The sequence below is a fragment of the Thermobia domestica genome, chromosome 3 (genome assembly GCF_964235325.1).
Source record: "Thermobia domestica chromosome 3, izTheDome1.hap1.1, whole genome shotgun sequence".
Classification (NCBI taxonomy): domain Eukaryota; kingdom Metazoa; phylum Arthropoda; class Insecta; order Zygentoma; family Lepismatidae; genus Thermobia; species Thermobia domestica.
Window position 1 is genome coordinate 51,600,497 of NC_137456.1, and position 144,179 is coordinate 51,744,675.

The 144,179-nt window shown below is 33.6% G+C and overlaps 1 protein-coding gene across 1 annotated transcript; it reads right to left on the minus strand.

The window, feature by feature from the left end:
- Positions 1 to 8,598: 8,598 nt before the first annotated feature.
- LOC145681784 (uncharacterized) lies at positions 8,599 to 80,167 on the minus strand. The gene is made up of 7 exons (XM_081753394.1): positions 79,606 to 80,167; positions 78,020 to 79,450; positions 40,947 to 41,099; positions 37,814 to 38,012; positions 33,837 to 34,041; positions 12,796 to 13,019; positions 8,599 to 8,626 (listed from the first exon to the last, which is right to left on the minus strand). The coding sequence occupies exons 1-7, from the start codon at positions 80,165 to 80,167 to the stop codon at positions 8,599 to 8,601; spliced, it is 2,802 nt and encodes a 933-aa protein (XP_081609520.1).
- Positions 80,168 to 144,179: the final 64,012 nt, after the last annotated feature.

The following is a 144,179-nucleotide window of genomic DNA, read 5'->3' on the forward strand; positions in this document are numbered from 1 at the left end:
GAAATGCAATGGAAATACTACGACGAACAGATGGCGTATATATTTTAAGCTGGTGTGTGAAAAATGTATTACACAGATTCGCTATAATTGCATTAATTGCAACTATAATTGACTCGTGGTAGCTGCTAAACTTATCTTGTCTAATGTTGTTTCCATTTCACTCTCGGTGTAAAAAGTTATTAAAATATTTATATTTTTAAAAAAAGAAATATGAGTAGAGATAGAGCTATTTATTTCAAAGATTAGTACATAAGAACCAAAAACAAATCTTCAGTGATTTTCTGTGTCTGCAATACATATTATCAAAATATTGTGATTTGAAACATATACTACAACTTAAATATGGAATAATAATTTTGTTTTTTAAGAGAGTGTATTCAAATACAGTTCAATATAAGTAATATATAGTTTCCATCAATAAAAGCACTTGATATTAAAATGATATCTTGTGCGCGGACCAGAGGGAGTCAGATATATTCAGCGTACTATTAACCTCTACAATCTATAGTATTCTTGGAATTACTCTAGTGCCGCTACAAGAGACTTTTCGAACCGTAAGACAGTCACTCAAAAACAAGAGAATGTGGTTATATAATACAGAAGAACTCGTGCTATTTCAGTCTCTGGGCAACGAGGAACCCCACGAGAGGAAAATACATGTTTCAACTCATCATCTTCCTAAAGAGATCCAAGTATTGCGATGACCTCTTCACTACTATTGGAAAGTCATTGCGTTTGGCAACTTCTTCCATAATCCGACAGCGACATCCTTACACCTGCAGGAGAGATTTGGCTTTATGTCAGCGGCCTTCCAAAGACTTTCAATGCCTACCAAAGCAAAACGTTTGTTCATTAGACAATTGTTTCTTTTGTTTAATTTTGTCTCGGTATTATCAACTTCTTCACTTTGTCTTTGTGTTATTGCACCACCCTGGAGACAACATATTTATTTGTGATTACAGTAATATGTCGATATTTGTATATACAACCTAGCATTAATATTGCAACAACTCAACACCCAAGTGATGAGTTACAAAGATTAGTATTCATATGACTCCCAACATTCATTAAATGCCTTCCCATTAATTAGGTCATGCTTATAATACTGTCTAATAATGCAAGTAACATAAACAGATGCTGATATTAGGAACATAGCAGGAAACAAAATAATAGATGCTCTGTCTTTTGTTTGCCAAACTCCTTTGTCATTGTTAGTTAGGCAGTCCTTCATTAGTCGACACACTCTCTTCATATGACTTTTCACAGCCGGTTCCTTTGCAGACTGAAAGTCAATATAGGAAATAAGTAGTAATTTAATACAGTTTATTAAATTATATATTTTGTGTAGAAAACACAGAAAGACTACTTCTAGTCTAGGGTCTAATCTGGAGGAAAAAAGACCGTACCAGCAAGCCACAATAATTTTTGAAAACACAGTAAATTACTTGTATCCAATTGTAGAATGATTAAGAAAATATGTAATGGAGGAAATTACCTAAGTCCTTTCTGGATGCAAGGTTCGAAAATAATATACTATATTAACTGGAGAGCCCGTCATTGTGAAATTTCCAGTGTTAAGCGGATGAAAAGAGTGTGGTCCTGTGATTGCCGACTCCCAAGACAGAACATCGATTGAAAGACAATGAAAAATCATTATTTCATTCTCCGACAGTTATCCTCTGCCTTTGTATAGGCCCACACAATTTAAGGTAATGGGTGTTACATAGAAGAAAGGCATTATCACAAACCGTGAGATACTGCATATGTTTTCATACATCTTTCTCTTCCAGATATGAACCCTAGATTCCAAATTTAAAAAATGGCTTCGTACAGACTTATATTTGTAGAGGGTCTATTTATTTACAAAATTTGGTGACTAGCAGTTCCTTTCTATTAGTTAATCTTATAACAGACAGAGAGATACTCAAACACCTTATTTTATTGCATTATTAAAGAAAAGTAAATTGTCTTTTCCAAGAATTTTAAGACAACGCATTGATCGAAAAACAAGCACCACTCTAATATACAGGGTGTTTCGAAACAACAGCAACAACGTTTGGGAAGTGATTCCTGACACGAACGTAAGACCAAAACTTAGACCGATTTGGTGCACAGATGCTTCTTTTTGGAGTCATAGGCTACTGAAAACATGAAAAGTGAATTTTAAAGGTCCATAGCTCCAACATTATAATACCTACCATGGACGGGTCAAGACTTTACTTAGGAACTAGTATGTGCCCTATCCAAAAATCAGTTTCATAATCATGCGGAACTTCAGGGATAACGTTTATAAAGGTAATTGGTGAGTACTTGAATACCCAAACACCCTCTATAATAAAAATTGTTTCGTCAGTATCTTAAGGTTCTAGAAGAAGTATTTTTGGATATCGCACATATTAGTTCCTCAGTGAAGTCTTGACCCGACTACGGAAGGTCCTATAGTATTTGAGCTATGGACCTTTAAAGTTAATTTTTTCCATGTCTTCGACAGCCTATAACGCCGAGAGGATGCATTTATACACCCAGGTTGGTCTATACATTTTGTCTTATTTCGGTGTTAGGATCACTTCCCAAACGTTGTCAGTGTTATTTGGAAACACCCTGTATAACAAGAGTATGTCTTCTATTGATAATATACTTCAAGATGTGGGAGGTACCATTCATTTAGAAAAGAGCAAAAAATGTATGATGTTAAAACAATTGAATGTGTGTACTAGTTGCATGTTGACTTAATACCAATATATAAAAATAACTACTGATATTGAGAATGTGTATTATATGTTATTTTTCACGATGAACAAACGTAACACAATATGTTTGAAATTTATACCAAGTAACAAACAATGCACTATATTTTGTGTAATTCTTCCGTTTTGTGAGTGTATGCATTTTCTGACCCTATATACAAGGGTAAAGGTCCTGCAGTCTGTTGCTCCAATGTGCAGTGCGAACATTTGGAACTTAATAATTTTGAATAAATTTAGGATGACATTATGTAAATGTGGGAAGTCTCGGTTTGTCTTATCTTTGAAAACATTGTTAATAACACACTATTTCTATTGTACGAGGAACTATGACATTTACTAAACTGACTCACCTTTAGTCTGTATGGAAAATCGCTTTTCTCGAAGAGTGGTCTGCGATCTTTTTCTCTTCTCAAGGTTAGCGTTGCTTTTCGTTCCAATAAGAGAATAAAGATGTACTCCACCAGGGCAAAAAATATAAACATTATACAGAGCACCAGCCACGCCTCAGAGCATGTTATTCCCAATGATGGAGGAGATGAAGCTCTGTAATTTTCAAGATTACAGTCTATGTATGTTCTGTTTTCATCCACAATATGTACTTACAGTGCTTTCAAAGAGTTCACCTCAATATCAATAATCATCTAATTAGCAAATATTAAATAATCGAGTATTAATCAAATTTACACTGACTATCCAAAACATTATGGCCATAAACATAATGGCTCACAGGAAAATCTTTCATGTCGAAGTGGTGTGAATTTCGTAGGTATCTGCTGGCATGACGTACTACTTCTGAACACACACACACACACACACACACACACACACAAGGCACTTAATTCCCTAAAATTTCGTAATGAGTTCCGATATGACATTCAATGATACAGGAAGATGTGCAATTAGGTTATGATCTGGTTAGTTGTGAAGCCATTGCATCAATTGAAATTTACTACTATGCTCCTCGAACTACTGCAACATAGTGGTGACATCGCGAAAAGATGCATTGTGCTACTCATAGGTGCCATTTCCAGCTGAAAACTTGATGAAATTGATGGATATACTTGATCAGCATAACCTGGATGTAATTAAAAGCTACAATGTTATCCTCCACATGTACTATTATTCCCATATATGGCCATTTGAAGGATAGCCAAATCAAATTGGACCAGCTCTGGCATGCAATCGTAATACTTTGCCCAGCTCTAATATTTTTTTTTCTGGAATACGATGGATTCTGATCCTGGTATTGACATGATGAAGACAGTATCGTACTTCTTCAGTCCATGCAAGTTTATGACTTTGCATGGCGTTCCAATGGCGTTGCGTACGTGCCTGTTCCAGTGGTAATTGACGATACTATAAAGTTAACATACACGCATGTATGGGATATATGCTGAGGAGATTCATATCTAACAATATATAGAATATTGTGTGCTCAGACACACTTGTGTTTGTGTACTATTAAAACTTGCTGTTAGCTGTGCTACAATTTGCGTCCTATTCTCTTGTAGCAACTTGTCACTCTAAATTGTTCGACATCTGTAATGAGGCGTAGCCGTCCCACGCCTTGTACTTTGAAACTGGTTTTACCGTCTTTTCCCAAACGTTTAAAGACACTACCCGCGGCAGCTAGCGAACACCATAAAAGTCTCGCTATTTCTGGCGTACTTTTTAGCAGTGATCTGCCCATGAAAGTCTGGTTCCGATCAACCTCTGATATATCGGCACCCTTTATTATTCTACGCATAGGCTTCACACAGGCAAACCTGACTTGATCGTAGTTATCATCTGCCGAGTGATTCTGTTAGGATCCGTGATTTAAACGTGAGCCCAATAACTTTGTTTAGAACGTAGCGGGTGGTCATAATGATTAGAGTGGTCAGTGCTACTAAATCAAATACTCGTTCTGTCAACGGAGATAATAAGATTACCAAAACTATTTGGATTATACATTTGCTCCGACTTACTTCATTTAGGATTAGTATTTGAATGGATACGAAATGAGAAAATGCTCAAAAATGTATTTTATGTGTAGCTGCGCAATATACACTACTACAATAATTAGTTAAAAGAAGCAAAGATGGTTTAGGACATACCGTAAAGGACGCATTGACTCATTCACGCACTCAGTCAGTAATTTACTCTTCTACATCAATCTATCACCTTTTTATCTGGTTAACGCATTCTCCTTCAGCACGAGGACTTGGGGCCTTCATCTTTCACTAAGAATTGATGTATTTCAAATTCTACTTCGAGCTGAAAGGTCACATCTCGTATGGCTGCGTTCCTGAAAGGGATAATATACACTAATCGAACCAGAAATCGCTTCTATCAACAAGGACTACCTTCCAAATTCACGAGGGAAGTTCAATTCCGTATCTACTGTTGTCATTTTCCAGTGAAGAGATCAATGAGCCAAGTTTCAATAGAATATTTATCGGGAGACAATTCTGCGTGAAAAGGTTGAAAAGAGTATGAACAATACGTGAATATGCAGTCACAAATTCAGGAAAAATAGTTCCCGAGATGGCTACTTCAATAACCCATTTGTCAAATATCTACTAATGTTTTATTGTGCTACCAGTTTTTGAATCTTACTCATATAATGCACAAGCTGCATAGTGATTAAGTAATCACAATTTATGCCCATTTATCATGATCGTCGTGATTGCGGAATATTAGGTAAGGCCAACAGGTGCCTCGTTTTCTTTTCTTTCTGTTCTTGGAAAGAACAAAACCGCTTCCTTGGTGAACTTTGAATAACAGTATTGAGTTCATCCACATTATGAGTTATCGAAGTGAGTCATGTTGCGTCTTATTCGGACTAGGCAAGTAGGTCATAAATATTGTTATATTAGGACGTCTGTCCGTCCGTTATTCCACACACTAGCTCTCGAACGAAAGTATTTCGCAATAGATAGCGAGATCGATTACCTCGGCTGAGGTACTTTTATTATAGTCAATTCGTTATCATCTTCATGGGTAATGGTTAGTTTAACTGTTGCTGTGCGTATCTCGTTTTCTATTATTAAAACGAGATTCTTCATGGTTAAGCGGTTAGCATACATGTCTTTAACGTTTGAAAGCCGGATTCGATTCCTCGTATGAGCTTGTGTGGTTTGGATTCCATTTTAAATTTGTGGTCTATGTCTCATGTAGCCTCACTGTTGAAAGGGACGGCAAACAGAAAATCGCATTAAAATCTATTATTTAAGAAAATGTGTATAATTGTAGATTGCTAGAAGTTAAATATCACGTTGTGAGACGGTACCAAAAATGCGTTAGTGACTAAAAATCTACCGGGCAAAATTTACACTTTGAGTGATACCGTTTATTGTCCTTAGGGTACATTATTTAATTTAAACCCCAAGAGCAGAAAGTAGCATAAATGTTAAACGTATCCATTTGCATCTCATTTTCTGTCGATGGCAAGCAATTTACCAACACGAATCTATAGTAATTAGAGAATTAGTAAGATATTCATACCACTTCCTTAAAGCTTATTTGGTTTTGCAAAGGTGCAACAGCCCAGAAAATGTTATATTGTATCAATTAACTGAGCATAATTAAAGCCCGAAAGTACTTTTATTGAAGTAAGTTCAAATTTTAAATTATACGAAATTTTAATCTAAATTTAATATTAAATATAAACTATTTTTGTTGTACGTTAATATATTGTTACTCTATTGTGAGATCCGAAAGGTAATTTTCTGAAAGTGGTACAACTATGTTTATAAAGAAAGAATAAATCCTGCTTTACCTGTTTGCGATTAGCATTGTGATTAATGAAAGGAGATTTGTGACAAGAAGAGACATTCTTCCTGGGACCATTTCAGGAGGAATTACGAAACTTCCCCACGACAATATCACAAAAATTGTGCTTGGGAGATACATCTGAATCACGTAACTCTTTATTTGACGCTCGAGAGTCACAAATATTCTTAGCTCAGGAAGTTCAAGACCTAAATAATGAAATAAAAATGTTTTTAATGTTATAAATACTGTTTTATTGTAGTAACTATAAGATTTTTATTCTCATATGAATGTCTAAAATTACTGTTGTGCATTTCGTTTTTAACATTTTCTTAAATACAAGTACTTATAAACAGAAACCCTTTCCTGACACCTCCCACAGTGTCAGGAAAGTCGCGCAACCCGAACGTCGGACCATGATAACTTTTGAGCGTTAGTGAGAATGAAATGAATCTCTCATATGTTTAAGGCCAATCTTCGTAGATACATTTGAGTCATACGGTAAACCGTGCGGTCGGCTTTGACTTTTGTAATCGAGAACGCCTGACACGATAGTAAGAAGCTTCTCCTTTCCACAAAACGTATAAAAAATTAAAAAAAGGCAGATTAAAGTCTGTTGTTGATTTCTTTGTTTGTACAAATGGGATCGATAGCGAGTAGGCTGGGTAGAAATGTATCGTTCTGAAACAAAAGGGACACATTGTCACCAACTGAAGACATCCCAGGACCATGACTATCGTGTGTTGTAAAAGTTATACCCGTTATCCTGTATACAAATAAACTGGTGGATTTAATTACTTTGTTAATTCACAGTGGTGGAAAGATTTTTCCATTAGCAGTAGAATTGGAACAATTGTACACATGCGAAGTAAGTTAAATGATAATATTACATTTTTATTTCCGAATTTTTTACAGTACTTTCAGCGTTATATTATAGCAATTTCTGGAGAACAAATAAAACATGATACACCCTATTCAAATTTTAATCCAGCTATATAATACTAATGCTAATGGCAACTCGATTTCAATACAGAATCTCTTTGAAAACAATAGTACAATTATTTATGTTCGTGAGCCCAATTCCAGTAGTGTCAGCGTAGTATCAATCACTCTTGTTCGTTCTCGAAATACTCTTCAATCTATTTATACGTACTTCATCTTTCAAGCAGTTAGTTCATTAACTATTTTACCAGAAGTAAATTACTTTTTGGTAACATTTCGTCACAATGTGATTTCCTGTCAACACCAGGTTGTCAAGATACTTTCGAAGAAATATATTTGGATATGTTCTACTATTTGAATTTGTATCAGGACCAAAATCTTTCATTGGAAATCAGTACTACGCACCCAGACAATACTCATATCAGCTTCCCGGCTGTACCGAAAGGGCACTTGAAGATAAACATGTTATCAAAACAGGCTTGTAGGAAATTTGACGTATTTTGGAAATTTTAAAAATACATAGATAAACGTAATACTACTTCTTGCACAACGTTTTGATACTATCCTGATATTTGAATGTGCGACAAGATAAAAGGTTCTTTACTGTCATCTACTTCTAAAAAGAAAGTCCTTGACCATCAGTGATAAATACCTTAAGTTGTTTTCAACACTGTGTGGGAAATGTGTTTACACTTCGTTAATTATGACAAAGACGATCCTAGGACAATGTATTCGATCTAAGATTAAAAGAAGTGCACCGATCTAAAATTAAAAGATTTGTTTGTATGTCAACTCGAAATACCAACATTAAATTACGTTTCCTGGCTGACTTCCTTTCTGTTACTCTACTGGAAATTGAATTTAGGATCTCCTATAACACAAGCATAAACATTAACTATTTTTAAATCTATTTTTATCACTACTGTATCTTATTACTAACTAGTTCTCAAATTCCGTATTGGTTTTCGATTTCATTAATTATCAAGATGACTGTTAGAGAGAGCATGATTTATCAATGATAGAGCAGTCACCTCTAGTACCAGAGATCTCTTCCGATTTACCTAAGTTAAATTAAGTTTTGAGGTGGATAGAGAGGTAATGTAGAAGGCCTTAAGTAAGTAATTCGGATGTTGGGTATATGTATTCCAGTAAGTTTTCAGAAATCTAAAGGGTTGAATTTGCAACTACAAAGAAAATTAATACACTTTAGATAGAGCAAAACTCTTGGGTGAGGAAAGTGTTGATGTGGAATGAAACAAGCTCTTTTTAGAATTAAAAAGAATTGTTGCCAGTTTGTCATCAATTAAGTGACCTCAGGCCAATGATCTACCAGATAAAACATTTATGCAGAAAGTGGGACTTGGTGCTGCTTCTTTCGGAAAATGCTGAAGTCAGGATCACTTTTGTTGAAAGATTCTTATTTAATTGGCGGATTCAAGCAAAATACATAATTACGATTCGTCCTGTTGCCCTTACTGGTAATTGTGGTGACTCGTTTGTTATATGGAAATAGGCATATGAGATGGAACAGGCCAGGGAATTCCAATTGAATACTTTAAGTTCCACTAGGTAAGTTTCAGAGATATTCAGCGTCTCTTTTATAGAGTTCTAGAGAGTTGGAATGAATCAATGGTGATCTATGGAAGGAAAATATTGATGCAGAGAGAATCAATAAGACTCAATGATATGTAAGCCTTTCAAATGAAAATTTGTGTGTGAATGTGTAGATATGAATAATTTTCCGAAGTTGTACACATTTAATCTGTGAATTCTTGACGGAGTACAATCGTTTCTAGGTGATACTCTAAAAGCATTCTTTGCTAATATATTTCTTAAGAAAGTGGTGGATAATCAAATATAGCTTCTAATATCATTAGCGTTTATAACATTACCTGTATTTTTATTCTAATAATTATCCCACAATCATTCATAAGTGGTATTTGTTCTTTCTCACAACGAAACTATCTCATAGGGAATGTAAATATTACCTACTGACGCGTTAAATAAAAAGACAATTTATTTTATTTTGAGCGTTAAAATATTTTTCAGAACACTCATGCCCTTGGTGAGATACGGAACGTCTATCTCTTTCAAGCTCAAAGATTACTCATTATGTGTCACATCTATTGTTCACTTATATGGTAGAGAATATATTGAACTAGCACCAATTAGAAGCTTCGCTGTATTAAAATAAGAAAAATTAGTTATATATTCCGTTAGTGAGTCACTTTTTACTATTACTGAAGCGCCCTCTGATAATGGTCAATTTAGATCCTTTTTGTATGTCCCCCTTCCCTTTTCCAAGCTGCAGGGCTGAATTTGGATTTAAATGTCATCGATAGTGTCACTTTTCATTTCAGCAACACCGAAAACTATGGATTCGACACTAATAGCGGTCCAAAGTGAAATGTATATAAACCATTCCAGGCTCGAACCTCACCTTGGTTTAAGAGTTAGTTATATAGTCACAAATATAATATTTCGTTTTTTGTTTATATATAGGTAGATAGATTCATGTTATATTTGTCGTTATAGTATTTCAATAGCGACAATTAGCACAGTTCTTTTCTAGCAATGGATGAAAATCCAGTACTTATTCCTGTAAAGTGAGACTGAAATATAACATTTTAATACGCGAAAGATGTGATAAAGATTTTGAGAGATTTATTATGAGAAGATTTCTACTGAAATTTGTGGGAAATTTACTTTGTTACTATATTGCGCTATTGAAATAATTTACCTTACAGTGCAGCATTCCTTATAAAATGTGCGTTAAAGACTACTGGTTAGTAACTTTGATAGTTTATTAAACCATAACTTTGTACTTAAACTGTTTACCTCCAGACACAATCTTTACCACGGGCTGAAGATCAGAGCAAATTTTGACATAATATAAAGGCAACGCCTCTCTCCTTCTTGTTACTTGATTCCCTTTCGACCATTTCAGTGTTGAATTTAATTGATGAACCAATCCAACTGGAAAATATAAAAGAAAACAGTAGACCAATGTAATTGTGACTATGCTTCTCTAAATCATTTAGAATCGAATTTCTGCTACTTGCTCAAAAATGCAAATCTTGACAACATGAGGAATTAGGAGTGAAGAGTAACTCAAAAGCGTATAACCTCCCGAATAATTCTTGAAATTATATTATGACCGTATACTGATTTAAACTGACGATAAACATTTCACTCAGTTTTTCTAAAAGGTCACCATTTTAAAATGTTACCTTGAATGAATCTCAAAATTGTGTAACACAGGAATGCAAATAAGCAACAAAATTTTACTAGCTCAAGAAAAAATCTACTAGTCCACATCCCTCAATAGAAACAATTCACTACCACCAGTATTTCAATGGTGAAATTAAAACCTCGTCCACAACAATGAACAACTCGCCTGGGGCGAGTGATTATTTCCATCTCTAAATCGAAGTTAATATGCGAAAGAAACACGTAGACACCCTAATGTTCTATGACAGAACGGTGACATTCATTCTATAGTGTATACTTTCAGTTTTATGTTACAAACTACTTTATCTCATTATTCCGTTATTGTAGAGGTCTTAAGTGATATCTTTGTAATAGCCTTGAAAAATGAGTATTCCTCATTTTTAGGTTTTGTGACTCACATGTTCCTCATCCACTTACAGATAATGATGTGTTACTCATTACACACCTCTGCCTGATTCTAATTCTCACATGATCATCATATTTGAGATCCAACTCAATGAAATTTAATGCTCTAGGTAGTGTTATAGATAAAAATCTAGTTGTGCCAGATTAGGGAATAAGCTACTTATTACATAGGCCCCTGAAATGTATTTACATTTGGTGAAACCAACGACTTTTATAATTTCTTTAAATTCTGACTAGATTAAAAGAAAGAGGAAGATTAAAAGGAATTACAAGTTTTAGCAAAACTAAGAAAAAGAAAGTGAACAGAAAATTTTAGAAATAAAATCAATAATTATATTTACTTACGGACGTGAACGTTAAGTTCACATATTTGGACATCGATAGGATATAATTCAAAGTCAAAATCGCACTTCACAATTAATATCCCCCTGTAAGAAATAAGAAAACATGTTATGTTATCTTTATGTTTAAACGTTACATTGACACTAAGTATACTATTGAGATTATTAGTTCATGTCGATTGTTTTTACATATTATGCATTCAGTATGAATGATAGTGCTGCAATATGAAAAGTGGAACATGATGTACGCATATATTATATATTATAGAACGATAACAACACTTTTCTTTTGCATGTAATTGCTACGCTTGTTTCTTGTCTGGTATCTCTGCATGGTACCGTGTCGACGATACTCTCGGCTTTAGTGCAAGCTGTCCCGGGTTTGAGTTCCGGTGGGGGGTGGGGGTTCCGGTCGAAAACATTTAATTGCTCTTTCATTCTAGCTATAGTAACTGAGGTTTCCCTGCGTTTTCCTCATTTCGTATCAAGCAAATGCTTAAATAGTGCCTAACCTACAAGTTCCAGGATGATGTCTTCCTTTTCAATTCCTTTCACCTTTCCATCTATCGCAAATAATGAGCTCGCCTAGGCACGTTATCCCTCATAAGTGCTATAAAATCTTGTAATGCTCAGAATTATGTATAAATAAAATAAACGTTTGTTTCCGAATTCCAAAACTATGAAATTCAGCAAAGTTCATTGTACACATAATAAAGAGTTAATATATGTTACATACGTCAGCTATGTGTTACAAACGTCCATCTGAATATGAGATCTGGCCTCCTATATACATTTCTTTATTTTTTACGGAAAGTAGGTTTATACGGAATATTTATACACAAAGTGTGTACAAAACATATGTTTTCAGTTATACGTTTGCTCCAAGATGCATTGTTGTACGTTGTTCCAAATCTACATGATTTACGCATATAACCTACGTTGTTACATACGCCATATATTAGTTTTTCTCAGTGTGTTTCTTCTGATTGAAACACACTACGGAAAAGGGAGACTGAAGTATTAGCGAATAATATATTAATCTAGTCAAAAGAAAAAAATATCAAATGAATTTGTTAGAACTTACATATCAAAAATATGCTGAACTTACGAGAAAGCGTAGTTTTATCATGTTGTACTTAACATTTTGCATAACTTAGTAACATTTTCTTAAAAAGAATTATTAAAACAATGCTTTTACCTTTTCTTTAACCAAGACTCTTCATCTATATCAGTAAGAACAGAATGTCAGAAAACAAAAATCAGAACGGCTATTTGTAATTAATAACCAAATGTTGAATATCTATATTGCCTAATTTCTGTATTGTGTTTAATAGTATAAACTATCTTTGTGGAAAATAATCTAATAACATACTTACCTAATAACGTAAGTAATTGTATGATCCGAATGAAGACTAAGAATTCTTGTATCTGTGACTCCTCTGTTAGTGTTCAGTACTTTCATTTTACGAAATCGAATTTCAGGTGTCCATAACAGTGTCCTTTCTCGTGGATCTAGTGGGCCTGTTGAAATCTTTACGCCACTAATGTTAATTCGCGGATCTCTCCATGTGAACATCATGTCTAGATCTGCTTTCAGGGTCTAGAATAATAAGGAAAATTAATTATAAAAATAGCAAACAAAATAAATCTACAAAAATATAATAATAATAATAATAATAATAATAAATAAATACAAAATACAATAAAATGTATTCACGTGTTTTTTAAAATATCGAAGTCCACTTTCAGAAAAATTATTTTAAAGAGCACTCATGACTACCTATTTAGGAAAAGAAAAACATAGGTTGCGCTCTCATATACAAAGTCACACGTCTTGCAATATTCTGATACACAACGTAACTGAATTTGTTATAGAAAATCTGCTAACAATGTTGACAAATGTTCAAATTAGAATCCCTCGCCTTTTATTGTCTGCAGTCACTTTACTGCCGTTCCTTGATCCCATGTCGATGCCAAGTCTTCTCCTTACAGGCAAAGTCACTGCTGTTTCCACTTCCTCCTTGTTCCAGAAGAATCTTGGTTTAGAAAAGGCATCATGGGCCGAAGCAGGTAGTAATCCGGAGGGAAAGGACAGATCTATGTTGGCTGTGGCATGATCAATGCATTCACATTACATTTCATTTTGCGTTTTCCGAGTCGAGTGTGGTTTTGCGTTATTCTGTTGTAGCAGCGAGCGCTTTTGGTTCACGAATACAAGGCTCAGTATTGCAAGACCAATTGTTCTCTACAAAGATCTACATACATGGAACGAAAATTAGTGACGAACTCGTAGTGAATTGGAGCTTCGTGGTTCTAGTACACTCAGTACAGGACTTTATGCTCATAAAAGCCCACTTTGGCAACCGGTTCTGGAACCTTACTGAATCACCTTCCCTGCACATACCAGCTTTTTGACATATCTGACAATCCGTTTCAAGAAACGCACATAAATTGGATTTTGCAGCCTTTGCATGCAGACATTCATTCCCCTTTGTGCCTGAGCATGGGTTAAATCATGTGATACAATACGGCTGCTCCTGATGTCTTTCTTAATTTCGAGAAGGTGATGCTGTATATCTCCAGTGCAGTTTGAGATGCCGAGCTGGTTTGACACTTGTATGTTGGTGGATACATTTTCTTCAATGCGCGTCATACGACCTCAGTATCTGTTAACCTATGCGGCCACCTTGGCTGATGGTCAACATTTTCCAACCTACACGCAGTTTTTACAATGAACGAGTTGTTATGGTGTGGTTAATCTCCCACTTTCGCAAGATTTAGGTTGCTGCCTCAGCGTTATGTCAAAGTTCGAACTTACTCAATAATAATTGACATATCAGACATTTTTCAGCCAGCACTCATCACCACTTCCTCACTAAAACTCACTAAAGATACTAATGGTACAATAACCTCCGTGTTAAATGGTCTGCCTGATACACTATCTCTTGGGTCAGGTTGGGCTATTTAGATCGATTACAACGTAATGTACGAGTTTGCTGTTGGGTTCTGTAAATATTGCAATACTCATGACTCTTTCTTGTATAATCTATTTATAAATTCTTCACTTATCGTGTAAATCAAGTGATTATATTTGACAGTGCTTCTTATGATTTTCTGAACAATTTCTCTTTTAGGACGATTAATTTCATTTTATTTCTTTTTCTTAAACGATACTCTTTTCTTTTTTTTAAAAAAAAATGTGACATTTTCTTTTAACTTCGTAATATGATTATTTATTTTATTTATTTACGTTTTTAAAATGTTTATTTATTTTACTTTACTGTTTACCAAATGCATTATGAAAAATTGTGACAATATGAAGTTTAGTTCGATTTTGCGGATAGTAACCCCTGTGTACTTGATATTCTCGCTTTACGTCTGAGAAAAGCTTAGTCCATATGAAAAGGATGATGTCGATCTTTGTAATCAAAGAAGATATCCAACTTTATAAATCGTAGAAATGTATCAAAACAACGATGTAATATTTTTCATCGTCTTCCAACTTCTATTGGTGCGCGAAATTTCATATTTCTATTACGTCGGGAAATGGCTTCAAATTAACCTTACAAAATTTGATACCTGTAACATAGCTTTGCCATTACCTATGTTACACGTATACAGGTTCTATTCCAGAAGTTCCTTGAATGATGTTTTGTAATTGGCAACGGGGCGGAGCTTCGACCGAGAAGTTGGTGGGGTTCTACGCTTAGAAACGAGACCGATATCAGTCGCCTGCAGGCGATTGTTGAGGCAGAGTCACGCTCCGCGCATAGGTATCTACTACTAGACCAGTTTTTGGAGCCGTGATACAATCCCGACCTGGCACCAGCGGGTTTTTTTTCTTTTTTTGTTCCCATGGATTAAAAGAACCCTGAAATGATCTCGGCATGGGATACTGCAGGAGATGAAAGCAGCGGCGACGACCTCACTGAATGAGATTCCAGTTGACGACTTCCAAGACACACTCAATGATTGGGTGAAGCATTGGCAACGGTGCATCGAAGCAGGGAGAAAATACTTTGAAAAGTTCTGAAAAGATTGTAAACTGATACTGTAAAGATTGTGAAAAGATAGTAAACTGATATTGAGTATTTTTTTTTTAAATCATTCCGCAAACTCTTGGGTCACACACTGTGATATATACTCTTTATAACAGTATTGTGAGTTCACTTACTACACGATAACATATTTTATACTCTTCATTGTTCGAATGTGTGTGTAATGAATGTATCTAAATGGAAAGTGCATATGTATTAATATATGAGGATACAAAGAAAACGTGTCCCATTTCATGTGTGTCATTTCAGTTTCCGTTATTAGAGAACGCCATTATAATTGATTTTCTTAACATTGGAGTGGAACTTGGCCCAAGGCCTCATGGCAAGGTAGACGGCGGTAAGGCGCCAAGGGTAGTCTCTCGAGTGCAGCGTGGGAAGGTAGACCAGCCTCCAATAATTATAATTATATAGTGTTCCTGCGCTTGTACGATGAAGTGGGAGGAGCATACCCGATGTGATTGAAATGACATTCAGTATCCTGTTCATTAGGGCGGAGCAATCGATCATTGTGTTCATACGTTTGTCAGCACGTCAAACGACTCGGGGACACGATTGATATGAAACCTTCCTGAACATCGGTGGACAACACATGTCGTAAATAACGTAAGAGACAAATTGTGGGAGGGACCAATTGATTTTACTCAGCTCCATGATGCTCGCCGTGATATATGACTCTCGTTTCGTATTCTAAACAGAAAATAAAATTAATATTTGAAAACTTGAGGAAACGCTGTGAACAACATTTAATGAAGATAAATGCTAAATAAATAAATGTTGATTATCGACTGCATGAAATAGCGTGAGTAGCTACCTTGACGAACTGATATGCGAATGTAGAAATACAACAAAAATAATAATAAACAAAATAAAATAAAGTAAATAAATAAACTGTAAAATAACATTTACTAAGGAAAATATTAAAATGGAGGTATTTTGAACAACACATAAAATAATAACAACTTAAGAATTTTTTTTTCAAGAAAAGAATTAAATAATTAGAATCCTTCTTATGTTACTACACAATAAAATAAAAGAAAATACACGAAATTTACAAATAAATAAAGCGCTGGCCAGTAACGGGTCAAGACGGTAAAAAATGGACAGGCACCAGAACCCAGACTATAATAGGAAAATAATAAGTTTGCTATAAACTTTCAAAAATATATAAAGAAGCCTAAGTTACTTTTGCCACTGAGAAAACTGGGGGGCTAGGCCCACCAGGCCCCGGGCTTGATTCGCCACTGGAGCTAGCACAGAAATACGCATATGCACTTATCATTTATGTATTTAGAAGTAATAATGATATTAGATGAGATCTCTGTGAGGTAATTTCAATATACTAAGGTCAAGAGTGCCACTGGAAAATACTGGGAAGTCACGTTAAGCATGATAGAAAATATAGTCGGGGGTCATTTCGTAGCTCCAGGAGAGGAATCCGCCTTCCTACCGAGCCATCGTTTGAAATCGTTCCTGTTTGAAAATCACAGAGACAGATAAAAAGTTCTGGAGAGACATTACTGGATACAAGTTTTCAGCAACATAATTTAACGTGGTTGATTTCTGTTACGATATCTTAAGGTACTCTGCAAGTTTATGTTAACTTGGATGAAGTACTTTATATTAACACTAGTAATATACTGAAAATAATATTACTTACACTTTCAATATTATCAATTCGTGTAACTTCCATATCTCGAATATTCAATTCAATTGTCAAATACTTGTCCGTTCCTGAAAATGACGGTATTAACATTTTCATTACTATTAATAAATAAAATCGAAATTAACACTACATTGCATGAATTAACATACTTAAGAGAATAAAATCAAAAGGTGATTTAAGATATCTATATTTATGGTCTAAAATAATTAGCATTGGAAAAATTGCCCTACCTTATGTATGTTACTGGGGAGGTGGTTGTGACTTCCAGATAACATCATACAATAATAGTAATTACGTAAGTAAATACTCATACTTATATATTTTTAAAAAGACGCAATTTCGTTTCCTATTAGTTTGATATATTCATACAAATATAAAACTACATCAAATGAGTTTTATATAGTTTACAAATACATTTATTATTTTTAACTCTGCACCACTCGCGCGGTGTTAGGTATCAACAACCCTCGCGTGGGGTCGCAGTGACCCCACTTTATATTAAACGTATTTTTGTGTACGAAAAATGTGGCAGTAAACAAGTAACTAATTGTTGGCCTTGAAGTAGACAATACAACAGACAGCTAGTAGGGTGGCCGGGCCAACTGTCTAGGAGAGCCAAACAAAAAATATCCCTCTGGGGCCATATATACCCCGCGCGAGGGCTGCAGGGTTAATTGACTTCTTTCAACAATTGTTGCTAGATTACATACATGAATGTCTTTGAAACATTTTTGTTGGAGTAAAGTACAAGAACAGATTACACTTTACACACTTAACTTTTGATACACCTTTGCAATGTTCATTCTTACACATCCTCTTTCTACAAATTCAGGCCAAAGGTGTACACCGTCCTTTCCTACGGCAGATATGGGGCGTATGGCTGTGGGTCCTTTTCTCGTCTTTGTGGGAACTGAAATGTCCATGCTGAAACTCATTCACTTCCCTGATACTTATTTGCTATACATAACCATTTTGCTATCTCCAGCGCGGGTTTGATCTTGAAGATTTTTACCCATGTCGATGGTTCCTCTTCTGCTCCGCTACCTTTTTCAGAACTGGTATCATAAGTACAGATAAGGAAAGCAAAATTGTTTTACAATATTAGTTTTACAATTAAAAAAAAAAACAACTAATCTATTCACTATAATTCAGAAAGTAGCCGAAACAATTGTAAAACTTCAAGCTATGATGCATGTAATACTTACGTACAAAGTCTATGCAAAATTTTAACATTATTTCATATTTATAAGCTCACGCATGAAGGTCGGTATAATTTGTCAGTATATAGTAATCTACTGTTATTATACAAAACTTTCAGGTATATGCCATTGAAATACAGTAAAACAACAGCCAGTTTTTTTTTCTCTAAGTTATTTTCTCAAACAAATGGCCATGAAAAATAGACTGATCTTCAGATGGAACATAGGCCCTTACGTATAGACAGAACATATAATGGAGGGTCACGTGGCAAAGCGTACAAACTATATTTGTTGGAAAACTGAGATAGTGCTATATTTATGTTCAGAATCTTTCTCCAATACCAAAGTGAACCGTGACTTCAGTTTCATTGGTTTATTATGGGACCTACATATTAGTTTATACACAGTTTAATGTACATGTGTGTTTCTTACTCCAAAATACGATAAAAATTCCTAATTCTGTTATATAAATAAACGAAAAATACCGCTTTCTAAATTCGCGTATGATACTACTTTCGGTTCTTATTTGCATGATGTGACACTGAAGTAGCAAATCTATTCTATTGCCTTGCACTCCAACACTAATACATATACTACAAATTATATAAAAAGTTGAAAGACTTACCTTCATATATCATGGCTAACTTTTTGTGTGGACTTTCATCTCTGAATTCATAGAAATTAACCAAGGTCAACTACACATGTTTTGCAATAGCAAAGAAAGCTGTACTGGCTAACAAGAACAACACGTCAGATTTTATCAACGCAATGTTGGTTGACATTTAGTGACGGAAAAAGTAATCACGACAGTTACCTGTGGGTAACAACATGCAATAATGGATATACGGCATTTTTTCCACCGGATAATTAGAAACAAAAACCTGCAAGTAACAATATGCAATGTAGGGTTAATTGATAGATTTACATTTTCGCTTGGCGTCAGCAGCGAGGCTGTAGCCTATAGGACGTGGCTTACTTACAGTTTAAAATAGAATCAGAACCCTTGTAATGTGTTCGGTAGTCTTGCAATCGAAATAGAAGTAGTAGTTCACCTAAAAGTTTAGAAGCTAGGCCCCGTCTCATATGGGATCGATGCTGTAAAGAAAGGCTAACTTTTAATGAATTAAATCTAATACTAAAAAAATGAAGGGCAGTGAGAAGTTATCAGTAACATATCTAACCATTGGTAAATGCACACTGAATTTGTATCGTTGTTCATTTATTAAATCCTCGAGGAAGAATACGTCAACTTATGTTTTCACTCCGGGTTTTTGTATGCGTGTATTTGGTACTTTATTCTCGGTAACTACTGGTCAAGTATGAACGAAATTTGATGGAAAAGTAGACTAATGTCTACGAAATGAAGATCACTATATTTTGTGACTGGGCTCAGCAAGGAACATGTACCGTTTGAAAATAGAGGCTGTGTTTCACAGCTTGCAAGCAGGGGGCTTCTGACTTTCGACCACTTTTGTCTTGTTTAAATCAATTATTAATGTTTTAATAATAATAGCGATAACAAGAATAGCCCATTTCATCATAAGGTTAATGCCATAAACAGGATTTATTTTTAAATCTCAAAAGAACATACCGTAACCTTTTATTTATGCTTCATTTGTTCCTAACAAATATACCTAATTGCTACTCTACAATATTTTCCACTCTTAAACGATTATGCCATTTAGGGTAAGGAAAAAGGATGATTGAGGCAAGAGAATGATTATGAAAGAATTCGTGGAATGAGAAAGTTGGACGAAGGGAGAGTATCTGGATTAAACTCACGGGCATGTTAATGTCTACCACAAACTTACTTAATCTGGGATCGAACCAGGGACCCCTCGCTCCAGAGGTAAGCACTCTACCACTAAGCCACCGTGCCTCATTCCATTCTAGGTCAAACCTAAAGTCTCTAAAATTGTTTTTAATTTGTGTAGGTATTTTAAATACAAAGTTAAAACACCACATTTTATCACTATAATCTTAAAGGATCCTGGACCATGGGCATTTTGTCATAATAATTATAAACTCCCATTCATTTCTTTTCCCACCTTTTTCTCTTTCCTTTTTGATCAAATGTTAAAAAAAAGAAAAAATCATATATATATATATATATATATATATATATATATAATTTCAAAAGAATAGTCGAAATACGAAATGGCATGACTCTAAACTTTGGTTCCGTGTTACGGATATTTTGATATAATAAATGCGACTTTTCTTTCTCCTCCCCTTTCTCGTCAAACTTCTACAAATCCTTCGTTAGTGGTATCTTACATCAAAAATCATATGTTTTGTCCAAAATTACAGCCTTTTAGCTAACTGAGTTTGACCTCGGCGTTGATAGGTCATTAAACACTGAGTGAGTCAGAATTATACATATATATTGGGATACATACCAATCCTGTTTACATTTTAGAGTATTTCTTTCAGTTTTCTTCCAATCAAGAGCTCTCTCTTGGCTAAACAGTTTGCGAACGTGATTTTGGTGCTGCGGACATCAGTTCAGTTCCCGGTGAGAGCTTATGTGGTTTGCATCCCACGTTAAAGCTGTATGTACACGTCTCATGTAGTCTCACTGCTGAAAGGGATGCTAAACTAAAATCAAATCAAATTAAAATCTAGTTAAGAAAAGATTTTGATATGTACTGCCAATTCGCCTTACTGCTGTGGGTAGCACTACAACCAATAATATTAATAACCCCCTTTAAATAGATTTTCTTTTTAAACTAACGAAATAGATATAGCATTAAGAGTAATATATAAGTATACATGACACGTGGCGTTGACATACATATTGATTAATGATTTTTGTGATAGAGTAGGCGTAATGTCATGGTCACCCCATTCAACTTGACACACATTGTTATTGATTTGTTAAACACATTAGCACATTTGTTAAACACATCAACTAAAACGTCGTTTTCACATAGAATTTCTCTTTGCTTTTTTGTTAATACAGGTAATACTCTATATGCGACACTGCTAGAAATAGTATACGTTACTTTCGAAACTTTGCCCCCTTTGCACTATAGGTTTAAAATTGTACTTAATTCATGCTACAGTTATCAATATTTATTATTATTATTATTATTATTATTATTATTATTATTATTATTATTATTATTATTATTATTATTATTATTATTATTATTATTACAAGATTGGAATGAAATAATTGAGTTTTACGTCCCACGGTGGCTCAGTGGTAGAGTGCTCGTCTTTGGTGCTTGGGGTCCCTGGTTCAATCCCAGTCCGCGTCACGTGAACTTTGTGGTGGACAAATACCGTGTGCATGGGTTTACTGGGGTTCTCCCGTTTCCTTCCATTTTCTTAGTGCCACCATTTCATTCAGTTCTCATCATCGCCATCTCCTTATACCTGGCCGGCATAATCGTGGACGTAAAACTCAAAGGTTTCTATTGACAACATATATATTTATTTATAATAACTAGACCTAATCTGATTATCAAATTAACCTTTACAACTAAATTCTTTAAATATGAATACTAGATAAATAATACATAAAAATAAATAAATAAATAATAATTCCAAGTTTACAAAAAATAAACTGTACTATTAACTTAACTCTTTAAAACTCCTCAATAATGTATTGTACTGTTCATGAATTTCATTCATTATTTAGCTCTGCGAGTAATTAAAATGAAATTAAAATGCTATAATTGTAAAATTTTCCACAAATATGTAAATAATTAATGTAAACTCTCAGTACAAATAGCGATAGTACTACTTACCTTTATTAGGAAATGCATATTTGTCATAATTTTCCGGAAGGGTAAAATATTTATGACTTTCTGCAGAATACAACATTGAATAAAATATAATTTTTGATACTACTACGATAAGATATGCAGTCATCCAAATTACACTATAGGCCTAAATATTCAATCTACGAAAGTCGGAAAGCAGTACTTTTGGAAACTGTAAAAAACAAATCAAAGACAATGGTTAAAACTGTAGAAATCAAAGCCAACTGTGAATGAAATCAATCATTATATACATTCCCATCACCACAAACCACAACAACGAACAATGTAAAAATATTTGAAGATGGAAAGAATTAGTTCATTTGTTTAGAGACTATCATCTCTTATTAGTAATGGATCATTATGAGATGTAGAGCTTTAACTGAATGTGTGGCGTAAGTAGTATCCTACTAGGGGCCGAATCCTCAGTGTATGTATTTCCTGTCTATTCTAACTTCATGTATTTCGCAGGATTGCATCTTTTATCATTTGTAGCAAAGGCAGATAAGAGAAAAATCAATTCATCTAATCTAGTTATCCCGATTGAAAATTTTAAAGCTACAAATCAGTTGAAATAACAAACTATATTACATTTGTATATACAATTTACGCAATATATATATATATATATATATATATATATATATATATATATATATATATATATATATATATATACATAAGATAAAGCAAGCAGGAAAAAACATAAAGGAACTCTTTTACGTTAAGTTCCAGACAATAGGAATAAAAAGAATCAGTTGAACGTTTAACCCCTTCCCTCTGTTCGTCTGAATAATTCGTCAGGAGTACTTGTTGCGCACTCTGTGTTTCACGTAATATTACGTTCTGAGAAGTGTGCGATATTTCGACCTGGGTTGGTCTGAATAATCCGACATTTGGTAAAATCATTATCTATTTTTATTTTAGCGTAAGTGTTTTAATATTCTGTACTAAAATTTTGTGGTAGATGTCGCTTTAAAAGAAGAAGAAGAAGAAAGAAAACTTTTTGAAAAAGTGTCGCTCCAGAAATATTTTTTTATGTTTCTGTTGAGAAATTAGTTCGTCATTATCGCAATTATTCTGTTATAGTGACAAAACGTAAGTAACAATTACAAGTGAACATAACCTAGAAGAAGAAGATGTTACTCCTTAGTTGATGAGTTCCAGGAATAGTGATCCAGATTTTTCATTCGGTGATGTATCATCTTCTGATATAGAAAAATTCTGAAAAAGAATATCGAAATAGTAGTGATAGAATAACCTGGGCACGCAATCCTACTCCTGTGTCCCTTTTCACCTTAACGACCTGGAAAACTATGGATTCGACACTAATATAGATGATTTTAGATTATTTTTACATGTCATCCCTTCTTACTCCCACCTCTCCTCCTGGGTACAAGTGGTGCCTTACCTGCTTAGATTTCATTTACACATTTTAGGTTATCAGCGTGCAAAATTTGTTTGAAATTGTTCCAGGCGTTCCCGAGCTAATCTGAAACATTTATGTACAAAACTGAAGATTTTGTTTTTAGAAACTTATACAAATAAGGACAAGACTTACTCCGAAACTTACACAGGCAAGATGTTAAAATATACTGCGAGAGCTGTACTGTATCTTCTTCAAGTACAAAATTATCTTTTTGTCGAAGGAATAGCTAATTACAGCTTTACAGCTTTTTTTTTTTTTTTTTTTTTTTTTTTTTTACTCTCTTCCCAAGATAATATTATAAGGCAAGTAATATGATTTTAGGACAAACATATGGGTAATCTTGATTTTCCTTCCATTAATCAAATATGGAAATAAGCTTCAATCCAAAACCAAACACACACGTAATAGAAACTAATGTAGGGAAATTCTACCATCTGACCCAGTCAGATTTCTGTGTCTCTGTCCATCAATCTGTGTATTTCTCCACTATTCTCGTAGAAGTTTTTGAATTTTAATGAAGCTTGGTATATGCTTTTCTTCAAACTTTAACCTTTGATGCTGCAAGAAAACTGAAAGAATAGAAGGAAAAATCCACTACAAGCTGTAATTTTTCGCATATGAAAAAAAGCATTTTGGTAGGAAATAAGATTAAAAAATGAATTTTATAAAACGTTGTGTATATTCACTTCAGATTATAATAATCATCCCAAATGATTGCCAAGTTGAGACCTGCCAAGTTTACGTCGGGAAAAGTGGGAAAGTTTCCCCAAGTTTCATTTTTGAAAAAAATGTATAATAAAAGAAAATAATTATCTGTGATAACTTCCACAAATATGATTCGATTTTCTTGCAATATGGCACATACTTTCTTTTAGGCTTCTATATCACTTATTGAAAGTCTCTCAAAATTTTAAGGAAGAATTCAAAATGAAAATATAAATGTGTCCTACTTTCATATACAGGGTGATTGGGAACTTCACAGGGAAACTTCGAGAGGTAACTCCTCACAGTAATATAAGAAAAAACGTTCATAGAAACGTGGAATCGAAAGTGCTTGTTTCGGAGTTATAGGCAGCCAAAAACGGTGAAAAATTACCGCTATAGACCGCTATAGCGCTACGACATTGATCGACAGAGCTAAAGCTGCATGGTCCTCTCAAAGAAACCGAACCTGCTCTATGCAAAAATCCTTATGTCCCAATCGTGAAGTTCGTACAAAAGAGATTCCCCACAGCTGCGGAGGGAATCGTGGAGAATATGTCAAGGAAAGAGACTTCAAAATAGGCGTAAATGGATAGGTTTTCCACCTAACAACCATAAATCGTGTGTGTCATGTCAAGATCTCAAACAGATACGAAATAGTGGACAACGTCATATCCTCTAAGTATGGTTGCACATGCACCAGGTGATCAACGATAAAGTGGTTAATACGCCGTGGAGGGAGACAGGTCGTGAGGTATTTCTACAACTGAAAACAAGGAAACAAGCCATATGAACATAGGTCGACAAAGGCGGGGTAGTCCAACAGGAACCGGGCGAAAGAGCGCCGCAAACCGTCGTCGAACTAGAATATCTCCCGAACGAAGAGAGATATTGACGCCGGTCCAAAACAAAAAGTGAAAATCACACCTAAGGAAACGATGGTGCAAACCGAATGGCGCAGAGAAAACTGCAAGATACTATACAAGGGACCTCCACACAGAAAAACGGGAAGTCACCAAAGCAGACATGGTAGGGGCAGTACAAAGTGACACAGACTTATGTATAATGACTTACGTAGAGCTTACGTACGTACGAACGAAGGGTGAGAGCTGTAAAATGGGGATTTTCACTGTAGCGTCGAAGAGCAAAGCAAATGAACACCGTTAGACATGGTGAATTGGTGCGACGATACCGCAACTAGGTACTATTCTAGTTACCGTGGCGATGCTCTACGTGGGCGAGATCTCCATCCAGAGGGCGTTTTCGGTTTCGAAGTGGACGTGGGAACTGAAAGAGGCGAGTGGGGCCGAGAGACCATAAAGCTGCGTTAGAGATGTAGTGACCTGTTCTTCCTTTTCCGGGCGGGGAGGAGGACAAAAGATGACTATTGTAGGATGACAAATAAACTTTCCTTTCACTTTCATACAGCAAGCTTGGGACTACATCCTGAAACCGAGTTCGTGGCTTGGCCTACGGCCTGAATTGCATGCGTCAAAAAAATCACGGTTTAGTTGAATATTTTAAGCTGTTAGCTTCGATCTTCGTCCCAGTCTTACGTTAAGACTTGTGCATGGGAGGATTGGTTTTGGTGGGGGAGATCAAGGCAATCTCATCTGGAAAGATTGAGAACCACTGGACTCTTAAACTGCAGGTGGAACAACGTCTCTTTCAGAAAGGAACAATCACAGCCACAGTAGGAGGGTCCGAAGACATTGCACTGTCACAGAAAAAGAGCTATAGCTCCTACACGGATAAAACACACAATATACGTATTTTGTTGATTTGCCGCAATAGAACTCCAGGTTGTCAGTCAAGGACACTGCAATGCAGAAGGAGTTAATACTGAAGACGCACTGAGTGAACAATGAAAAAAGAAAAACCATCACCGAGAGCAGACCTACCTTTTCTGCCGATATCACCTGTGCGGTTGAAGTGGCTAGCTACTGCATTGTGTGTTGTGCATCACGTGCATAGTGTGGTGTGTTGCGACAGTGGCCTATTACAGCAATCAGAAACAAGCTGAGATGTATTTTATGTATGGGGAATGGTTTGCAAGCCGTATGGTCCATGCAAATGGCTTGAAGGCAGCATAGTTATATAAAGATAACTAAGAAAGTTCTATCGCTTTCTCGGCCACCACCTTTGAACATTGATATGCTATTTAAGACGTACCTGGAAGATCAAAGTAGTCCAATCAGCATTGGCTGTCTTCTGCCAATGTTCTGGAAGGGTATGGATTCCATCGCTGTAGAACTTACTGGGCCGCGTAGCGAAGGAGGTGACAAATGCGTGTTCACCTCTACTAGGGATTTGAACTGGCGTCCTTTAAGGGATTGTCCAAGGAATGGGCAGATGATAATCGGACGGTGCACGATCTGACGAGTATGGCGAGTGCAACTGTTTCTTCAAAGGCGTAGAATGGTGTCCCGGGTCATCCTAGCCACCTGGGCCTTGGAGTTGTCCTGTAACAAAAGGACTCATTTACTTTTCAGAAATGCTGGATTCAGAGTTTTGAGTTTTTCTTGAACACGGCTTAACTGCGCCAGTACATAGTTGCATTGATGCTCTGACCAGCTGCTAGCAATTTCCCATGGACGATGCCGCGAGTAGCACACCAAATGCACAAGAGGACCTTATTCTGAGCAGTGCTGATTTCGGCTGTTTGGAAACCGGTTCATAGGATGCTATCCAATGATGACGGCAACACGGAGCTTAGTAAAGGTCCCGCGTCTCATCTTATGTCAACACCATGTCCAGAAATAGCTCCTTCCTCACACGTGACAGTAAAGAAACATAGGTATCTGCTCGCGTTTACTTTCGGCCCATTGACCTAACTTGTAGTGTTTCCCAAGCTGATGGAGGTGCTGCCGAATAGTTTCCCGAGTCACACTGAATTGTATTGTCAATTCCTCATATGTTTGGCCACTGTTATCCTCAATTGCTGCCTAAAGATCTTTATTTTTTACATTTGTTGGTCTTCATACACTTTGTGTGTCTTTGAGTATTTCGTCATCGCCCTTAAACTTGTTAAACCACCGCTGCACTGTCCGCGTAGACACGACACCCTCACTGAAGCCTTGGCATATCTCTCCCCGTTGCCGCGGAGTTTGATCCCAGTTTGAACTCATATGGCATACACGCTCTATGACGCTCTGTAGAGGTCCCATGTTCACTCTGTCCATATGTAGATTCACGGTGTATCTGAACTGCTGCAACCAGGTAGTATTTTGAATATTAACACTCCTACAACTTACGTTAGTTTTTATCTCCATTCGCATTCAACTCACCGTCTGAGGGCCAACTGAATACATACTTCCACAAAAAGCGAGAGAAAATTATTCGTTATCTTTATACAACAAATGATATGGGAATAGACGACAACCGCTTCATACAACATTTGCAGAGCTGTTTCGTCGTTTGTGTGCAACAGGAACTTTTCATCCTCCTATGTATGACACGGACAGACCACGTGAGAAACAAACTGCATTAGGAAGAACGTATTTTACGACAATGACTCTAGTGTAAGTTGCAGTGAGCTTGCCTATTGGCATACAGTGTCATTTCATGAGAGAGTATTTGTAGGTACAAAAGTTTATATTGTTTTGTTTGAAAATTGAAACTGTTTTCTACTTGATATGTTACTGGTGCTTAAAGTAGAATCCTGAGTAGTAATTAGCTACTTACATGTGACCAATACCTTGACCAGTATTGAAACCAGGGGCGAATTGAGCAGCAAGAATGATCATCAACCACTTCCTTAGGAAATATAACTATCCGGGGTTGGGTTTTAATTAACACTACTAATGGTATGAATATGACTGTATGTCCTTGACCAGAAGTCAATCATTAACTACAACTTATAATTTAAAAGATGGAACCTGACGTCCTTTCTGAGATAATTAGGATAAGTATTTTAAACGCAGACAGAAACTAATACAACCTATTAACATGATAAATGAAATAATTTATTATTAACATACTTCCATTTGCGTCAAACTAGGGTACAATTATAATTAACTAGAAAATGAAAGACATTAAAAATAAATAAGTTTAACTTACATAAATAATTTTAAATGTTGTGTGTTCACCCTCAGGAAGACAACCAGTGTGAAGTTAAAACAAAGTATTTACTTCCTTGCTACACATAAGACATTATTTTTAACTCTAGTTGAAAGAATGAATTCCATTAGTTGATCATAATCAATTGCTTTTCCATTAAGCAAAATGCTTTTGTAGCGTTAACTTGAATTCAAGCATAAGAGTGGAAAATGAGACTAATTTGTTATTTGTATAGAGATGTCAATCATTCTTACTTGATTAGAAGAAAAGGGAAGGATGGAACATATGAAATGGAAACAAGGAATTCATTGAAGGACATTTATGATTTGTGTAATATAATGTTAAACATAGTTAAGTGACAATGTTGCATCTTACTCAGGTTGATTGAAAAGAAAATTGATCAATTGCTTTGCATTATTTTTTGTTATTATTATGCTGCGTTCTAATTTGTAAGTGTATGAGAATAAATCTACTCAAATATTCATTCTCACATGTTTGTATCTTTCCCTTTGTTAACTTAAGGGCGGAGGTTAACTCTAATAACTTCCATAGAACAATGTTTAAGGTTATTGTCGATATTTCTACAGACACTCATTCCTATTTATAAGTAATTTTACGATCCTATTGACAAAGTATAGAAATATATGATGAGTACATTTATTTTATTTTTTACATACTATGAGGTTTATTTTCCCAATATTTGCTAATATAGTTATTCATTACATTTCCAAATTATATACAGTTTATTTTAGTCGTACTTCATTGAATCTTTATGTAAACTGGAAATCTAATATAAATAATAGTGGAGAATACCAAACCACAAATCAGTAATATTTTCCATAAGTAGAAGCTTTGCTTTGTATATACTGAAACACAAACAAACTATTTGCTGAGCAAAACAATATATTCACATAAAAAACTACATGCGTGTTACAGTTTCGCCAACTAACATTTTGGCTTCATCAGACACTATCTGATGTCTGATGAAGCCAAGATGTTAGTTGGCGAAACTGTAACACGCATGTTGTTTTTTATGTGAATATATTGTTTTGCTCAGCAAATAGTTTGTTTGTGTTTCACAAATCAGTCTTTTTCTACAATGTTCATTACTTTTTAAATTTTTCCCCATGACACAAAGGAAAGCAGTCTCAATGCGATCTATTCCTACACTATATAAAGATTAAACGTATTTCGCTTAAAGAAGCACATCTTTCTTGCTCTCTGGCCATGAGGAAATTTTTATTAAACATTTTATCACTTTTCCGAAATGCACTGTTAATCCTGGTTGGGAAAAATTTTGATTTTCTGTGAATCAGGTATAATAACAGTAATAATCATCATCTTCTTCTTGAGAACCTCCTTCTGGAATTCAATGTGAATTATTTGATTCTTGTCGTTGTGTCGTTCTTAATTATGCAACCATTTGTCATTACTAACATATTCAGGACACTTGCAGACATATTTCACTGCATCTTTCTTTAGTTTTTAACTTGGCTCTATATAGTGCTTGCTACACAGATTTCAACACTACTTTACATTGGTATTTTCAATCACTTACACATATTTGCTATAATTTCATCTAATAGAAATCCATCTTCACAGTTGTAAGGTTTCCATCTTCATCTAAATGATTATCTTCTTTAGAGACGATAAAGATCTGAATAGGAGTTAATTAAAAGTATTTTTAAATAAGTAAATGCCTCTTCTACTGTAAGAGAACTCTATATCCCGGTAAAGCCCTATTTATAAATTAGGAATTCATATAACACCGAAAAAGTGTGGATTTCACTAAATAGTATGCTATGCTTCTTTCGATTTTGGATACTTCATTGCAAGTGATATTACCACAGGGGCAAAATGTTAATTGCGCAAATCACGTAAATACAGGGGAGAACTTTAAAATCATATTCTTGTGCAATTCTGAAGATTACAAAAATGAAATTCATTTAGAAAAATTTATGTGTGTCGTCAAGTTTGAATATTATCAATAAAAGAATACTGATGACAAGGCTGTGATAAAACGCACATTAATTGGGTCGATGCATAAGTTCTTGCGGGTCTTATATTTTATATTTTATTTTTATTCTGCTGTTATTTTCAAATTCAAATACAAATACAACATAGACATAACATTAACATGTGTTACGAGTATAACAATACCTTCCATACATTTTAGTGCCACTCACATTAACTCACAGTCACTCAATGATGTATTCACCTTCACTATCTATGACCTTCTGCCAACGTTCAGGTAGCAGTTCAATGCCTCTCCTGTAGAACTGTTTTGATTTTGACTGGAAGAAATCTGTTAGACATTGGTCAAGAAAGGCTTCATCAGGAAACACTAGCCCCTGAATGGCGTACAATAATTGACTGATCACATTCAAAAACTTTCGTCATTTCCCGCGTTGTTTGACGAAAAATCTCATGAAGCAACTGATTCAAGCGATGTACGTCAAACTCTGAAAGTCTTCCAGAACGTGGATCACCTGACAAGTCAAACCGTCCTGCTTGAAAGCGGAAAAACAATTTATGTGCTGTTCTTTCAGCAGTTGCTTCATTCGTGTACACAGCAGAAATTGTTCTCCCAGATTCTGCTGCACTGGGTCCTCGGTTAAATTCGAAGGGTAAAATGTTTCGAAAATTATCATTTTTCTCAACTTGACATTCCATATTACTTTTTTCTGAAATATATACAATAATACGTTCACAGTCAAGAAAACGTGTGTTTCGAAATATACAAACTCCAAACTACGGTAAAACAACGTAATAATGATAAACAATCGCTTCACGGCGCATTGTTTCCAACGCAAAACAAAACCGTACTAACTTAAGCATCGACTCAATATTACAGCTTTCAGTAAACATACGGAGAAATGAAGAGAATTCGGAAATCCTTATGGCAAGCAATACATTAGTATATAAGTTTATATCATCAAAGACCAAGGTTCAAGAAATGGCACAATGTAAGCAATGGAGATCCAACTAATAACTAACTCTACTGCCTATGGAACCGGAGGATCAATGCTCTCTCATAAAAGCTCTCAATATATTGGTCAATATATTTTTTAATTCCGGTATTTTATGTCCTCGTGCAAATACACGTGTCACATATTCGATAGAGCGGTCTTTATCCATTATCATAGGTTAAATATTTTGCAGATTTTCTGCTCCTCACCCATAACGAAGTTATACTTTCTTTTCTAGCTATACTAATAAACTTATGATCTAATAGGTTTTTCTGCCGAGTCTGGTTTTGTCACTTGCAAAACGATATCACAGTGTATTGTAAGCGCTGTTCGAGTAGAAGCCACTTATGGTTGATACATGTCACATTAAATCTGTAAATAGGTTGACCTAATGCATCAGATTCGTATCTGAAAATGTTAACTTGTGCGTACACAACGAGTGTATGTCGTATTCTGTTGTATGCCATGCAATACGTACAGATATTTCTGTATAAAGGGAAATAAACTTGGAGATATTTCCATAGAAACAACACAAAATTCTTAATTTTTTGTATTAGTTCTATCTTAGTCCCTTACTGAAGTTGTATTTCACAACTTTTATTACACCAAAACCTCACAAGATGTGATAATTTCTTGACTGTGTGTGAAAAAATTAGGTTAATATATCTAGCAATAGTAACATATTCGAACTTATTTTTTAAAAAAGAAATATTGAATTCTATATTAAAGAAAACAAATCTTTGTATGTTTCATTAAATATATTTTATTTTCATGGATAATTTTTTTTGTATCAGTGTCTTTCCGTATCTTCAGGAACCTGCACCAATACCACAAGTTGTAGATAATGAATGGAACAGGAAACACAACGAGTGATGCTTGGTCCAAAATATTCCATTTGTTTTTAGTTGAATAGAAGGAGCAGTTGAAATACTGAATAGCTCATGCACTCTGTTCTTGAAACAACCACTCCATTGTTGAAGTATATGAACCTGTAAATAATAATAATAATAATAATAATAATAATAATAAATGAGCAGGATATGAAATAAATGTTTTTCATTCGCTACTTTTATGGTATACTATTACGGACCATATACAGATTGCTATCAAACTAACACAAGAACTTAGAGTACAAAACACGTAAAATATGTGAAGTGCTAAGACCAAGGATGTAAGCACGGCGCTGGAGTTCTATTCGTTGTGTTGTATAATCGTCTGTAATACATCAAGTGGAACAAAACGAAAACTTGTGTTTGAATTATGAGACAGTTGTGATATGAAAATATGAGATCTTTAACATATTCTATGAAAATATATTTTGTGAGGAAAGTTAGTCGACGCACTTCTTAGATTTGTTTCAGTTCTCTAGTCTTTAAAAGTGAGGATCGCAAAATCTGTAAAGTGTTCAACAGTAGTAAAGTAGACGAAATTATCTTCTAAGAGTTACTATTGCTGTATCTTACTTTCAAACAAACACAAAAGTAATCGTAATATCATATCAATTATGTTATCAGGTTTAAACTAGAAAATTAAAAAAATGCCCCTACATACTTAGACGAGGAGAAGTCAAAATTTATCTACACTTTTGTCAACTTTTCTTACATTGCGCACTTTGTCTTCTGTCCTCACAGTGTGAAAGTGTTAATGCTGTGAAAGTGTTATCTTAATTCCTCCATTTTTCTTCCTTTTGCTGCAGATATATCATGGCTGCTCCATTAGTAGTTTGCACGAAAGAGGAACAATGAGCAGTGAGCCCATTCCTCTGGTCGGAGGGTGTCAAAATTCAGACTTTCATCGCAGACTATCATCGAAATATGGGAGAAGTGTACTATCACGTAAAACTGTGTTTTTGTAGTTCGAGAAGTTTAAAAGTTGTCAAACAAGTGCAACGCATGAAGGGGGAGCAGGATAGCCATCAACCCCCCACCACGGATGACAACATTCAGCAATCTCGAGAGATGGTTCTGGCGAATAGGCGAATCACTATCGACCTAGCTTCATTTGACTTTCACTTGTTTGGGCCACTCAAGGATGCTTTGCGTGGTCACTGCTTTGCCTCGGATTTAGACGTGCCAGATGTCGTGCAAACGTAGCTTCACGATCAACCGAAAACCTTTTATTTGAAAGGAATACGTAAGAACATTGATCGTTGGGCCAAGTGTATTAATAAGAAGGGGTATTACGTAGAAAAATGATGTGCATAGTATAACTCTAGCTTCCTGTAAATAAACTGTAGAATGAAAAGTGTAGATAGTTTTGACTCACCGTCGTATACACCTATCTCTTTTATGCATATGTATGCTTTCGAGACGTGCACTTACCGAAGATTAAACCAGTTTTACACCTAACGAGAAACACGATGTCTTGTCTCGACTGAACATTCATCAAAATATTCTATAGATGTATAGGTTAACTACCCAGAAACTACGATTGAAGGCGATGGAAGCCAATGTAATATCCACAAACCATTGCTTTAAGAGTTGTTTCGTGAGTTGTAAAGTTACACAGAAATGTTTAAATTCGATTAACGCCTATTAATGGAAAAATACATCTTATTATAAACTAGTTTACCACTTTCGAACTTGATGATGGCGATTTATAAGAACTAATGTTCCTTAATAATTGCAAACTCGGATGTTCCTGCTGTGTCATTGGTGAACTTCTTGTCTTAAAAAGCAAACAAGCATATTCCAGCAATGCAAATACAACAAAGAATATTGAATACAGCACCCAAATAACCACTTCCTGAATATCCAAAGATGGCGGTGAATACGACCTAAAAACAATTTAAGAAAAACAATGTTAACACTGTGAGCAAATTTGATATTATTTATTTGCTTATATACTCAAGCCAACATGTTATTTCTACTTAGCTATTAAATATCTCTAGGGATTAACAGAGATTATGGATGTTACAGCCAAAAACGTGGTTCCATATCAGAAAGGGCCGTGTCAAAAGATCCCAGGTCAAAAGTAATCCCTGTCAAAATGGCCCGGCTGAAAGAACCTGTGTCAACAGGAGATTATATCTAAAGGGCACGAGTAGAAATGAACCGAGTCGCATGCTCCTCGTCAAGGAAAGGATTAGGCTTCAATGAAAATAGAAAAATAAATTTAATTTAGTAAGAAGTATATACGAGGGAGAGTGATAAGCTTGCTTAGCTCATTCGATCACATCATGTTGTTAAAACTAGAGTACATCAAATAGTTGTTCGGATAGTGTTAAAACTTATTGGGAAAATATAAAAAAATGTCAAAGGAAGCTACAGAACAAATCTGCGCTATTGAGCGGAAAGGAACCGTAGGCATTTGAACATTCATAAAAGAGATTAAAATTGTACAACTCAATTGACACAAGCATTGAAGCCAAATTCCGTCTGCGAGACTAGTTCATATGATCCGAAACTTCTTGGAACAGACTGTAACGAACAATACAGACTCAAGTATCAGTGAATTCCCAACGCTGATGAGATCGTCACCAAGCAAGTGTAACATCGTTAACTGAAATTTATCTTATGGCTCCAGCATGGGAGGCTAAAAGAGGATTAAATTTGTGTACAAAAAATGCTACAGAATTAATAAAAAAACAAACTCCGTTACGTAGTGTAGACATGACACTCATACCTTTTATTATTTGACGCACTTTTGGAATGTTGATATTATAACTTTGATTATGGGTTTTATGATGCCTGGTCATTTTGACCAAGATCCTTTTTATTGTTTAATTGACCAACCAGCGCCGCTATCATATAGCTCTTTTTTCAAAAGGTTTCTTAATGCAGACATTTCCGAAGGTGTGCTCTTCTGATGACAGACATTTTCATCGATGCCTTCTTATACGAAGTCGTTTGAAGCAGAGCTCTTTAATAATAATTTCTCTGACGCTATTAGGTTCTGAAACGGTCCATCGTCTAGGACTCTCCTGTTCTTGTACTTTTGTCCAACTTCCGAGTAGTTATATTGTAAGCAAAACGTGAACTGAAAGAACACACTAGAAAATAACAGAAGAGGACCATTTGCATGCCGATCCGCATGAATGTTCTTTGAACAGATATAAAACATGTAGTGTTCACATAATAATTTTACTCTAATAAGCATTTTTATATTTTGATCAGAACCTCTTCTGACGTGTGGACTTTTGGACTCGAACTCTCTTGCCCGGGTCCATTTTGACGTTAGGCTTTTTCGAGACGGGTCAATCTGTTGCTGTGGCCTTTTTCACGTACCCTTTTGACACGAACCCTTTTTGACTTAGGGTTTTTGTCCCTGAATTTTTATCGTAGCTCTTCTGATGTTATACCCTAATAGTAAAATCATCGATATGTTATTGTGTGCTATTTATGGATTATGCTTTTATATACATTACTAAGTGCAAGACTTTGAAATTGTTCTTTAGTTTTCAAATGCCTATGAAGATTACTTTTCATATTATATAGGGTAAACTAGAATTGAAAGAGGGAGTAATATTGTAGCACTTAATGCTACACAGGCAGTATGTACAAAGTATATCAAAATTGTATAATAAGATATTTGTGGACTCAATTTAATGATCATGGAATAAATTGATGCAGAATAAAATATGGAAGGAAATGAGAAAATAACAAGAATATTTCTTTCTCTTTTTTTGTTTTAACGTCTAATGATTACGCCCAAGGGCTAAGGAAGACGGTAATGAGAATGAGTATAAATATGTAATAATTAAAGTGTGAGGAAACGGGTAAACCTACTGACAAAGTGGTTGTCCATCACAAAGCACTCTTGGTGAGAACCAGAAGGGAAGCAACACAACCCGACACTACCTAATACAAACTCATATAACCCAGAATTTGAAGCATTATGATAAGGGATATTGGTGTTCTTGGCTGACAAACATATGTGGCAATCTCATATCTGAAGACTTATTAAGGTAACAAGAAATTAGGGGTGATCCAAAAAATATCAAAAGATCGCGATCTTGTCCATAACATTTTTGAACTGATCCTAAATCTAATTTTCGTGTTTCCTTTTTTTCTTTTACAGAATTAGCACATTATACTGACTTCAGTGATAGTTTTGGTTTGGCTATGCTATATGCAGTTCTCCAGATATAAGGCTTACAAGAAAATGTTTGACTGAAATATAATGGATAATTTTTAACCAGGATCCACAAAACTTTTGAACGGCCCCAAAATCGAGTTTTCGTATTTTTTACGGAATAATCACATCATCCTGAATTAAGTGATAGTTTGTGTTTCGTTACACTATATGCATTTCTCCAGATATAAAGTTTACAAGAAAATTTTTGATTGAAAAATATTGGATCTTGGTCGTTGGACAGGAAATTTTTATTGAATTTGTAGTTGCTGAATATACAGGAATCATTATAGTTTGACAGAGTTATTCTGTGTAAATAAACAGTTGAATTCGGGTCAGCTAGGTGAAGTTAAAATTTGTAGACAAGTGTGATAGTAATCTAAAAGTTTACTGAAATAATGTGTAATGCATTCGCTAGGTATAGTCAGACGTTGTGTGGAGGTAACATACTAGAATAAAGAGATAAATAGAGATTGTGCATATGTCTTTCATATCTCTATATCTTACTTTCAGATAACAATATTACAATAATGTGCGATCTATGTTTTAAGGATAAACATTGTATATACCGCGAGTACTAGATCAAACAAACTATGTTTATAAATTACAAATGGTTACACATAAAATGATGAAATATGGAGTGTTCTTCTGATTATAAGAAATCCAACAATTTATACACAATAACATTATGCAATTATTTAAATTTTATCGGCAAAATAATTTTACTCCTGATCTCCGGCGGCTCTTATAGCCCAATATTTGGGACACTAATGTTATCGTGTGAGCAAAAGAATAACGCCTTTTACTCTACCTGATATTTGTTTAAACAAGTAAATGAACGATTCAGGGCAGGCTGATGGTGGTTGGAAAGGTACTAATCTGAATCTCTCGGGCTTCCTCTAGCAATGGGCTTTCTGTACACTTTATTTACGTTGAGGATATAGAAGCAACTTCTCTTTGGAAGTGTATCTGGTCCCACGCTTTCAATGCTATATTAATATGTTAAGTGATTTCTAAATTGAGAAAAATGTTAGAGAGACGTGAGGCACATCTAGTAAGTAGTATATAGCTTTCGGCAGATATAAGTAGAATTTATTAAATTGGATGTAATTTGCAAGGTGGAATTGCAAGAATCATATCTAGATTTAAGTGAATTAAAAAAAAATCTACAGTAACGCTATCCATGGCTTTGGATGGGATACTGTAACAGAAAGAAATGTTGACCAAAGCTTCAACACACACTGTATAGAAAGTGTCTATATAGTGTCTGATGAAGGAGATAGTAGTTATTCGTAACTGTAACAAGTTATAGTTTAAAACACAGTGCGTGTTGATGCTTTGGCAAGTATTTCTTTTGTCAAAAATTCTCTATATAACCTTCTGATTTAGAGACCTGAAAATAATTTGAAGCGAACAAGACCCTCTCTAACAACACAAGTAATTAGAAAACCTTTAAATACTCTTTTAATACTTACGTTATTCCTTCGAGCGTTGTTATAAGTGTTAGTAGAGTAGTGACTAATAAAACCATTCGTCCTGAAATTACTTCTGGGTTGATCAAGAAGCTTCCCCAAGACATTACAACAAAAATTCCACTTGGAAGATATACTTGCAAAATGTGTCTTCTTATATGTCTTTGCATTTTCAGGTAAATTACAACTCCAGACATACGAGCTGGTAACAAAATAATGAAAAAATAAATTAAAAGAAAACTGTAATTTCAAATTTGAAGTTAATCTGATGTAAGTTTTAAAAATTGAATAAGTTTCATATTTATACATCTATCTACTTATCTATCTATCAATCTATGAATCTATCTATCTATGTGTCTATCTATCTATGTATATGTCAGTCCTTAATTCCTCAGTAACTTTTAAAAATATCTCTATTTACTTGTGATGGAGGTTTTAAATATTTCTTGTATATACGATGTCGATACTGTGCTTTGATGCATTAAAAATATGAATTGTAAACGGATTTGATATTTTCGAAAACATTACAGAACAATGAGTACGTATTATATTCCTTGCCAAAATTAACAAATAATTTTATAGCTTAATAAATGTTTCACGACCATGTATGCTATATGTTCTTTAAATTAGACTAAATGAAGAAATTTTTAGTCTACTGGACGATTAATAATATACTTTATTTTGTTTGAAATAATTACATAAAATTTGTTTACATTACTTTCATTTGGAAAATATAACATATTTACAATGTAGGTTAAAAACTAAGTTCTATAGATTTTACAGTCAAAAAATAACCCTCTCTCTCTGAGTGTTATAATTTCAGTTAGTAAACTACAGTACTTTTCCTGGTATAGCAAATGCCTGGATATATGCAACCTGGCAATTATTTAATTTTAGCTAACATGTCAACCACTATATGACAGTTTTAAGGCCTTATAGCTCTGAAACAGGCTTTGGCTGTTAAGCTGATGCTAAGAAAAATATCCATTTGCATTGGTTGTTCTGGTTGGAGTATGAAGTGTGTTATCCAATGAGTGTTATTTGTCAAAGGTATTATAACTCCTTTTCCGCATACTCTATTATTTCAATGCATTATGAATGTGAGAAGAAAGACAAAGAAACACTGATTTCGAATGAGATAGATAATGGTTGATATCAACTGAAAATATAAATTTTTGAACAATTAAGGGATATAAGTTTCTAAAGTTTTGTTTCCAATCATGGATCTACTTCAGTTTCCCATCATTCGTGTGTTTCTTTCCTTCTCCACAGGAGACAATTTTGGTCATCACATTTAAGTATGAATTAAAATTGAAATTGAAACATGTTGAAAAGTTTGAACCTACTTGAATATGATCTTGGTGAGTCTTGATTGAAATCCAACGCATTCACCACTCACGTAACCCATCATTTACTTGATGTTCCACAAATGCTATTTGCTGTTAAAAGCTATCCACGTAAGTTTACACAAGACACTAATCAATATGTAAAGAAACGATGATTAATTGAGTTAGTTAATTTTCTTCATCAAATTTTATTCTTTAATCAAGTATTATTATAACTCTATTATTATTAATTAAAATTGCAAATCAACAATTTCATGGATTCAACCTTTTTACACAAGTTATTGTTACGTAAATAAAAATGTGACTTCTGCAGAAAATGCATTTATACATTACAAGAGACCTAACTTCTAATTATTCACCACAACTCAATCATATCTGATTGTGAACCAATTCTAGCATGGAAAAAAATAAATTGAAGTAGTGTTCGAAATATTAGAGTGGTTTCGGTAAATAGTTGCTTGGTCATGTTCTCATGTGTTTAGATCCTAGAAATTATCAATTTTTTTTCATTCTAACCTACACGAAACTGAGATCATTTCTTTGAATCGCTCTCTAGCAACTATTTCCGTTCAGATTCGATTAGAAAACGATGTAATATGAATTATAAATGTATAACTATATAAGTAAATAAGATATTGAGTATGTTCACTATTCCTTTATTATCATCTCTTGCGCGGGAAACTAAGTAACAATTCTCTGTACAAGCTCATGCGGTCCGGAATCTACGTTGAGTTTTTGATTGATCTCTCATATAACCTCTTTGATGAAAGAGACGCTAATCTATAAGTAAGTTAATCAAGTATTATCCTCTAATTCGTAAAACAAAACATTCCACACGGTCTTTTCAATAAATAGAGTAGTTAATGTTTTAACGATATTAAATTAGTTATAATTGTAGAACTACATAAGTAAATAAGATATTAAGTATGTTCACTATTCCTTTATTTTCATCTCTTGCGCAGGAAACTAAGTGACAATTCTCTGTACAATCTCATGTGGTCCGGAATCTACGTTGAGTTTTGGATTGATCTCTTATATAACCTCTTTGATGAAAGGGACGCTAATCTATAAGCAATTTAATCAAGTATTATCCTCTAATTCGTAAAACAAAACATTGCACAAGGTCTTGTTAACAAATAGAGTAGTTAATGTTTTCTTCTTGTACATTATGAAATTATAAAATCAAATCTTTTGTGATAATGAATCAGGAAATATTTACGAATATATATAATTGCACTATAAGATATCAATTTCTACTGTACGAAGTTCTTGCACTCAAAATTAAACTAGACTAGTGTTTTGTATTGAACTTTTCAGTGTACGCTTACGTAAAAGTAGAACGGGTATAAGTAACATTGTATGGATTCGTTAAACGTATAAATTTAAAACATATATTCATGTGATGTAATGTTATTTGATAAGGAAAGTATAACTTTATATTGGATTGGGAACACTAAGGCTGTGGTGTTATCACGGAGTGCCTTTAACAAACTCCTCCTGACAATGTTTGAATGGTACAAAATTTCACTATACTTTGATTATAACGTTAAAAGTTACAATGACGGTTCCATCCCATATAACGCAAAGACACAGATTTAGTCTTCCCGTGTTTTCCCCTGGTTTTTCCCGTTTTGCCCTACCTCCTTTCTTTCTTTATTTCATGTAAATTCATTATCGATTTATCCCTTAGACTACACGGTATAACAGTACAATGTAAAATTGAAAGATTTAATATAATCTTCATAAACCTTTTAACATTATGATTTGTAATCAGAAAATCCTTAAGTTACCTGCCACAGTTTTAATGACAATTGGTTCCTTGAGTATTTCCACCTTTGTGATGTGTTTGCCAGTTTTCATCTCTTTCTCATAATGAATTCCAAAGCCCACAGTTTTATTTTCAATTCCCCATTTGAGACGCACTCTGGAGAGCTCTTCTGGGTCTGGAAATATAGTATCAAAATTATAAATACTATTTTTTATAATATGTAGTATATAATAAAATTTTTAAGTTATATAATAAAAAGTTAGCTACCGTCATTGAAATCTTCAAAATTCCATCTGTATTAAGGATAAGACAACAATAATACACGATAATCTCTTCCTTTTTATTTGTTGTAGCACATATTTTATGAAACATTAAATACATTATAGGCTATAATACAAAGGTTTTGATGATTAATTTTATACATTTGTTTTTTCTGACTGTATGGAATACGCGTATAGTATAATGTTTAATATTGTTTATAAGAAACTATTTTATGTCATATTGTAGTTGAGACTCCATAATAAAAAGAATTTTAAGTCGAAAGTTCTTAACAGAAATAAATACTTACATGAGGAAATGGTCATAGAACTGCACTGATGGTCAAATGGATACATTGCAAAATCAAACTCACATGGCACTCGAACAGTTATTCTCAAATGTTTTGAACGACTTCATTATTTTGTATTCTTTATTTTAAAATAAATATTTAACTATACAACGAATTTAAAATAAATTGTTAATTATAAGGAAATATTATCAGAAAAAGGTACTAATTTTAAATCGACAATGACTGAAATTAACAGATCGGAGAACAACATGTAATGAAGAAATTCGAGTAAGGCAATTTTAAGTAAGATACGGATAGTCGTAAATATCTTCTGACCAAAATTTAGGGTGATAAAAAAATTCTGTAATAGGAAATGACTTTGAATTTGAATTTTTAATTACAATCAGGAGATGCTACAGCCGTTGCTAACAATGTATTGAAACACCTAAAACACTACCTTACTGCCCTCGAAAAATTTGCCATTTTGGAATTCGCTCACAATGCACCACCAGATTGTGAGAAAAAAGACAAGTCTGAAATAGTTTTAAGATTATGGAATGTTTTTAAATTATTAAATTCAAATTTTTTAGAATAAAATCTATTTTATAAAAATCAAACACGGCATTAAGATAAGTGAAATACTTGGTGAAGGGAACACGATCAATGAACCGATCTCAGAAGCTCCCGGGCTGCAAAGCTGTGGAATACAGCATATTATGTCCTTATATCCGTTTAAACAATACATCTCAAACTATCAAAAATTAACTGATTTTCTTGTGCACTGAATGCGCCACATGTTAGTTTTAGCATCAGATGTAACCAAAAATATACAAGGAAAAACAAATATTGCGTTTTTGGATTATCTGTTTAAACCGTTAATCTATGTAACATCAGTTGAAGTTCTGTAGTTCAAATCTAACATTCTTGCAGAAAAAAAGGTCAAACTAATCGCAATGTACGCAAGGAAAAGAAAGTATTTTAGAGTTGACAAATATTCTTTTGCTAATAACTGGGGAACAAATTATTATATTTTGATCATTTTGTTGTTATCCTTAGAATTGCTACAATTTCAAAAATTGCCTAAATCGGTACTGTAATAGGTTCATTTGTTGTTGAGTTATTAGGAAAAGAAATTTTCTCAAATGAAGAATACTTTCTTTCGTGACTATCTAGGAACATATAGTTTTTTTAAAATTTTCATTCCATTCATCAACCTTGATTAAAAGTGCTAATCTATTTAAAACCTACCTAAAATTCTTACGGAACAACATAAATTATCGTTTTATTTTTTGCTATAGTAACTCTCCCCGATGATTGCATAGATCCACGAATACGAAGTTCACGCATCTGCCACATGTAAATGTTAGGGTGCCCGCCTGATTGATAGTCAATTGAATCTGTGAGCATGTTACTTCGTCAGGTTTTGAGTTTTCTTCTATTAACAATCTGTCTTCTGTGCACTTTGTATAACTCATCATGTCTACACTGAAAATCTGTGGAAAAAAATAGAAATTATCACGTTATAATTATTTTTATTTACGATAATGTCCGTAATATATGCTATATTTGATGTAATTTGATTTTTAAGTTTAGCGTCTCTTTCAGCAACTACGATAGCAGACCGTCAGCTTAACTTGGGATCCTTATCACGTGAGCTCCAGCCGGGAATCGAACATGAGTATTAGGGTGGGCCGAATTTTTTTTAAGATATTCAGGATTGAGTAGTTATCAAAAGTTGTGCATTGGTACGAAATGAAGCCATGTCAAAAATGTTGATTTTAAAACAATATTTAACCGGGCCCCCGTGGCCCTAAAATTCCTAATTTTTTGTTCAAATAAAATGGTTTTAGATAATAATAACATTTTACCAGACAATACTATTAATACATAAAACATGAAATACATGGTTTCAATATACGCAAATAACTATTAAGAGCTTAAGTAACTTTCACAACAACCATATTAACACACGAAAACCCTTTGTGTCGAGCCCACCTCAGAAGTCTCAAACTTTAAGAGAATATCACTTTTTCGCATCTGGATGCAAAATACATAACACTGGCTTTCCGAAGGCGGCACTTACATTGCTAAATTCAAATAAACTAGAAACAATACGGCTGCGAGCCTCTCTTCCTGTATTGTCTTGACTTCGAATTAAGCATATGATTTTGAATTACAACTCAAAATGCAAAACGATCATTACCCCATTAAGAAAGGAGATATACCCATTAGAAGCCAAATTAAAGAAATTTAAGAACGGTGCTCAGAAGTTATGTGATATTTTCTCTTGCAAATGCTGCGATAGATTAACCTGTAAGTGTGGTAAATAAAATTATATACCGTTTTTGGAATGGGAGCTCATATTAGATCAGAGAAATCAGAGACAAATGACGAGTTGCAATGTAGATGAAGCAGAAACCCATAGGCTCAAAAGAAAGCATGACACACAGATCGATTATGATGCTGCGGTACCAATTACAAGAGGGTTACAATCGTTAGCCTCAATCCAGTACTTGGAACATACATTGAGCCCTTCCACTCCGAATTCAGACGATGAAGAGTTCGCATGGAGCTATCGTTTAGAGAATAAAATCTAAAGTAAACTTAAATAAACAATAGTGAGCCCTAAACAAATGAGTACCGCAAAAGATTTAACAGGTATATCGAATAGGTCGGCTACTAAAATTGTATCCGCTATTTTAGAAGATATGAATTTACTGAACAAAACTAAGACAAGGTAGTATATAAAAACAAAATCCGTACGAAACTAGCAAAAAAGAAAAAGAAAAAAAGAAACCGTCTACAGTGTAGAGCTACTTATTTTAAGGGTCTCTATTTTGATGGCCGAAAATACCAAACTATAGTTCTAATTGACAATTGCAATAGGCAAAGCACTGAAGAATACGCGGATTATATCGATTTGACCGATTGGTCAGAAGTATTAGTAACGAAACCTCCAATTTCGGCTAACGTATCAATAGAAGAACCAACCGAAATGGTTGTGGAAAAGAGGAGGTTTCAGTTTGTCACGTTCCCCTTTCACACGCAGGCTTTCGAGAAGTGTCTAAAGGTAGTAACAGAATCTTCTTCAGAAGTATGCGGTAGTGTTGCACGAGACGGTTATATTCGCGCAAAACTGGAAGCACGAAAGTATCTACCAAGCTTCGGACATAAATCTCAATATTTTGTTCCAAGATTCCGCTAAGGAGCTTTAAGTAAGAGGAAGGTGGGTGGGAGGAACACGTTGTGTAGCCATCTTCACGTGGCGAGTTCTGCGCTGGTTTGGTGTTTGTTGGTCAATTTTTCAACCTTCACCAATCAGGCGAAGTGCTGCACATCAGATCAGAACATTTAATATCCTGGGGTCAAGTTAAAGTATTAGGAATCTTAACCAATTTTCTATACATACTTAAAATAATGGTATATATATTTGAAAAAAAATAACACTTATCGGACCCGCAGTGCCTGGTGAAATATTTTTATCTGCCTTTGTTTTGGCGAAGAAACATAGCATTATGCAACTTTTGCACGGTACTCAAACTTAATTTTCTGAAAACAAATATTTAAATAATATTTTCACTACTCACAACCATATTTTTTCAGCATTAACGTTCTTTTGGGCTTCCGGGGCGTGGTTAAATATCTTTTTATCGGGCTCTGTTTTGGTGAGGAATCATGACATTATAAATTTTGCACGGTACTCAAACTTAATGTTCTAAAAAAATATATTTCAATAATATTTTCACTATTAAAAACTATTTTTTTAATTGACGTTCTTTGGGGCAACGGGACCCGGTTAAAAATCTTTTAAACCGGCTCTGTTTTGGTGAGGAAACATAATATAACATTGTACAACTTTTGCACGGTACTGAAACTTAACTTTCTAAAAATATATTTTAATAATATTTTCATTGCTGGCTACTTTTTTTTTTCAAAATTAACGTTTTTTCGGTCCCCCGGGGCTCGGTTAAATATCTTTTAAACCGGCTCTATTTTAGTGAAGAAACATTATATTATACAAATTTTGCATGGTACTCAAACTTAACTATCTACAAAAATATTTCAATATTTTCCCTACTCGCAACTATATTCTTTTTCAAAATTAACGTTCTTTGGGACCCCGGGCCCGGTTAAATATCTTTTAATCCGGCTCTGTTTTGGTGAGGAAACATAATATAACATTATACAACTTTTGCACGGTACTCAATCTTAATTTTCTAAAAAAAGAATTTTCGGCGTTTTTGGCCCACCTTAGTGAGTATCAACATATACTGAAAAAAATAATAAGATGTTTGCTTAACTCTCCTTGATAAGGTCACGGAGTATTTGTTTAATTTTCAGTGAATAAATTCGAAAAAAATGAAGAATATAGAAATAATTACAATTTGATGCAGGTAGAATCTGCCAATGGTATTCGATTAATTAATAATTACTTACAAGAAATTTTGCATATCTGGTCGTCTAACAGTTATGCCATAATTAACAGTGCGCCTGAATTTCTGGTCTATAGTAAAAGGTTGGTAACATATTTTTCGCTTTATTTAATAGAATTTTGAAGGTACTATTTGGCTTACATATTATATTTTCTGGTATCCTTCATTCTCTTTTGCGTTATTCAATAATGATCAATATTAAATCGTTTAGTTTATCTTTCCACAGGATATGCCTTTTAGAGCCAAGGAAACGGATGATTAAAGAAAGTGAATGATTATGAAGTTAAATGTTTATGCTCTCATACTAGGAATCGAACCGGACACCACGTGTATGAAAATCGCAAGTGCTAGTAACTATATTTCTAGTATTACTATCTAACAAGACAGGGATGAGCTAAGCAGAAAATTATTATGATTATTATTATTATTATTGAAATATTTGCGTACTCCAGGACTATTTTTCGTACACTTCTACTTCAATGTGTTCAGAAGTGTGTTTCTTGTTGACTTCTTATAATATTCTTATAATATACAGTGCGTCCCACTAGCTTTGAACCCGAGAAAAACGTTATAATATCGGAACAAATGTACTTAAGAAAATGAAATTCACAATACACGTACCTTGTTTCATGCTAAACACGAGAAAGGGTTGTACAGAAGCGCACACGTCAAAACAAAGACGATAGGTGGAGCCAGGTGAAGTGCTGCTTGGCGTGGTGCGCGTGCGTTAGTGTGACTCGAGTCACTGCATCGCTAGAATGGTTCTGTACACCGTACAGGAACGCATGTTCATTATTAAAAAATATTGGATATCGAGATCGTATCAGACGGTTCAACGTGAATTTTGCCGTGAATTTGGATGCCCTAAAGGACCATCGAAATCATCAATACATCATTTGGTGAGCAAGTTCGAAACAGCAGGAACGTTGCTTACGGGATATGGAGGCGCGCGTCCACGGATGTCCGAGGAGACAGTACTGAATATGCGGCAAAGTCTTTTGCAGTCCCCTAAGAAGAGCCTGAGTCGATTATCACAAGAGGTAGAGATGTCAAAGTCAACTGTGCAAAGAGCTGCCAAAACAGCCAAGCTGTTTCCATATCGCGTTCCAGTCGTCTAGGAGTTGAAGACTACAGATTGGGAAAAGCGCGTGATGTATTGTCGTTGGTTGCAAGCTTTGTTGCATACTGTATAATGTTTTTTTTTGCTTGTTCTTATACAGATATAACGATAGATAAGGGTTACTTCATTACTCATGTTTCTTATATTACAGAGGAATTTTATAGCTTGTCTCAGTTCTTGATGTGGCGCTGAATTTTTAAGGCAGGCATCACCACATCTTTGCCCTTCCTCGCTTTGATCGCTCATACTCCGAAACGGCGGTGATATGAGCGATGCCGTAGCACATGCAAGGGAGTTCAACTAAGCTACGGACTATGGAACGATAAAGAAGCTAATCACAAAGAACATCTACGGAACATACGGAAAAGAAATTACTTTCAAAAAATGATTATACTTTCTTATGCTAAAATTATCCAAGTAGTGAAGTTAGTTTTCCTTCTCTAGAAATTTATTATAATAAATTTATAAATGGAAATCATAAATAAATAAAATTATATTCCTCTATAATAGGTAATAATGGAAAATAAGTAACTTTTAAAGGATTAAAGGATGGTTTAGTGTAACCTATTTAATTATTACATATATACATGTATTAACAATTCTTCGTATTTTCCCTTGTAAACGGAACAATACATTAGTATTAAGTAGGAGGTAGAGTCGTAGAACGAAAAATAACAAGAAATAGTGTTTCTCATTGTAAAAAAAAAAAACATTTGATCATTTATCCTAATCAAGTTGTTTAAGAAGTTGTCTGGTAGGTGTTCTTTCGGGCAGAAAATAAAGAGTATTACCACATATTTTAAATCAAGTGTCGAAATGACAATATCAAATTAACGGTTAAAAGCCTAGTTGTGCGTATGGTGAACAACTATTTTTGAAAGAATACGGCTAACGAGTACATTCGGGAGTAATTACAGTCCACTGCATATTGTAAAACAAATAAAGAAATAAGAATAAAAAATGGAAAATAAGCACCACCTAGAATATCCAAATATTGCTACAAATAAAACCTACTATCAAGTTTTCCCGTGATATTGTTAATGGAAACCAATGAGAATTCACTTTTGTATTTCTTACATCGAATACCTGAGGTCTACTCCAACATACATTAACATTGCTTTCCTGGCCCTTTCGTTCGTACCGAAGTAATCCCAGCATTAGGCTAGTAAGCAAATATGCACCAGTATATTCATCAAACCAATTGTGCTACGTTTAAATTGAATTCATATTTTAATATTAAGTTGAGAAAAGCAATATGCTATTAAGATATGTTTTATAGTTGACATGTAAAATAGTGACACTTACAGAATTCGAGCTTTGAGGAGCCAAACTTTTATGCGTGGGATTGGAATGGAATATGTCTTTGTAGGTTATTAAATATCGACGGCCATTTTATATTACTGGTTAGAGTTTAAAATGGTTATGTTAGACCACTTTGTTTTACTGGTTAGAGCAGAAATCTTTGTAAGACTCGACAGGCAACCTGAAGTGCAGTTAAGACAATAAGTATGTTTATGTTCTCTAAAATAACATGATCAGGAATAAGACTTCAGCGCATGTTTACAAGCTAATATTAAGTTATACTATAGGAATGCTATAAAGAACCATGCCAAAAATGTATATACGCATTTAATGCAACTGAATTGGTCTTACATTGCTTTCCACATCGATGTCTAAAATCCTGTCTATTCTTAGCCTGACGGAAACTTCCACAGATCGTACAATGAACAAAGAGAAAATCAAATGACTGGTACATTTTAATGAGAAATACAATGATTTTCTCTTACTTAGATATTTTTTGTAGCATTATTTAGAACATTTCGTAACTTTCGTTGGTAGTGCATGCGTACTTTTATTTTCGTTTATAAAGTTGATATACTTCTCCCCATCGAGCAGGCAGTATTAGAAATCTTAAATTCAAACTATTGCATTTTTTTAATTCGTTATTGATATTCAAACACACACACACACACACACACACACACACACACACATATATATATATATATATATATATATATATATATATATATATATATATATATATATATATATATATATATATATATATATATATGATTAGTATTAAACGTATGTAGTAGCAACAATATAATTATTATATGTTTTGGAATACACTATGAACTAAAAGTAGACGGTAAATAGGAATATGATATTGAGATTACGTACGCATTTATATTTATTACAAAATTCAATTTTGGTAATACGTTACTCTAATTGCAATTAATTGTTATTTCATACATTGAAAATTTTATCAAATCAGATACTTAAACTATTGTTTATTAAAACGTACACAGCTTTGAAGTTGATTTAATATTAATGCGTGTTCTTCCTATACCAGTAAATGGAATTATGTCAGTTATTATGTTCGGATAATTTGAAAGAAGTTTCATCGGTTAACACCATGATGGACAATGATATTTAAAATTACCACATTTCATCTAATTCTGTTCAGTACGGTGCCACTAAATTTCGTAAATCTACCTGGATCATTTAACATGCATCCATGAATTAGCTTTCGATAATAAGCTGTCAAACTAATAGATTTCAGGAGTAATACAATAGAGGTTTGTGAACTGCTCAATTCCGTTGAGACTTATTTTGAACGTTCTGGTCTATGCATGTTTGTGTTTGGAGGGCGACTATGAACAAATAATTTGGTAATACATTGCTTTGTGATTTTTTTGGAAACTATTTGTATCGAATACTCTATGGGGCGTAGAGTATCGAGTTGTGGTTATCAAATACGGCATGAATGCAACAAATAACTTGTTTATTTAGAGCATTATTACCTTATGTTTAAATTCATTTTATTTGAGTTTCCAGACTTATAATAGTGTTTTAAAGCAAATTTCCTACTGTTAATATTTGCATTATGTGTCGTTATGAGTTCAGTGAAATTTCAGAAAGAAATAAGAAAAACAAATAAAGAACCTTAGTTATAAAATATAACAAAATCACTAATGTTCTAATAATATTCTTGTTGTAATGCAGTCCTGAAACAAGTTTATTTTACCTAATTTTGGTTTAACTTAAAAAACCTTATAACGATAAGAACGGAAGTAAATAGCATTTTGTTAATATAAATATAATCTGTAATAGATGTACATGTCATGTAAGGAACGATTCAATTCAAATTCAATGCGACTTGACCACTATTTTCTGTTTTTATCATTCTCGACTAATATATGTTGTTTTCTCCTTTTGTAGCGTCATCGGATACAGACATCAGTGGTAGTGGACCGAACCCTTTTACCAGTTACACTTATTAGTGGAGGGAACTTTCCCAGCAACTAACAGTTTACCAAGATATTTATTTGACACCATATCATTAAAGTAAACTCATTCCACCTTTTGTCATAGCGACATGTCCAGACTCCGCAAAACTCATAATCCTACCGAATGGTCATTACTTGACAGAGACCACCTGAATTCGGCTGATCCCAAGAAACAAGGGATGTGATCGTGACCCACATAAAATTAAAACTGTTGTGCTAGTTTCATTACAGGAACCAATGACCCGTTCATGTCACTCAGTTAGAAGTGCGGCAAATCGATATTGATTTGAAGATATATCTTCACGTTCGGCAACCACGTTGGCCGTGATGCATCTGTGGTGCAGCGGTGTTGGTAGCGATGGATAGTAACCCATTCTCTCAACCGCAGAGAAGGTTCTGGATGTGATCGTAGCACGGACGTGCGCCATGTTCGGCGTATTATGAGGGTGGCATTGGCAGACCGCACAGCTTCCACGTCCAACATTCGAATAAATGTGGCTCCTGAAGATTCCGCACGCATTTTTGGGAACAGATTATGTTGGGCAGCACTTTGAACATACACACCAATTGCCCGTCTGCCACTGATGCCAGATCATCGCCGTACATGGTTGGCCTGGTGTCAGCAAAGGAGCACCTGGAGTAGGGCATGACGTTCCGTTGTATTCAGCGATGAAAGCCGATTTTCTCTGTATGCAAGTGATGGTAGACTGCGAGTGCGACGTCGACCTAGAGAGCGTCTGCTCCCACAGTGCGTGCGCACAAGACACAGTGGTCGCACTTCAGGGGCTATGGTGTGGGGCGCGATCAGCTACAACTTGCACCCCACCTGACGGTGCAATAAAAGGGTTTATCAAACAAAACAATACGAATGTCATTTTTCAAATACGGAAGAAAACAGAGGCCAGAAGAAGAGAGAACCTGAGACTAGACACTGAGAATTTCCAGGGCGATACCTCATTCATCCCCAGATCCCTAAAGGCATTTAAAAACTTCAAATTTAATGCAGATATACTGATATTAATTCGTGCACCTCCTGTTAGAAAATCCTGAATGCGGTCATGTACATATTCTTAGTTCTTTTTCTTCTTAGTAGCCCCCCGTAGTACAGTCGCTAACTCACTCGCCTTCCGTGCTTACAGTCCCGGGCTCGATTCCCCGTGGGGCATTCGGTCGAAAATGTGTGAAACGCTTTTGCAGGCCATCATCTCTGAATGATGTTTTCCTGGCTTTCCTTTCTAATATTTTCGTGAAATATCCATTAAACAAACTCACCATTATCTGGTTTTGGAGAAACATCCCTCCTGTAATTGTTCGGCAGAGAAAATTCAAACGATGTTACTCCGCACTCTAGTAAGATGTGACAGAAAGTCCAGTCCAGAGCATTACATGTCCTGTTTGATAACTTTCTATTTTGTAAATCCGTCACCATACCCACAATACATAATTTCTAATTCAAATTGAAAATAAATATTAGTAAATCATAACACAATATAACATTAAAATGTAAGTGCATTCTGTGTTATGATAGAAACTAAATATACAGATTAAACTGGGCCTTAGTACGTTTGTTAAATGCAACTGAAATCATTAAATCTGATAACTTCGTGTCAGAATAGAAACAGGAATAACAACAAACCTCAATATAATTGAAACGTCTGTATATTAAGTAATTCGTAATCTTAAGAAATAAGTTTTTTAGTTCAATTTGTACCAAGTAGTAATTATTGTACTGCTTGTTGTAAATATATGAAATGTTCTGTTCTTGTTGTACTAACAAAAGAGAGTCATGAGTTAGAGGCACTGTAAGACGAATTGTTATTGTATTTAGGTGGTTATAATAAATGTAATTTTAGTTAAAAATACTTCTGTGTGAATAAGTCGATAGAGTAGTATATGATATTTATTACATGATTGATTCGTATTGGCACCTTTCACAAGTACACTTACTTGCCATGAACTTACTTTTAGTTGTATTAATATCTACGATAACATAATTTCAATACTGAGTTTGGGACAAGGTATCGTAGCTCTTTTACAGAAGGTAAAGAAGAAAGTTCTGTAGCTTTTTGTCTTGGTCAGTGTTCAATTTGTCCTCACATTGTGAGCTTAATGCGAATGGAGATAAGGCGAGGTCAGTTGTTGGTGTAGATATATCCAACATACTACCTAATTGTGGCAGTTCAGTTACACGCAAAACTTGCGTAAGGAGAGAGTGAACATGGAACCTCCACAGGACTTAATGAGAGCGTGTGTGCTATACGAGTTCAAACTGACGTCAAACGCCACTGCAGTGGGGTGGAAGATATGCCAAGCCTTTGGTGAAGGCATCGCAACTTCGCGGAGACTGCAGCGGTGGTCTAACAAGTTTAAGGCGGTGACAAAATACTCGAAGGCGCACTTCGTGCCGGACGACCGGCATACGTACAAGATGATCTTCAGGCAGTAATTGAGGTGAACAGTGGCCAGACATATGAGTAATTGTTACTATAATTCAGGGTGAGTGGAGAAACCATTCGGTAGCACCACCATCAACTTGGGAAGCACTACAAGTTGTGTCGATGGGTCCCACATGATTTGACTCCGAGCTTGAAGATAACGCGAGCACACACCTATGTTTCGTTGCTGTCTCGTCTGAGGAAAGAGCCATTTCCGGACAGGATGTTGACATGTGATGAGAAGTGGATCCTGTACGAAGCTCTGCGGCGCCGTCATCATTGGTTAGCATCCCATGAACCGATTTCAAAGTAGTCGGGACCAGTACTGCAAGAGAAGGTCCTTCTGTGTGTTTGGTGGACTGCTCGCTGCATCGTGCATCGGGATCCTGCCACCAGCTGGCCAGAGCATCAATGCAACTGTGTACTGTGAGCAGTTAAGCCGGTTCAAGAAAACTTAAAACTGTGGAGCCAGCACTTCTGAATATCAAAGGGGTTCTCCTATTACAGACTAACGCTAAGCTCAAAGTGGCTAGGATGACCCAGGATATCATTCTGTGTCTTGGATGGGAAACACTATTGTATCTGCCATACTCCTCGGACACTAAACCATCCGATTATCACCTGCTCCATTCCTTGGACAATCCCCAGGCCAGTCCAAGTCCCTAGTAGAGGTGCAAAATACACTTCATAATTTCTTCGTTCGACGGCCCACCAAATTCTACCGCGATAGAATTCATAACATTTCAGAACGTTTGCATTGTGTTGAGTGAAAAACCGACAGAACTTGTCTGGTTACGTTTAAAGTACTAAAGTGGCATATCTCAAAATTCAAATTTTCGGGATAAAACTGTCAGTAATTCCACTGAAGTAAAGTGTTTCGTAAAAGGCGATGAATAATTTCCAACTACTTGTTCCTCACACATATTCTCACAAGTAGAATAGATAGACCGTAAAACTCTGAGTGATTTGAGAATGTTATAGATAGATAGGTGTAAATTTATCATGAACAGGGAAAGGATATTGGATAATTAAATTTGAAGTGTATTGCACAATGAAAATAAACAAGTATGCATTTCGTACAAATGGAGAAATTAACACTGTTTCGTACATTGGAAAAGTCCTTATGTCACTTGAAAAGCGATATTATGTGTCTCTAGTAATGTGTTCTGTACATCCAGATTTATTTTTCGGATTTCAACAATGCACCCAGCATGTCGACTTCAGTACATTCGCATGAAATGATTACACTACCAGGGTTCTAAGATAAACACTTCATTTTAACAATTCACGTCAAGTGTTCAAGTTATTGGGAGAGAAAAGTCAGGGATTCATAGCAACTGGATGACGAAAATTATTCTTAATAGTGATACCGTTCTACAGCTAAGCCACACTTGGTTTTCATTCATTGGAACAGCAATGAAAACAAAACAACTAATTAGAACATGTGTACAAATTTTGATAAGCATCCAATCAGAATTGATACCATTGAACAACGTATAACGCATGAGGTTATTAGCAAAAGAGTTAGTGCATCTATCACAACACCAGAAAATCTTCAGCTCTTATCTCAAACTGCCTAGGTGTTTGATAATTTAGTACCTTATAATAATTGGCAAAACTGAGAGACGAGGATATGAGGTAACCCTGGTTAAATATCACGCCATGTACATTTTGGTGAACTACGTTTTTGAGTTTTACCATTTAATTTCAAACTGAAATGTACTAACGTTATTATACACATTAACCTTAGGTTTCTATTAACTTCAAATTGCATACTTCAAATTGATAAATTCAAGAGGAATTGCAGCTTTATAAACATTAAATTAAAAATTAAAACAGAACAAAATACTTTCAAAATATGGATTGAATGATCTTTCCGTTACCGATAAAACGAACAGATTGAAATATACTGTAAATATATTAGAATCTGCTTTCCATCAAAGCTTGTATATGAATAATTAAATATAAAAAACTTACTAGTTCTTATATTTGATTATGTTCTAACCGTTGAAGAGGACCTTATTATGCCGGGAACTTCTTAACAAATGCCAGTATTTTGTTATGTTACTGTTAACTATCTGGAGCTCAAACACCTATAAACTATATTTTCTGCTTATATCAGTATCTGTTTCCCCATATGGCCAATCGATATATAATAACGCTTTCCCTCTTTCTAAGTCATTCCTAGGACACGTGCCAATAATTTACGTGGGCAATAATACTATTACGTGAATATTTCCGAATGGATTATGCTCTCTGTTTGTCTCAATTGGCAATCAAAAACAAGTAATAATTTGTTTAATTACCTTCTCTTACAATGCACGTATTTATCAGATAGGTGAAGTATCAATATTTCCGTCTAACACCATCCATAAGCCATTGTCTTTTAAGGTGACGAGGACAAGCAACTTCAAGATTGACGTAATCAACTATTCAAGTTTAGTTCTTCAACGTGTACACATGATATTCCAAAGACAACTATTATTTTATTATTTTATTGCTTTTTCTTTGTTGAAACTCTTGCTCATGTATTTATATGATAAATTCCTGATTGCTATCTTGATTAGAGCATTCTTAAAATATATTAGCCGAGTAAATGAGATAGTTGTGATATATAACAGGCAAATAAATATTTAGAACTTGTATTTTAAAATAATTTGGTATTTGTATTATGTACTGGTATTTGGGATAGGAATGGTTATGGTTTTAGTGTCCCTTTGAGCAACATGCCAGGGGCCGCGTAGGCTCAGTGGTAGAGCGTTCACCTCTGGTACTTGAGGTCCTGGATTCGATCCCAGCCCCTGCCAAGTGAACTTTGTGGTGGACAAACACCGTGTGCGTGGGTTTTCTCAGGGTTCTCCCGTTTCCTGCCACTTTCTTCATTCCACCACTTCATTCATGACTCATCATCACCGTCTCCTTTAGCCTAACCGGCATAACCGTGGGACGTAAAACAAAGATTTCATTTCATTTTATTTTCAGCAACATGCCATGTCAAGCGTGTGCTACGTTTAATATAAGATCCGCACTACATGAGCTCTGCCACAACCATTTGATTGACGTTATTAGAGCGTTTAAAGTTGTAAATTTGGATATAAAAAATATTGACTTTGCAAACATTGTTTACGCAACACATAACCCAATAGTGTAGGAAATATGAAAAATATTAGAAAACTTGCAAGTTAAGTACCAGATAGTAGTAATATAAACATAACTCCAATGTTTAAATTTTATAGCAAGAGCGCAGCACGTGAATAGATAGACGCAAAGTAAGTATTGTTTTTACCTGCAAGTCTGCTTATGTTCAAGTCCCCAAGATGTACAGTGTTTTTTTTTCATAGAAAGAATAGCAATAGATGTATTACAGTTTCAGATCTAGTTCTATCCTATTAGAATTCATTTTTTTGGTAAGAAAATAGTATAAGGTAGCGAGTATAAGTGTAGATAAAATGTAAAGAGATTCTTTTTTATTCAATTAATTAACTATAGAGAAAAGCTTAAATTCGAAACTAAATATACATGAAATTTAAATGAGGAAGACGAGTTTCTACTATTAGACTGATCAATCATTTCTGACTAGCCGCCGGTCTGTCTGTTACATTATAATTCTTGGAAAACTGACTGGATTTTAACGGAACTTGGTTGTTACCTCCTTCCAATTTTTCAATATAACGTTATTGTTATGTTGCATAAATTATCATGAATAAGGAAGCAAAAGCGAACAAGATCGTCTGAATATTGCCAATTTTCACATGTGAAAATCAATTTTCTGGTAAGAACTATATACAATTACTTGGTGTTCGATAAAATATAATGTATATTTTCTTCGGGTACTCCAATCACTCCAATGGTTATGACTAGAACCGACCAAGATAAGTTGATAAAAAGGAGTAAATTCCCTCAAAATTCGAAGTTGTATTGCTGAAATACTATGAGCAAACATAATTCTCTTTGATAACTTTCACAAAATGATTCAATTTTGATTCAATATGGCGTATACTTCCTTTAAGGTTTTCCAATCTCCCAGGGTGTTTGTCTATAAGGTATTTAAGGCGAAGAAATACATGTGGTTCATGATACTTTCCGTCAAATATACCTAGGTATATTTCATTCTTAGAAACATAACAAGGATACTTATTGAGGTTTCCAATGATTTATCCTGGATGCAGTTTAAGTTCTTAATGAATAATGAGCAAACGTGTTAGACAATAACTTTCATATACAAGTATTAGTTTTTGTGGAATACAGTGTACATATATCTGAGTATTTCCAGTGACTTCGAACGTTTGGATTTAGAATCAATTCAGGATTTTGAAATTAATTTCACTTCCTCCCTTGGACTTAGAAGATATATCTTACGATACCTTTAGTAAAAAGTAATAAGATTTTCTTAGTTTATCTGGATTGGACTTGTGTTCGACTACACATGGATGTCTCATGACTTAAAGTGAGTGATGGAGTTCAGCTGCAATAATCTGTAGCCTTAATGCCTCCTGGTCTTGATTACAGTCTTCCACTCCTGATTTTTTGCTGGTCCATTCTCTGGTCTCCTTAATCTGCATTCAGCAATTTTCTCACAGTTCTAAAGGTATTGAAGTATGTGAGACAACTTCTCACTATTAGCAGCATGATTAACAATCACGCCTTGAACACAAGCTGAAGTATCCCATTTCTAACTAAACTAAACCAGGAGTCTCGTGTTACTGAACATATAAATGATAAGAATAATTCTACGTTTTTTATTTAAAGAAATATGTATTGGGCTACTATTCGTTGGGAAGTTTTATGAGATGCAGTTTAACATATTGGTCTGGTAACCAATTCAACTGGTTTTGGTCTGCAGAATCCTAGGTTCGACTCCTGGTGGGAGCAATAAAGAAAGATATCTGAAATCACTAAAAGAAAGATAATGTATTGGAGATTTTAGCATTTTTGCAGTGGAATGTTTAGTTATCTTAAATCCAGTACCTGGGATTTCAGTTTTCGAGAACAGGCGCTTGTTACGTGCTTACGTGCAAGACAAATGAAACAAATGGGTAGTTGACGATGGTAAGTAGAGTAGTATAACAACCACGCGCCACAATTTAAGATGGAATATGTTTCTCTAAAAAAAAATTGCATAATATGTTTTCCATTGCAATTGTAAGAAAGAATGTACTTGAACACAGTTTTTGTGTTGTAGTAGTGGCTTTCCGAATAAGGCAAAGAACAGCACTGAGTTCGTCGTTACTAATTTTGCCGGTAGATTCGAAATGCATACACGAAGGTACTGCACACTAGAATTGGAGTTTGGTGTGACTTAATGTTCCATTTCCACTTAAGAAATCCATTAATTATGGGTGCTGACGTTGATGTTTGTCCATACTCTCTTAAGATTCGAATTCTGAATACAAACTATAATCATCACTGTGAAGTTGAATACCTTGAATACCATGAAGTGATAATTGTAACTCGTCAGTTAACCAAGCCTTGATGATCGCAACCAAAGGGCCTATATTTTTTGTCATTTGTCAAGTGCAAGCCGCGAAGTATTTTCCCTTCTAAACCACCTAAACCAAGATGCAGGACAATGGGCAGTTGGCAACAGGTTCTGTGCCAGAGGAGTAAGGTCCCAAGCACAGCGACGACGGGCTCCGAACCAAAGTTATCTGCATCCAGAGTCCCTCAGTGAACCACAACTCATTGATGATACGAATGAGTGACAGCGAAAGAAGTGAGAAGTTCTTCTGCGAACTCAACACGCAACACAAGGGTAAACAAGTGCACTAGTGCTTCATTAATGTGAGAATAAGTAGTGCCGTCCTGCCACTTTCGAAGACTGTGGTCTACTGGATCATTCATGTGAGAAAGTATATCAAAACTCATTTTGTTTTAATTCTGAGTTGAGGAAAAAGAAAGTCAAGAGAAAGAAGGGCTCTATTATTTCCGTAACATAGCATTGTATCGGTATGTATAATAAATTAAAGCTAAATTGATTTGCATTAAACCAACTTTTGATCTAGTTCTGAATTTAGCCTTCAGTTATCAGAACTTATTTCCTATCAACCTTGCACGACTGTTAAGGTCAACGTGCAGATTTGTCATTTAGCTTATTTTATTTTAAATTCAGCAATTTGCCAGCTCATTATTTCATTAAGTCATCATCATGATTTTAAAAATAAAACTTAAAATCCCAATCTGTTATCTTTTATTGCAATACAAATATGAGCAATTAACGAGATAATTCTCCTAAGTGAAAGGTAAGTACTAGTTGTTCTACTACTACTACTATTTTATAACGTTATTTTACATAGTTTCCTTTTATAAAGATCTTCTAATTTAAGATATGATATTGAAAGAAATTGTGCAAATTCCTACCACACGTGATGAATCTTGAAGAGGTGTAATTACAGTAGCAAGTAAAGTGACAGGAGAACATTATATGGAGGTATAAAATGTAAAACACTACGTGCAACATGAGCTCGCGCTATCTTGAGAGGATATGGTCTTCAGCAGGAACTACAGATAAGGAACTACAACCACGTCATATACCTTGTCAATTTATCATTGCCTTGTGAAATCTCCGTTAATGCGAATGGGGTACAAATCCGAGAATTTGGTCCTCAATCTTTGTAGATATATAAAGTGTAAGAGGCACATGCGTGATGCTACGGTAGCTCCGAATACGGATGATACCATCATGATACATGCAAAAGTAGGATTAGTCTCAAAATATAATGTTTAGCCATTCATCTCTCAATGCACGACGTTCCCGTCTACATTGTTTTCTTCCATACTCATATTGTGCAGCTAGGAATCCAACGTGTTGCTGAATTGCGCATTTGTGGGTTCTTCAAATCCGTATCGTTGACCTGTGGCCCTATTCTGCTAATACTGGCACCAATGTCGTGGAAGGTAAAGCGATGCACGTGACACACCGCAGTTTATCTATGACCAAAACCGAAACATGCTTAAATGTCTAATGTGTTCGACGAGACATCTTTTGGCTGTGTGTGTACACTTATGTCATACCAACCTATCTCAGCAACTAAACGGTGTCATTCTGGTAGGCATTCGCTTTCTGTCACTAGATATTACATCTGTCGTCTCCTGTGCTTCAGAGCAGTGTCATGCTAATCAATTGCTTCCCCCCTCATGTTTTACATTTTTGAATAATTTGGACTTTGCAGGATGTATGGTCTTGGTAGCGAACAGTGTATTATGGAATCAGGTCCACAAATTACTTGTGTCTCTGAATATAAGAATAAATTTATAATACAGCTCTGAACGCTCTTTCCTTCAAAAAGGAAAGTATTTTTTTTTTTTTTAATTCTTGTTCCGACTTAGTTTGTCTTACCGATTCATTCAAGAAAGCTAGATCAAAGATGTGTAAATTATTGAACAGAAATGATGAGTGATAAATGAGACATATTTCACTTCTTTGTCGGTAGTCGTTCTCATTTTCTTGATTGAAAAGAGAACATACATACTATTATTTATATGTGAATATATTCATCTATCTGTGTTATCTACCTATTTATCTCTATATTCTCATGCAATGTCAAGACACAGGAAAACAATATTTTTTTTTCCAGCTGACACTTGACTTATAACAAAATAACAAAAATTGAGTTATTTTCTCTCCCAGGTAAGAATGCAATTATCTGAAGATAACGTAAATTGTACTTCGATGGATCAATTTATTATATTGTTTAAATGTGTAAGTGATGAAGATAGTATCATTTGCTCCAATATTTCAGAGCCACATTTGCACAATATCTGATGGTAAGACCCATAATCACCACTTCAACTAATTCGGTGAGTATAGAAACAGACATCACTTGAGACATTTTTATTTTGAATTAACCAAAATGCCCAATTTCAACACGAGGAAATAGATGTCTTCGAAATACAATCTCTGGAAATAAAGTTCGGTGAAAGATCCCGCAAATAAAAACTAGATACAATATGACTGAAATTTACCTTAATCTCTTTCGAAGAAGTCCCCTCCGTCATGTATGCAACGCTGAGCACGGCTGCACATGTCCTGGAAACTTTTTGAGAAGCCTTGTTTCGGGATGGTGTTCAGGAGTCTCGTAACAATTCGTTGGATGTCTGGAATATCACAAATCGCTTTCCTTTAAACGCGAGTTTGAGTCGTGGGAAGAGGAAGACTTCGGGAGGACTCAGATCTAGCGAATGTGATGGTTGGACAATTTGCACCACCATCTTTTGAGCTAGAAAGTCTGATGATATGGGTTGTGTGAGGGTGAGTATTGTCGTGAACCAGAAACCATGGACCTTGTTCTGAGTTATGGGGTCGTAGTCTTTATACACGTTTCATGAAACATCTCAAAATTTCAACGTACGTATCAGTATTCTATGTTATTCCCTCAGGTAGATTTTCCTTGTGTATCATGCCGTTACTGTCAAAAGAACTGATTAGAATCGTTTTGATCCGTGAATTTTCTGCTTTGACCCTATTCCAACGAGGTGATGCAGGAGTACTCCATTCTATGCTTTGCCTTTTTGTTTCGGGATAGTACATCACACAGCAGGATTCATCCTCAGCAATAATACAATTCACGAAATTTGGATCTTCATCCGCCATAACGATAAAATCCTTTGAGGCAAGAACACATGTGTGCTTCTGGTCATCAGTCAAGTAATGTGGCACGAGTCGACAACACGTTTTCCTTTTTCCAAAGTCATCTGTGAAGATAATTCTCGCAGATTCACAGCTAATGTTCAATTCCTCAGCAATCATTCACACAGTTAATCGACGGTCGTTCTTGATTAATGTCCTCCCATTTTCAATGTTTTTGTCTGTGGCAGATCTTGTCCGCCTTCCGCTATGTGGGGGGGTATCAGAAACACTATCCTGAACTTCTCGAAAAGGGTCGAACCACTTGTAAACACATTTCAAGGGCACTGCTTGATCTTCATAAACCTATACCAGCATATTGGTTTCTTTCGGTGTCCTGCCAAGCTTAAAACAAGACCTTAAATTGATCCTTTGTTCGTTCATTTTACTGTTATCAGTTTAGAACCGGAAAAACTAACACACACTTAGTATAACGCGTCTCACATAGCTCACAGTTGACTCACTGAACAACATTGGGTCCACTTCGGCGGCACTTGTCGCTACTAGCATGCAGTGTTTCCTTTCGAAGTGTTGCCAGGTCGAGCACAGCGACTTCATTCACTAAACCTTATTGTCAGAGATTATATTGCAGTCCCTTTTCCCCTTGCGATACACACTTCAAAGAAACTGTAGTGCTAATTCAAGAGATGCATTATGTTTGGTACACCCTATACCCAAAGTTACAATTATTTTTAAGTGTTTATTTCCTAATGTTGTTTCTAATAAGTGTGGTCTTTCGAAAGAGCAGTTTCTATATGCTATTTTAAATCTCTCTATTCACTTTCTTTGAAACTTTTGGAACATTTGTCTCTCTCCCTCGTACTTCACGTAACATACCACAGTTTTGGCAGAATGGGAAATTCACTTCTTTCCACTGAATGTTTAGACAAAATACCACGCACCCAAAACACAAAACATAAAATGTCAAGAATTATAGGTCTTGGTATTCTGGAACTGATTTGTGATTCTAATTTCTGTTGAATTACAAAATTCGATAAGCTGTTTAATGTTTTTTGGTTTGTTTCTTAATCTTTTTGTTAATCTTCTTTTCATAATTTATTTTCTTCGTACTGCTTCCCTGGCTTCAAAATTATGATTTCGACATTATTGTTAGTAATTGTAGATATTTTATTTTTCACGCCTTATAACTTACCATGCGCAACAGGATTGAACGGGTACTGTTCTTAATAACGATTTTAGAGATTACTAATACTATAAACTCGACGTTAACATAATACGATTTTAATTATATTTACATGTTACTCATTACGACCCTACCCTGTTGGTGTTCGGGTCACGTACTCACATCGGGAACGGAATGGGGACCTGACGACGTTCAGAGTATCATTATTCATCTCAGCGACCCCAAAAACCATGAATTCAACATTAGTGCCGTTAGTTTTTTTTTATCGTCTTTATAAGTCACCCATTCCATTTCCCCTGGTTTTGCTAAGGTCTTTAGCTACTGACGACAAGCTTGCAACTTAGGAACCGAACAATATCGATGTGACATTAACATTGATTTTGTTCGATCACCTTAAATGAAAACCTCCCACATCCACTAAATTTACTAGGGTACTGTTTCCTACCGTAATAAATTTCACACTACTAGAATACTGTTTCCAAGTCTGTAAATAATAACTTTAAAAGTTCGGTTAAAATAACAGGCCTCCAAGAGTTATGCTGGATTTAATGAGAATCAATCTAGCAGATATGTTGGATTAGATATATTAGTGAAGATCGTATTGAACAATACAAATAATCAAGACAATTTACATAATACAAAAATAAATTCGACTGATATGTCCCCTATTTTGATCCTAGTGTTAAACCCGAAGTTAAAGTTAACAATTGAAGCTTACAGTTTACTATGATACAAAGAGTAAAGGGACGTGGATTTCTCATTTCTGTACATTTAGATATCTATTTTTCAGCATAATTATGCAAAGTGACAAACCTTTTCAAACTTGTATGAAACGAATAATGTTAAGCGTGTTTGATTCTGTCAAATGTAATAAAATTCCTCCCGCAGTTAATTTTTATACAATTTATGAAATTAGGTCAAAATGTATGATTTCCCCTAGTGACACTTCGCTTATGCTCAATTTATTTTGAGTCCCTATTATATGCAAGATCGAAATTGATAAAATAAATACTTCTGTGTATACAGTAGACACTAACTAACTGCTTGTATAATTATCTTTTCTGGTAATGATTTACATATTTGTAGGAAAGCATTAACACACTTGACGTATATTTTGTTAGATGTCAGACATATGACAGTTTATAAACCGCCAAGGTCCATGAATTATCAATTCAAGGAAAGTGTTTAAGTAACACGTTATTTCATATACAAGATAGGAATGTTGTAATACTAACGATAAACTATCTTGTGTTTTTTAGGCTTTATATTCTGCCTTAGGATAGTCAATTTATTGATGGTTTAAGTTTATTTATATGAATCTGTCACTACTCTTTGCTCCAAGTCTGATATTGCCTTGGCAATGACAAGGAAACTAAAATATACTAACGAAAGAAATTTTTGTCGTAAAGATAATGATTTTTCTTAAGATAATATTGTACATTTATTGATTAATTGCTTAAGTACTAATGTTGATGACAACAATGAGGCTATATGCATTCGTAACACTAATTTCAATCTAAGACCCAAGCTGCACATTAACTAAATTACTCATGGTCTATGAAACCCGGAGGTTCAATGGTGAATTCGAAAAAGCTCTCGACTTCCTTTTGTTCTTATCAAGCTGGATGCAATTTCTACTTTATAATGCTATTCTTGCGAAGTCCATCTTAATATTGTCTAACTATTTGTACCTAAGACTCCCTATTGGACTTTCTTCGGTAGAGCTTAGAATTAAAAATTTTAAAAGAGTTTATATTCTCTTCCATCCTGGCTACATGACCTGCCCATACTCTCTATGAGTATAACAATGTTATTTAAACCGTATAAATTATACAATTCCTCATTATGAAGTTTCCGCCATTTCTGCATTTAGGTCCGTCATGGGATCGAATATTCGACTTAGGAATTTATTTTAGAATAATTTCAATCTGCGTTTTCACTATTAAGGAAAGTGTACAGTGGGCCACATAAATTTCTGATGTACAAAGTCCGTGAGTTAGGCAACCCAACTAACGCCTGCTCCAAGATTAATTATGCCTGGTAGAGTAGCTAGAACAGCAGCATGAAGTTGTCTCACCTCCTAAAAGCACAAATCGTAAAGACTATTTTTATGCAGAAGTGGAGTGAAACGCTGGCCGGCGAAATGACAAAAGGGAGTATTTGGATACTCGTACTCACAGTACTGCTTATTTGTATGAAGCACATGTAAAACTATACATAGACACTTGAAAAAAATATACGGATACCAGAGGCGCTGATGAGAAGTTATCAATCGGGGGACTTAGATAATCTTATAAATCAAATGAGGATTATACAGACAAGTTTACTTAGGCCATCTAACTATACATATCCGCGTATCGAATAATATACGGATAGCTTATGCGATATATATGGTAGATTATTTTGTTTTAACTAACCCAAAGCTTTGCGCCAAGTTTCGCACTAGTCCTACCTGGAAATCAATTAAAGGTATAGAGGGATCGTTTGGGGGGAAGAATCCAACCCCAATGAAAATTTTTGGGGGTCTAACGGGGCGTGAACTCCTTGGGCTGATTCATACGTACTACTACTTCGAAAGAAGAAATTGTTGATTTCGTTATTCGTTAAATATTTTTTGAAAATACTAACTATTTGCAATTTATTTGTAAATATTAAAAAAGAAAAATTCTATAACACTCAAACGAGTTGAAGAACTTATTCCTTATTAACGTATTTCCGTTAGGTTACAAATATAACTGAGGGTTCATGATTTGTATAATATTTGTGAAATTTTACACATTGAGACACAAAGAGAACAGGGGATAATATAGTGTCAATAAACAACTTAAAAATGCACGAAATTAACGGATAATATCAAATATAGAACCATTCACAGAATTCACTCTCTAACTCGTTTTCCCCATTCGTTTTCTTTCCTTTATTTTCAGGATTACATCATCACTGAATTTCTCCACTGGAGATTATCTTTCATTTAGAATCATCCAACCGGAGCTCAGCCTTGTAAATCAAACATTTTAAAAAGGTTAAACAGTGAAGACGAGAATCGAACGCGGCCCACCAGATTAGAAAAGCTACAATTGTAACCAGTCATCTAATGCGTTACCTCTTCCGGCTCGCCTAAATAAAGAGCGTTTTCTGTTCGCTTAAAACAGTAGTTTGTTAATAGTCAGATTGATTGGCAAAACAGAGGATCGGAGAGCATTATATCACTGTATTCACTAAATTATCAAAATTACAGATATTTAAAAAACAAAATGCAAAACTCCTTTATTTTGAATCAAATACGGTGTGTGTATTATACTCGTAAACAAACTAAAGACAAATCAATTACTGCGTAGTAATCGTGGTTAAGTGGTCAAGGAGCTAGACCAGTAATCTGAAAACTGGCGTCGTAGCTTTTTAAATCTGGGGGAGGTCGGATGAATCAAAGTCAAAATCCTCTTTTGGACGAAAGTTACGTATACAAAGTATTATAATTTCTTTAAATATACTTGACTAAAGTCTGGGGGGACACGAACACCCGACCCCCCGCTAACGATGCCCGTGATCTGAAGGTAGTCGAATTGAATCGGACCCACGAGCGACCAGTACATTTTTTTTTTACTTTAGAATTTTTGGTGGCGATTGATCAACGATGCCACACGTCTTATTTTCTTCTGATATTTGAATACTCGGATGTTTCAATACTTGTAACTATCAAATCTTCACGAATAATAATAATAATAATAATAATAATAATAATAATAATAATAATAATAATAATAAGCTGATAGAATATTAAAAGTTAGGAGCTTATAATCGCTAATGGTATAACATTACAACCAGAAATGTAACATTTGGCAAGAATATTTCAGTTTTCTTTAGTGTTGTTCACGAGTAGAAAAATTCTTCATCTCGTTTCTGAAACAAAACAACGGTTTGGTTTAAAACTTTGGTAGTTGCAGAGGTGTGTTCTAGAGGTCCAGACACCTCCCCGAAATTCCAACGTATCTGTAAATTTTGTCTAATTTTAGGTAACTTTAAAAATTGTAATGCCACTATTATTATTATTATTATTATTATTATTATTATTATTATTATTATTATTATTATTATTATTATTATTATTATTATTATTATTATTACTGAAAACTTAAGACCTTAGTATTAGGTCCTATTGCAATGTAAACAAGCGTACTGAAGTTGATAGGTAAAGAAAATGAAAGGATAAGAGGTAGTGATAGAGAAAGGATAAGAGCTATTACTATCCGAAAAGAAACGGAAGGTGAGAAAGGTGTCCTGAACGATATTAATATCGAAACTTCGAATGCCTAAACAGAAATTAAGTAGGATTTGTCTTCACCACGATATGTAATAACACGCTTTCTTTGACTAAAATACTTTGGATTATGTATGCGTTATATTGATATTTTAACAAAATATATTATCAATATAAAAAATAATAGTTCCTATTTACAAATTTTGGTTCAACGGATATATGCAACGTATTGGAAATGGCGAACGAAAATATTATTATTTCTAGCAGTAGGAGTAATATGTAAGATATGCTTTAATGGTTTATTAAATATACTGGAGTGTCAAAACTGGATCTGTGCTAACTATCTTCCAATGTTTCAAAGCCAATAGAACATCTTATCTACCTTGTTATGCCTAAATACTTTTACACCAACAAACATACATGCACTGATTACTATTTATATATTTATTCCACTAAATTCCATATCCCCATGAGTGTATCCAATATAAATCCAGATTCCATTAACTTTCCATGTATCTATGTCCTACTCACAGATTACACTTATCGAAATAACATCAAAGATTCCTAAATACCCATATACATTGTACTCTTATTAAAATCCAGCTTGATATGATAATTTGTTTTCACAGTGTCATCCCTAGCAACTAACATTCCATATCTAGGCATGTGCTAACTTCTATAACCTTTGTTATCCATACTCCATAGCCTTATTCCCAACACTCTCCCCCTTTCCATAAATTTATACAAACTTGATTACCACCAAAAATATTACCATTATACCGAACAACTTAACCTAATTCAGATTATAAGAACAAATATGTGGATAACCCACGAAGACTAGTTTCTTTATAATACACTATTCATAATCAAAATTAATTAAGACCATTCCATTTTTATCTAAAATTTTCTTTCAATCAAACCGTTTACAGATCATCATTAGTTCGTTCCTTCCTTCTTTTTCTTACCGACCATCATTAATTGATTGATTAAATATTTAATCTGATTCTGCATCTTCACTTGATTCTCAATTATTAACCCAAGTTGATCCTCCATTTTCATTCCACTAATTGCTTTTTCATTCCACTTCTTCTCGCTTTCACTTCCTGCCCTCTGTAATCCATATTCTTGCCTTCTGAGTGTTTGAGAAATTTTGTCTTCCATCTCTTATCATCCAGGTAAGATTTAGTTAACGATAATTTTGGTTTGGTACCGTTTACTTCTTCTGATGTAGCAGGTGATCTTGGAAAGGAGTCTGTAGCCTTAGGGCTTGAAATATACAGTTAAGCCAAATCTCCAAAAATTATGCTAGGTGAACTATTTTTAAGTTCATCTTCGCACGTATTTTCACCATTTGCCTCATCCACAGATATCGTATCCAATCTTATAATGTTAGCCAAAGTATTTAATTCGTCCAGCTGTTATTTATCCGTATTATAGTCCTCTTTAATCGCCTCCATAATTGATATCGGTGGCTTTTGATTATCTTTAGAATATGGAACAGTGCCAGATTGACAAACTCAAGCGAAATGGTTTTTGCGATTGCAATTGATGTATTGTTTTCCCCAAGCGGGACAATTTCCTTTCCCATATTGTCCTCCACAAAACTTACAATGACGTATGATAATAGGTAATGCTTCGGTAGATGATGAGACTGCAACTTGTCTTTGGTTCATCCTTCCGTGAAATGCCTTGTCCTCTTCCTGATGTATAACATTGCAATATGAATTTGATGACGATTTAAACATTAGCAATTGTTTCTCCATACTGTTCATTGTTTGTGCTATCTCTATTGCTTTCTGGAAAGTGAGATTCTCAGTGTGCAATAATTTCCGTCTAATTGCTCATCACCAATACCAAAAACAAATTGGTCCCTTAAATTATCCTCTAAGCAACATTTATAATCACAGTAAGCTGATTGTTTTTTCAGTTCCAAAACAAAGGAAGGTATTGGCATTGCTTCTGTTTAATGGAATTAAATTTATACCTTTCAGAAATAACATTAACTTTTGCAGTATAATGCTCTTTCATAGCTTTTACAATATCCTGATAAGTTCTACTGGAGGGTGATTCAGGCCAACAAATATTGCATAACTCTTCGTATGCTTCTGTTCCCATGACTGTAAACAAAATGGATATTTTCCTATCGTCAGGTATTTGTGCAGCAATGCACATATGTTCAAATGTTTCGATATACGATTGAAGTCTATCATTTTGGATATCCAGAGGTGGGAAATTAGGAATTGCCGACATCTTCACAGTTTAAGCGTAAATTCTTTGATTCGACTGCGCCAAATGTAAGATATGCTTTAATGGTTTATTAAATATACTGGACTGTCAAAACTGGATCTGTGCTAACCATCTTCCAATGTTTCAAAGCCAATAGAACATCTTATCTACCTTGTTATGCCTAAATGCTTTTACACCAACAAACATACATGCACTGATTACTATTTATATATTTATTCCACTAAATTCCATATCCCCATGAGAGTATCAAATATAAATCCAGATTCCATTAACTTTCCATGTATCTATGTCCTACTCACAGATTAAGCTTATCGAAATAACATCAAAGATTCCTAAATACCCATATACATTGTACTCTTATTAAATCCAGCTTGGTATGATAATTTGTTTTCACAGTGTCATCACTAGCAACTAACATTCCATATCTAGGCATGTGCTAACTTCTATAACCTTTGTTATCCATACTCCATAGCCTCATTCCCAACATAATAGTGAAAGACGTTCGGAATAATTGCTCGGAAAGAATATTGTTTCGGACCCATTTATGATACATACTAGGCTCTAAGAATGACCCTTAGGGCCGTATTCACGAATTGTTTGCTAGCCACGTTACGTTTTCCACCACTGTACAAACAAGGTTGTAGACAGACATGTGACGTCATTTTGCTAGTATTTTCCCTGTAAAGAAAGAAAGTTGTCTCCACTCTAACTCGTAAGACCGAAAGAAATTGAGCATTTTTCATTTTATTACACATCAGAACTATGCATATTGTAGTTCATAAACACAACTTACCGCACCGGGAATCGACCCCGGCACCCTTGAATTACGAAACGACTGCTCACGCCACCACGCTAAGACTTCTCTGTTAAGTAAGAGTCAAAAACACTCGTTTATGACGGAAATTGGACACGTGGACGAAAACGACCAAACACACCGATTTCTGTCATGATAAAATACTATGCTCGAGAGACTTCAAATTTATTTTTTTAAAAAATAGACTTGTAGTGCAAGAGACCAATTTCTTTTTTCTGATTCATCGAAAGTATCTCCGTATCTTGCTGTTGTTGCAATTACAAATATCAATATCCAAAAATGCCTGAAGTTCTTTTTTCACTTACAAGGAGAAATTAGACTTTGGTAAACTGCATGTTGCATCAACAATAACTTTGCCAGTGTCAGATTACATCACCTTGTGACTAAATTTCAGTGTTGTAGCATGTATTACCTTTAGACTATGAGTCATAAGATTCAATTAGGTTAGCTATCAGATTTCTAAAGCTCAAGGACAAATCAATCACCACCATTGATCTTAGAATATGAGATGTGACTGAAGTTCAAAATATTGTTTCAAATTTCGCGACTTATGTTAAATTTCTGTTTATCACAATTCCCAAATTTAAAGAATGGTCCTACGTACCTCTCTCGATATACCTGGCTTAAAATTAACCATATCATTATATGTTCAATAAGATCAATAATGTCCGTCAATTGTTTACCTTAGCAAAACTAACTGTTTTCTAGAAGTGTGGGTACTCAAACTTAAGAAGTACCACAACAAAGGAAATGAATCGCTGTACACTACCTCATCAAGGTCAATCACGTTGTACATCGTATTGCTTACGTTTATATTTGATCCATAGGCGGGAAAAATCAAAACCAATGACGTAATTTAATTTTGACAATTCTCAAATTATCCTACAAAGTTTCAATGTCCTGGACTCCTAATCCCATCATAGGTCAATAGCTGACCACGTGACCATACTCATATTTGACAATGATTTACCCAAAGAATAAGATACCACCCAATTCAAAGAAAAACTACCAATTATTAGTTTAACAGTAAGAAATGTACCGTTCCTAAAATTTAAGATTGGTACACAAATACACCTGTGTCTTATAAAAAAGTGATAAATCCTGTACTTATTCAATAATAAAGCCGTATCAAAGAAGATAAAATAGGTCAATAACCTTTAAAATTTGAATATTTGGCCATAAGAGAAACACCAACACTTTTCAAAGGGTCCTAAAAAACGTTTACCGAATTTTGTTATTTGATAATTCCCAAATTTAAGGAATGGTTCTATGTACCCCAACAAAATTTAAAGGGGAACATAAAAATATAAAGGTAATAAACCTCTGTACTCATTCATCCTTATCAAACGGAATAAATTGAGTCAATAATCGAACACGTGGTCATACAAATTTCTGGTAATTTTTACCCATGAAACGGAACGGGATTTATAATGGTATATTAAGAACCTATATTACTATACCAAATTGGGCAATTTCCTAACTTTAAGGACCAGCCAATGTACCTCTACCAAATTTTAAGATAAAAGCATCGATGTTCTCATGCCCTATAAAAGAAAATAAACCCCTGAAAACATTCATATGTTCATATAAGTTAATAAAACCGCATCAGAGGGAGTCAATAACCTCCGAAATTTGAATTTTTAACACTTTTTATCCATAAAAGGGAACAAAAATGGAAAACCCAAATTTACACTAATACATATTAGGGTCCTATAGTACTATATTAAATATTTACATTTGGCAATTTCCAAAACTTGGCTACCATACCAAGTTTTAAAATTGGGTAATTTCCAAAGTTTAAGGCGGGAGGTCCTATGTACCGCTGCCAAAATTTAGGGGTTGGGCCAAGGTACCTCTGCCAAAATTTAGAGTTGTGGTCCTAGGTACCCCTAGGTCAGCGACCCCGGGCCATAGGCATTGACCTTTGACCTATGACGTCACATTTTTTTACTGACTCGGCGAGATATACGCGGGCCCCTAGTACTTACGTGGATCTAAGAAAAAATAGAATACGGTCACTTAGGACCAGATTAACCCCAGAAAATTGATTAATTTTTTTAAGAGTTTGAATATTCTCCAAGATCTGAGTATACTGACTAATGTATGAGAATATGTATAATACCTTACAGACTGACACATTCTTCAGAATGCTTTAGCTAGCAGTGGACACTAAGAAGAAATACATATGAAGAGAATGTCTGATAAAAAAGCGAGTCAAGATCTTTCCATCTTGGCGACTAGTACCGACGACTCTAGCAATTGCCTAAAATATGTTTTATTCAATGAAACATACTTGCGTTCGCTTGGTTTCAATTGGCTTGTCAATAAGAAAAACCTCTTAGAGGAAACTGCTTCCGAAATCGGATCAGAGGAGATAAATTTCACACCACAATAGGTACTAATTAAGATATATATAAGCTTAATTACATCAGTTAATAGAGACTTCCCTTAAAGCACAAAGTAAAAAAATGTCAACTTTATTGAAATAAGTCTTCAGTGAGTAGCTCACTGATTGATCAACGTCTACACTAAATCACATAGTCTAAAACTTGAAATTTGGACACTGTACAGGATTTCTGGAAATAACAAAGAGTTTCTAGAAATTTAACGATAAAGGACGAGATAATAGTGGTAGTAATTTTTATATCAAAAATTCATATCTCCGAATGTGATAGTGCTATCGACTTGACATTTTGTATACACACTTCTAATTTTAAATAATTAGGTACGTATTGCAACATATTTGTTATATTTCGCCTGAACTCTGTTGTGGCTAAACGGTTACAGTAAGCGTCTTTTACGTTGGATATCATCGTTAGATTTCCGGTGTAATGTAATGTGGTGTGAATTCCACGTTACACTCTTCGTCCACATCCAATATAGCGTCAGTTGAAAAGAACACTAAACTGAAATTCAAATCAATTGAAATTTATATTTGACCTAAAATGGACGAAAATTTTAGATTTATTATTATTACACTGGTATGTTTATATTCAGGAAGTTTAGAGACATGCAATTTAAAACGTAGATTTTTCATTTAAAATAATCTGGCGTGATTCATATTTTTATGATATTTGACCTACAAAGAAAGAAAATGTTATCATAATATGACAATATTATGAAAAGATCCCATGTGTACAAATCTCCTATAATTAGATTTGGTCTTATGAAAGCAATTAGATATGAATAGTCCAGGGTGATGTCCATTTTGGGGCAAAATTTATATTTTTATGACATTCATTTTACTCTTATTTTTCTGCCTTTATGTTGATAATGTTCAACTATGTTTAAGTTCCAGTGTTGAGATACTATAACTTAAACTTTAACAATCTACTTGCTTAAAAACATAGTAAAAAGTATCTCCCAACATCCATCATCTTGAGACATTCTGTGACTCCTGAAGTCATCAAAACAAGAAACTTTATTCATATACCTTCATTACATTCCACATGAACGGCAGAAGTCCACTTCCATTCAAGTAGCATTCCCAGTTCGTGGTCATTTCTACCTTGAACGTGAGAAGAACATGGGGCTGGTGAACACAAAATTAAGAGCTGAAATACCAGAGATTTGGGACAATGTGATCAAAAGTAGCAGAGTGAATCAAAGACCATTTCAAGGAAGTGAAATTCACAGTTTCATGATTCGAGATTGGATATCATTCTTACAAGCACTGTACTTGAGAAAATGTCCATTTCACTCTAGGCCAATCATGGCGCTTCGAATAAAGAAAAGTCACCAAAGATTTGTGATGCATAGAGACACTTATAATGATCTTTGGTTTTCTTCTGCGATTCGCCCATCCATTAAGAAATGGCCCACTAAAACCAGATTTATAGGAGGGAGAATTCTTACATTTAGAAATAGCATATGAAAGGAAGACATTAATCTTAATCTTTTGAAACTCCAAAAAAAAAAAAAAAAAATACTAAGATTTTCAAATTTTCTATCTTTGGTCACACTTGGTTTACGAAGGGGCGTCAGGTTTTGTCTTTTTCGATTATTAAAAGATATTTCTTTGTAGTTTTACTTACAAATGGGAAGAAACATAATAGTATGAGTTTTGAAGTTAAAAATTTTTACATTCCAGACTAACGAAAGAAAGTCAAACAATCAACTCGGAGAAAAATTATTAAGGTACATTTTCTGAAATGATTTCCAAAGTTTTATTTACACACTATCATTTAATATGTAATTTCTAATCGCATCATCCCGACAGCAATTCATCAGAGTAGAAGTTGATGTAATTATAATTTATAATTTAAGGAATTGGCTGTAAATTTAATCATTTTCTGCAGGGTTGGTCTTTTGAAGTTCCCTCATTAGATTGGAAATGAGGATGTTAATACAAGTATAATCCTTTAATAAGTAATTATGTTGTAATTAGCTTCAAAATCCAGAGCATTATATACCTTTCTATTTGCAACTATAAGTTCTAGCAAATATGCTTTAATTTGCCAAAAATATAATATTTACAAATCCTCTTAAGATAAAATATTTTAGGGGTGCCTTTTTTTTTGCTAAGTTACTACAATATTTCAAATTAAGAGTTGTCTCTCGTCATTATACACTTTTATCTATGGAAACAAAAATTGAAATATTATTGAGCAGAATCTAGAAGCAGTAAACAGATTTTCTTTCATTTGGTCCCAACCTTTTATTATAGACTAAAAAAATAAGTGGCCGTAAAACATACTAGAAAATGTTACGTTACTACGACGTTTCTAATTGATATGAGCTTCAACTGTCTAGTTGTGGGCTAAAAATTTGAATATTAAGGTTTTAAGTTGGATTTATAAGATCTTTTACACTTTTTTAAAGAAAGTTGCCTATCTCGTAAGAAAAATGGCAGGATCTGGAAGCTTATGGAACTCCCAAAAAAGTAATTAGGGAAATAAAGGAGAATAGAAACAACAAAGCAAGAAAACAATTTAATTTTAATAATATTGCCTTTAATTAAAAAAGATATTCTCTTTTTTAATTGTTTTGTCTGCAATATACCCTGTTTTCCCAGTGCAAACCAACTTCATGTTAGTTTTTTGATTCTGTTACTTACAACAATATACGTTTGAACATAAGATTTTCAAGCTAGTTTACAATATAAAAATAATTTGTAAACCAAATTTTAAGCACTTGCCACGATTAGGTTTGAAATAAAATGTTTTAAATTGTATAATAGTTTCCTGAAATATTAGTAAAAGTGGACATCATCTATATTTCCCTATACTTTTCATATGTATTTTAATTTTCGTTTTCTATATTTGAAGCGCTTACTGCAGAAAGCAAACAGATCAAACATTTACACATTTCCTTTTTTGTGACGATAATGGTTTTTAACAGGTCAATGGGTCGTTTAGCACCAAAATGACACTTGCCCGCTCAATATTAAAGGACATTGCGACACCTTCAGTTTTCATTTTATGATGGAAATATTGTAATACTGCAGTTTTCTTTTCGCAGTAAGCCATTTATTTGTTATCGAAGGGAATAAGAAAGAGCAGGATGAAACGGAGTAGGGATTGCAATTTAATAAGGTATTCATATCTCGAAACGCCTTACCGCTAGAGATTGGTGTTTTAGGTTCTCAACTGGAGTACTTAAAGTTTGTTTCAACGTTTTTACATGTTTGAGTTAATACGTAATAAAAAGTGATGTGTATAGTTTATTCTTATGTCAATGGGAAGCGTTATATAGTTTCGTGCCAGATTTCAAGTTCACATGAATTGTATAGGTGCAGAAAGAATACGTCTATATACTGTGTGAAACACATGAAAGGATTTGCTAACCAATGAACAAAGTAATTTTCGATAATTTAAATTATAAGAACTGTGGCTCGATACTGGAGAGAAAGAGGTTCCATTTAGAAATATATATTAGGTAGGCGGGTCGGAAACAAAAATAAAATAAATATTAAAACGTGCAAAATTAAACGAAGGATACTTATTTAGTTTGTTCTTATTTTAATTTACTTACAATTTGGAAATAGCTTACACATGATACTCTTTATTTGCATTTGTTATCCATCTTGTCAGTGAATACTTTTACGTATACACACCAGTAGAATAGGTTATATAAAAGAAACATTACAGGAAACAACACAAGCGAACATTTATCAAGAACATTCCAATTGCTATTTGTAGAGAAGATAGTACAGCTGCAGATGTGTTTGAGTTTTCGTTTACAAGATGATAAGTAATTTCGTTTTCCTCTTTGTATCTGCAAAGAAAATGAAGACATAGCTTTAATAATAATAATAATAATAATAATAATAATAATAATAATAATAATAATAATAGTAATACTAACTATAGATGTTTTTACATTTCAAACTACAGTGACTTCCTAATTGTATGAGTTCAGTATTAAAACCAGAGAATTGATCTATTGTTGCAAGTTGGATCATATAAATAAAATCAAATGTATAAAAGTTCTTTATTGTTTATATATATACGAATTCCTGGACTATAGAAGAATTTTTATAGTAAATGAGTTATGATATAGAAAATACAACAATATGCACACCTACGAAGTGCTCTAATTTAATAGCTTTCTATTTCCTATTTTATACCAGTGTATTAATATATTTCTGGAAAACGAAAACAGAGCGTTTTCACATAACACAGTCAATCGGTTGTGAACTTAAAAAAGACACGGCTATGAAAGAAATAATTAAACTCTACAATATCGTACTGATGACATCCTCAATGATTTCAAAAAATAAGTAGTATATCTTACACAAATAAAAGATTAGAAGGTTTTTAAGTCATAACTATTGGTCGATGTAACCCTTGTGTAGGCGCTGGTTTCTTAATAATTCTTCGACGTTGCCTTGAGACTGTTCAATATATTTGTATTCCATAACACACAAAATTATATGAATTCAAAAAATACAAACAAAGTTGCTAGATGAACATTATTATATGTAGATTAATGCGATATTAACACAATACACGTAGCTATCGTTGCTTTCTTGGTGTCACGTTTTTACACACACACACTCACCCCTGCTGGGGAGAAAAAGTATTAGTTTTTATGTTGCTGCCTCTTCATTTACTTACTGGCGTTAGTTCTTATTGAGATGAACGCTCAGTTCTGAACATACCGCCCGCCTTGAAGGAATTTCTTCAACAAATCTATGAATGATTAATTTGGTTCATGAACTTAATATACACAACAATAGATAACATAAATTATGAATGAATGATATAAACATAAACAGAATAATGAACACACAACACAACACTATGAACCACACAATGTACACACTATGAATACACCAACACATTAACTCTCCTTAGGAAGCGGGCACAATTGACGAATGGATCTTGTTGTTGTACCTCTGGTAGTTTTCACTGTCGCCACTCGTACTATTCCGTCCTTCCCAGGAAACAATTGCACAATACGTCCAGTTTTCCATTTTAGAGGTGGAATGTTATCTTCTTTGATGAGCACCAAATCACCTTCCAGAAGATTGGGAAATTTTCTTCTCCACTTAGATCGTTCTAGAAGACTTGATAGATACTCCTTTGACCATCTGGACCAAAATTGCTGATGAAGTTGTTGTATGTATTGCCATCTCGAAAGTCTGTTGACAGGAATATTTTTCAAGTTAGGTTCTGACATGGTAGTGAGTGCGTCGCCTATTAGGAAATGACACAGGTGTTAAAGGATGTAGGTCGTTTGGATCATTTGATAATGGTATTAGGGGTCTAGAGTTTAAGCAAGCCTCAATCAGTGTCAAAATAGTGTTCATCTCTTCGTAGGTGAGTGAAGCATTTCCGACAGCTCTCTTTAAATGGTATTTGAGAGATTTAATTGATGATTCCCATAAGCCTCCCAAGTTGGGTGATCTTGCTGGAATAAAAACCCACGTGATGTTATCAGCCGCTAGAAAATTATGTAGTTTTTCTTTATGGTGTTCTGATTCAAATAAAGTCTTCAATTCTTGTAGTTCCCTTTTTGCACCAACGAAGTTACTTGCATTGTCAGAATACAGTTTAGCGCATTTTCCTCGACGAGCCATGAATCGCTTTAATGCTCCAATAAACGCCTCTGTAGTTAGATCACTAACAAGTTCAATGTGAACCGCCTTAGTCGCAAAACACACGAAAAGTGCTATATATGCCTTATGGAGTTTGGCTCCCCTTCGGTTACTCGATTTAAGGTAAATGGGCCCACAGTAGTCAACGCCGCTGTGAAGAAATGGTCTTGTTCGTTGAACTCTGTCAGCTGGTAGATCTCCCATCATCTGTTTACCATATTTAGGATTGTTTCTGAAACATGTGACACACTGATGCACAACTTGACGAACCAAGTTTCGTCCACGTATTGGCCAATACGATTGTCGCAAGGATGATAACAATAATTGAGACCCGGCATGCAATAGCTTCTTATGTTGCTCTTGAGCGATTAACTTTGTCAAGTTGCAGTTAGCTGGAAGTACAATAGGATGTTTCTGTCCTTCAGTAAGATCTGTTGCATTTAATCTTCCTCCGACTCTGATGATTTGCCTCTCATCCAAGTATGGGTTCAAATTTCTCAGTTGACCTTGGTTGTCGACTTCCTTTCCTGATCTCCATGCATTCAATTCCTTGTGAAATGCTTGTTGTTGTGATAGTTTAATAAGACATTCGAGTGCTTCATGTAATTCACTTACTGTAAGATGTCCATGCTGTCTGTCTGTAGATTTTCTCATGTTGTGTGCAAATCGTAGACAATAAGCAGTTACACGTTGCAATCTTCTTAATGATGAATATCTGTCTAAGAGTTCACACGGTGTTGTAGAAACCATCACTGCTGTATTCTTTCGTCGCTCGGGAACATCGCTTAGGTCACAAACATCTTCCCTCGTCTGTGAGTCTAATTTCTCAGATAGCCAGGAAGGCCCATGCCACCATAATTCATTATCAAGAATCTCTGATGGTGTTAATCCTCTCGATATATGATCTGCTGGATTCTCCTCTGTTCTGATGTGTCTCCATTCATAGTTACAAGTCAGCTGTTGAATTTCCGCTACACGATTTGCAACATACGTCTTCCATTGAGAACAAGGTCCTCTTATCCATGCTAATACAATGGTGGAATCTGACCATAAAACAACCTTATCGATCTTGCAATGTAATGCTTGTATTACTTTCTGAGTTAGCTGTGCAAGTAACAAAGCTGCACAAAGTTCTAGGCGAGGAATAGTTGTCTTCTTCAAAGGTGCTACTCGAGATTTTGAACATAGTAAGTTTGCTGTGAATTTCCCATTTTTTGTACTAGATGTTACATATATACAAGCTCCATATCCATTCTGAGATCCGTCGCAAAATCCATGAATTTCTACCTGCGATTGTGTTTCTTGAATAACCTTTCGCTGAACATGTAGTGATTCCAACTCTTGAAGTTGCTGCTCAAATGTTTCCCAATCTGAATGCAATGGGGCTGGAACTTCTTCATCCCAATTCAATTTTAATTCCCACAAACGTTGCAGAAATATTTTTGCCTTAAGAATAACTGGTCCTATTAATCCTAAGGGATCAAATATGCTCGCTACTGTAGCAAGAATAGTCCTCTTCGTGATTTGTTGAGGGTTGTTTCTTGGTTTGACAGAGAAAGAAAATGTGTCTTTAATGGGATTCCACAACAATCCTAAACTTCTTGTGATGCAATCATCATTTGGTTGAATGGTGAAATTTGATTCTTGAAGTTCACTGGGTATTTTTGAAAGCAGTGAAGTGTCGTTGCTACACCATTTTCTCAAACAAAACCCACCCCTTTACAGAAGAGTTGACCCTGTAATTCATGTAGTTTCTTCTTCGTGTTTGTCCCTGTTTGAAGATCATCAATATAGAAATCCCTCATTACAATTTCTGCTGCCTTAGGGAAATTCTTCTTCTCTTCTATGGCTAGTTGCTGAAGACATCTACTGGCTAGAAAAGGAGCTGCTGCAGTACCATATGTTACAGTTTTGAGTCGATATATCTTTATTGCTTCTTGAGAGTTTTCTCTCCACAGTATTTTCTGGTAGTTTGCATCTGAATCATGTACCCTAATATTGCGATACATCTTCTCTATATCAGCTGTCATGACGTATTGATGTTGCCTGAATCTTGCTGTTATGGAAAATAATTCTTCTTGGATTGTAGGCCCGACTCTCATCGTCTCATTTAATGAAAGTCCAGAAGTTGTTTTGCACGATGCATCAAATACAACCCTGAGTTTGGTAATAGTACTGTTCTCCTTCATTACGCAATGATGGGGAAGATAGTAGTCTGGCATCATTGTATCGCTCTCTGCTCTAGTTATTTCTTCCATATGGCCCAAATCTTCGTACTCTTTCATGAACGCTATATAAGCCCTTTTTTTCTCAGGATCCTTCGTAAGCCTTTTTTCCATTGAATAAAGTCTTCTTGTTACAATCTCCTTGGATTTACCAAGATTCCTCACATTTTCTTTAAAGGGAAGTCTGACGACGAATCTCCCAGTCTCGTCTCTCCGGTATGTTTCTTTGAAGTGTCTTTCACATTCTGCCTGCTCTTGACTTAATGGATGTTTTGTTGAACATTCTTCTATCGTCCAGAATTTTTGTAATTGCTCGTGTATTTTTTCTGTTGTGGAGAGGTGACACACATTTGTCGAAATGTGTGGTTGATTGTCTATTTTTCCAGCTACAACCCAGCCAAACAATGTTTTGTGCAAGGTTGGATACCCTGCCTTGAGTTTTATTTGCCCTTCACAAAGTAGATCAAAGAATACTTCCGCCCCCAATAACATGTCAATACGCTGTGTTATGTTGAAGCTAGGATCTGCTAATTCAATGTTGGAAGGTATTTCCCACGATGACGTGTCTACACGAACCATAGGCAAGTCTTGTGATATTTGCGGCAATATGATGAAGTCTAATGTGGCTGAATAATGGTTATGTCTTGACTTAATTGTAGCCTGAACGCTATGGCGTGACCTTGTATTAGCATTACCTATACCATTTATGTGTACAACGCTATTACTCTTTGTTAGTCCCAATAATTGAACCATTCTATTTGTTAGGAAGTTGGACTGAGAAGCACAATCGAGAAGTGTTCGACACATTTGAAAATTACCCTGTTTATCTTTAACATATACTACAGCTGTGGATAGCATAATGCTTGGTGGTCTCCTAAGATTCTGAGGTACACTGTTTGTAGAACGAATATTCTTTTCACATTCCTGCCCGAGTGATGTTCAAGCGAGCGTGTTTTGACCTTGACCTATTTCCCTTTCATCTTGTGGTTCATTCGCGCTAGTGGGCGATGGACAACGCGAGTAGTGCAGTAATGTGTTATGCTTTTTACTGCATATTTTACAATTACCTGATAAGCACTCATTTGCCTTATGCGCTCGTTTGAGACAATTTATACACAAAGAAAGACGTTTAACTTCTTTAATTCTATCTCCTATAGATTTTTTCAACAATGATTGGCATTGAAATAATTTGTGTGAGCCTTTACAGCTGGGACATGCATTGTTGTCGGAATACGTTACGTGTGCTGTCATTGAGTAAGAACTCTTTTTGCCTGCCTTATTTGTTTGTTGATATTTGTTATTTGGAACTGAGGGTGTATCTTTAGGTCTACGCTTATTATCAACTGCGTCTAAAACTTGGCAACGCTGTTGTAAAAATTGTGTCAGCTGTGACATGCTCGGTAATTCATTCGTTGATTGTGTTTTCTCCCACTCCTTATGTGTTGTATTGTCTAGTTTGGTCGCAATCAAATAAATAAGTAATGCATCCCAGCTTTCTGTCGGTTGACCTAATGATTTTAAAGCCCTTAAATGTTTTACCGTGCTGTCTAAAAGAGATTTAAGCGAAACAGCCGACTCACATTCCACCATTGGCATTTCAAATAAAGCTTTGACGTGTTTGTTAACAATATATTTTTTGTTTTCAAAACGTTCTTTGAGTAAAGTCCATGCTACGTCATAGTTTTCAGAAGAAATTTCCAAGGCTTGTATTACTTCAAGAGCCTCCCCACGTAGAGAAGAACGTAAATAATGAAACCTTTGGACCGGCTGCAATGTGCTATTGTTATGTATTAATGCCTGAAACGTGTCACAGAACGACAACCACTCATCGTAGCTTCCAGAAAAGGTCGGAAGGTTTATCACCGGCAACCTAACTGATGGATTAGAATTGCTTGATTCATTGTTTTCATTTTTCTTTGCACTGGAGCTGTGTTGATTTATGAACACTTCCGTCTTAGCTGCTAAATCAAAATAAGTATTCTCGAATTGCTCTCTTTCTTGCGTTTCCTGATCAATTTCTGATGAACCCTGTAACATTTCTATTTCGGATTGTATTGCATCAAATTCATCATAGCACTGTTTTATTTTCTCGTAACGTAACACTAACTGCGTAATATTCTGATCTTCTGTAAAGCTATCTAAAAAAGGTTTAAAACGAGTGAGTTTGGCCTTAATTTGACCTCTCTTGAAAACTAATTGTTTCATTCTGTCAGTCATGCTTCACTCAAATTAAATACACTTTTAACACTTCCGTTTTAATGAGGCTATTACAGGCTTATTTTGTATAAGTGATACAAGGATAATATTATATTGAAATATGCACTCACTACCTACCTTGTTAACTGCACTGTTGAATCCTGATCCGGCGTGGATGGACCATTTGGTCGATGTAACCCTTGTGTAGGCGCTGGTTTCCTAATAATTCTTCGACGTTGCTTTGAGACTGTTCAATATATTTGTATTCCATAACACACAAAATTATATGAATTCAAATAATACAAACAAAGTTGCTAGATGAACATTATTATATGTAGATTAATGCGATATTAACACAATACACGTAGCTATCGTTGCTTTCTTGGTGTCACGTTTTTACACACACGCACTCACCCCTGCTGGGGAGAAAAAGTATTAGTTTTTATGTTGCTGCCTCTTTATTTACTTACTGGCGTTAGTTTTTATTGAGAAGAACGCTCAGTTCTGAACAACTATTCTGTAATATAGTGTAAATTGCTAAGAGACGAGTTCTGATAGGTGTATAAAATGAAATTATGTTTCACCTTACACTGTACTTGTGAAGATGTGTAGGGTAGGTGACAGGAATGATCAATACAGATTGACGATAGAACAAGTTAATGTAATGAAACATTAAGGAAAATTAATATGCGTGAACAAAAGTGATTATAAGGTTATGTTACTTTAAATTCATGTCATGTTCAAGAATGATTAGTTTCAAAAATCAGTGGGTTGCTCTATCTGTTGACCATCGAAGGATCTCATGGTATAGAATACCACTCAGGCTTAGCCGTAATCCGGGGTTCTACTGCGAAAAATTTAGAAAATCATCCCTCCTGAAATGTAGTTTTAGGAATTTTTCAGTTAAAAAGATTGTTTCTTTGTATTTTTCCCTTTTTATTCACTGGAAAAATAAATTTTGTATAGAAGTAAAGCGAATTAACAAGGGAGAGTCTAGTGTTCTGTCCCAACTCACGATCTTAAGTCTCGTCACGCCATTCTCAAAGAAGACTATTTGTGACATATGCAGTGTAGAAAATCGTTGCTAAATAACAAGGACAAATGCTCGTTCAATTGATCACTTAAAGATACTCAAAGCTATAATTTACGTGGTTTTATAAGTAAATAAGCTATATTCAAATATTGTGTCTTTCCGTCTCTATGAAAATATCGGGCTACAGTATCATTTAGGAAATTCTCTGAAATATTAGAATTTTCCTTCTTAGTTCTTTACTTTCTTTTATTCTTGTATCTTATTATTCTTTATTTCTTTCTTTTATACATGGGAGCTAGTGCCCCACACAAATTTTTGAGGTCGAGTAGGCTACCCAGGTTCTGGAGTTAAGAAGACACAGTTAAATGAATGGCATACTGGCTAATCCTACGAACAGCTTACGCACTATCGAACAATATGCGGAAAGCTAATTGCAGTGCTATTATGTAATCGATATATTATCACCTGTCGATAGAATGAACACAATTAGAAGCTTAGTTTCCAATGAGAGTGAGTGTGTTTGCAACATTATTATGGAGTCATGCAAATTAAAAATCTATAGACATTTAATCGAGTAAGTTTACATTAAGCTTTGTGCGTATTTACTTTGGACTTATCTACATTAATGCGATATGATTTCCTATAGCCATTTTCATTTAGGTTATAACGCAAAAGAGTTGGCAAGTAATTAGAGAATGAAAATATAGGAATTTACCATTTTAAAATTTCTCAAGGGATACATTCCACCAGTGACTCTTATATGTCCAATGGGTTTAATAATATCTTCTTGCTGTCCTTTTCCCCTAATCTTGAAAAGTAGACACGCGTATTCCAGTAATGCAAGCACAACGAAGAAGATCGAAAATAGCATCCATACAACAAGTGCTTGTATGTTTAAAGATGGAGGCGCATAAGATCTGGAAAGATGATCATAAATTTTATTTAATTTTATTATTTTATGATATTAAATTATATATTTTGATAAGAGTGCAGCTTATTCTGTCCTAAATTGATCTTATAATCTGTTAAATATACAGTATATTTTTAAAAAAGTACTCTAATAATTACAGACAAAATGAAAACAGTTTGTCCTATATAAGAATGCTGGCACGGGTAGAAGTTAAATTTGGATTAGTGTTTTTTTTATAAAACGATCACACCTATTCAATACGTAATTATCTATATCTAAATACGTCTAGCGGTGTGGAATCTACTTCTTAGTACAGTCGAACTGACGATTGCTTTGATGGACAGGCTGAGATTATCGAACAGTCTAACTCAGCAGTCCCCAATTACTTCAGAGTTGCGGATTCCGTTTTTTAAGACAAGGCACAGAACACACACATTTAAATTTTGTTATATTACTATCAATATTAGTTGAAATGAAGGTTATACTATTAAAGGAATTAAATGACAGACCTTGATTTATGTTATAGTAACTAATAAATAATAGAAATGTATAAAGAGGAGCCAGAGATGACATATTTTTATAATAACTTATGATATATAAATAATACCAAGAGCCTCTTAAGTATCACTAACCAAAAATGAAATATTTTGACACAAGTCATTGTAAATAGTGTTAAATGTAAGGAACTCTCTTTATGAAACGTCCAAAGTAAAGATATAACTCCTTCTCCCTCTGCAAAGTAATAGAGCAATTCATGTCTAAGAACCTATAGTGGTGATATGTAAATAAAACAATGTTGAATATCATTCAGTTTGCTGCATTGATGCTATCATGTGAGACAAGATTCCAGGACATATGTACGTTCGGGTTCCCCCTTAACTCTATTTGTAAAGGCATCTAAATACAATTGAAGCTCTTGGAACATAGTAATGTACCAACATTTGTGCACTTTAGTTGGACATTTTTCTGTATCTGGAAAATATTGTTTATGCTTTCTTTTTATTTTTTTTAAATAGAGGATTCAATAATGTCCAATTCTTAAGAATATCCGTATTTATGGCATAGTAGAACATTCCACCACTTATTGTAAATAAGGTTTATTAGTATGACTACTGCTTCCACCTTAACCCTATATGGCGCCGTGTTAATCCAAATTAATAAACCATCTTGAGTGTGATACTTTGAAGCTCATACCGTAGATAGTGCTACTCCTGTTTTAGGTATTTTCCTTTATGCCCTGCCATCTGTTATAAATACTCATAATTACGTCTGTTACGAAAGTAGAGTTTTTCCAGGAGTTTATGTTGCAAGCGCGGATGCAGTGTGCGTGGATGCATTGCTTATTTTATTTTTGAAGCAAGAGGAGTCGAAATCAGAGAAATTATTCCCTTAAAATATTTTTGTAAAAGGTAAGTGTCTCTTGTTTATGTAAACTGCTTGTAACTTATAATACTAATTTCATTTTGTGTTTTATCCTCCGAAATGTGTTTATATATTTTGATTAACATTGAGCAATTACGAACCTCTTTTACTAAGAATCAAAGATTTATACGATAGTCCTAATGGAATGTTTGAAAAGTTTGTTTCTAACTTTCTTTTCTTTTAATTTTGTTATCTTAGACCTGAAAATTCATTGTCGGCTCATGGAGAGGAGAGCATTGTTACCTGCAGTGTATGCTTTCAAGGTTGCAAACTTATGAATGAAGTCATTCGAAGTTGAACACGAAACAATTTACTAAACGTAACGATATTTCCAACATCTTCCTCTATTGATTTCGATTTTGTGTTATTTTGAAAACCTTTCTCACTCTTTCTCTCTCTTTCCTTTCTGTTACCCTTTTGTATTATTTACTGACTTACTGCCTGATAAAGATTCTTGAAGACTGTAAAAGCTTTATATTACTTTTACAGATGACCAAGAATATATTTTCGGAAAAACGACTCGTTCAGCCATACATAGCACCTCATGACAGTGAGGATGAGCAGCCCCAATAAAGTGATGATTATTTAGGAGGAGTTCTAGATTCAGATGATGAAGAATTGCGTCCTAAATCTGAAACTTCAACTGGATCAGAAGATATGTCCAAAATTATTGTACTCGAGTATTTTGCTTTGATTTCATTGAAACCGACACTTTTAGATTGGTAAATTGATTGAATCTTTTTTAGATGAAACAGTAAATGCCAATTCCAGTGAGGCTACAACTGCTGCCAGTAATCACCCCAATGGAAAAGAATAACAAGAAATGGCCCACCTCTTCAGGCACCACAATAGAAATCGCGTTTGTCTTCTCCAAATGAAGTCAAATTTCCAATTGAATATTTTCGAATGTTTCTAGTGCTAATATTCTGGAGTTAATCGTTCGTGAAAGCAATGTATATTCTAACCAGAAGGACTCCAATAAACCTTTGGATCTAACTGAGCTGGAATTAGAAATATTTATATGAACCGCAATGTTCATGTCCATTATTCGTATACTAAGAACAAGATTGTATTAGAGTTCTTCCTCTAGTATTTCCCAAGTTGCTGATAACATGTCTTACGGCATTGAGTTTCACTTCAAGAAAAAATTGTTTCCTGTCATTCCATACACAGTCATTCAATACATTGTATCGATAAAAGATATGTTAGTAATTTCAGATTAAATGTACTGTGTTTCAGCATGCCTTAAATACATATTGTTTACTAAAGCATGTTATGAAAATCTGCACAATACTATATGTGTGAAGAAGGTTTGTAACGTCTAAAAGAAATTATGTATTGTATATGAATGAAAACTTAAACAAACAAGGTTCATAATTGCGCAATGTTAATTCAAATACACAATCTTCCTGACGTCATACGGTAAATGTGCCCGTCAAAATTTTTTATTAGTTCGTTTTAGATACGCGAGTGAGTAAGTAAAATATTTAAATATTTTTTCCTTGAAAAAATAAATAAATTGAGCAATATAGGGTTAACGACAAATTTCATAAGTCCAAGATTGTTATCGGAATCCTTGATCGAATGTCTTATGATTGCATAAATTTGGTCTACATAAAACATTTTCTTGTACCATATACCAAGCTGACTTGCTACAATTGCATAGTAGATCATGACACATTTATAACGCAGGGAAAACATGCGTAACCTCGCGTTTTTGATATCAACATGAAATTTTGAGAGTATAAAATGAATTACGGTAATTTATTAAATTATTTCCGAAACCAAATTATAAGTTCTTGTCACCACTCATGGCGCATCCTCAGGTTGTGGATCGAGGAGAAGGCCTCTAGATATAGAGGTTATCTGCGAATATGCTGAATAAGCAGTCGCGGACAGACGACAAAGAATGGTCCTCCAGCTTGGGGGTTTGGGTAGGGCTAACAACCTCATCCTGTAAAAAAAAGCTCTTGTACAGAAACATTCACAGACGCCTCGGACAAGGACTGATAACTTGGCAGGACCTCAATAAAAGAAAATGGATATGAGAAATGGAAGGTGGAATATTTGAAGACTCTATAGAGCAGACGCGTTAGAAACCGGAACGAGCAAGTTAAAGAAATACTGGATGGACGTAGTAGGAGTTCAGAAAGTTAGCTGGGAAGGAAATGTACTCTAAATTCCAGAAATCGTATGATGTTTTACTGGGAAGGAAATAAAAACCAGGAATTAGAAATAGTTTTTTTCGTTCACAAACAAATAACATCAGCAATTACGCTGGATGAATTTGTTACTGGCAGATTTTCTTTTATTACTATTAAGGGTCGGTGGTGTGATATTATTATTTTAAATGTACATGTCCCAACAGAAGATAAGGATGACGACATAAAAGACCCTTTTTGCGAAAAAGTGGAACAGATGTTTGACCAACTCTCGCGATACCATATGGAAATCCGATTAGGGAATTCCAATGCGAAGGGTGGGCGAGAGGGTATTTTAAAACCGATTATGGGGAACTAAAGTCTCCATAAGGAAAGTAATGGCAACAGTGTTAGACTAGTGAACTTTGCACATCCAAAAAACTTATCATGGAGGGTACAAAATTCCTACATCTCGACCTTCGTAAATACACTTGGACCTCATCAGATGGAAAAACACATAATCAAATTGATCACGTTTTGGTAGATACAAGAAGACAATTTAGCACAATTGATGTCAAGTCGTTTAGAGGGTATGATTATGATACTGATCACTACCTGGTGGCAGCGATAATAAGAGAGAGATTATCGTTGAACAAAGGAAATATTCAATGTCTAAAGATTTAATTTAAAGAAATTAGGAGAGAGTCAGGTAAGAGACGAATACCAGATTGAAGTTTCGAATAGATTCTCGCCTTAAAAGATTCGGAATGCACTAGTGTTGAGAATACTGGGATTGAAATTAGAGATAGCATTAAAAGTTAGGCAAAACAAAAATTGAGACAAGCGGAAATACGTAGGAACAAACAATTGTTTGACGAGGAATGGATTAAACTAGCAGAGAAGAGAAAAGAGGAAAAATTTCGTTGGCTAGAAAATTTGAATAACATAACTGCATAACATTTCGTAGACTTCAGGCGGGAATATTCCAAAACTTTTAGAACAAGAAACGCAATATTTGAAAGCTAATATTAAGGAACTTGAAGATAATACTAAAAATAAAAACATTCGGGACATGTATAAGGGGAACAACGAATTTAAGAAAGGCTTTGAGCCTTGTGCTTGTATATTAAAGAAAGCTGACGAAACAGTTCTGCCAGATACAGACAGTATCTTAAATAGAAGGAAAGATTTTTTTGAAGATTTCCTTAACACGCAGCCAAAAACTAATATACTTGGAGAAAGAGAGATACATACTGCAGAACCTTACATTTCAGGACCCAAGTTATTAGAAGTAGAAATGCTACAAATAACTTCACTTCTCATACTGCCTCGTTGCTGAACTTAAACTCGAAATCAAGGCAAATCAACTTTAAAGAAATTTTAAAAAAATACAAATTTTCTTGTGTAGATGAAATTTCAGCTGAGTTAATTTTAGCTGGAAGCGACAAATTTTGGAACAAGATACACAAACTCATTCCCATTACCTGGAACAAGGAAGAATTAGTAAACGAGTGGAAAGACTCAATCATCTTCCCAATTCACAAGAAAGGCTACAAACTGGCTATAATAGTTATCGAGGTATTTCTCTTTTGTCAACTCCTATAAAATCCTTTCAAACATTCTAGTAACAAAATGGATGTCATTCCCAAATGAAATTATTTGAGATTATGAGTGCGGATTTAGGCGAAATCGATTAACTATCGACAAAATATTTACCATTCGACAAATTGTCGAAAAGAAGTGGGGATATAATACCAAGGTATATCAACAATTCATAGATTTTAGAAAAGCTTTCGACTCAATTAGGAGAGAAACATCGCACAACGTCCTTACAGAATTTGGAATACCGAAAAAGCAAATTAGATTAATTAAGGTAGGTTTAAATGAATCCCAGAGTAAAGTCCATGTAGGAAAATTTTGGTCGACGAGCTTTCATATGGAGAATGGGCTGAAACATTCAGATGCTTTGTAAACATTATTATTCAAATTTGTCCTGGAATACGCTAGAAGGAAAATGAAAGATCGCAACCAGGCCTAAAGATGAACTGTGTTCACCAGGTTATGGCGTAGCTGATGATGTAAATTTAATAGGTGATGATAGGAAATGCAGAGGTCTTATTAAACGCTTGCAGTGACTCAAGTTTAGAAGTAAATGCAGAGAAAACTAAATACATGGAGGTGCATAGAAACCATAATACGGCAAATTATGGATGTGTTAAAATATTAAATAATAATTTTGATAAAGTGGAAACTTTCAAATATCTAGGATCAATATTAACAGGCGAAAATAGTATTAAATTAAATGTCGACTAAAGACAGATAATTCTTGTAATTCGTGTTATTTCAAAATCTCGTCGTCGCGAATTCTGTGGAGAAAATTGAACCTTAAAATATATAAAACGATTATCATTCCTGTTGTTCTGTATGGTTGCGAAACATGGTCACTTACTCTGAGGGAACAACATAGATTGAAAGCATTTGTTAACAAGATCCTGAGACGAATAATCGGACCCAAGAAGAACGGGAATGGGAATAACGGAAGTACATCATTTAAACGATTCACCAAATATTATTAGGGGTGTCAATTCTATGAGGCTTAGGTGGACAGGTCATGTAGTTAGAATGGAAGAAAGTAGAAACGCTTTCAAAGCCTTTACTGGAAGACCAATCTGAAAACAACCATAAGGAACACCAAGGCAAAGATGGGAGGACAATAGTAAGATGGATTTCTCATCGAGAAATAGGAATACAAAGTATGAACTGGATCCAGTTGGCTAAGAATAGAAGTCAGTGGAGAGCTTTTGTGATCACTGAATTGAACCTCCGGGTTCCATAGGCCATACAGTTTATTATTTATAGGCTCGTAGTAGGGAGAATGCCCAATTGTGCCATTTATGCATTCACGTTCTGATTGAGCAAAGAGTGTTAATCGTAAACCCACTTTCGTAAAAATCAGATGATTTTAAATTTTATAAATTCTGAATTAAAGGTTTTAAATATTCTTTAAATCAATTACTCACGTTATTGCTTCAATCATTGTTATTAATGTTAGAAGAGTCGTGACGAGTAAAACCATTCTTCCTGGAACTACATCTGGATTGATTATAAAGCTTCCCCAGGAGAGTGCTACAAATATTCCACTTGGAAGATATACTTGAAGAATGGGGCTCATTATCTGTCGCTGCATCTTTAAGTAGACCACAAGACCGGATATGTTGGCTACGAATAAAAATGTGCATTATTTAATTATAGAATAATTGTGCACTCTAAATAAAAATAAAATTTTCTTATATTGATTTTGAAAATCTTAAACTTTATTCCTAGTGATTCATTTTTGGATTTAATTTAATATTCTTGAAGTTTCTTAATTTCTTGAATTTGAATATGGTTGTTACTTACTTGTTTTGTACAAATAATAAAGTTTTCCGGAAGAATCCTATGAATTGTCGAAACAAAAGAAGAAACATTGATTATTAATAGTATTTAAGACAACATTACCGTAATATAATTTAGGTATGTGCCATATTTAAAACAATACGACCTCAACAAACCTTTCTTATTCACTTGATAAAGCAAAATAGAGAAATTACAAGCAATATATAGTTCCAATTTTGTTTCTGGCCTAAATAAAATTTCACCTTCTTTTGGTGTACTGTGTGGAAAGATTTATATGATAATATTACTGCGATTACTATAAGAGATCAAAGTGACTTAATAGTAAAAACATTGCACATACACATAAGAGAAATTAATGAACTCTTGAAGTGTAACGATCATGTTTATGCTCCATTATCTAAAGGATACGGTGATGATGAACTAGAAAGAAAAATGAAATGAAATCTTTAAGTTTTACATCTCACAGTTATGCCGGTTAAGGAACTAGAAAGAAGAAAGTGGTAAAATAAAGATAGTTAGAGTAACGTGGAGAACCCCTAGATTACCTAAACACGCGGTAATTGTCCAAAACAAAGCCTATCTGGCATGATCCGGAATCAAAATATGAACCCCAGACGAACGAGGAGAGTTCTCAACTACAATTACACTCAAACTTCTCATATAATATTGCAAATTATCATTTATTTACTCGTTTAAAAACTGGGATCAAGTTAGACTTGAGAACCACAACTAGTGATAACATTAATTAAAAATTCAAGAGAAGGTACTTTCGTTAGAACTCAGATATGATCTAAGCTTAAAATGAACACTGCAGAAACAGCACCTTAGTATGTGAGGGCGATGGAGTTTAAATCGGAATTCCATCGTACAAATTCTAAGACTTTACTTTCACGATCTATGTCGAACTCGTGAATATAAGTAAAGTGATTTTCGGAAAGTGGGACTGGAAAATTTCTAAAAGAAAATAACATCACAATATAAAAGAATATAGGGAATGCACATCTAAAGCTTTACCTCGGTTTAAAGCGGATCCTCTAGTATACACTCCAAAGTAGTGCTGTCCGCAGACAACAGCAAACTGTATTCAGGGAGTTTAGTTACTGCAGATTCTGACTGGATGATAACAGGGACTGAGTTATATTAGAAAGCCTGAGATATATTATTTGCAACGATCTTGATCTAAGGTACCCTCCATCAAATAATCCTATTCTTTTATATTTAAGCATGGAGTATATTCCTCCCTTCTCAGTTTATCTTCTGATTGTTTTTGTGAAACTAGTTCATTATTTCGTTCAAGTTATTTAATAAACTTTACTTTTATTTGAGATATTAGAAAATCCAAACAAAATGTACAAATTTTACATTTTTCCCATTCTACTAAATTTAGCTTCACTACAAATTCAATCCTAGTTCCATTCCTAATTAGTGGTTCAAAAAAATCATAGTCTAGCCCAAGTTTCTTTTTGAACAAACATCATTCTACTTTTTGGTTGACACACTATGAAAAAATAGACATTTATTACACAGCTACTAATTATGACTTCCAAACTATGTATATTTTTTCTCATAAGTTTTTCTTCATGTACACTCAAATTGGCACTGCCACTTTGCAAATATGATATGAATTCACGATTCATATTGTGTGATTCATGTTCTTTTCTGAATAGTAGATTCCATATTTGATTCCATATTTGATTGAACTTAGAAAATAGCCGGTAACATAGCTCTTAATCGAACACATAGATACGAGCGCTATTCTTCCTGGCTATGACGTTAAACATCAACCAATTCTCATTCATTTCTTTCATTTAACTTTGGTGTTCTCTATCATGTCACATTATGTGATCATTTGAAACTCCGTGCATTACCTTCCCCTTCAAAACATATACAATACAACATAACATTACATGTAACCCTACGTGCTGTGTATTTTGGTGATCTAAGTTAGAGTCAATATCCATATCCCAACCAGAGCACATATTTATCTATCCTCGCAGACCATTACGCATAGACAGTAAACTTTCAAAACGTACATTATTGCTCTGTCGCGTCATTCCTATTTGACAGCGTCACGTCGGCCGACGTACAGTGTAAAGCTATACCATTAGTAGCAGAAGAGTCGTTCTTCGTGGGATGTATACCAGAGTGTTGCCTAAAGTATTTCGGCTTTGTAAGGAATGAACTTATATCGATGTTAGAACACAGATCAACAACGAAATTTGACTAAAACACAGTGCACGTTACACGATGGTTTATCTTAACAAAATATTCTTAATTCTTATGTTGGAATAAGCTCACGTGGTAATTGACTAGCCCGTTCCCCCTGGTGGAATATTTAGATTTCTTCAATGGGAAACGGCAGAGGACGTCGTTTAGAAGGACCTACCAACAAGTCCGAAGACATGAAACGTCGTATTACTGCTTCCAATTTTACTATATTGACTAAACTTTTACAACATACACATAAATTTTTGCATACAAGGCTGGAGCCTTGTTGTGCAGCTAATGAGCGTTATGTGGAACTTTGTGAATGCGTCTGTTCTGGAAAGAACATTGCTACTTCCATTGATTTGTAATACTTGTCACGTACATGCAGTGTTAAATGGGAAAACAACACCTGCCTTTGATTTTCTCAGCGGTATTTCTTTATGAATTTAGACTAGAAAAAATATTACAGTAAACACCATTGACATTTTTACTTGTAGATTCCTTTAGTGACATTCCAAGATATTGTTGTGTTTATTTAAAAGATACGCTGCTATTTTTAAACAATCCTGATATATTATGATTTCTTTATGTCTTGTAATGGCAGAAACATAGATCCGTTCTTACACACCTTAACATTTAAGAAGACAGTTCAACAAATGAATTTGTTGCTTCTGATATAATCACAGTGGAAGTTTTCGGTTTCTCTATACATATTTATATATACGCGTTGGATGGAAACATATTAAATTATTGTGAGTACATGTATACTATTATCTTATATGTTTAGTCATTAAAGATAAACGGACACCGAATAAATTAAAAATTAAATTTAATTAACGGATTTCAAGTTTGTACTTACCTGATAGAGTTTTCATAATAACGGGATCTTTGTTTTTGAAAATGTTTGTTATATATTTGGCAGTCCTAATTTCTTTGACATATTTCTCTCCGAATCCTATGGAAATGTTTGATATGCCCCACTTGAGTTGCACACGAGAGTAGATATCAGGATCTGTAAAATAATGTATGTGTTGTGGCCATCTTTATGGTATAGACGTTAGAGTGAGACAAAAATATTAGCAAAACACATACAAGGAAACACGATGAAGGTACCAAACTACCGCTCTGTGCCAGGTAGAGTAAAACGTTATTAATAATTTGTAGGGGCTTACTGATGAAGGACATATAACCCATTTTCTAATATTGTTATGCAGATTTGTTCTCAAACAACTTCAACTGTATGTAAACTCCTAAGATGTTATGGGATCAAATAAAATACTAGAATTTGTTAGGGTCCATACTGAAGCATATATTGCACATTTGAATAACTTAAATAAAATGATTGAAACTTCGTTCCGTTATTTATCAAAAGTGTGACTAACGATAATTATTTTACTTACAAGATAAGGCCCCACAAGTTGTCGCTAAAATCTGATTGACACATAGCACATCTGGTATAGCATCATGAGAAATGAAAATGAGCAAAATTTAAGCTATGGACTAAAAGAATAGGAACTTCGGGGCTTCAAATTTTGAATATAGAAAAAAATTACATCTTGGAATTATATGCTTTTAAAGAAAATATCTTGAGAACTGATAAAGCAGTCAAAACAAAACTTGTTCAATGTAATAAGAACAAATTGCTCTATCGAAAACCACAAACAATGCTGTTATAGGTGAAGCAGTGTTGACAATTTAGCAACAAATATTTTGTTTTAAATTGCACCATATGCAAGCGTACACATATTTAAGTATCGGAAAAGTATCGGGTAAGCGTATCGGGTAAGTATCACTAAATTTAACAGTGAAGTGTAGTGGTACAGTGTTGCACAGTGTTGTATTATGCAAAACCAAAAGGTCATATTTATTATGATTATTTGTTGATTTTGTTATGATTATTATTGTTATTACTACTTTATTTGTCCTATGATTGATCCAAACGTATATACTTACATGACGAAATTGTAATGGAACAACATTGAATGTCGAAAGGATACATGTCAAAGTTAAAATCGCATGGTATTCGGATAGTTACTCTGAAAATTAAAAAGTTAATGTATATTAATTAACTTATTAAAATATCGGAAAGTAGTATGGCCAAAATAATTAAATCAACACAGAATAAATATCGTATTCGTTTGTTTTCAACGTATAACAACTAGAGAAACAATTAAATGGAATGAAACAGCAGAAGTATTATTTTAGTTTAACTCTGCAGTGTATTTGACATTACTGAGATTATATCTGCAGTGATCTGTTCCTGGAGATCATCTACGTTTTTTGTTAATAGGACTATATGCACAATGTTCTTTGCATATACATAAAAAATAGGTTACAATCTTTGTGAACATATAACCTTTATGCCAATGTCCAGAACACATTGTAATTTTGTGAATCAGAGTCAAATAATTCCGCTTCAGAAGTGCATTAGAAAAACATTATGAACATCATTTTAATGCAGTAAGCTCCATCCTGCAGACAAATTCAATATTCTCAGAAATAACACTGGTTATCATTTCCAGGCATCTTAGATTAGTAAACTTTGTTCCCGAAAGTTAAGCGATCCTTATAGATTCCGTTCTGATATGATACAAGGCATTATGTTTTGATTAATAACATCAAGGACAAATGTGAGATTCTGCAGCAAGATATCGTTGTTTTCAATTGAAAATCAAAGTCATGTATTGTGTCCTGCAAATATAAATTTTGAACTAATTTCATCTTATAGTGGGAAGCGACAGAAGCTATTGTTTGAGTCACACTAAGTGTGTTTTAGAACACGTGTAAATGCCAGAGAGCTCTGAGGAAGTAGAAAAGTCTTATTTGATACAATTCACAAGTATGTCGAAACTAATAACACAATTATTGTTCATTTTACCACTTGCAGATCCACCCTTTCCCAATTATTACTCTAGTACGAGTATTTCTAAATGGAGTCGTCGGTGAGAGAATTACTTTACATATATACGAGCTTTAAGATCCCTTAAATGGCAATAACACCGTTAATTTGAGGAAATTCCAACACAGATACAAGATCCGCTGCTTTGAAGATAAGCGGCACTTTGGATTTTGTACTTTCTGATGATGGATTACATAGCCACAGTCTTTAAGGAATATGTGATAACTGTTAAATTTTATGTGTCTAAAGCCATCTCATTTATAAATATATACAAATAAGTTTTCCTTTCATGAACAGATGAACTCAAGGAGGTCTTGTGTTTAAGGTGCACATATTCATAGATGTTGTGTAATCAGTGTATCACCCGGTGTCAGTATACGACTAAAGTGAATTAAATTCTTACACTCGAAATGATGGTAACTCAACGTAATTTAACATAAACTAACATAATCGCTCTTTTGATATCTGTTTCGAAGTGATTACAATGTTTTGCAGTTATATCGAAATAATGGTATTCCAATGAAAAAGTATTAGTAGTTACCCTACTACTTGCTAACGTACTAAAATTAGATAGTTTAGTGTAAATAAATCACAAATGCCTAGTGCTGCATAACATGTGTCTGACTATTATCCTTATAACGTGTAACTATTCTATTTATTCTATTTATACATTATTCTCATTGTTAAACTAGGAAATTATCTTCAAGCATTATTATAACCCTCTAAAATATCTTCAAGTAATGTCCAACATCAATAATATCACTTTAAGATAAATATAAATAAGTCAATAAAACATGTTGTGACATTTTGATGCGACAACAAACAATAGAAATACAATTTTGACTTTCTCGAATGTTAGAAGAAATTTACTTTACCCTGCAACATATAGAATGGTTTTATCGCGTGCAATCATAACTCTTCCAAGATTTCTCAAGCCACGGCGAATAAATAGGCCACGCATTCCCCATGCGTGAATGTTAGGCCTCCAAAACACATCAGCCTGTTGGATGCCCAGTTGAAGAAACTTAGATCGATCACCGTCGTCAGTAATTTGTATCCTATCGTCTTTCCATTTGAAATACGTCCAAGTGTCGATAGTGAATGTCTGTAGTAAAGAAACAATAATATATGTATTTGCTAGGGCTGACATAGATAAAGTAGATCTTGTTTAATTTTAAAAACAATAAAACACTCTATAAACAACATTGCAGAGGAACGCTGTAATATTCTTCACGTTTTGTTCTTAATTTGTCAATTATATGTTTAATATCATACGTCCCGGCTTGAAAAAGTACATATGTTTAGACTTTAACATAGCGTTCTTGAAAATTTCCTTTACATATCATAGTGTATTTTAATTATTTACTCATAACATTTTCATAAGAGATTGATACAAAGCAATTTTGCGAAGATACTTTTATTTTATAATTAGTAAAACTAGACAACAAACTGTTCCAATGGAAATAATAGAAAAACTAAATCATTTATTAGATCTTAGAACCCATATTTTTTTCCTCCAGCAAGCAATACTTTGTGTACTACATATAGGGCAACAATATTCAATTGTGAAACATTTACTGAATTATAACTTTGTATATTTAATAACAAATACATTTATGAATATTTTCTAATATATGAAACACATTATAATTCCTGCTTTCTCTTGCAATTTGCAGTTCAACCAATTCTAAAATGATGGAATTCTCGAAATTACCATTTACTTTGAATGTGTAATGTATCTAAATACAAATTCTATATTTTTCCTGATGAGTTCTAATACAATAAGTAAATAGACAGAAACACATTCCCAAAGTCTTAAATTGACTTTCGACATAGTTTGCAAAATGATCAAGATTGTACAGTAGCTGCAATTGCACAACTTACACTACTACAACAATGAAGCGTGTTGTCTTGAATCGATAATTTTTTTTTAAATCTCATTTGAGGTTGAGAACTTATTCATTGAAATATATGGATTATATTCCAAACTCCTTAAGCAAAAAACTTGAATTACATGTAGTAGAAAGAATTTGTTACGTAATTTATTGCAAAGGAAGCTTTGTCTTCAAAGGTTAAGGACGTGCAATTCCTTGTTTCATAATTTTATTTAAAATTAGACTGGAATTAGGTGGAAAGAAGAATGTTAGAGGCGGGTAGTTTGTTATTTCGACTTTCAATTTAAATTAGGTCAACATCTATTTTAGTTCTCTAGATGTTAACCATAATTTAGAAGGGAAACAGTATTAGTTTCGTAAAGTATACATACAAGGAATTCGATTTTCCTATTTATACAACGCTTTGAATTTAGACGTTTTCTCTATACAACGTAATAAAATTATCATCTTGGTGATGCATTAATTTACAGGTCACTAGCCGCCAATGAGAACTGAGAAGCTTGCACAGCCTTAATGAAACCTTTCTGTCTTCTCGTACTATTTTCTTTATTTTTTTTTTTGATAATTTCCATCAGCTGTTATCTTCCTCTTCCATTCATTATGTTTGTTACCACTACACCATCTAATATGTCTATCTTGATACAGTTCCTTCTCGTCAATGTCCGATGTTGATTCCTTTTTCTACTAGATCTACACTAGTTTTTTCTCCCCACCATTTCTAACATTCTCTCATTTGTTTTCCCTCAACTCAGATACTCCTATGCATTCTTTTTCAAACATATATTTCAAAATTTTCCAGTCTTTTTCATCGATTTTGCTTACTTTATATGTTTCTTCATCATACAAGACAATACTACACACGAAGCATTTCATAAGCCTTCATCAAAACTTTATTCAAGGAAGCACATGCTGAACATCCCTAGTAAATGTTGCTTGTTTTCTGAAACAGCAGTCCTTCTACGAAAGCATTGTCCTTCATTAAAACTGTAAACTTTAAAAATTAGATATTGGAGCATGTAGTTATCTCAAGTAGTATTAATCATTAGACGTTGCCAGCTTATCAAACTGTTATGTTTAATATAACTAAAATGTTAGATGAGATACATTGCTTGTCTTTATCTCTTTCATTTGGAAATACTGGTAGTTTAGTGTATCTGGTGCAATATTAATATTTAAACTATAAATTAAGGATCAGCCACCGCTTCTTAAAACGAATTTTGCTAAACCTCCTACATTAGTCATTGGTAGTATTCCCCCCAGCTCCCTTTCGGATTACGGTAAATGTAATGACGATGGTTGAAGCTGATCAGTAATCAATCAATTTAGGAACATATGTATGTTCATAGAAAGACTAGGTTGTACTCACCCTAATAAGGGAAAACAATATTTCTTGCATGGTCTATAAACTCGATTAGTTGTGACATTTTTCTCAATGAATATAGTTTCGATAGATGGTAAGTATGTTTCAATACAGTTCATGAAAGTAAGTGAAAAGCTATATCCAGGAAAGACTTCGTCTATTTTGGTTTACTAATTTATAGCTTCGGTACACCTGACCCAGATTTGCTTTCCGGGTGAACCTTATATGGTTCGGACCTCACGCTAATATGTAGCTTCACGTCTCATAATGCCTTGATAGCAACCGGAATCCTGAACTTCAAATCAACCAACCAAATCTTTGACTTACTATAATATCGTTGGGCGTATCTAAAATGGGGTGGCTTAAATGATGGCTTTTTTTGACACCTACACAAATTCAGTTATTATTCTGAAATGTTTTTATTGTTTTAAAAAAATACAATAATATTTATACGAGTGTTCATAAATTCAGCAACGTAGTTTCTTTATTGTCTAATTTTTTGTACTCCTTGTTTCGTAAAAAAATTACTGAACTATCATCTTAAACCTAATTATCATATATTACATAATGTTTTACTTAACCAAGATGGTTGAACCTTATGTACAGTAATGTACGAATATATACAATATACACCATCTTCTATGTATAATGCATACTTATATAATGACCTATTATACCAACATAGTTGATAGTATTTCAATCTCTGAATTATCATACTGGGATATTCAAAAAATATATCATTATGATATTTTAGGATTTATTCTAGTACATCTCAAACTAAAGTATAAAACTGGGACTTTATATTAATATTTTCTAATTATAAGAAAATCTCACACTGCTTTCCGCGTCCACCTCCAAAATTCTGTCAATCCGTAGTCGTACTGATATCAGAACTGCCCCTGAAACGAGGTTTAATTAATTAGTATGTATATTTAATTATGTTTCAAATAAACTTACTTACACTAACAGGATGGAATACATATATTTAAATAAGATGTAGGTTGGAAAGGAATTGACTATTGACTTACGAATTATTAATCATTCTTGGCCAAAGCCAAAATGGGCTATTCTTTTTCATTTGTAATGGTAGAATAAATATTTTCTTTCTTTTCTAGAATATTTATTTGTTTAAGTTCAATATAGATACTTCATTTATCCATTCAGTAGGACACTGAACTTTACATGTAACTGTACTTTAATCGAGCATAGCAGAGAACGGCGTGTCATTTTTAACTCTTGACCCAAATTTATAATATATAGTTTGTTCTATTTTGAATCCATTTTTTCTCCAAATGGTTCCAGAGAAAGAACTCTTTTCGTGATTGTTAGTGTGGTAGTTCTTTAAAGTGTGATGATCTGCTGCGCCTGTCTTGAATATTAAGATATATCAATAGCAAACCAAACTACGGATATGTTGAAAATTAAAAGAGAATGAGAAAATTCTTAGAGAAATTTGTCCGTTATAAAGCATAGCTAAGAAAACATTAAATAAAAAAAAATATTTTGATTGTGGCAGTACTTTGTAAAGATCTGTTTCTCGACCAGTAAGTGAAATATTGTATTTGCTGTAATAATGGTCGCTATAGAAGTGATTTATTACGAGAGATTTTAGTTTGTACTCATTTCTAGAAACAATTGTTGGAGCAGGTTTACTGATATACAGAGCGTTTTGTCCTCATATTTTCTTTCACATGATTTGAAAATAGTGCATTTAAATTCAAATTCATGCGGAAATTGAATAATGTATGTATGCGTGAAAATCAATTGACAATTTAAAGTTTCCAGTGACTCTACACATCATAAATCATATTATATATATATATATATATATATATATATATATATATATATATATATGGATAAGTAAAATATTCACAGTGGCTGTATAGTAGAAAAGAACATTAAATACCTGGTTTCCTCCTAGAACATATTTATTCTAAAACTTATTTGTTCTAGTAATATTGTATTCATGTGTTTTCTCGTGGTTGCTGTGTTCCCTTTCGTGTTATCACTTCACCATTTTCTTCACAATGTTTCACTTCCATTAATTTCCTACCTACACCTGGTGAGGGTTTTTGTAGCATGTAAAATTAGATATTTCTTTTCACTTCTTTGTGTACGAATATCACATTAGGATATTGAAAGATTGTACAGCCTTTCGAGGTCAAAATTAAGAATACATTTACTATGATTTGAAATGAACACCATAATATAATGCCGCGCCATTTTTCGATTACCATCCCTTATCCCCCCGCAAGTGTTAGATTTGTTACATATTATGGAGTTTCATCTCAGTTAGGCAAAGAGCTTTCAGGGGCATTGATGACAAAGATTATCAACTTGTCATAGCTCGTGAACCAACATTTAAAACATAGCTAGTGTTCGTTACATTAGAGCAGAGATTCGCCGAAGGAAATTCATATTGAGTAAATATTATCGAGTCAGAGTCGAGTCAGAAGCAAACCTCAATGTTGCTTCATACCAAGTTTTCTCCATATGTTTTAACACTTTTCGGTGTTGGATATGTTGGTAATTGGTACACCGGGACTGGTGGAATACAAGTGTTTCTGGTCTTTTGTAAGAATATAATCCAATTTTACTTCTATTTATCGCACACTGCAAGAAGCGTTTTAGGCATCGATATTTCCGGAATAGCATCCCAGATCAGAAGCAACTGAATGAGCTTTGATAGTTGATTTGAAAACGTATTTGACCAATAATTCATTTATTTTACAAGCCAGTGCAGCATTTGTGTCTTTATCATAATGATATTGTAAGATCAACAAAACAGCCCTACAATATCATCGAAATGATATTGCAGCGCTGTTTCCCTGAAATTTCAGTCGTTTTCCCGATGGTATGCCTTACGTATAATTTTAGAAATACCCCCACATTTTTAAAAATCTAATAATTTAACTATTAGCTGTGAATTCACGTTAGTACCTTACATCCCATACTTATTTATGTACCATAAGATTTGGGATGTTCACTCCATCTCGTGCACAACTAGGTCAATAGTTCTTAGATTACCAGATAAAATTGCAATAATGTTCACACTCGTTGTTAAGTTTTAAATCATTAGATTTATTTGGAAACGCTTTTTAATTGAATATTAACCTTAAATACTATTGGATATATAATGAAAACAAACAACGCAACTTAAATTTTCGCCTAGAGCTACAAATATAGTGTTACATAGGTGGGCAACAGATTCATTGATTTATCATAATACTCAAACAAAATATTTTTCCGTGGAAGAATGACATAATATACATAGTATTTTCGTTTAAAATAATAACATTTAGTATTGAAATGAATGATAATAATTTCGTTTTGGTGGTAACACGTGAGCGATTGATCAAGTAAGGACACTCAAGCTATCCGTTGAAAGTACATGCTATATTATACAAATGTTTATATCCCATAAACTTAGTGTCAGATCATTCCTTCATGAACTATATAAATATCACGAATGACTACGAGCTGATGGTTAATTATTAGAATAGACATGGCAAATCTTATCTCAAATATGTCAATACCAATGTTATCATGTCAACACCAAAACGTATTATTTTTTCAATAACGTCAGAAAATAATTATCATCAAGGAGGAAAAGTATGTAATACATATCATACTTTCCCGTACCATACTTTTTATTTGATTTGTTTCAGTGTTAAATGTTTAGAATAGTAAAAAAATGTTTGATAATTTAAAGAAGCAAAAAGGCATACTGTAGATTTAAATGTTATGCTTCTTGTCTCTCTCCTAATTACTCCTGACATTTTCTTGCTTGTAAAGTAATTTAATAGAGCAACACTTTACTTTTATTTTAAAAAGTAACAGATAAGTGATTAATTAAGCTTCCAATCTTACCATTTTCTTTGACAGGAGGAGCATCGTTATTGTAGTCGTTAGGAAGAGAAACTTGAAAACAAACAGCGCCATGAAATGCAAGAATTGCACTGAAATAAAAAAGAAACATGTTTTGAAGATATATGGGGAACATCAACAAGATCAACAATCCAGCTCTAACTACATTTTGGGAAGCTTAACCAGTGCTTTGGAGTTTCAATTTTGGATTAGATTAAAAATACACTATTTATAAACTAGGGACTGATTTAGGGCTAATATTGCTATATATATAGAATACAGTTACGTGAGTTTTACGTTTAATCTAGGCTTTAAATGTATCAAAAATAACTACTGTCAAGAATTAAGGGTTAAGCTCTGATATAAGTTTCAGTGAATTGCAGAAAACTGAATATATAATTAACAGACATATGGAAGATAAGAGGTGAGTATTGTGTCCACGTTCACATTTATGTTCATGTAGAATGCTCCGAATACTCAAACATAAGAGAATTTGAAAGTATAGCAGTAGATAGGGAATGGGGATACTGCAGACAAATTTATTATTAGCCCATTTTAACTATATGTCACCCTATCATCTCTAATAACTTCTAATCTACCCCTAATAATTTTTAGCGCACTCCCAATCCCAAATAACTTCTATCACATCTCAAATAACTTCTATCTTATTCATAATAGCTTCTAATGCATTCTATCACTAAATCTAGTTACAAAAATCACTAAATCTGTTACAAAAAAGTCACAGAATCTGGTTATAACCGGTTTTGACTTCAAAAATCATTAAATCTGGTTACAAAAAATCACTAAATCTAGTTACAAAAACAAAAAGTCACTAAATCTGGTTACACAAATCTGGTTATAACCGGTTTTGACTTCAAAAATCATTAAATCTGGTTACAAAAATCACTAAATCTAGTTACAAAAACAAAAAATCACTAAATCCGGTTATAAAAAGTCACTAAATCTAGTTACCAAAGGATTTACATAAGAATCAAATAGAACTATATAGCTCTTATCTATAAAGCATTTACATCTAAAACTTACATCTAAAAACACAATCTAAAAATCTTACATCTAAAACTACAACTCTTCTAACTTATAATGACCCCATGGTAGAGTATTTATTCCATTTTTGACAGAGATCTCTTAATCCTACATAAAATGTATTTACTGCATCCTAATCTCCAGTTTCTAAGCTTTCATTTGACACTTGAATCATTAAAATCCGTCAAAAATTAACTTTTAGAAAGAAGATGAGAAGAAATGTGATCTGTCACAGATTCATTTGAACAATTCCAGTAACAGCACAGGACCGTCTAATCCAATTCTCCTTCCTTCTCCTCACGTCAACATAAATATAAACACATTAGCCTCTTCCTTCAACACAACTTTTAACTAGCAGTCGAGAGAGGGCGCTGTATATCAACGACGTAGTCTCCTTCGGGGAGACAACGCAATACATTACGTCATTGAATCCGTGAGGAAATACCTTTCGAGTTTCTTTCTCTCTCCTTCCCATCAACATTCAGCGATACCAGAATATCAGAACTAAATCCTAAGTTGCAAGACAAAAAAAGAAAAAAATGCCAGTGTTTCCAACTCAATATTTCTTTCGGAACGTTCCAGGATTTTAATTTTTCAAGATATCACTTTAAAACATATAGGGATGAATTCACCCCATTACTAATAAATATGATAATTGTTAAAAGTGAGTTTTCAACACTGCAACCTCACCCCCAAATAACGTTAGAATTCAATAGCTCAGTCCCTAATTAACCGATTTCAAAACTTCAAACGGCGAATGAATACTAATAACATAACCAATTTTATAAGATGCATAAATGGTTGCATTATCCTCAGGATATTTCTCCATTTTTCAATATCTCTACAAAATTTCATTCACATTTACTTCTACATTCACATTTACTTCTACATTTACTTCTTCACTTCTACCACCATAATTCACATTTACTTCACAATAAGCCTTTCTCAAAGAATAACATTTTCCCGAAAACTCAAAAATAAAACCGTAAAAAATTCCCGAAATTTCGAATTTGTTATAACTTCGTCAAATATTCATCCATTTTAAAAATTCAAACGGTAAATGGTTTCTATTTTCTTATATTTTTTTTCTGACGCGTTACTGGTTGTCTATGTCTAAGGATAAAATTTAAAAAATCAAAACATCTTCACTATTTAAGAATGTATTAAGGAAGTGTAAACAGGATATAAATACTAGACTACAAAACAATTATCTTCATGTATTACTGGTTGCCTATGTCTAAGGATAAAATTACAAAAACAACTTTTATGACTTAAAAATATAAATTTCACTTAAAAGTAAACTACACATAATTACTCACTAACACCTATCAACTACACCACACATAAAAGTTAATTAAATTTTACTTAAAACTAAACTACACATAATTACTCACTAACACCTATCAACTACACCACACATAAAAGTTAATTAAATTTTACTTAAAACTAAACTATACATAATTACTCACTAACACCTATCAACTGCACCACACATAAAAGTTAATTAAATTTTACTTAAAACTCAACTATACATAATTACTCAACCATATAATCTAGCACACTCATACCAACATATATAGGTCTGTTGAAGGTCAATTTTTCTTTTTTCATATCTATCGCACACAAATTTTCTGTAAATATTGTTCTGTAATCAAAGTTTGGTTTCGCTATTAACTTTTCCACCCTCATTGGATCACATTCTAAGGTAATAGATGGCCTCTTTCCAATGTTTTTCATTGTTTTGCCAAATACGCTATTGTTCATTAACTTGTAAAAATCTTTCTCGAAATCATTCTTAGCTCTTGCTCTCATATTTGTATTTAAATCAATATATTCCTTTAACCAGTTTGATTGCTTGAACTCTAATACTCTATGAATTTTCTTTAATATCATCCCAAGTGACATATACAATTTTAAGTTTCTGTAGTGAATAACATAATATTCTTTATTGTAAAGCGTTGTTAAAAATTTTGAATGTTTTGATCCTGGTGGACACATATTTCCTGGAGCTAATGGTAGATCTGTATGTTTATAATGTAGGTATTCTGGATATTCTAAATCAACTTCTAATATGTAGCCAGTTTCTGAATCATCTGGAATATTCATTATGTTCATTTAAGGTTGAAACCCATTTAAAGTCTTTGTAAGGCATGTACTGACTCATAGCCCAACCATATAAATTATTTGCATCTAGATAAGCTAAATACTTTGTAGGTTCGTCTTTGTTATAACTTTTCATATACTTATTATTTGCTTTTACATATCTCTTACTACATTGTGAAATTCCACCTCTTATACTTTTTCTATCATTAATATTTTGTCATAGTCAGTTAAAATTTCTAGTTTAATCTCAGTCATCTTTAACATTGAATCCCACGATAAACCAGGACCAGTGAAATACCAAGAAGGATCTAAACCATATGCTTTTAAACACACATCTCTAAAACTTTCAAATATATCAGCTAATATTAATATATCTGTCTTGTTATAAAGTTCTGTATATTCACCTATATTTTTAATCTTGAATGACTTCCAAACATTTTCCGCATGCTCATAATCTTTATCACTGATGTGGGTTTTAGTAAGTTTATTAAAGAACATTTCTTTTGAAGGTAGTTTTGTTTCTTCTAATCTTTCAATTGAGTCAATATAATCATATGGGTACACACCGTTTTTAATTACTAAATCTAATAAATCATCAGCGAAATACCTTGACGTTTCTCTATATTGTTCTTTTGTAAGGTTATTTGTTAGTTCTGCTAAACTCCTTGAAATAAACCTAAATGAATCTAGAAATCGTAAATTAATCCCATTCTTTTTATCAACTTTCACATATTTCAAGTATGATATATATTTTTCTTCATTGTTTGCAATTAGTTTTATTTCATTCTTATCATAAACAAGTTCTTAAACAAACAGGTGAGTATCATAACCACTTAAGTTGTGAATAAATACTGGAATAAAATTAGGATTTCGATAGCTTAAGTTACAATAATTGTGAGCTGCACCTTTAAACTTTCCAGTTGAATGATCATGATCTCTTACTTTTGCTTTATTTTTATTTATATCCTTTAAACATTTTCCTAATTCATGTTTCCATTCTTCTAACTTTTCAATCATGCTATCATTATCTTTAGCGGATTGTATTTTCTTATTTAACATATTTATTTGTTTTTCAATTGCTGGTGGTAAATCATTCAAGTTTTTCTCACATATATGACAACTATTGGAATTATTATAGCTATTTTCCTCATCTTTAGTTAGGTTATTGATTTCAACTTTTTTCTTATATATTTTCTTTATTTCTATTGCTTCTTGTTTTAACTTCTTCACAAACACCTTTGCAGCATCTAAACCAATATAACTAACAGGACTTTTATACATACCATTTGAGTATTTGATGTAATAACAGAAACTCATTGGTAAATGCTTTTGATACTTCATAGTTTTAGAACAATTATGGTCTACTTCCATTTTACATAACAAACATTCAAAATAGGCATATATCATAAATGGTACTCTTAATGATCTATTATAATTTTGGAATTGTATTTGATTGTCATATAGTTTTGGAAGTTCTATTCTAACAGATTCATGCTCCTTACAATATAGCTCATGTTGTTGTAATTGTTTCTCATTTCTAAAATGTCTTACCAAATATCTATCACAAAAGTACAATTTGTTCTTATGTTTTGTTACTTGACTTCCTATTAATCTCGATAAATCCTTTATCCAACAAAAGTGACTATTATTTTCATCTTTTACATATAATAAATTGGCGTGTTTGTCGTGCTTATTTTTTGTGATTTGAAGTAGGTATATATTATATTCATCATCATAACTATACACGTTAATGGATATGTTACTTCTCTTTTCAAACTTTACTATATCTTTTAATTGTAATGGAAATTCAATAACATTACAATATTTATCTCGTAACTCATTCACAATTTCTGTATAGTGTGAAGGTCGTTGATATTGAGAACATCTATCAATAGGTTTTAAATAACTTGCAATTGAATATAAGAAACATTTATTATCTTGATTTTTAATATTGATTACTGCTTTCTTATCTTTAATTGGTTTAGGAAGGTCAATATAGGAAGAAGCTCGTAATGGTACATATTTATTTAGTCTGATTTCTAAATGTTTAATTTGATGTAATGTCTATCCTGATCCTCTACCTTGAAATTCCTCCATCTCTCTACATAGTTTTTGTTTAGCATGGGTTATAGATTCATCTAAGTCAGTTGATTGTAATATTCTTTCATTCATAGTTTTAAAATTGCGTTCTTGTACTTCTTAAATCTTTAATATAATCACAAATGAATACAATGTTGACTTTTAATGGGTGGTTCTGTAATTCTTCCTTGACTTTGTTAATAACTACTTTCCCACTTATATTTAAAAACTTCACCGGATCTTTATATCCTCCTATGTTTTCAATTGTGATAATTTGTAATCGTTTCTGTATTGCTGTTTCCTTTGTTTCTGCTTTAATTGGTATTCGTTGTGGTTTCGATTCTTCAAAAACATCTTGTTTAAATGGAAATATGTTTCTAATTTGTGATTTGTTTTGTTCATCTTCATATTTTTTTAATACGGTCAATAAGTTCAGCCTTTCTTAATTTAGAATAACCTTTTATTCCCTTATCTTTACAATGTTTTTTTAGTTCATCAATTTTTATTGTGTATATAACTTTCAATTCATCTGGTTCATTTTGATATTATTAGATTTTTTGATTAATTCACTCTTATTTAAAGAAGTATAGTTACGGATTTTCTTGACTTTACATATTAGTTTTTGTTTTGTAACCGACATCTCCTTCATCTCCTCACCAGTAAAATTACCATTATATAATTTCATCCTATTTATATAGAAAAATACTGTATCGTTTTTTTATCTTCACCAATTTTTTGATAGCATTTTCATAATATTTTTTCATGTTATATATACCAACATTAGCAAACTTATTTTTCCTAACACAACTGCTAATACTTGTACACTCTTGCCATTGTCTACATATATTAGTGTGTTGTGTTAGTACAGAGCTTTTATGGGATCACTCCATCAAAGCCATTATTCATATGATAAAAACTGAATCATTTTCATAAACTCACTCATCATCATAATCATCACTCACCTTCTTACCCTATTTACCTTTTATGAAATAACCATAAAAGATAACATTTATAATATTATATTACTTTTATTTATTTAATTATTATGTAAATTATTAAACCCTAACCATTTAACAAATACTTTATTACCTTTTATGAAATAATCATAAAAGATAACATTTATAATATTATATTACTTTTATTTATTTAATTATTATGTAAATTATTAAACCCTAACCATTTAACAAATACTTTATTACCTTTTATGAATTAACCATAAAGGATAACATTTATAATATTATATTACTTTTATTTATTTAATTATTATGCAAATTATTAAACCCTAACCATTTAACAAACACTTTATTACCTTTTATGAAATAATCATAAAATATAACATTTATAATTTTACATTACTCTTATCTATCCGACTATTATGTGAATCATCAAACCCTAACCATTTAACAAACACTTTATTACCTTTCTTTCTCAATATCTTTTCTATCAAATACTCATCCTTGTATTCAGTTTTTAATAATTCTGTTTCATAAAATCTTCCATTAACTTCTTCATTGTTTAAATCTTTAATTTTATGTGTTGGTGGATTAGATGGTATAAAATCATTAATAACAAACACTTCTGCTGACCAATTTGGTGTATAACCTTTCTCAAACAAACCTTTAATTTTACTTATACGAACATAATCACCAATCTTATACTTTAACTTAACAGACTTATATTCTTTCTTATACACTTTTTTCAATATCACATGCTCATTTTTCTTATTCACTTCTACAGGTTTCACACCAATTGTTCTATGTACTTTGTTATTATATTCATCAACCAAACTTCGCAATATTTTTAACCACTTATAATTACCTTGAACAGTAAATTTCTTCCACATATTTTGTTTAAGTGTTTTGTTAAATCTTTCAAAAACAGAAGCTTTTTTACCACTATATGTTGAGTAACGATTGATATTGTTTTTTCTCATCAAATATTCAAATTCTTTATTGTAAAACTCTTTACCTTGATCAGTTTGTAAATTGTTGGGTTTTCTTACTTTTAACACTGACTCAAATGCTTCTCTAACATTCTTCCCACTCTTATATTTAACAGGATCAGCAAACGCATATTTTGAGAACACATCTATAATCGTTAGCAAATACTTAAAACCTTTATTTAATTTTGAAACACCTTTTAACACACGACTATCCATTTCCACAAGATCTGCTTGCCATAAATCATCTATACCTCTAACAATAACAACCTAGGATAATTCTTTCTAGATGATTTATGAATTTCTTCTATAATGTCTTCTCAAATACCTTCACCTTCATATAGTCAGTCGGACTTTTTAATGAATCGGGATTTATTAGTATCACATACAACACATATACCTTTCTTAACATATCTTCCATTCTTTGTCTGTTCTACTTTAATGGTACCTTTCATTGCACCTGTTGATTTCTTACACTTAACACAATACATCATTATTTATTAAAAGAAAAACATTAAGGTTCTCTTTCTATATACATAATAACTTGAAATAATCGTCCTTTTTCCATAGCTGAACTTTTTTGTGCTTGAAACATAATTATATCACCCTTTTTAATGTTTAAAGGAAAATTTACCACTAAAATATTGTTCAAAAATATATCTAAAAAGTATCTATCCAAACTTAATTCTATATGCATTATTTTTCCATTGTAGAGAAACTCATAACCACTAGATAAATTAAATATTCTGAAGATTGGATTTGGAGCATTTCTAGTTCTCAATCGACATAATAAATTTATAGTTTCTTTTTGCATAATTAGATTAAAAGCTTCCTTCCTCATCATTTGGAAATCTTCTTTTGTTGTAAGTGTATTTAAGAGGGATGATATTTCTGACTTATATTGATTAAATTCTGAAACAGGAACTTTGCTTTAAATAGAATAGTAACATTATTATTGGTCTTTTTAAATTCTTCCATATATTCACCTTTTAAAACCTCAATATCATCTTTCTTTATATGTGTGTCTTGTAATGATTTTAATACATCTTCAAATTTATTTCTATCACTTTCTAATTGGTTGTTAATATCGCTTTTCACCGACTCGAGCTGGTTTAACGTAATAGCATCTTGTTGATCAATACCATTAGTTATATTAACTATTCTTCTTTGTGTAAAATCAATCCACGATCTATAATTTGTTGTGAAAATTTTATTTAGTTCAGATTTAAAATTTGTACGACTCATTAAATTTTGATGTGTATAATAATTTTCTCTTTTATATTTTTCAAATTCTTCATTCTTAACAAAATTATCTAAATTCCTTAACTGTTTCAGCTGCTCTTCACTAATATCACTTACCTTACTTTTAACATTACCAAAAATATCCACATTTATTATATAATAATTTGAATTATTTAACAGCAAGTAAAACAGTTATACGAGCTCCACCAAAATCAATCAAATCACCATTCCCATCTTTAATTCAAACATTGAAATTATTAAATTTATTGTGATGTATTGGGAAAAATGTCTTTTCTTTAGATTCACATATGATTGGTTCTCTAAACTGTGCATTTGTTCTAAATGTTGCTATTAAATCTGTTTCGTTGTGTGTTGTATCATTATGTTTTAAAATCATACCTTCTGCTAAATCACAGTGAATATTTATAGTATCAAACGAATGAAACCTTGGCTCATCTCCAACATGTTCTATCTTCTCATCCAAGTTTTTTTTACTAAAACCTAATACAGTATTAATGGTATCTAAGGTTATATCACATTGCTGGCTAATTATCTTAACTCTATTTTTCCTTTTATCCTCAGTAAATTGAATATTTTTAAAAGGATCGTTGGTATATGGAAGGTTTCATTTAATATATTCTTCTAATTCTTGTAAACTCTATTGACCAGGCTGAATTTGTAGTTGTTTTGTAAATTTTGAGTTACTATTACAAAATGTTAATTTGTTGTTCTTTTCTGTAATGTTTGGAGTTAAGTATGTTGTGTAAAATCCTGCAACAGCTACTTCTCAATCGTTTTCAAATGGGTAATGCAATGACATGTTTAATACAGATGAATAACCATTTAAATTAAATACTTTCATTTATTATATAATAAATAATTAAAATGGATAATTGGGATATTAAAGTAAGGTTAACAGAAGAAACGGCGAGGGGAAAGAGAAATGGTGAGTTGTTATCTGATGATATAAGATATTTAATAGTTGGGCCTTGTGGATGTGGTAAAACAACGTTAATGATTGATAATTTTTTGTTGGCACCTAAATGGCTAAAATATGCAATGATTATATCTATTCTAAAAGTCTAAATCAACCTAAATACCAACACTTAAAACAACTTTTTTGAGATACAGAACGTAATATTAAAGACACAATAGCAATAATAAAAGGAAACAATGAAGAGATTATTCCATTAGATGAATGTGAGGACTATTCTGTGGTAGTATTTGATGATTTCATATTAGAAGAACAAAATCACGTTAGAGAATATTTTACTCGAGGTCGTCATAAGGGTTTGAACTGTTTCTATCTTGGACAAACATATTTTAAAGTAACAAAACAATTAATTAGGGACAACTTAAACTTTCTTTGTATATTTAGACAGGACAATGTAAATTTAAAACATATATATGATGAATTTGTTGCATCTGATATGTCGTTTGAAAAATTACAATCATTATGTAATAAGTGTTGGAGTGAAGAACATGGTTTCTTAACAATAGATATGAATAGGAAGGTGAATAATGGTAAATATAGAAATAAAATTAAAGAATTTCTAAAAGTGTAAACTAAACGTATATGAATGCAGGTGAACGTATATGTGTTATGTTATGTTATGTTATGATATGTTATGTTATGTTTTTATTTTTTCTTAATATAATAAATGGATGTTAATAAAGCTAAGAAGTATATTAAGTTAGAAGAAGAACTTATTAAAAGATTTAAGGAAATTAAACAAAGTAATCGAAATAAGTATGAGAAATTTAAAGAACAAGATCAACCTGTTATCGATGCAATTAAAGATTTAGGGCAAGATATATCAAAAGTAGCAGAAGAAAATAAAAATCTAATTCAAGAGTTATTTCCAGTTGTGTATAAAAGTGCGAGAGGGGATTCAAGCTTATTAGAAATACCACCTTTGTATGACAGTCCTATAAATGAAAGTGATACGCCTATAACGGAAGAAATAAAAAACATGAAAAAAAAACAAATTAAATATAAAGTAGAAGGAATAGAATCTTTAGCAACAACTCATTTTGGTAAGATTGCCTCAAGATATTATGCAACTGGAGATGATAAAAGTTTTGGAATACAACCATATGATGAAGATGGGAAAATTATACATATGATAGGGAATGTAGAAGTTAAAATTCATGGTGATGATTTAGCTATTAATAATCGACATTATACAGGAACAGAAGGTTTATGGGAATTATTGACAAAACATAATCCAACAAATTATAATGATGATGATCTAGAAAAATATAAATAAATAGTAATTGATTCTAATGTTGCATTTCATAATAATGATCCGAACACAATAAAACAAAGATCTAATAAAGGTAAAAAATATAAAAACATTATCAAACCTATTTGGGATGTATATATAAAACCAACAACACCTTCAAAAAGACACCAAAATCTGGAGAAGGAATAAAGGTATATAACGAATTATCAAAAGAATACATATTTTATGGATGATGTGAGAAAACTGATTGATCGCTTGATTGTTATTGATGGAGAAGAAAAATATGGAAATGATAACTTTTATAATGAGAAAGTAGGTATGGATATGATTAATTCTAAACTTTCACAATTTATACCTAATGATCCAAAAGGTATAGGTTATTTGATAAAGATATTGAATATGCTGCCACCAAAATTTTGGAATATTGAGAAGTATGGTAAAGGATTAGTAAATTATTTGATTAATAAACTTCCATTTGAGTTGCATATTCCAGGATTTCAATATTGTGGTCCGGGTACAAAACTTCAAGAAAGATTCGAAAGAGGTGATAAAGGTATTAACCCATTAGATGAGGCTTGTAAAGAACATGATATATACTATAGGGATAATAAAGACACAGAATCAGGATATATTGCAGATAAGGAATTAGAAAATAAAGCTTGGAAAGGAGTTTTTGCTAAAGATGCTAATTTAATAACTGAAAAACTACCTGCTCTTGGAACTGCTTTAGTGATGAATACAAAAGTAAGATTTGGTTTAGGTTTATAAGTAACAAAAGTAAGATTTGGTTTAAATTTATAAGTAACAAAAGTAAGATTTGGTTTAGGTTTATAAGTATTTTTTAGATTTAGGTTTATATGTACCTTTTATGGAAATTTTTCATAAAAAGCTTTTAATTATATAATAAATATGCAGTTAAAAGGTTTTACATTTACGATTCCTAATGAGGAACTTAAACAATTAAATATAGATCACATTTTAACTAACAAACAACTCAAACAAAAAGAAGCAAAACTAAGTAAAGGACAATGTATGTCTCTATCTCTTTCTATACCACAACTTAAGAAAAGAAACAAAGAAATGGAGACAAATGATAATAAAGTTCACTACGGCGGTTGTATATTTACTATTCCAACGATTTTAGCTTTAATAGGTGCTCTAGGTTCTGTTGCTGGAAGTGTGGCTGCTATTGCTATTGCTGAAGCGATTACAAATATTTTTTATAATAAATATGGATAAGATAGAATCATATGAATTACAATCCTTTAAATCTAATCAAAAAACAATCGAGAATTTAAATAAGCCAAACAGGTCTATTGAATTTGATATTGACGTGGGTGATGGTTTTATACATCCTTATTATGCTGATATTTATGTAACTTTTGAAATTAGAGGTAGAGATGCTGATGGAGAGTATACTACTGGTCAAAATATTAGACTTATTAATAATTTCTTCCCACATTTGTTTTCTCAAATTCAAGTTAGTAAGCATGGACATATATTGGATATTATAGATTACCCTGGTTTAACTTCAACAGCTGTAAACAGATGTACGATTTCAAAACAAGAGGCAAATCACTATGATGAATGTGGATGGGAAGGAATTACGTGGGCAAGAACAGATGAAGAAGTAGTGTTTTTGCTAAGACTTTTGCCAGGATTTTGATCAGATTATAAAGATATTATGTGGAAAGGTGGATTAAAATATATATTTAAAAGAAGTGGTTCTGATGATAATGCATTTGCTATTTGGAAAACAAAGAAACAAGATGGAACATATGAGGACAATCAACCACATCCGGGTAAAGTTAAGGTTACAACTATGGAGTTAAGAATGCCTGTTGTTAATTATGAACCTAACTATGCTACCTTGCTAAAATCTAATATGTTAAAAGAAGGTAAGATTCCTATTTCATTCAACACGTATCAATGTTTACAGAAATCAGTTAGTGGCAAATATTTAGAATTCGATTTAACCACACAATTTAACTCAAGTGAATTTGATATGCTTAATTTCGTGATTGCATTTTTCCAAACTGATAAAAATGATAATCAAGAAAAAGATTCAAGCTATTTTGATCATTGTAATGTTCAGAATATCCATTTTCGTAATTCTAGAAATAAATCTTTCCCATTAGAATCTTTAAACTTAGATTTTGCAAAACATAAGCATTTGAAAGTTTATGAAATGTATACGGTATATAAGCGAGCTACAATTGGAAACACTAAGATGTATTATTACCCGAAAAAGTTTTTGAAAAATAGACCGGTGTTTGTAATTAATACAAGCAAACATAAATCAGTAACTGTAAGTGATAGAACTAATTTGAAACTGACTGTTAATTTTGAAAGCGATGTACCAGATAAAACAATTTGCAATGTTGTTATGATTGGCAAGAAAAATTTAGAGTATGATGTTGAGAAAGAAAAAATAATTGAAAAGATATAAATCAGTTATATGTTTATTAGATTTGTTTAGTTTGTAAGTGTTTTTATGACAATATCATAAAAACTTATTTAACAAAATGACTATTCCAGATAACATTCCACGTGAGAATTTAATTGCGTTAATTGAAGATACTATATTAAATCTTGAGAAGTTATTAATGAAAAACAAAATTAAGTTCAAGAGAATAAAATGTGTTTATACTACTCTTATTACGTTATCAATTCTATTATCATCTTCTACAGGGTTCATCGAAGTATTTATTCCTGTTACAGTGTATTCAATTATTACAACTGCACTTGCTTCTGCTTCTGCTGTTATCACTGGTCTATCAAAACGGTTTAATATAGCTTCAAAGAAAGAATATTATACAAAAATGGTGAATCGAATTGGCCTGTTTAAAGATGAGCTTAATGTAATGGTGAATTAACAGATGAAAATGTAAGAGATATTGTTAACAGAATCAATGACATACTTCACGAAATTCGAGACTATTAGAAAAAATTCTATATAATAAATATGGCAAAACACGTTGATTTTTAAACAAGGTTGGATGTCTTGAACAAAAACAAGTTATTGGATTAAGAGAATTAGAATTAGATACAGAATATAAGATTGAGAAAATGGAAAAGATTAAAACTAAGTTTGGAAAAAGCATTTTAGTTGAATGTGAAGAGTTTAAGTTCTTTCTTCCACCTAGATTTATAAAACACTTAACAGATAAGATGATTGATGAAGTTGTTAAAGACGGATTAAAAATCAAATATACTGGTTTAAAAGATAATTATCCAACTGTTGAGTTCTGTATGTAACAAAATTGATGCAAATAAAAACAATCTTATAAAAAAGTGAGCTGTTAGTATGGAGCCTCAGAAGAAATTTATTCTTACTAATTCATTCAATGTGATTGTGAAAGATGTACAAGATCAAACGCAAGTAGTATTTGAAATCAATGGATGTTTATTCAGTTTGAACTATGATCAATGGACTTAGTTTAGGAAATCATTATTTTCAATAGAGAATGAAGTTAGCAGAAGATTTCACTATCAATACACTAATTTGTAACTATCAATATACTAATTTGTAACTATTATGTAATTATGTAGAATTTAGTTAACTTTTATGGTAAAATCATAAGTGTTTTTGTAATTTTATTTTACTAGATTTAGTGATTTTTTATACCTATATTTAGTGATTTTTGTTATTTTTTAACTAGATTTAGTGACTTTTTTGTAACCAGATTTAGTGATTTTTTGTTTTTGTAACTAGATTTATTGATTTTTTGTAACCAGATTTAATGATTTTTGAAGTCAGAACCGGTTATAACCACATTTTTGTAACCAGATTTAGTGAATTTTTTGTTTTTTTTAACTAGATTTAGTGATTTTTTGTAACTAGATTTAGAGATAGAATGCATTAGAAGTTCTTGTGAGTAAGATAGAAGTTATTTGAGATGTGATAGAAGTTATTTGGGATAGGGGGTGCGCTAGAAATTATTAGAGGTTGATTAGAAGTTATTAGAGATGATAGGGTGACATATAGTTAAAATGGGCTAATAATAAATTTGTCTGCAGAATCCCCATTCCCTATCTACTTATAGCTGACAATCTACCTTTTGCTATGGACAATATCTATGATTAAGCACGCTTCGCTTTTCACCGTATGATTTAAATAGTTGATTATCTCTCCGGATGGTGTAGTAGATTTTACCTTTTCTGTTTCCGTATCTACAAATCTTTTGCTTATTACTGGCAATATTCTTTTATATTCGGGTACGATGTTAAGTATATGATCCGTCTTTGATTTTCCCCGATGACGTATATGCGGAAATATTTTGTTGCTCCTTTTTAATCAACTTTGTCTATTTCTTACTAATTGGCTTACGTCTTTTGTTTAATCAGAATCAATTTCCATTATATATAAATTGTATGTTATTTAAACAAAATTAGCTTATTAAATAATCTATATTATAAAATTGAAAGTGACTATATTTGTGACTCTTAATCTCTTGGAACGCCCGACCAATCTCGACCATATTTTCAATGTAGATGGCGTTCAGGCCTGGCAGTGTTTCGACTATATACTTTGCTGGTTCAACTTATGGGGGGGAGAGGGAGATATACAAAAATCAATAAATATAAAAATAAAAGTTACCATTTTCATGCATTAATAGCTTTTGAACTACCCTATCGATCTCAATAAAATTTTCAACATATATGAACTTGAAACCTGAGAAATTGTTTGTTATTTCGTTTTGACAGTAGATCTTAGGGGACGGGGAGTGGAGGAGGGGAAATATATGAAAGTTAAATAAAATACTCAACAAATCTTGAACCACCGATATCGATCAATTTTCAACCTAGATAAAGTTTGAACCTGAGATGATTTTTGTCATATCACTTTCAACATGTAACTCAAAGAAAGGGAAAGACATTTACAAATGATCGAAAATGACCGATATTAATGTCGAATCTGTAGTTTTTGAGGTCACTGAAATGAACAGTGACTTCTGTTGCCATTTAAATCCAAATTCATCCCAGCAAAAATTGTGGAAGGGGAGGGACACACACACACACACACACACACACACACACACATATATATATATATATATATATATATATATATATATATATATATATATATATATATATACAGAAATGACCAATATCAGTGTCGAATTCAGTTTTCGGGATCGCTGAGATGAACAATGACACTTCTGATGCCGTGCCTCATAACATGGGAAGCGGAGAAGGATATAAAAATAATCGAAAATGACCGATACCAGAAAGCGTTTTAGTAATAGTAAAAAGTGACTGACTAACGGAACATGTTACTATTTTTTGTTAATTTAACCCAGCGAATCGGGTAATTTATGCTAGTAAACTTATATACAAGAAAATTTTATCTTCATGAAGTAAAGGATGTTTAAGTAAACTTAGAAAGAAAATTAGTATAATGAAATAATCAATATTTTAGAACATTCAAATATAAAAACGAAAAATAAGAGGGTCTTATGGACGATCTTTCTACTGTTCGATTGTTACGTAATTATAATAATAATAATAATAATAATAATAATAATAATAATAATAATAATAATGTTGATAATATACATTGTAGAAACAAGATAAAAGTTCGTATTACACCTAGCTGTCCTTTAAAATTATAGCTACAATACATTATCGTACACGAATTGAACCCCAAGTAACAACAATAATTTCTTTACTTTCCACAAAACACCTACCCGCACATTGAGTCCAAATATCAGTAGTGACTTTTCTTTGTAAGGACATTTGAGTTGATGTGCGTGCTATAACCATTAACGCATCTCGTTTATTCGAAGGCACACACCCGCTATCGGTCGGTCAGACATCTTTGGCCTTTACTAAAAAGGACTTGGTATAATTTATTTCTTCTATTGGCTACCTAGCTCACACGCATGTGCGACTTTCAGACAAATATCGTTTTCATAGCATATCTGATTTTATGTATATGATCAATCCGTAGTGAATGATTTGTAAATGCTGCACGATGAAATAAAACCCTAGGCGGCACTGCGGTTCATTGCTAGACGATTTACCTTTAATGCGTGGAGAGTCTGGTTCGATTCCGGTCCAGTATACCTAGGTATTTTTGGTGGACAACATCGTGTCCACAAGTTTTCTCGGGGTGCTCAAATTTCTTCTCATATTTTCATTCCAAATATTATTCCATCATCAATCACTTGATTTAATCATTAATTCGCAAGTCTTGATTTCATGAAAACTTGCAAATGTCTTTGCTCTGCTACTGCTTCAATTACATCTCTTTCTAAATCAGGGGACATGACATTCCATGGAGCACTGGTGTATAGACAAAGTTCGGCGTAGTTGTGCAAAGAAATTCGCAAACATGAAATGATGAGGTGTTTGTCTCGTGGGGTATCTTGCTTGATATAATCTGGCTGCCGCCCGCCCACACCACCAGTTTCCCCCTACATGAAATCTATATAAACTAGTTCCTCAATTTGAAAGTTGGCCATTTCAACCTACCACTCAATAGTCCCGATGTCATTCAATAATAACACAATTGAGAGGCAGAGTTGCAAGTGAAACGTAACACAAAACAACTGCTGCTGATATCTCATGAGTATTAGATATATGAATTCTATGCCATACTTCCATTATTCTTTTGCATAACAAATTTGTAGTAGACGGCTATTTGGGGAGAACATGGGGCAAATTCCCCCTCCTGAGTGAAAAATGCATATAATTACATCACAAGTTTTCTCACATACCAATCAAAAGCGTACAACACTTATGTCCCCGGGGAATCTTGCCCCCAAGCTAAATATGAAATGACGACACTGCACGATAGTTAGAACGGAAGCAACTTAACAACCAACACAATTACTCAATCTCGGAATAATCTATGTGGCTCTGCGTATATTCACATACGTGGCATTGCATGTTGCGACAACGCTGAAATACAAAAGATGTTTCACTTAAAGTGGTTTGACACTTATTATTTAGTCACTTTTGTATTTTCCATGACAGTTGCATTCAATATGACCAACATGATGAGGGAACAGGAAAATTACTGTCTCGAGTTTCGTATGTTGGTTACTGCACTCGTTACGTTATCGCTTTGAATATTTCTCCGCGCTCTGCCATTACAAATAGGGTCAAGACTTTTTGTTGGCTTCGACCTAGGTGCGACTTCTAGCAAACGAACACAGGATGTCTTGATTACAACGAGCTGCGTGATGTTATTCATTTGGTTTGCCTATACTTGTGACTATAATTGTGACTATACTTATAAACAATGAGCTTTTATCTTACTTCCAATTATTTTTTGCTTTTCCTTTGAAAATCATAGATGTTTGTACATCAAAGATACAGGGATGAGGTGAAGGAAGGGGGTTACTTTCAGTGTAGATTGTTCTAAGACATATGGAATGCTAATTTGTTTAAAACAAATTGGGGAGGATAAGTTATGAACTCTTCTCGAGATGTCTACCTCCTTAACACGACTTTTCGCTCTGTTTGATGCGCAACACTATTTATGATGTATGTATCATGTTGTCAACAAACTGTTGTTCGCTACGTGTGCGGGTGTAAAGGGATTCATGATAACTCAGTGGTTGTGTGCACCTGTATGGTAAGGTGTCCCACTTTAGATCCACGACCAAATGTATTTATAATGAAGAACATTGTGTCAATTGTTTTGTTTCTAGGGTTTTTTGCGGCGGATACTCCCAATTTCTCGCAAATGCTCATTGCACCAATTTTCCCAAAATTATTAAGTATTATTAGTGTATGTGTCTTTCAGCACACAGATTATGTACGTGATGGACCTGCAGACTTAATGCTTTTCTTTAATTTTATTTTATCCGGTACATTCAGTCACTGCTGTGGGTATGCAATCATGAACTATACTCAAAAACACCTTCGCCATCTTCCTTCTGTTTGAACTATGAATGGTCTGTCAACTTGTTTGTTACTTCTTTCCATCTGTCATTAATCGGACCCATCTTCCTAACTGTATATTCAAGACTCCCCACTTCCGTTTGGAGACTTCCTTGGGCCACCATTGAACTATTCGCAATTATGTATTGAACATCAGGAATACTTTTAGGTACTCTGTACTTGTTTTCAATGTTAGTGAATGAAATCAAAGAATAATAATATAATAACTTTTGTTTTCTATTCACCAATTTTTTTCTTTGCTATTTCATTCTAGAAATAAGTGCGTGATAACTCGTAAAACTATGATGTTCGTTTTTTTCTAAGTATGATGCATTTTTATTTAAGGTTTTCACACAATCAGCATCACTTATTGTTCAAAGCATAAGATCACTAGCATCTGTATAATCTATAATGCAAAATGATTTCAACTTTATGGTGTGTCCAAATTTGTAAGACGGGTTGTATATTACCCCCTTATACCCGATGAACTGCATTCAGATTATTTTGCATTTTGATGTAAGACGCACGCAAAATTCCCTCATAATCGAGTACTGACAAGACTTAGTTTGGAACAAATGGATGGATCTATTAACTGACACACAAACGGTAATCTAGTTTATAACAGAAGCTTCTGTAATACTTTCTCCAATTATATTTCATTGAGCTTCCATTCACTTTTTGGTCTTCTCTCAATAATGTTTTTGTCATTATTTTTATGTCGGTGTCCTTTTATGAGTGACACGTGTAAGCTATTATATTTGTATGACATTGATTAATGTCCTCATCATTTTCTTTCCAATTAAACTCTAACCAATAACACACAATGATGCTCATTTTGTTATTATAAATAAATCAATAATTTCATTTCTTGTTAATTTAGTATTCTTCGTAATTGTGCTTGTTTTCACAAAACCAAAGACTACTAAGTAGATGGGCCAAAATTGCAATTGCGCCATTTTGTAATAGTATACACGTTTAGTTAACAGTACATATTTCTTATTTTCTTTTAAATCCTGAATCATTCAGTTGTCATTATCATTTGTTTGATTATTCAATTATGGGAAATTTTGTAGTCTTTTGGATTTAGTATGTATAAACACATAAAACTATTGCGTTTCCTTATTACAAAGAAACAAATTACAAACTTTCAGATAAAAACGAGTTGAGTGTAAAATGTTTTGCAAACTTGTATGCAAACTCTGAGGCAAAGAAATAATGAAAATGTTTAAAACATATTTTTACAGTATTGATGAAATACAAATATTTGAAACTTTGTATTCTCTATATTTTGTTTACAGAAAACATATTTTGTTTACTTTAACGTCTCATGGTCATACTCTTTAGCCTATAAAGATAATATTGTTTATAAGAGATAAACGCTCATACATTTGAAGGGGTCAGTGCACAAAGGAATCAAGTCCAGTTACCAAAATTGGAGAAAATGATACATGTAGTGATTTTAAGTACACTGATTTTGCAAATTTTAACATTTATTAACAAAATCTGGAAGAACAATGAATTCGATTCAGTTCTGTTTGGGACATATTTCAGTTACAACCCAAGTTCTAGAAATGATGAAGAAAACATATTTTAACATTATGACTGAAACAAGCACTTATAAAAACTAAGGCTTTTTTCCATATTACATAGAACTATATGGGTAAATTAGTTCTGAGTGAGAGTGTTGAAGGTCCTTAGAACACAACTACATAAGTTTATTTGTAAAATTTTTGAACCAATGATACTTACGTATGAAGTTGTTATATAAATATATACTTAAGGATTTAATGGAAACAATTGGAGATTGCAAAATCCTCAAAGTCTCAGCTGGAGTAGTAGAGGCATCCCGTTTTATCATGCGTAAAGTGTATTTTGAAGTTTCCATTGAGCTAAATGCATTGTCTTTGGCAATATAGTTGTAACAGGTAACATTGTCACAAGCATATTACGTGAAGGATTTTGGATTCCATGCCGTATTTGTTTTTTAACATTATTGAAGCACTAAGAGGTATACTAAATTTCTATCACTTTTTGTTATATTACAGGGATTTTTTTTCACAGTCTTTCATTCCCATCCAGAGATGGGCGGGCCGTAGAAGGTTATGCCTTCTCTTGGCCGAAGGTTTGCAAGAATGGAGATAAATATTAAGTTAGTTGGAAACAGGATGTACTTTAATATGAGTGAGTTATTGTATGCTTCTTACGCCAGGCGAGTAAGAAAATATAGCCTTTGTGAGAAGTGGATAATGGTGTCAGCGGATTATGGATGCGAGAAATCTAAGTCGGATAGATGTATGGATGGCGCTGATATATAAGTCGAGCAGGATTATAATGAGCACTAGCAGTTTCTCGTTCGTAGATTGCTAAAAGATGGTCCACGGGTGGGTAAGCTCTACGTGGTCGTGTGGGAGTTTGGTCCAGTAATTCGGCTATGATTGGATGATTGGCTGTTATGTGACTCATAATATAGCGTGTGCGAAGGCGGTAGATGTGCGCTAAGAGGAGAATAATAGAAGTATGGCTATAAACAACGGCTGTGGGTGTTCTTGCTGGTATGGAATACGCTATGCGAATGGCTCGGCGTTCAAGAACTTAGAGGCGGTCATAATAGTGTTTATTTGCTGAGAGCCAAGCAAGATGCCCGTATGCAAGAGCGGGACGGACGAAGACCTTATAGGTGTGTAACAGTAGTGTGGAGTTTAGGCCCCATGTAGTTCCTTTGAGGCGACTCAACAAATAAAGACGCCGGCGTATGTTGTTCTCCAGATGTTGTAAATGTGGTCTCCAAGTAAGATGACTGTCGAAGTGAACGCCGAGATATTTAAGGCTGCTGTGTAAAGGTATGGGTGCGCCCATGACAGTGATATGTAAGCGGTCGGGGTTGTGTGTTGGACAGTACTTGTTTTTGTTCGGCCCGAAGAGCGTCATTTGTGTTTTCAGTGGATTGATTTTTAGTTTCCAACGGAGGCACCATGCTAGTAAAGTATCAATTGCGGATTGGAGCTGAATAGAGATGCGGTCGACAGATGATCCCAGAGCGAGGTAGGCTGTATCGTCCGCGTATTGGAAGGCGTGAACAGGTGGTGCTGGTAGGGGCATGTCTGCAACATAGAGAATATACAGAAGAGGGGATAGCACTGACCCTTGGGGTACCCCTGCTATTAATGTAAATTCTTCACATCGTGCACCATTGATTGAGGTGAAGGCACGCCGGTTTGATAGAAAGTTGGCTATGAGGCGGACGCATACAATAGGCAGGAGTTGTTTCAATTTATAGAGTAAGCCTTCATGCCAGACTGTGTCAAAGGCACGCTCTATGTCAAAAGAGATCAAGACCGATGGGAGGTTTTTGTTGAAGTGATTAACTATAAGTGATGAGAGTTTAAGAAGTTGGTCGGATGTGGCGTAAAAGGGACGGAAGCCGGCTTGAGTGTGTGGGAGAATATTACGTTGTTGTAAATAGATATGCAACCGTTTAACGAGGATTCTTTCAAATGTTTTACTGAAAGCGGAGGTTAAACTGATGGGTCAGTATGATGTGATTTGAGTGGAATCTTTCCCCGGTTTCAGAAACACTATGATGTTGGCCAGTTTCCACGTAGAGGGAAAACAGCCAGTGTTGAATATTGCGGTATAGAGCAGGGCGAGTAAGGTATGGAAGAGCAGTGGTGCCTGCGATAGCTGTCTATAACTAATTTTGTCAACACCCGGGGAGGTGTTACGTCTATTGGAAAGTGCAGAGTGGATGTCGTCGGTTGTGATAGGTGCGAGAAGGTCTGTGAGGATTATTGGCTGCGGTTATAGGGATTAAAATAGAGATGCAATATATTAGTAGGTCACAGTCTTAAATGTGAGAATGACGCTGCTATTCGCTATAGATTACAGATATATTATCGAATCAATCACCTTTAAACCGAAAGTGGATTTTTGAAATTTTCCACTTTAATATGTGGTGAAAAGAATAGATTGTAACTATTATAAGGCCTGCTATACAATATGTGATAAGTCCTAGGAAATATCTTAGGATTTATCTGAAAAAAAGTGTTACGACATATCTCGTAGGATATCCTACCCTTTTCTGCCATACACCTAACTAGACTGTACATTCTAATGATATTGCTACAAAGCACTATACTGTTAAATTGCACGCATCTGAAAACAGCATAGGAATTAGAAGATATATTATCAAAATATATCTCATCAGTCGCAGAACCACCTTTTATTTTATCGAGTATTTTTGCTCTTTCACCGACAAAGGGCTGGCGGGGAGAAAACATTTGCTTTCTCTTTCTCTCTCCAATTGTCGCTTAAATCGAAATCTTACGAATTTCTTTCCGAAATAGAACGTATTCTAAGCAAGTGAAATCTCATAGAATCGTTCAGAACATACGAAATGTCGTGTGATCTGATGCCATACAAATTGTGTTTTTCACTCTAAGGAAAATTGTAAGATTTTTCCCAGGATCTATCCTGTAGTGTATAGCAAGCGTTAGGGGACCAATTGATTTCAATGAAACACTGCTCGGCGTAGCTAGTTGTTTTTGCTCTATCTAGACGAATATGAAAACTGAAAATTATAGATTTCTGTTACTTCCAGTCTATATAAAGAGACTTAAGAATGAAGATGATTTGTATTCTTGGAAAGCATAGCCATTGCTGGAAACCGATTTTCCATGTAGGCTACCATTTTCACTCTGTAGCGAATAACATTTCAACCTAAGGTATTTGATTGCAATCACTTTCCGTTTGAATATTATCTCCACAAACGAACTCAATTTCTAATTTTTGATTTTCTACATTCTGGCCAACGTTGTTTGTGATCTATCCAGATATTATTCAGATTAGTTTTGATTCCTCTGGACAGTCGGATACCCACAATAGATCGGTTAAACAAGTAAGAAAAAGTTTTGATAAGCGAAACATCTTAAAAATTAATGTATTAATTCTATTCATTCTAATGAACAATAAATGTATTCATTCTAACAATATATATATAAAACTTACCATATTACGCAAATCATACACTTCCTCTTCATGCTGTGGTAGTTTATTCTCCATTAGTTGTTAGTGAGGAGAGAAAACTACAGCACATTTATATCATATAAACTTTTCCTTACCACCTAAATTTGTGAGAACATCTTTGCATTGTTCGTTTACATGCATATAATAACGTAAATCCACCAAGCTTCGATATGTTTGCTCAAGGAAAAGGAAACAATCATCACAAATGTATATACTGATCGTCCACTGATAAAGTAATCATTCTCAACGTAGATAGGTAATTAACCTATCCGTTTATAGAGCCTGTTTTTGACATGAAGATAGACACGTAACATCAACTTTGCAAATATATTATTTGTCATATCTCATGTATCTTAATTTAATCTATAAAACCTTATATATCGGAAAACAGAAAACGAACATAAAAGCAATCCCTAATTGACTAAGACGTCTAACTGGCTGACTAGTTTATTTTAATACCAATTAATATTGCACGATTTAAAACATGTATTTACGAAGATGTATGATAAGACAACTTAGCAATTATAAGGATCATTTTTTTCTTTGTGGGTTCTACCTCGCATGCTAGTCAGAACGATATTAAAGTAAAAGTATCAATTTCTAGATATATTGAAATGGAAATAGATTAAGAAATAATAGAACATTTTAGGAGGAATATTACGCCGCAGTTACTGAACTACATATATTATAAAAAGTTCACACAAGAAACTACGTCACACAGACGAGTCACTAAAGACAACAAACCACATAATCCTAACACAGATTTACATTGAACATTCCGCGCCGTTAAAATAACACTGGCGATAAAGAAAAATATTATTCGATTACCACATTCTACTTTTGTTTCTATGTTTATAGAATATCAAACTAAATGTATACAAAGTTTAACAATACAACACGTGTATTAGTATTATGGATAACATGCAATTACACTATATCTGTAAGTGTTAGCCATTAAAGTTGCACCGGAAAAGCAAGCAATATACCCGCTATTGGTCATGAAAACCAAAGTTCTTGTTGTATAGCGCGAGTTATTACGAAACCATAAAACAGATGTAATCAATAAATAACAATATTACTTCTCTAGAAAGGTAATATTACGTCGTCCAATATCCCTATATTCCTTTCATATGTGTCCATAATACATTAGTAAGTATTTTAATGGTTAAGCGAAATGCGTGACTCCTTCACTTTAGTTACCAATATATCCACAAACACATATTCACACTCACATATACAGAAATATGTATAATATTGACCGTCTCCAAAGTATCACTAAGACATCAGAAGGCTTTTAATGCATATTGTATGTAAAGTTTGTTTCGTGAAATTTAAAAAAATGCAACTTTTTTTATTTATTGTAACCTGCGTTCTTATGTCATAGAAAGATTTTGAACAAGCAATGCATTTATCTGAACAATAATAACAGTAAAACCAAAATTGTATGTACAATTTTAATGCCATCAATTGCAATATATAATAGCTCAAATTATCTCTAGAGAGAAATGTTTCCTTTCTAATTGTGAAAATTTGGACTTTACACTCAAAGTGACAGTAAATCCTCGAAAATTGCGTTTCATTTTGCAAATAGACAGTAACATTTAACAACTTCTCCAGTACTGCAACTAGACGGTATACGTCATACTCCAGACAATTAGGTTGGAAATTATGCAATGGGACATCAGCTCAAAATCACCTATAAGGAAAATCATGTTCTTCCACTTCAACATTAATAATGACTGAGTGTAGTAGCTAGGTCTTATACCTATGGAGCACGTGGTCCCAGCTTTGATTCTCGGTACAAGAACATTAAAATTATAACACATTTCATTTGTTTGGATTCCACATTTGTGCTATATAGTCTATGTTCAAATCGAAACGCTGAACTTCAAAAACAAGCAAGAAAAGGTTCATTCTCTACTGTTAAACACTATTCAGATTCTTAAAGCTCATCTGATCTTCATTCATCATGAGAGTAACATCTACTAATATGGAGCTCTTGCAATAGATGCAACTACGTTTCTTGAAAGGTAATGGCATATAGATACGAAATTACCTTTCACTGGAACTTACTATTGTTACACGTATAATGCTTGGAAGATAGCAAAGCGATGAAAAAATATTAATGAATGCAAAAATATGTTTAAGAGAAAGCAAAAGATTTAAGAAACATGTATAAATTATGTAATATTAAATGAAACTTCACTATGTCCACTTCACAAAATTCCTCTACATAGATTTCTTGGTCGCTGTGGCTGAGTGGTGTAAGGATCACCTCTGGTACATGGGTTCCTTAGTTAGATCCCAGCTCGTGCCAATGGACCCTGTGGTGGACAAACAATGAGTAAGTTTTCTCGGGGTTCTCCCCTTTCCTCCCACTATACTCATTCCACCATTTCATTTGTTTCTTAACATCACCGTTGGATTTAGCCCACACGACGTAACTGTGGGACGTAAATCTGAAAGATTTCATTTCATTTCTTCTCCGTAGAACAATATACCTATGAACCAGTATGTATTACCATGTAAATTGCGGAAACAAAATCTACTACTGACAAAATAATTATACAATTATTTTGTATAGGATACAAAAGAAAAAAATAAGGCTAGAAGAAGTGTGTTATTGGATAACACCTTTTGTGATAGAAGAATTATTGTTCAATTCGCGTTTCAGTTTCATACCGATTGTTAATTGCTCCCACTTATATGAACTGAGGACGCAGAAAAAAATTAATCAGAGCCTGTGAATATCGCATCATTTAGATCAAATTACCTATTCGTGTACCAGGAATAACAGTAACTGATTTTTTTTACGAAGGTTAGCTATAAATTGCAATATATCTTCACTCTAGAAAGCCTATGCTTTCCAATCTCCCTACTCAATTGTTACGTCTGAAATTTTCAGACAAGCAAAGTTTTCAAAGACATAAATGAAAACTCAAAATTTGATAATTAAGCCTACAATTCTTGAAGAAGAAATCATTACATTAAGTAACTTAATAAAAGAAATATTTTCTTTATTATTGTGTACCACAATGCGTAATCAAACAAAATATTTAATTGAATTAGAAAATGTGTATAAAATAGGCAATATATGAAGTGGAGGCAGTCTGAATATTATTTAGGATCCATAATCCAATGGAAAATGTAGAGTACCTTGACTTCTACAATGCAAATGACTGGCCATGACTTCTAGAACTACAAAGACGCAGAAAGAATGTGTAAGAATGTTGACATGACGGAAAAATCATATAAATACTACCGGATTCTCTTCCGAGTATTGGAAGTTTTATTTTGACGTCGAAACTCTGCGAGTCAGGTTATTCATAATTGGATTTTCTACACCGTCATTCTGTTCACCGGAGGTTCTGCTTATCAAAGTTACCAAAAGTAAATGATTATTCTGCTATATGGTTATTGTATTATTCAACATCGGATCATTAAATTCTTATTTTAAATTATTTCTGTGTTATTGAATTTTATCTTTGAATTTCTATTCCCATGTTTCTAATCCATTTTGAGCTACATTTTCTACGCCCCCAAGACTTGCGTTAATTTCAATTCCTTCTCGCAGGAACTGGATGAATGTCAAGGCCATTCAACAATTTCATGTATAAGAATGGTTTAGGGTTCGCAACCCAGACAAAAGGTCTCCGTTTGGTGTACTCCTGAAGTTTCTAACTGACTTTTACGCAACAAAACTGGTCTTGTTTAAGGTGGATTGCAAACCTATTTTAGGTTTCGGTAATATTTTACGCATTTTGTTACAAATATATATATTCATTCAATATTTTGCAAGGGGCCACGGTGGCTCAGTTTTTAGAGAGTTCATCTCTGGTGGATGGGGTCCCGGGTTCAAACCCTGCTTCCTCTAAGTGAACTTCGTGGTGGGAAAACACCGTGTTTCCTAGGGGTTCTCCCGTTTCTTTTCTTTCTTCATTGCATCATGTTTTCATTCTTCATCATCATCGTCTTCTTTAGCCTAGCAGGCATAAACTTGGGACGTGTAACCCAAGGATTTTATTTCATTTCAATTTTTTACAAATTCAATATTTTATAAACTCCACAATTGCTTCTCAAAAGAGGTAATCAGCAACAAAAGGGATTTATTCATTTTATACATTTTTTTTTATTTTTAATGACCAAAAGTATTCCAATATACTAGGTTACTTAATTGTGATCAGTGCTACACAACACATAAAATTGCTTTTTTTAGTACAGAAATTCAGTTTGTAGCAAGAATGTTACTTGCCATTTTCATAAGTTGTGGTAGTATCGCGATTGGAAGTAAGTAAATCACACCTAAATCTAGGTGCATCATTATTAAGAATATCACTTTTAAGAGTAGGGACAGCACTGTTAAAAATAAGTGCATCGTCGTTGGAAACTTGTACATAACTATTATTGTAGGTTCACTGTTGAGAGTATATGTAACATTGTTAAGAGTAAGTGTATCAACCTTAAATTAGTTACATTACTACCGAGAATAAGCGAATCGATGTTAGATGTATATACAACATTATTAATAATAAGTTAATCACTGTTCTAAGTAGGCTCATCAGTTTTACTAAAAGGTTAATCACTGTTATGAAAAGGTGCACACACCACTATTAAGGGTAGGTACGGTAGATCATTGTTAGAGGTAGATTCTACTGTTACGAGTAAGTGCGTCACTGCTAGATCTAACAGCATCACTGCCAGAAGTAAGGGCATTACTGTCAGGTGTTAGTGCATCACTGTTGAGTGTCTACGTATCACTGTTAAATGTAAGTGTATCAATGTTAAGGATAGGTGCGTCACTGTTAAGAATAAGTGCGTCTACGTTAGGGGTAGCTATACCATTTTTAGTAGTAAGTGTATCGCTGTTAGGAGTAGACGTGTAGGAGTGCGTCAACGTTAAAAACTAAGGATGTTACTGACAGTGGCAAAGTTTCACTTTTAAGAGTAGACGTGTAACTACTAAGAGTGAGTACATTACTGTTAAGGATAAGTGAATCACTTTTAGATATAGGTGCATCATTGTTAGTTGAAATTTCATTTCTATTAGAAATATGTGCATCACTGTTAAGTGTGGATTAATTGTCAGTAGGGGTAGGTGCATTTTCGTTACTTACAAGTACATCACTATTAAGACGAAATGCACCACTGTTAGGTCTAAGAGCATCACCGTTAGGAGTAGGCTGATAACTGCCGGTAGTAGTTGCATAATTCTTAGAGATTGATATATCGCTGTTTGAAGAATATATGCGACTCTTTAAAAGTGTTAATGACACTGTTTGCAGAATGCAAATGATTATAGATAGAATGGATAATTTGACAGTAAATTTTAGATATACTGCACATAAATAAACAAAAAAAAAAGTTTAAATACGATGCCACAAGCCATTGATCACTTTATGATACTAATGATGGTAAATTTGACCTTACTTTGAATAGTTTTCTTTATTAAATATCACTCTGCGAGACGAAGGCTATAAATCCTGCCCAATAGACTTTACAAATCACCCGCAAAAAGAGTCTGCATTAATATTATGAGCCGTTAATTAGTTTTGAACAAATTCTTTGGAATCAAAGAAACAATTGATCAAAGTTTTGATTCGGCTCTCCTATATGCGCACTTTTTCGATATTTGTACAACCTTAACCATTTCATTAAGAGATCTATATACACATGCACTCCTTATTTCCGTTTCTTGCAGCATTCCACTCTGGATGTAAGTGTGGTACAAGCAGTTAAGATACCTTCCGATTGTCTGAAGTTTTCATGTAAACAAAACAGACATAGAAGTTTGAAATTCCATTTATATTCAATGGTAAGCGTTGCAAATACACAAATCTCAACTATTACCTCTGCCACTATTTGAATGATTTTCTTACTTCACAAGTCACTCCTGGATAGCTTTAAGTGCACCCTAACTCTACGGAATCTTACTTACTACTGAAACGTTCTTACTACCATGAAGTTTGAACTATTTCAAAATCCCTCTTGCTTTTTACCCAAAATGAAGCAAATCTTCGTGGTTTAACGATTCATCATTGTTCCCGTTACGAATGACATTTAGTAGATACCGTCTCCGTGCGGATCCAGTGTGGCTGCTAGCATTTTGGAACTTTGACTGAAGGCTGAAGAAATGTACCGCCTCGCAGTTTGTCAAAAGAATCACCTTCTGTACTGGAGTTGAGTTTTGTTGAGTTTGTTTAGCCTTTATATATAATGTATTTAGAAGAAAAAAACAAACTAAATCCAATCGGCAGATTAAATATCAAATAGTTAAATCCTATGTAATTCTCTTGAAAAATAACTAAATTCTACGGAACTTAATTTTGAAAACAATTTTAACAACATAACACATTAACATCATTAGATGACATAAATGTAAGAAAAGCCAAAACATGTGAGAATTATAATCATTCCTTGCATGAAACGCAAAAACAAACATAGCAATAAATGCTATACCCACAATTTTCTATATAAATGTATACAATTTATTGCAATGGTCAAAGAAATATTGACCTTATTGAACATCCGTTGGACAGTGCGTCCATTTTATTCACCGTAAACATTCTTCCACGGTTCCATTAAACTCTTTTATCGGCACACAATACATAACAGCATAAAAGGCGCGTTCCATAAACAAAGACTTAAAGAGTAGAATTGATTAATTCTACAGTGTTTGAACCTTAAGGACAGGCTAGTTTTTCTTTACTGCAATGTTGCCAAATTTTCCGTACCTGTATATTCTGCTGTGGATCAGACATACAAAAACTCCTCGTTTTGCCATTTTTTAAAAAGATAATTTAAAGATTGTTTTCTGCACCCTAATCAATTGTCATTGCAGGCCAATCCCTCCGAACGCTTATAACTGGGTAAAGGTATTGTAGTATGGCGCTGAAGTTGGATGTTGCGGAAAGATAAACTAATTGTAGATTGAAGGAACGTATACAAGAAACATACATATTCACTATGAACCAGCCACTGGAGCCTGTACAAAACAAAACTATCAACTTTATAAAGTAACAAGCATATAACACAGCAGCACTTAATAAACCAATTTGAAAGTCATGAATGTTAACAACCCATTACATATTATAGCATTTTACATTTTCATATTAAACAGAAGCAAAAACAGCGGCCACTCCAGGACTATTAACTCACTGTGCTGGGCTAGGAGAAGTGCAAATAATTATTTCTTTTGTAATATTGTTTTGGTGGATGTATTGGCTATGTTTCAAGCGAACTAATAAGCCCAGCTAATGCTAACTTTACGTTTGTTAAGGCATAAAACAGAATAGAACAAGAAAACAATTACTCACATTGGAAACCTTAGGACTGGTGTGGTGGTATCTGTTCCGGAACGGTTTTATTCAGTACGAAACGCCTAGATTTAGTGCTTGTACTCTGAACTATAATCAATGTTGTTTGTCTTTCGCCTGGAAAATAATGAATATAATACACTTTTATTGAATAGTAATAATAGCATGAACATACTTTAAGCTCTAATTCAATTTTGGTAATTTCTCATACTCAAATTCATAGAATAACATATTAAATTAAAAATGAAATAGATCACATTATAAGCATTAGCACAACAGTCATATGAACTTCTACATTTTATACTTTATTTACAATCACCCCTTCTTGTCTTAAAATTAGTGACTTAAGTGCATATTCTATTTTACCCATACGTTTACCCCCTTTCAAACATAAGAATTCTTCGCCCTTTCAATCTGTATATACTTGTTATATGTTACTTAACTGATACGCACATTACAAAGTAATACATTTCAATGTATTTAGCATCACCTGCAGAAAATCATTCGCCTAATATAAGTTCAATATCGTAGGTCGTAGACATTGACTACTAAAATAGGACAAGTAGCGTCCCTTTAGTTTAGCCTCCCTTTCAGCACTGCCGTGTCGTGACAAAACGCTGTAACTTTGGCGAAGAAGTTTTGCGAAAATGAGCCTTAAAGTTTTCATCCGAAAATGTGATCTGTATCGTGTAGAACCAGTGTAACTAGGCAATAATGGTCAACCAATCAATTTTCACCAAATTTAATCACACAACATGCATTTACGTAACATTACATGTAACCACGTGTTTCCAAAGTCAAGATACACTATTTCTACACGATACAGATCACATTTTCGGATGAAAACTTTAAGGCTCATTTTCGCAAAACTTCTTCGCCAAAGTTACAGCGTTTTGTCACGACACGGCAGAGCAGCGAGGCTATATGAGACCTGGCCCTACTGATTAACGTGGAATTCGAACCACATGAGCTCCCGCCGGGAATCCAACGCGGGTCTCTCACTCGAAAGGCACATACACTAACCGCTTAGCCACGAAGGAGCTCCAGCTAAAGGGAAACTATCTCTATTAGCCACTGGTAAATTATTACTATTATTTTTTATTTTGACAAATATAAGAAGTTATTGGTGTATTCACGTTCTTTTCCACAATTTTTATTTTATTCAGTGAAAATGTCAATTGAATAATTTTAAAGAAACTTTTATTATATTTTCTGATTTAAGACTGATATATCCTTTTTCAGTGCATCAAGTGAGAATTATCCTATTATTATGAATTTTGTACTTTCCATTTCTTTTCTTTCAATAAAAACAAATATCAGCATATGTTCAAAGCCAAGTGCAATTAAATTGAAATATTTTGAGACACACACACACACACATACACACACACACACATATGTATATATATATATATATATATATATATATATACATCGGAATTATCAAACAATGTACGGTTGTTTACTTTAATTGCAAGTAGAGTAATTTATTTGTGCCAAATCAGTTCAACATCAAGTATCGTAGTATTTCCATAGTTTCTAAATAACGAAGATCAAAATATGTGTAAGGCTAGTTTTAGACAGAAGCATTTATCGTAGCATATCTAGTAGCAGATGTAATGCCAAAAATCTCGTGTAATATTCTATGACATCGAAAGTATATGGTGCTTTTACACGGTATCATTTCAATAAGCATCTTGTCATAACGTAGCAAACAAATCACTGGGGAAGAGCGCAATTATGACTCCGAAACTAAAGCTATAGTGAAGTAGCTAAAGCAATAGTGGTTGTAACAAGAGTTCGTGCTGGTTATATTAAGAAACCAAAACCACAGAGAAGTATGTGGGTAAAGAATAGGTTCTAGCGGAAGGATGATAATATTTCAGTTCTCTCTATGGTAGAGAAAAAACTGAAGCATGAGGATCCTATTGGATTCAAGAACGTCCTGAGTATGGATAATGAAGAATTCGAAACGTTCTTTGTGCAAACAAGGATGCGCCCTCATATTTTTCAATCAGCATAATAATACCATCCGTACTCCAACTTACTTTTCTTTAATACAATTCAATTTTCCACGCAAAACAAGAACATGGATGTTTCGCACAAAATCTCTTCTTTCCTTTTAACATACCACGGTGCTGCATCGGACCAGAAATGCTGGCGAAAATGCTATGAAATAGAGCAGGTTCTATCGACAAGAAATGCCATATGATATGCCATGGTATGTGAAATGCTATAGTTTTTACAACTTTACAGTAGGATATCGATGATACGAATTTGCTAAGAGAAATGTTACGACAAATGCTTCCATCTAAAACTATCCTTAGCTTACATGAAATAATGAATCAAGCTATACGTACAGGCACGTTATAATTTGAGAATATCATGCATATATGTTTGTAAAATTCGATAAACCTTGAGAACAGTCCAAGAAAACATATGGATAAATGTGAACATATTGTAAAATATATTTGAATGTCAACACGTGTGGAGAGGAGTAATCTCGTATCACCTAATATATATATATATATATATATATATATATATATATATATATATATATATATATATATAAGGCCGGATCCAGGATTTTGTGACGACTGTAGAGGGAGAGCGCAATTATGACTCCGAAACTAAAGCTATAGTGAAGTAGCTAAAGCAATAGTGGTTGTAACAAGAGTTCGTGCTGGTTATATTAAGAAACCAAAACCACAGAGAAGTATGTGGGTAAAGAATAGGTTCTAGCGGAAGGATGATAATATTTCAGTTCTCTCTATGGTAGAGAAAAAACTGAAGCATGAGGATCCTATTGGATTCAAGAACGTCCTGAGTATGGATAATGAAGAATTCGAAACGTTCTTTGTGCAAACAAGGATGCGCCCTCATATTTTTCAATCAGCATAATAATACCATCCGTACTCCAACTTACTTTTCTTTAATACAATTCAATTTTCCACGCAAAACAAGAACATGGATGTTTCGCACAAAATCTCTTCTTTCCTTTTAACATACCACGGTGCTGCATCGGACCAGAAATGCTGGCGAAAATGCTATGAAATAGAGCAGGTTCTATCGACAAGAAATGCCATATGATATGCCATGGTATGTGAAATGCTATAGTTTTTACAACTTTACAGTAGGATATCGATGATACGAATTTGCTAAGAGAAATGTTACGACAAATGCTTCCATCTAAAACTATCCTTAGCTTACATGAAATAATGAATCAAGCTATACGTACAGGCACGTTATAATTTGAGAATATCATGCATATATGTTTGTAAAATTCGATAAACCTTGAGAACAGTCCAAGAAAACATATGGATAAATGTGAACATATTGTAAAATATATTTGAATGTCAACACGTGTGGAGAGGAGTAATCTCGTATCACCTAATATATATATATATATATATATATATATATATATATATATATATATATATATATATATATATAAGGCCGGATCCAGGATTTTGTGACGACTGTACACCAATAACTGCCAGTACATTTAAATTAAATTTGATCTTTTTAAATACCTGTTGTGTGAATGAGGAATAGCCATTTAAGTGCTGAGTTTCTGCTCTCAGTGAATTATTTCCCTTCAATCTTCATAAAACTGACTTAAACCACTGACTTTCTTTCAAACCCAAAGAGAAACATGTCAGTAGAAAGTTTAGAAAGTGTTGTTATTTTAGCTGCTAGCTTTGCTTTAGGTAGTGTATGTTTGCGACAAAGGAGTGTGTGTGCCCATGCACCTTGCATTCCCTCTAAATCCGGCCTTACATATATATTTACCTAGGTAAGTGTACTCTTTACTTTCTCAAATTTTAAAATGTTACTTCAATAGTTGTGCTATTACAGTATTATACCACATCCAGTGTTCTGGATTGAAACTTTTGTTGCGTATGTTAACTTTTTAAAATCAATTTTCACTTCCAGACATCTTGACATACATTAACAATGTGAATAATTACGTTGTACTGTCTCACTTTTAAGTTATCGATGAGTCCATATTTATTAAGAGTGTTTATTTTAATACTTGGACACTCCGATGAGTTATTATACAAACATGCAAAGTTAATTTTCGTATCTTTATTTTTTTGTTAATAAGGACAAACATATTTAGATATATGTGTATTTTCTGATAGCACAAGCTGGTCAGTTATGCCAACTGTTTGTTTCAATGTTGTTATGTACGTTAATTCTCTTGTTAGTTTCTGAGTTATTTCTGTAGTTAGCTTAATTTGTTGTTACTTCCTGTTACTCTGGAGTTCCGTTAAGCAGATTATATGAAACGCATGATCAAAAGCCGCGAAATCCATTTTTTAACCGAAATTGAGTTATATACCGCTATATATTTGATCTAAAGGAATTCCACTGAAACATTTTTAATACTTAATATTTCATATTAAAATACTAGGTCAAATAGGGGAATTTGTAGGTGGAGTTTCACTGCACGTTTTGCAAGATTAGTCTAAAGTAAATGAAATGGATGTTAGGGATTTTGATACTAGGCGCTTCATATGCTCAATACTACTACCTCAGAAAAAAGCAGATTAGATTCATTATTAGAAACATAGCTGTCTAAAGATTTTTCAGAATTCGTCATCTTGATGACATCTTAATGAAGATGCTCGACGAACTTAGTAAGTTCCTTACTGAATTTTGTTTGTATGCGTGTCTGTTGGTCTATCCGTCAGTCTGTTATTTGAGATTATTTTCAATTTTGAGCCTTCCATTCGATAGAGCATAAAACATTATTTGAGAACGTGGTGGAAACTTTTTGCGTCACTCTTACCTTTCCCGAGATATTGGCCAAAAATTGGCCGATTTCCAGAAATTCAAGGAGCCATATCTCAGGAACAGTAAACCATAGAGAGACCATATTGGTGCTGATAAATATCTAAAAAGTTGGTGAACATTTTTTTTACCAAATAGTGAACGCTGGCTACCGGCGAACTGGCCACCCTTTCCCAGATATTGGTCAAAAGAATTCGAGTTTTGAAAGGTTTTGTGAGCCATATCTAGGGAACCGTAAATCATAGAGGGATCGTATTTTGGATTTTTTTTTTTTGAAAAACAGAAGAAACTACGGATTGAAAGATTTACTTTTACATGTAGGATCAATCTTAGTTATTCTTCCGGTTACACCTCTCCATTTTTTTTTTAAATTTAAAATCCATTCTGGCGATGCTCTTGGAGAATTCTCAACTTATTTAGTAATAAAATTAAATATTGGACTTCTCTTATATCTTGAAAATATAAAAAATAAAATTGTAGGTTGTAATAGAAATTGGCAATGTAAATTTAAAGGAGCAGTTCGAGTTAAAGACAAGTTTCGTGCAATAGAAAGAGTAACAAATAATAAGAGACCCGTATTTTTTATATGTTAATAGGCCGTCTCGTTCAGCTTCTACAGGCATTTGTTTTAGATGAGTCGTAAATGCTGACTTAATTGGTGGATACGCGAGAAACTAAATGTTAGTCATCAACCACTCCCTTGTACGCAGCTGATTAACCTTTAATCGTGCATTGGATTTAATAGATAATGGTTTGGATTTGTTAGCAGTCTTGCTCTGTGTTGAATTCTTGAGGGACGTTTTTGTTAGTTGTTTTTCCTACAGAACTAGTATAAAAAAAGAGTAGAAGGAGAGCAGTAATTACGTTTGTTGTGCGAAACAGTGTGTCTTCCAGACATGTTTTTAGGGTGGCACTGTCTCCAGGAGCTCTGAAAGATTCGCCCGCAGGAGACAGAAATAATACGTCTATAATATAATAAATATAATAGTACTGTGTAAAAATAATGTGCCGCTCCGAATACTAAGTCGCTCCGGATTTTTTTTCCTGAAAGAAACACTAGTGTGAAGTAGAAAACACATGTTAGTAGCGCGTGCTGTGTCTGTGAAGTGAAGTAGAAATGCCTAACACTTGCTGTGTTTTCGGTTGTAATTCTTGTGCAATTAAAGTGAGGACATAAATTTCTTTATTACGTTTCCAAGTTGTGAGAAATCATCAGATCAATATAAATTATGGCTGAAGAAAATCAATGGGGAAAAATGTACCAAATAAAATCACTCGTGTTCCCAACATCTTGAAGAGCCTGCCTTTGAGAAGTCAAGTTTACTGAAAGAAGAGTTAATGCCAGTGGCGGATATAGGCTGGGTCGGGGGCCTAGGCCCCCTAGTTTTTGAGTGACAAAATTTATTTAAGCTATTATTTAGATATCTTTGAAAGGTTTAAGTAAGCATAATATACCTATCATAGTCTGGGTTCTGACTCCCCCCTGAGTTTTTAATGTCTAGATCCATTTCTGGCTAATGTCAGAACAATTATTTACACGCAAACTGAGAAAGAATGCTGTTCCAAGTATAAAATCCGAGCCATTGAACAAGCACTGATCTGTCCAGTTACCAACATACAAATGTCATACAAGCCGCAATTGAAGGTTGTAGTAAAGACGAAGCATTAGAGGGTAATAGAGACGATGTCACTCATGATTCTGAAGATACTGCTTTAGAAATAAACTATACAATGTGAATTAGGGAGTGAAATATACCGGCTTGTAGAAGGTATCAGTGATGATGACTGTTCGTCAAGACCTTGGTTCATCGTTTAATTTCTTTGTATCATGTGACAATGACGATGAATGGTGATGAGAGTTGTTCCGCGGACAGCTATGCGAATAAAAGAAATTTAACCGGTTAAGTGTTTTTCGTATTCTGGCCAATTTTACAGATGTTATTTCATTTCTGTCTCATACGTTACACTCTTGTACTCCCATGCGCAAACAATATTGCGCGTATACTGTAACTCACAATTTTTCGCAATTATTCCATTTTCCATATGTTTATTGGTAAAATTCAGTTATTAGTACGTGGAGATAATAGAAAGCAATCCATCTAAGGAGATATTTCCAAAAAAATATAATAAAATAATAAAAATATAAGCAAAAAACAAAATTATGTTCGGTTTTGTGTATACTGGCAATAATGTTTTCGACGGAATTTTTGGAGTAGCACAGCACGATTGCAGAGGGAATAACAAGATTAGTAGGAGAAGAGCTGAATGAAGGAACTGGAAATTGGAGTAAAATATTGCATTTATTGGCTTAAATCTAGGGTGTAAATTGTCTGCCAAATATAAATTAGCTTCTGTAAGCAAGATGTTATAAGGAAATATATAAACAAAGAGAAAAACTGTTGCCTTAAGTTTCTAAGTGACATGCTCTATAGTCATGAGCATTTATTTCTTAAGAAAAAGAGAGGCAACAAAAGAAAATATGTGTGGTTAAGTGGGTAGAGTGACGGACTAGTAATTCTTATACTGTCTTGACACCAGATCGAATCCCATCCGGTCCTGTTCAATTTTTTTTCTTTACAAAACATTGTAGAAAGTGTATAATTTTTATGTTAATAACAAACGAAATAATATAATAATGAAATAACTTTTTGTTTTTCTGATGACGTATTTATTCAGAATTAGCTTACTATTTATTACTAATAGCGATTGTTTTTAGTTTATGGTATGGTATGCTTAACCGTTCCCTCTCCGTTTTTACACAGCTTCAACTCACTGCGAGTGTCTGTGAGTCAGGAACTGGAAGAAACAAAACAAGAGAAACCTGCAGCTTTACACACAACGTGAGGAACACAGTCACAGCGATAGCTCGTTGTCATGAAGAAAAAAAACTGTTCTAGTGTTTCTGTGTGTGTGTTTCTTTGACTCTCTCTCTCTCTCTCTCTCTCTCTCTCTCCTTTTGTTTCATATCCACAAGTGCAACAAATGCAAATCTATGTGAAAAAAAATCAAGAGTGCTTTCTTTAAACAAAACTAAATTTTACAGCTCTCTTTGCGAGGAACACGAAAGCTTCAAAAGAAGCCATGAGTATTAACTATAAACGTACCGAACTATACAGTAGCGTGAAAAACTGATAATAAAATGATGTAACATGCATAAGTTTTTTTCCTAGAGTAACCACACATTAAACATAACAAATTAAATTTTTGGGGTTACAAATTATCACATTACGTGTCGGTGTAGGCCTATTCGTTTTCACATTCGAGCGTCGAAAGAAGAAAGTGTGGTGATAGTTATGAAAACCGAATACCAGATTTCAATAAATTCAAGTTACATGGCTCCTACATATCGAAACAAAAAATGATTTTTCGATGTCTGTCCATCTATTTGTCTCCCGGTTCGTCACGCTTTTACACGCACTCAAATAGAGGCCATACTGTTCAACGTATCTGCACCGAATTCTAGACATAACGTTTTAATAACGTAATATCTTTCGAATTTTATGTCCTTCGACACCTAAAAGCAATGGTAATTTACTGAAGGATTAAAATTTAAAATAATTCAATTTTCTCAAATAAAAGAAAGCTGTGACGATTTTATTTACTTTTGATAAATATATATTTTATTATCAAATATCCATCACATATGAATAAGTTTTCTGAAAAAATATATATGGTGTAATTTACTGTATGGTATGCGTTCTTTTTGCACAATTTTCTCAACCACATTTCATAAATAAACGTATCATTAATTACCTAACAATATGACAACTCGTTCGAAGGAGTAGCTTAATCTTAGGGTGAGCTTTCCCCAGATGGTTTTCCCATTAACGCCTCAGGCAATTTTGTTGATATTTCGTAAAGAAATATTTCATTAATAAACTAACATAGAGCATAAATAGTTTATTCCGATAACATACAGAAGAAGTGGTTTTCTCAAGGGTTGATTTTTTTTGGACAAATGTCTCAGTAATAACTGAGACAAATTTGTTCTAATTTCAGTAAAAATATTTTCTGTAATAATCTTACAATATGGTATAACTCGCTTGTTCCGAAAAGAAAAATCCAAAAGAAATAGTTTACTTTGACAGTGAAATTTTCCCCGACGATTTACTTAAAAATTACTCGATATACTGTCAAAATTAAAGATAGAAGAGTTTACCTTTGGGGGTAAGCTTTTCCCGATGACCTTCCTAAAAACAACTCAGGATATGTTTGTTGTTCATATTTTATAAATACGTGTTACATAAATAACCTAGCTATATGGTATAATTCCCTCATACGGAAAATCTAGAAATGGTATATTACTTTTGACAGTAAGTGTTACCCTGCGATTTTCTCAAGAACGACTCAGGCGATTGTGTTCGTATTTCATAAATAAATGTTTTATGAAAACACTAACAATATAGCATAGCTCGTTTGTACTGAAAAGATCCACAAGGGATAATTTATTCTTGGGGGTGACTTTTTGCAAAATTTTCTCAGAAATTACTCAGACGCTTTTGCTTATAGTTCACATACAATTATATCCTTTATAATTCTAATATATGGATCAAGTTATTTCTAACGGAAATATGACCAATGGGTACTTTACTTTTGGGCCTGAAGTTTCTTCTAGCAAAGTTTTCCAAAACATTATTTTATTCGCAATTTCCCAAATAAAAGTTTCAATAACAGTTGCAGCCTAACATAAGTCAGTGTAAAAAATTCGAGCGAGAAAGTACAGTGCGTTTACTCCGTACCCTTTCTTAAATATATTTTTAAATGTTACACCTAATCACAATTTTCCGAACAAAATCGAAACTTCTTTTTAAATGTGTCTTGTTGTGGACAAATGGTTCAAGTGCATTGGTTCTGGATTAGATTTGCAGTGAGAGCTAGTGTATCTTCATCCAAGAGATGTGACACGTCGGTGCAAAGAAGAAAGTGTTTAAAGAAGCCTAATCAAGCTAATCAACAAAAGAAATAATACAATGTTACGAAATTATCGTAGAAACGTTGTTAATATTACATAAATTCGACTGGAATGTCCAAACAATTGTCAATTCCAAAGGTCTT

Coding starts and splice junctions, on each gene's coding strand:
- LOC145681784 (XM_081753394.1), bottom strand. CDS start 80,167: ATGAAAGAGTACGAAGATTTGGGCCATATGGAAGAAATAACTAGAGCA. Junction 38,013..40,946: donor TGTCATTAAAACTGTGGCAG/GTAACTTAAGGA, acceptor TTTTGTTACCAG/CTCGTATGTCTGGAGTTGTA. Junction 8,627..12,795: donor ACAATTACTTACGTTATTAG/GTAAGTATGTTA, acceptor TTTTCTTTGTAG/TTGCAAATTCAACCCTTTAG.